Here is a 144,179-nt window from a genome sequence, read left to right on the forward strand (position 1 = left end):
CCTCATGTAATCTCCTTACTACTGGGACGACACACTGTAACAAAACCCCTCCTCATGTAATCTCCTTACTACTGGGGTGACACACTGTAACAAACTTCCTCCTCATGTAATCTCCTTACTACTTGGATGACACACTGTAACAAACCTATTCCTCATGTAATCTCCTTACTACTAGGGTAACACACTGTAACAAACCTCCTCCTCATGTAATCTCCTTACTACTGGGGGTGACACACTGTTACAAACCTCCTCCTCATGTAATCTCTTTACTACTTGGATGACACACTGTAACAAACCTATTCCTCATGTAATCTCCTTACTACTGGGGTGACACACTGTAACAAACCTCCTCCTCATGTAATCTCCTTACTATTGGGGTGACACACTGTAACAAACCTCCTCCTCATGTAATCTCCTTACTACTTGGATGACACACTGTAACAAAAAAATGTAGCTATCATTTTTAAACAGTTTAGACATGTCATGGAGACATGTCAGAAGTTTTTAATGTTTGGGGTCTCAGTGCAGAGACCCTCACCAATTAGGAGAAAGAACACGAATAAGTGATTTACTCGTGTCCCTCATTGATCTTTGTCACACTGTCCCATAGACTTATAATAGAGCAGTAACACAAAGATTGCTGAGAGCCCGCACCAGGGGTAAAACTATAGGGGGTGCAGAGGTAGCAGTCACACTAGGGCCCTGTGACTGAGAGGGCCCCAAGGCACCTTTGCCCAAAAAGAAGATATCAGTAGTATACATTACACATGGTAGACATGGGGCCCTGTTACAGATGTTGCATTGGGGCCCATAAGATACAAGTTATGCCTCTGGCAGCACTACCACACGCTTTTGCCCTCTCACTCTCTCGATCAGTAAGGCTAGGTTCAGACTACGGAATTTCCGCCTGCAATTCCGCTTTGAAATTGCAGACGGAAATTCCGCTTACTAAAATATATAGTATAGTGAATGGGTTTCCGTTCACAAATTCACACTTCGGAATTTGTGAAGTGGAATTTGTGAACGGAAAATCCACTTGGAAATTTCCGCCTGAAGAATGGCGTTGCTCTTTCTTCAGGCGGAAATACTCGCGGAAGACATTGCAGTCTATTGGAGGCTGCAGTGTCCGCGCGGTCCTAGCGCCGCCTGATTCAGTCAGCACTGGCCGCACTCGGAATCTCCGGGCGGGAATTTTCTGCCCAGAGATTCCGTAGTCTGAACTGAGACCCAGATCCATAACAACTTTTCACTTGTCTCTGTGACATGTCAAAAGTTTTTTTCTCCAAATGACAGGTACAATTTAGCAGTTAAGCTGTAAAAAAAAAAAAGTCAAACACTATGGGGGAGATTTATCAGAACCTGTGCAGAGGAAAAGTTGTCCAGTTGCCCATAGCAACCAATCAGATCGCTTCTTTCATTTTTCACAGGCCTTCCTATAAATGAAATAAGAAATCTGATTGGTTGCTATGGGCAACTGGGCAAGTTTTCCTCTGCACAGGTTCTGATCAATCTCCTCCACATGTATTTTACATACCGTATTTTTCGCCGTATAAGACGCACTTTTTCTTCCCCAAAACTGGGGGAGAAAAAGTCGGTGCGTCTTATACGGCGAATACACACCTATCGCGGCGGTCCCTGCGACCATCAACAGCCGGAACCCGCGGCTAATACAGGACATCACCGATCACGGTGATGCCCTGTATTAACCCTTCAGACGTGGCGATCAAAGCTGACCGCCGCGTCTGAAGGGAAAGTGATACTAACCCGGCTGTTCAGTCGGGCTGTTTGGGACCGCCATGATTTCACCGCGGAGGTCCCGAACAGCCCGACTGAATAGCTGGGTTAGTACTTACAGGACACCGGGAGGGACCTTACCTGCCTCCTTGGTGTCTTCTCCATTCCGGGATCCCCTGTATGGCCGGCGCTCTCCTTCCTCGTCATCACGTCGTCGCGTACATGCGTCGGCGTGCGTAACGACGTGATGGCGGCGACGGAGAGTGAGGATACCCAGCTGGCAGCAGAGATGTTCCGGAGCGACGGCGACAGCGATGGAGCGACATCCAGGGCAGCGGTGACGGGGCGGCGGGGACACGTGAGTATTACCTCCTTTGCAGTGGTCTTCAATCTGCGGACCTCCAGATGTTGCAAAACTACAACTCCCAGCATGCCCGGACAGCCAACGGCTGTCCGGGCATGCTGGGAGTTGTAGTTTTGCAACATCTGGAGGTCCGCAGGTTGAAGACCACTATTGGGTTCAAAATCTTTATTTTTTTAGATTTTGCACCTATAAATTGGGTGCGTCTTATACGCCGGTGCGTCCTATAGGGTACGGTATTTCTAATGTATTTTAGTGTCTTTATTATGTTACCGGTATAATGTAGGAAACCTGCTGAATATTAACAGAGTGACACCTAAGGTCAAATGATTATAAACTTATCACAGAACAATTACTGTGTGGAGCGTTATTTGTTTTATATGCTGCTTAGAGTAATATATGAGATGGATTTTTTTAACCCTGTAAAAATGAATTTGCCCTGACATTATTTGATTGGACCCAATACTCTACATTGAAACTCCACTCCCTACCCTGAATCACACATATTAATACAAAGGTGGAGAGCAGCAATTGACGCACCATTATTAACTCCTTCTAATAAAAAAAAAAAAACATGTTTTTCGAATAGATTAGAGACCCACCCTTTGTCGTCCTCGGTGTCGTGCGGCACATCACCTACACACACCTAGGTAATTGCTGCTAGTCATTCCCTCTCTATGAGTACCCTGCTAATCTGTGTAATCCCTTTCGGAAGAATAAACTTGAGTGATGACATAAAAATGCAATGTTTCTTCCAACAGCGCGGTCTTGACGTATTTTAATACTAGAGGACAGAGTCACAGTTACTGTAGTAGCATTGTCATTGTTGTGTTGCTATTCTGGACTCGATTACTATATTGTCTTCTAGCGAGTTTACATGAGTGATTAGCCGCCGCTGAAATTGTTCTGCACGGAGAATGAAGGTGTTCATTCTTTGTGCGGAATTCCGCGAGCACTGCATAGCCGTCAATGGTGATGGCGCAGTGCCACAAGGTCCTTCCACCAAAGTATTTTCGGCGGCGGTCACTCTGTGAACAGAGATTCCGCAGTGTGAACGTACCCTAAGGGTACGTTCACACCCGCGGATTTTCAGCGGATTTTACGCTGCAGATGCGCTGGTGAAGGCCCACTCTATGCTGGCTTTACATGTGCCTGCTCGTATGTGGCAATACGCCGCTACCAGCAGACACACTGTGATGTGCGATTCGCAGTATACTCGCACATCGCGGGAGATCTCTGCCTAGCTCAGAGCAGGGAGAGCGGCCGCGATGTGCGAGTACGCCGCGCACATCGCTGTAGTGTGTCTGCTCGTAGCGGCGTATTGCCGCTACCAGCAAGCACATGTAAAGCCAGCATAGAGCGGGCGTTCACCAGCTGATCCGCAGCTAAATCCGCTGCGAAAATCCGCGTGTGTGAACGTACCCTTAGGCAGCGATTATTTCTTTGGTGTAGTGTACATTCCTGTGTTATGCTCAGCCCCCTCAAATCCTACATCAGTATTAACAGGCTGATCCAAAGCAATACATACTCTTCCTATTTTGTATATCCTTCCTCTAATATATCACTAATTGACTTTAGTGATGCCCCTGATATCAACAGTTTTTCTGCAGTAACTCGTAACTCTTAAAGGGGTACTCCGGTGGAAAACTTTTTTTTTTTTTAAATCAACTGGTGCCAGAAAGTTAAACAGATTTGTATATTACTTCTATTAAAAAATCTTACTCTTTCCAGTACTTATTAGCTGCTGAATACTACAGAGGAAATTCTTTTCTTTTAGGAATACAGAGCTCTCTGCTGAATCACGAGCACAGCGCTCTCTGCTGACATCTCTGTGCATTTTAAGAACTGCCCAGAGTAGGAGAAAATCCCCATAGCAAACATATGCTGCTCTGGACAGTTCCTAAAATGGACAGAGATGTCAGCAGAGAGCACTGTGCTCGTGATGTCAGCAGAGAGTACTGTGTTAAAAAAAGAAAAGAACTTCCTCTGTAGTATTCAGCAGCTTATAATTACTGGAAGGATTAAGATTTTTAAATAGAAATAATTTACAAATCTGTTTAACTTTCTGGCACCAGTTGGTTTAACAAAAAAAAAAAAAAAGTTTTCCACCGCAGTACCCCTTTAAACTAAGATCTGAGTGTAGTCTTGTTCTTGGCAGCTCTGAGTGAAATATCATTCTGCTGGAAAATTCATTGGCTGAATGTAATCATGTGATGTGGAATTTTATGTATGAGATTTATATATATATATATATATATATATATATATATATATATATATACACACACACGTTGATCCCTCAACTTACAATAGCCTCAACATACAATAGTTTCAACATACAATGGTCTTTTCTGGACCATTGTAACTTGAAACCAGACTCAACATACAATGCTACAGACAGTCCAGATCTGTGAGACCTGTCACAACTGGAGGAACTGACCAATCAGAATGGGCATTTTACTGGTAAAACCCCTGTATTACTGAAGTACATGCACTGACTGGTGTCTGGTAGCGCCCCCTACAGTACAGGGAGGAACTACAAGTTCTGTACTACTCCTTACCTGTGCCAGGGTTAGCTGCTCCTTTGGACACCAAGTAAGGGCGGCTCCATATGGGACACTGTGTGTACTGTATAGGACCCTGAAGAAGCTCCTGTCCTCTACGTAAACCATTGTTTCCCAACCAGGGTGCCTCCAGCTGTTGCAAAACTACAACTCCCAGCATGACCGGACAGCCAACGGCTGTCCGGGCATGCGTGGAGTTGTAGTTTTGCAACAGCTGGAGGCACCCTGGTTGGGAAACACTGACATAAACAGTGATTTACAGCTCCCAGCAGATCTTTCTTACTTTTATATTTAAGGATTTGCTTTATCTGTATTAGTTATCTACTTATTTTTCTTTAATCCTCACCTTTTCCTATTTTTGGATGATATTTTGGTGGATTCAGAACAAATTACCAGGTTTCCATAGAGTTCTGGTCTCAACATTCAATGGTTTCAACATACAATGGTCGTCCTGGAACCAATTAAGATTGTAACCTGAGGGACCACTGTGTGTGTATATATATATATATATATATATATATATATATATATATATATATATATTTATTTTTTCTACAGGTCCTCTGGCTCTGTCAGGTTCAATGGGGACTATCCGTAGAATCCATTTTAAGGTCTCTTCAGTGATTTTAGATTAGGGTTAAGATAGGGCTCTGACTGGGCCAAAATACAAGAAAAAAATAAGAGAATCGCAAGCCAGCTCACCGTCTGTATGAACACTGTCCTAGATTGAAGGTGTATCCTCTGAAAAGGAGTGAAGATAAAGCAGCAGGCCAAATCCAGTGTAAACTTGTAGATAGTATCCATATAATGATTCCAGCTCCCAAAAAACAAGACCTCAATGATACTGGGCCACTCAAGGACATTCACAGAGTCGTCCCTAAGCCACTCTATTGTTATCTTGGCTGTATATTTAGGGTCATTGGGGGACATGTATCAAAGAATTTACGCAGTTTTTGTGTGTAAATTCTTGCGCAAAATTTTGCGCAAGCAGTCTTTTGTGTCTTTTTTTTGCATACATTCTGATAGAGCATTTCCTCCTGATGTCGCGATACCGGGTACCTTGGAGTGACATCTATAGTAGGCACGGATTTATTAACTGCGTACTTTTCCTTTACACCCAAAATTTTGCCGCAAGTACCTTTTTTTGAAAGCAAAAGATATAAGCCATCTTGGACCTTATATCCAGCCTGATGAAGCCGCTCAAGCGCGGTGAAACGCGTTGCTAATAAACCTCCTTCCTTTCCCTGGGCTCCGATACCTTCTCTTTGGTCAGCGCCGAAAATCCTGGTTTCTCCCTGAAGTCTTGTTTCATTCTATATTGTATAGTGATGTTGCTCTTATCAAATCACAAAGTTAAGCAAGTTATGTTATTTAATGTCTGATACCTTACTTTTCCTTTAACACGCCATTCACATTATTAGCTATTATCACTATTAAAGGAAGTAGTTAATTTTCTGTTGGACAATGTGCATTTTTAACAAATTCAGTGTTAAAAAATGAACCTTAACAACTAAAAAGTAAGGACACACTTACGATATCTGCCCAGAAACGCTACAGATTAAACTGAAAGTAAATAGAGCAATGGTGTACGGTGGACGTCTGAGGAGAAACTGGGTGCCACCGGGCCGTGTTAGGGCCAGGTGGCACGGACTGTGGGAAGGGGTTGTCATGGCAGCCCATAGTAGTTAATCCTTTTTCTTCTTTCCTCTATCAGTAAGGGAGGGCTATGGTTCAGTGAGGGTTAATGAGGGGAGTGCAGTACAGGGAGGAAGGGGTGGGGCAATGGGGGATATATAACGCCGGGTTTCCCCCCTCCCCTTCCTCTTACCGGCCAGTTCCAGCAGGAGTTTTACACTATTGATTGACTGTCTCATATTGTAGGTTGTGATACTGTTGGTAGCTTTGGGATTGTTTCCTATCTCGGTTTTGATTTCTTTAGTCACAGCTGGCGGTACAGGAGTTAGTTAATTAAGAATGGAGGTGGATGACTGAGTTGCCCGTCGGCTAATGCCGGTGGCTGGCAGTGTGCTTCCTCTCTGGTTAAGTTGGAGGTTAATTTTGTTATGTAATGAAGTTAATAAAGCTGTGGCCGACCCCCACGTCCACTTAAGAAGGTTATCCGTTGTCTGTTGTTATTGTGGTAACCAAGGGGAAGAAAGGGGATGGTTGGCAGTTGACAGGTGTGGTAGCTTGGGGGGGGGTGTAGGGTATTAAAGGGTGCTTGTTAACCCTTGCTATTCGTGACGCCAGGGTGTGGGCTCCTCAATAAAGCTTTTCCTACCGCCGCCCTTCCCAGGAACGATAGGGAGGTAGATGATACCCAGTTTAAGTAGAGAGTAATACTTAAAAGTTGCATAGCACACCGTCCTGTTAGTCCGGCATCCACGAGAGCAGCAACCCAAGAGAGCAATAATTGGACGCAGCTCCCTTATATGGGCAGGGGCTGGACTAATGCTAATTGGTCCAAACGGATGTCAATCACCTTTACAGAGATTTCTGGGTAACAGTGACCCAAGGACCTCCTAAGGTCCTGTAACATACAATAGAGGTTACTAGCTTGGTCACATGACCGAAGGTCCTGCGACGCTGAACAAGGTAAGTACTTTACTTTTTTATACAATATAGATATCATTATTAATATATACATTTATTAACACTAAAGTTAAACTTAAGGAGAGGCAACTAGGGACTGTCCCACCTGAGGAACCATACCTGAACGTAGTTACTCTGACTTTGGGGACCACTACACTAGGTACTGGATGCAATACGGTACCGGGACACTACACAGGGAAAGGGGTAAAGTGCTTCTACCATACACAAATAATGATACATGTCCCGCATTGTCTTTTTGGATGGTGAACTTCATCCCAGTTTGAGGTCCAGAGCAGCTGGATCAGGTTTTCATTAAATGGAAACTGAGAGTAGGGTTCCCCGCAGGCACCACATCTACCTGTATATTCAGGTTAGTGTGGGTGACCCTGCTTTCAGTTTCCTTTTAGGAATAACTCTGTACTTTGCTCCATTAAGCATTCCCTCAACCCTGAACCGTCTCCCTGTCCTAGACACTGAAAACACCCCCACAGCATAATTCTGCCCCCCAACATGCTATATCGTAGAGATGGTATGGGGCAGGTGAGTGCCTGGTTTACTCCTGACATGATATTATTTACAGTACAACCGGAGGACTCCGATCAAGGTGTAGAATCATCTCCAAGATGATCAAGAGAAATGGGAGGCCCCCCAGAGCTGAATTTAATGTTTCAGAACAAAGGGTCTGAAAACTTATGTCTATACGAAATTTTTGTTTTTCCTTTTTCATAAATTTGATACATTTTCACTTTGTTATTAAAGGGTATTGAGTGCAGAATGATGGGGGGAAACTTTTTAATAATTTTTTTATTTTAGTACAAGACTGCAACATAACAAAATATAAAAAAGAATAAAGGGTCTGAAGAATTTCCAAATGCATCATATACTGAAGATCATACGTGGTGATAAAACTCAGTGATGGCACTTGTTGACCATGCCCTTGAAGAAGCCAATTGAAATCAAAACCCAGGGTTGGGCAGTGGCTCAGTGTCTTATGTCATTTACTGTATGAAGTACAATTTATAGTTAAAGGGGTACTCCGCTGCTCAGCGTTTGGAACAAACTGTTCCGAACGCTGGAGCTCGTGACGTCATAGCTCCGCCCCCTCATGAGGTCACATCCCGCCCCTCAATGCAAGTCCATAGACTTGCATTGAAGGGGCGGGACACAACATCATGAGGGGGTGGGGCTATGAAGTCATGAGCTCCTGGCGCCGGCTCCAGCGTTTGGAACGGTTTCAAACGCTGAGCAGCAGAGTACCCCTTAAATTTCCTGAGCATATTGAATGAAGCTCTTTTTTAACTTCATGTAGAAGATATATCTTCTTTTCTACATGCAGAACAAACTTCCCCTCTCCATTTGTTAGCAAACAAAAGGAATGGGCAATGGGCCCATAGGATATGGAGATAACTTGGAAGGAGGTCAAACACTTCTGTTGTGGGCGATAAAACTTGGCACCACAATGGTAGCCCATTTTGGTCTTTAATATGTTCTATGTGCGCCACTGTTCTAACCCTCCATTTAGCAGATTATACTGATCCCTAATAGTAGAAGTTGGTATAATCTATAGAAGCATTCTCGGGGACAACCGTCACCTTAACATTTTAAGATAATTTGTCTGACAAAATATTATGAAAAAGTGTTGTTTTCCTCTTTTGATTAATGAAATCTTATTCTTTACCAATAATCCCCCATTACGTGCTGTGTATTATGCCAAGGACTGGTTGGTGTCAGGTCTCAATATGTGAGCTCTAGACTTCAGTTTTTTTCCTCTTTTTTTCTGAATAACTGTCTAGAAGAGAAGCATGGAAACAGCTTCTGGAAATGTGCCATGTTGTAGAGATGTATAGCGTCTGTCACTTGAAACTGAAAACACAGTCTATTAATTCATAAGCAGGTGTTATAACCACAGACTGTAACTTCCTTCTGCAGCTGAGTAGGAGCCTGTTATGTGCAATGTCGGCAGATCTTATTATTTTCCTGTGGAAAAGATCAGCCCTGAAGATTGCTCTGATGCTTTGCCTTTCATGTATTAAATGGCTGACAAACAATAGAGTCTGATACCTCAATATACTCTTATTATTGCACAGAATAGAAAAGGGGCATTTGTGCAGGTAATCAGAGAATGGCTGGGGAGAAGAGGACTGGAGAAGAACATGCCCAGGGTGATGGGTGCCAAGAGGAAGCATCAAGACTTTAGTCAAGGTTTTGTAAAGGAAGTACTAGCTACGTGGGATTTTTATATTACACGATATGCCCAATTTTTCCATCACCTTTGGGGACAATTCTTTCCAGTGCAAAGTCAACAATACATATACTCCCTCATAGATGAAAGCAGTCGGCACTAACGTTATTCCTGTCCATATATGTCATGCCAGTGTGTATATCATGGAAGCAGGTGTAAAGACAGCTGGATCAACGGTGGCGCTACACGTCTAAAGAAGTAAGGCATTCAGTACAAACTCTCACAATAAGGAAAAACCACAGAGCGCTCAGCGATCACAATGTTGGCAGGACGGACTTCTCAATCTGGAGACCACATCAGTCCATGCAGGGAGGCGGCAGATGGATCCGGGGGGAGTTCAGATGCCGGGCCACGGACTGTATCATGCCACTAGGCGCCTCCATGCATGGACTGATGTGGTCTCCATTCCTAATAGTATTTGAGAGAGAGTCTTTTTGCAATTTTGGGTTTACTACACAGTGACTGTGTGCTGCAGCAATGTTGTGTACTGCTGGTGTTGTGGGCAATTTTTTTTTTTGCGTACTGTAGCGCATTTTTCCTGCCCTCATGAGTGCATACCACTTATCTATATCTAAGTGGTGTACTATGTTGTACCTGTTAATCTGTCAAGGGCCTACATACTGTAAAAAAGAACAGCCAAAAGTAATCACCGGCTGGTGTTTTACTCAAAAAAATCTTGAAGCGTACAGTAGCGCATTATTCTGCCCTCATAAGTGCATACCACTTACGTACATCTAAGTAGTGTACCATTTTGTACCTGTTAATCTGTCAAGGGCCTACATACTGTAAAAAAGGACAGCCAAAAGTAATCACCGGCTGGAGTTTTACTCCAAAAATTTTTGAAGCATACAGTAGCACATTATTCTGCTCTCATAAGTGCATACCACTAACGTACCGTACATCTAAGTAGTGTACTATTTTGTACCTGTTAATCTGTCAAGATACTTGGTACTGTGAAAGGCCAGGCAAAAGTACTCACCGGCTAGTGTTTTTACTCAGATACTTTTTTAAGTGTACTGTAGCGCATTTTCTGCCCTCATAAGTGCATACCACATACCTACATCTAAGTAGTGTACTATTTTGTACCTGTTAATTTGTCAAGGGCCTAGATACTGTGAAAGTTCAGGCAAAAGTACTCACAGGCTGGTGTTGTACTCAGATACTTTTTAAAGTGTACTATAGCACATTTTTCTGCCCTCATAAGTGCATACCACATACCTACATCTAAGTACTGTACTATTTTGTACCTGTTAATCTGTCAAGGGCCTAGATACTGTGAAAGTCCAGGCAAAAGTACTCACCAGCTGGTGTTGTACTCAGATACTTTTTTAAGTGTACTGTAGCACATTTTTCTGCCCTCATAAGTTCGTATCACATACGTACATCTAAGTAGTGTACTATTTTGTACCTGTTAATCTGTCAAGGCCAAGATACTGTGAAAGGACAGCCAATAGTATACACCTGCTGCTGTTGTAGAAAATACTGTTTTAAGCGTAGTGAAGCGTATTGTACTCCCCTAATATACGCAATAAGTATGTCAGGCAGAGTAGTGCCAGGACAAGCAAAGAGGAGTGGGAGAGGCCTAAATTCAAGAGGCGCAGGCAGAGGTCGCAGCAGAGTAGGGGTGTGTGCCAGCCGGAGTCGCAGTGAGAGGTCTGAGCTCCCGGTGTCAGCTAGCAGTCGTGTCGCGACCAGCAACCCAGCAGCCGTGATTGATCAGTTCACTCGGTCATACACTTCATCCCAAGTGACATCCAACACCCCCAGTCAACAGTCGGTGGGTTCCTCAGACTCAACCCTCAGTTGGCATGGCCCTCATGCTGCTGCTGCCACCTCCAGGCTCTGTCATTGTGCTGCTCTAGGGTCTCCTCATTCTAATGCTACCACCTCCAGGCTCTGTCATTCTGCTGCACTATGGTCTCCTCATGCTGATGCTGCCACCTCCAGACTCTCTCATCCTGATGCTCGATGGTCTCCTCATGCTAATGCTACCATCTCCAGGCTCTGTCATTGATCCACCATATGGTCCCCTCATGCTGATGCTACCACCTCCAGGCTCTGTCATTGTGCCGCCATATGGTCTCCTCATGCTAATGCTGCCACCTCCAGGATCTCTAATTGTGCTGCTCTATGGTCTCCTCATGCTGATGCTACCACCTCCAGGCTCTGTCATTGTGCCGCCATATGGTCTCCTCATGCTGAAACCTCCATGCTCTCTAATTGTGCTGCTCTATGGTCTCCTCATGCTCATGCTGCCACCTCCAGGCTCTCTAATTGTGCTGCTCTATGGTATCCTCATGCTGATGCTACCACCTCCAGACTCTCATTGTGCTGCCATGGATACTGCAAAACATAATTAAGGTGCTGGTTCCCGCTTTCAGACATTCCTCGGCATTAGGGTCACTTTCAAGACTCCTGATGCTGCTGCCGCCACCTCCAGGCTGTCTCATTCGGCCACTATATGGTCTCCACGTGCATCAGCCACCTTCAGGCTGTGCCATTCAGACACTATATGGTCTCCTCATGCTTCAGCCAACTCCAGGCTGTGCCATTCATACACTATATGGTCTCCTCATGCCTCAACCACCTCCAGGCTGTGCCATTCAGACACTATATGGTCTCCTCATGCTTTAGCCAACTCCAGGCTGTGCCATTCAGACACTATATGGTCTCCCCATGGCACCACAAACTCCAGGCAGTCATTCAGACACTATATGGTCTCCTCATACTGATGCCACCTCCAGGCTTTGTCATTTTGCTGCCATGTGACTCTTTGTTAGATTTGGTCCTTTGTACCCACACGCCAGGGCCCGGGACACTAAAACTTGGGAGTTAAAATTTCAATTTAAAAATCCTCAATTTCAATTTCAAAATCTTAAATTTTCATTTTAAAATCTTAAATTTCAATGGTCTCCTCATGCTTCTGCCAACTCCAGGCTGTACCATTCAGACACTATATGGTCTCCTCATGCTTCAGCCACGTCCAGGCTGTGTCATTCAGCCACTATATGGTCTCCTCATGCTTCAGCCACCTCCAGGTTGTGCAATTCAGCCACTATATGGTCTCTTCATGATTCAGCCATTTCCAGGCTGTGCCATTCAGCCACTATATGGTCTCCTCATGCTTCAGCCCCCTCCAGGCTGTGCCATTCAGACACTATAGGGTCTTCTCATGATTCAGCCACCTCCAGGCTGTGTCATTCAGCCAATATATGATGTACTGATGCTGCTGGGCCTGGGCCTAACACATTTTATGGTAGCACTAGCTACCATAAATCATCAATTTAAATTTCAAAATTCATCTTTTAATCTTAGGGATTGTGAAGCCCTAGTGTCTACTCATGCTGTTGCCAGCTCCAGGCTGTGTCATTCAGCAACTATATGGTCTCCTCATGCTGACAACACCTCCACGCTGTGTTATACAGCCACCATATAGTCTCCTCATGCTTCTGCCAACACCTCCACGCTGCGTCATTCAGTCACTATATGGTCTCCTCATGCCTCAGCCACATCCAAGCTGTGTCATTCAGCCACTATATGGTTTCTTCATGCTGCCAACACCTCCACGCTGTGTAATTCAGCCACTATATGGTGTCCTCATGTTGCCACCACCTCCACGCTGTGTCATTCAGCCACTATGTGGTCTCTTCATGGTTCAGCCACATCCAAGCTGTGTCATTCAGCCCCTATATGGTCTCCTCATGCTGCCAACACCTCCACGCTGTGTCATTCAGCCCCTATATGGTCTCCTCATGCTGCCAACACCTCCACGCTGTGTCATTCAGCCACTATATGGTCTCTGCATGCTGCCAACACCTCCACGCTGTGTCATTCAGCCACTATATGGTCTCCTCATGCTGCCAACACCTCCACGCTGTGTCATTCAGCCACTATATGGTCTCTGCATGCTACCAACACCTCCATGCTGTGTCATTCAGCCAGTATATGGTCTCCTCATACTGATGCCACCTCCAGGCTCTGTCATTGTGCCACTCTGCAGCAATGATTCTAATAGTGATGCCTGTAATCTGCATGTTATTCTGAATAACAGTATTATTTCACTACCCCAGCACACTCCATTTGCATGTTAGAACACAGCAAAGAGTTCTATACCACTATTGGGGCTCTCTGTAGGCCAGAAATAGCCGGTTTAATATAGATTCGCCGCAAATAAATTAGTCGAATTGGCCGAATCAAATTTTTCAAAAGTTCACTCATCTCTATTTATAAACTATCGGTGAATGTTTGGACAGTTGCCAATCCTATTTGGAGATGTTAATGTGCATTAATAGGGACTATGGTTCCTGCCAGCACTATCCAAACATGCTACTTGTTTTGGGTGTTTTTCCGGCTAGAGAACTGGCAGCTCACCAATAGTATCGCCAAGTCCTGCACTGCTCCTCCAACCTTTGTCATAGTCTTTCTCATTCCTGTGTTTGTTGCTCAGCCTTTAACTATTATTCTTACTACAGCTTACGGAAAAACATGTTTTCTCAATGAGGTTTGTAGTTATTTCACAGATGCTTGTGGTGAAACGATAGCGGTCACATGAAATAACAATTTAAACATTAAAATGTATCAAAAAAATTAGGAACTAAAAAAAAAAAAACTAAAAACATGTGATGGTGAATGTATACATTATACTTCCCTTTTCCCATAAACTAAAGCTGCTTATTTGAATGACTTATTCTTGCAGCACATTATATCATATGATATCAGTAGGGTCCATGCAAATGACACATCCCTGTGAATAAGACATGTACGGTAGCACACTTGGGCCTAGATGTATCAAACTGTGTGAGAGAAAATTTTTCCCCCAGCAACCAATCACAGCTCAGTTAACGAGCTCTGGTAAAGTGAAAGCTGAGCTGTGATTGGTTGCTGTGGGAAAATCACAAAGTTTGATAAATCTAGGCCCAAATCCCTATAGTTCTTTATAACATAAGCGTTCTGAACGCAGCCTTTGGGTAGGAACACACAGTTTATATGCTGTAGATTGTTGGCAGCAGCAGCTTTGTGAATTTGAAGAAATTTCATATCTCTAATATTTGACAAAAGTTTTTTAAAAGTGATAGGAAAACTTTAAAGGCAACATAAATATCAGTGAAGAAAAAAATGACATGCCCGGTCTTAGTAGTACATGACCTGTCCATATGCTGCTAAGAGATAACGCTGCGCTCACATCACATGTCACCAGTACGTCTGTGGTATATGTTGGCAATCTGTCAAAATGATGTGAATACATATACCCAGCCTGTATGTCAGCCACAAGAGCAAGCCTGACCATTAGGTCTAATAACCAACCTAACAGCATCATAGAGATCTATGATACTGTTTGTCCAGGTCTTAGGCCTTCGGTTGGGCTAGTATATAGTTATGATATGGGTGCAGAACTGTGCCCATATTGAGCTAGTGTGAAATTGGTTCACACTGCGTTAGGGCTTCCGTCAGACGTCAGCATCTAGCCGAAAACAGGATGCCGACGTATACAGTAACAGAGTGTAGCTGATGGCATTCATTTCAATGGCCTGAATGTTGACTGAATGTTTAGGCTGCATGCGCTATTTTCAGCGGACTGGATAACACAGCAGTCAGCGCTTTAAAATAATGCATATGGCCCAAACGTTGACTTATTCGGGCCATTGAAATGAATGTCATCTGTTACCCTCCGTTACAATATATGTTGGCGTTTTCAGCAGGATGCTGACATATACTGTACATCTAACAGAAGCCCTATCACAGTGTATACCCTGCGGTGCAGTTGCATTGTGGTTGTGATTTGTTCTTTTTTTCATGCAGTCACAACACTGAAAATGCTGCTTTTCTCTTGTGTTACCTTCTATTACCTTCCATTACCTAATGTTTTATTATCTTTTATATACTGTATATCCAATTTAGGGAAGTACTAACAACAGTTGTGTTGACACCTCCCAAACACTATGGGGGAGATTTTTCAAAATCTGTGCAGAGGAAAACTTGCCCAGTTGCCCATAGCGACCAATCAGATCGCTTCTTTCATTTTCATGAAGGCCTGTGAAAAATGAAAGAAGCAATCTGATTGGTTGCTATGGGCAACTGGACAACTTTTCCTCTGCACAGGTTTTGATAAATCTCCCCCTATGTGGTTACTCCAGTATAACAATGTGGTAAAGAACTGCGTGTTAGCGCTTCACCAAATACTTGCGGTTGACCACAGATAGAATTGAGATGCATATAGAATCGAGGCTCATACACTTTCTTATTATAAAGCATGGAAACTAAAAATGTGGTTACAAAATGCAGCGCAACTACAATGCAACCTGATCGCGTTGTTCCACCCATGGGCTTCTTCTTGGCACCTTATACCCAACAGGTTTGTCCTTCAGGAATGTTTTATTCATTAAGTGCACATGAACCAGACATCCACTACTACACTTTCCCCACCAGCTCTGGGGATTTTCCTTTGTTTTCTGTGAATTACTAGTGAATAATTACTGGTAAATCCTTTATTGTACCTTTCCCATCCCCCTTCACACAGCTGCTTTCCTTGTGCAAAGTGGGAATTGATCCAAAAATGCGCTCTTGAACAATGTCGTGTTTGGCAACTGTCCTGCATAATTTTGTGAGTTTTAGAGGTATTTTCTTGCTATTTTGGGACAGTTAGAAAGAGACATATCAATCCAAAATTAATATATTTCATATATCGCACTCCATACACTGGGTATACATGTAGTAATGTAAACAGTATAAATAGTTATTTTTGCATATTAAGTGAAAACACAAATCACCAATGAATTCACTTATGAATTGCAATTGGACCTAATGACGCTCCTTTGGCCTGATTTCACGTGTTTGCTTTTAACATTGGCCAGAATTAAAATGACCAAAACTAGGCCGTTCAAGGCGTAAGTCTAAAGTTATGAGCCAGCGTGATCTTCATCTCCAGGGCGAGAAGACGGGCTCCTGCACGTAATTTCACTGAGCGTGGTACGGTAGTCTCGGCAACTGAACCGCCCAACGTGGCCTGCGTCTCCCTACACTGGAGCTGAAGATCTCACAGGCTCATAACTTTGTAATTACGCTTAGAACTGCGCCCCATGCTGGTCAGAGTCCATCAAAATCAGGACTCTTGGCGGTATGCTTTATCCTTTACTTTATCCTTCTGTATTAAAGGGGTTAACAAAAAAAAATTTTTTTTTTCCAAAAACAGCACCACACCTGTGTGTGTGTGGTATTACATCTTGGCTCCATTCACTTTAATGGAACTGAACTGTAATATCACACACAACCTGAGGACAGGTGTGGTGCTGTTATTTTGAAGAAATCAAATCTTTTTTTCTACTCCTGAATAACCTCATTAATCTGCAAACCAATCATATGTCATTATCCCCCTATGCTCCTTGAACCCTAAGGCCTTGTGTGCACATAGTTTTCCCCCCCTGCGCATTCCGATTGTTTTCAATAGGTGTCGGTGCCATAGTTCACATTGGGAATAAAAATTTCAATCTAGGAGCAGAAAAGGAAAAAAGAGATGGCGATTCACCCAATCTTCGTTACTTCTTCTTTATTGAGAAGCGATGTTCACATCATAGCAGGGGGGAGACATGCAGGGGGTACACAAGAACTGAGGCTACAGTAGCCGTTTCACACTAGTTGTGCTTCACCGGGCCTGATAAAGCACAACTAGTACGAAACGCTCTGCTGTAGCCCTGGTTCTTGTGTACCCCCTGCATGTCTCCCCCCTGCTATGATGTGAACATCGCTTATCAATAAAGAAGTAACGAAGATTGGGTGAGTCGCCGTGTCTTTATTCCTTTCTGCTCCTGGATGTGTACAATACATTATGAACTTTACAGACTGAACACCCCCCTACTTCTATACATCAAGCAACTATATATTACATTTACACCCATATAAGTGCAGTAGTGGCAGTGCCGAACAATACCTACCTCACTGCTAAATTTCAATCTGCATTGTGAAAAAGTGACACACCACTTTTTTTGATGGGTAATTTGCGCAGATCCTTCATCGGGTAGCCTGGACTTTGACTGGGTTAAACCCAAGACCAAAAACTTGAATCCACAGAAAACGTGCTGCAAAACTACACCAGAAAATGAGAATATTTCTCAGTTTTGTGCTGTAGATTCCTTCAGAAAAATCGATTGTGTGAATGTTCCATAATGCACCTCAAGTACAGGCTTTATAGTAAAATGCTGTGAATTATGTTGGCACTATATAAAGATTACTATTATTATTACCAGTTCTCACCAGTTTGTAAATGCTTTTACAAACACCATGAGCTTTAAGCTCCTTTACACAGCATGCTTAATTTTGAAAAGAAGCCACAAGTGCCCAAAACAAAATGCTGTGTATATAGAGTTTTCATTCATTTGCTATAGACTTGAAAGGGATTTCTGGACATAGCAAATGCTGTGAGAACTGGTGCAAAACACATGGAGAGGACCCCCATTCTTATGAGTCAGATCCCTACTAATTAGACACTTATTACCTATCTTGTTGATCCCCATCACTGTATTTATTATCCCTATACTGTGACATCACTGTGTATATTACCCCTGTACTGTGACATCACTGTGTATTATCCCTGTACTGTGACATCACTGTATTTATTATCCCTATACTGTGATATCACTGTGTATATTACCCCTGTACTGTGACATCACTGTGTGTATTATCCCTGTACTGTGACATCACTGTGTGTATTATCCCTGTACTGTGACATCACTGTATTTATTATCCCTATACTGTGACATCATTGTGTATATTACCCCTGTACTGTGACATCACTGTGTGTATTATCCCTGTACTGTGACATCACTGTGTGTATTATCCCTGTACTGTGACATCACTGTGTGTATTATCCCTGTACTGTGACATCACTGTATTTATTATCCCTATACTGTGACATCACTGTGTATATTACCCCTGTACTGTGACATCACTGTGTGTATTATCCCTGTACTGTGACATCACTGTGTGTATTATCCCTGTACTGTGACATCACTGTGTGTATTATCCCTGTACTGTGACATCACTGTATTTATTATCCCTGTACTGTGACATCACTGTGTATATTACCCCTGTACTGTGACATCACTGTGTGTATTATCCCTGTACTGTGACATCACTGTGTGTATTATCCCTGTACTGTGACATCACTGTGTGTATTATCTCTGTACTGTGACATTACTGTGTATATCTCTGTACTGTGACATCACTGTGTATATTACCCCTGTACGGTGACATCACTGTGTATATTATCCCTGTACTGTGACATCACTGTGTGTATTATCCCTGTACTGTGACATCACTGTGTGTATTATCCCTGTACTGTGACATCACTGTATTTATTATCCCTTTACTGTGACATCACTGTGTATATTACCCCTGTACTGTGACATCACTGTGTGTATTATCCCTGTACTGTGACATCACTGTGTGTATTATCCCTGTACTGTGACATCACTGTGTGTATTATCCATGTACTGTGACATCACTGTATATATTATCCCTGTACTGTGACATCACTTTATATATTATCCCTGTACTGTGATATCACTGTATATATTATCCCTGTACTGTGACATCACTGTATATATTATCCCTGTACTGTGACATCACTGTATATATCATCCCTGTACTGTGACATCACTGTGTATATTACCCTGTACTGTGACATCACTGTATATATCATCCCTGTACTGTGATGTCACTGTGTATATTACCCTGTACTGTGACATCACTGTGTGTATTATCCCTGTACTGTGACATCACTGTGTGTATTATCCCTGTACTGTGACATCACTGAGTGTATTATCCATGTACTGTGACATCACTGTATATATTATCCCTGTACTGTGACATCACTGTATATAATATCCCTGTACTGTGATATCACTGTATATATTCTCCCTTTACTGTGACATCATTGTGTGTATTATCCCTGTACTGTGACATCACTGTGTGTATTATCCCTGTACTGTGACATCACTGTGTGTATTATCCCTGTACTGTGACATCACTGTCTGTATTATCCCTGTACTGTGACATCACTGTGTGTATTATCCCTGTACTGTGACATCACTGTGTATTATTCCTGTACTGTGATGTCACTGTGTATTATTCCAGTACTGTGACATCACTGTGTATTATTCCTGTACTGTGACATCACTGTGTATATTATCCCTGTACTGTGACATCACTGTGTGTTATTCCTGTACTGTGATGTCACTGTGTATTATTCCAGTACTGTGACATCACTGTGTATTATTCCTGTACTGTGACATCACTGTATATATTATCTTTGTACTGTGATATCGCTGTACATTATCCCTGTACTGTGACATCACTGTGTATTATTCCGGTACTGTGACATTACTGTATATTATCCCTGTACTGTGACATCACTGTATATGTTATCCATGTACTGTGATTTCACTGTGTATTATTCCTGCACTGTGACATTACTGTGTGTATTATCCCTGTACTGTGACATCAATGTATATATTATCCATGTACTGTGATTTCACTGTGTATTATCCCTGCACTGTGACATCACTGTGTGTATTATCCCTGTACTGGGACATCACTGTATATTATCCCTGTACTGTGACATCACTGTGTGTATTATCCCTGTACTGTGACATCACTGTACAGGGTGGGCCATTTATATGGATACACCCTAATAAAATGGGAATGGTTGGTGATATTAACTTCCTGTTTGTGGCACATTAGTATATGTGAGGGGGGAACTTTTCAAGATGGGTGGTGACCATGGTGGCCATTTTGAAGTCGGACATTTTCAATCCAACTTTTGTTTTTTCAATAGGAAGAGGGTCATGTGACACATCAAACTTATTGGGAATTTCACAAGAAAAACAATGATGTGCTTGGTTTTAACGTAACTTTATTCTTTCATGAGTTATTTACAATTCCCCCCATAGTAGGCGGCAGATTCCCCCCATAGTAGGCGGCAGATTCCCCCCATAGTAGGTGGCAGATTCCCCTCATAGTAGGCGGCAGTTTCTCTCATAGTAGGCAGCAGTTTCTCCCATAGTCGCAGCAGTTTCCCCCATAGTAGGCAGCAGTACCCCATAGTAAGCGGCAGTACCCCTTTATTAGGCAGCAGTGTAACCCATATAAGGAAGCAGTGTCCCCCATAGTACACAGCAGTACTCCTATATTAGGCAGCATTGCCCCCCATATTAGGCAGCAGTGTCCCCCATTGTAGGCAGCAGTACCCCTATATTAGGCAGCAGTGTACCATGTGCCCCATATTAGACAGCAATTCCCCCATAGTAAGCAGCACCCCCCTTCCCAAAAACTTACCTCCTGCATCTCTTCTGTGTTCTTTCCGTCTCCCTCAGCACGTCCTCTTCCTTTCTCCTCCTCTGCGCTCCAGCGTCTGACGACATCACTCGTGCGCCAGAGTTGCCGGAGGAAGAGCTCGGCCTCTTGTGTTTGCTGCTGGCTAAATGTAGACAGCAGGCACAAGAGTGATTGAAAGGGTGAGGAGCCAATGGCTCTTCACCCTTTCAAACTTCCCACCGAGCTCCCCATTTAACTGTAGATGCCTCATAAGAGGCATTTACAGTTTAATGCGGGACATGTGGGGGCTGTTCCGGGATGACTGGACATCATCCCAAAAGTGGGAATATCCTGCCAGATCCGGGACGATTGGTATGCATGATCATTATTCCTGTCCTGTGACTTCACAGTGTACACTATTCCTGAGCATTAGGTGTAACAATATAAACATAAGTTTTTCATGTTCTAAAGGGGGTCATGTAGGAGTAGGGGGCCATGACAAGCTTTGCTATGGGGCCCCAAGGTTACCTGTTATGCCTTTGCATTATGCAGGGTTAATTTAAGTGGGTGACCATTTACTGCACTGGCATAAAAGATGCTTTTTATACTGGACAGAAGAGGGGCAAACTTACCCCATATTAAATCCATACACGCCAATTGTACATCTAACAGTAACCAGAAGTGGGGTGCCAAAAAACTACCTTACTCTAAAATCTGTGACTGGGAGACAGTTCTGAAAACATTGCTATAACTTCAAATATGGAAAATCATGATTACAGCCAGGGGCCTGGAGGAAAGGATAGAGAGGTCTGGGCAAGGGCCATCTTTAGTTATGATTGGACCCCCATGCAAGTATTTTTTTTATATATAGCACCATATGATGGCACATAGATTGTGTAATGTTGGGGCAACTCTGTATAGACTTCATGCATCAAGCTTGGCTTGCTCTTAAAGGGGAACTCTGGTCACTTATCCCCTATTCTGTGAATAGGAAATAAGTAGACAGCTAGTTCACCAGCACTAAACCCTGGTTTATATTGTGGGTGAACAGCTGTAAAATGAGGGGTTACTCACTGAAATCTGTTGGTTAGGTGCAGAGTCATGCTAGTAAATAGTTTTATTCTTAATGTGCCCAAAGACGCAATGAAGGTGGGGAACTGGCTGCCTCATCTATATATTCCGGCCGCAGCCTGTCCCCGGCTTGATTATTCAAATTCTTCACTCTCATGTCACTAGGTCTTGAGAGCCAGCGGAGAGGAGATGAACGCATTTCTATGCACCACTAAAGCCTCCTAGTGATAGTGAGAGTTAAGAATTTGAATAAATCAAGCCAGGGGCGGGCTGCGGATGGAATATATAGATGAGACAGGGGAGCTTGGCCAGCAGGCTCCCCACATCCATTGCATACTGGGGCGTATTAGAATTAAAACTATTTACAAGCCTAACTCTGCACCTAACCAACGGATTTCAGTGAGTAACCCCTCATTTTACACTATAATCCAGTATGATGGAATTAGTGAGGGTGAACTAGCTGTCCGATTCTCTTTAAGTACCAGAGTTCCCCTTTAAGTGGATGAAAGGAGAATAGGTCTTTGTATTGGACAAAAGATAATACATTGGCATAGCTAAAACTGAAAGGGTTAAATATTGTACATTTGTTCCCTCATTCTCACTACACCCTACATAGGTAGGGGGCTACCCTTCATGAGAACAAGCTATCCAGATGCACGCTTTCATCAGCTGAGGAGGTGCGCCATTCCAGGGGAGAGTAGAGCAGTAATTCAATAAGTCAGCAGTAATGTGAAGCAGAAGGCAAGGTCGGCTCAGTGACATCATTCAGGGAATGGAGAGATTGTAGAATCAGGTCTGCACTTCAGCTGCATTTAATTACATGTACTGGCTGTGTTAATGCTCGTGTAATTGCCTACAATGTTCTTTTGGTTAGATCCCGCTCTTACTGTGGTGTCTCTGTTATAATAACTAAAAACCTTTGTTCAAAGGAAAAGAATATTAGATTATGTAACCCGCACCAATCCAAGGGCAAAATACTTTGTTTTCTCCCGTTTGCACTAAATAATATGTTAATATTGTAACCACTGTACATAGCAAACAGAAGCAAAAGAGGTGTAAATTTATTCATTTTCTCATTTGCCATAGGTAATCCTTAGCATGAATGTATATGTGTATATATTGTGTATGTATATTTGTCATTATATATATACAGTCTGACCGTAAATGTTGGCACCCCTGAAATTTTTCTAGAAAATGAAGTATTTCTCACTGAAAAGGATTGCAGTAACACATGTTTTGCTATACACATGTTTATTCCCTTTGTGTGTATTAGAACTAAACCAAAAAAGGGAGGAAAAAAAGCAAAATGGACATAATGTCACACCAAACTCCAAAAATGGGCTGGACAAAATTATTGGCACCCTTTCAAAATTGTGGAACAATAAGATTGTTTCAAGCATGTGATGCTCCTTTAAACTCACCTGGGGCAAGTAACAGGTGTGGGAAATATAAAAATCCCACCTGAAAGCAGCTTAAAAGGAGAGAAGTTCACTTGGTCTTTGCATTGTGTGTCTGTGAGTGCCACACTAAGCATGGACAACAGAAAGAGGAGAAGAGAACAGTCTGAGAACTTGAGAACCAAAATTATGGAAAAATATCAACAATCTCAAGGTTACAAGTCCATCTCCAGAGATCTAGATTTGCCTTTGTCCACAGTGTGCAAAATTATCAAGATGTTTGCAACCCATGGCACTGTAGCTAATCTCCCTGGGCATGGACGTAAGAGAAAAATTGATGAAAGGTGTTAACGCAGGATAGTCCAGATGGTGGATAAGCAGCCCCAAACAAGTTCCAAATATATTCAAGCTATCCTACAGGCTCAGGGAGCATCAGTGTCAGCGTGAACTATTCGTCGACATTTAAATTAAATGAAACGCTATGGCAGGAGACCCAGGAGGACCCCACTGCTGACACAGAGACATAAAAAAGCAAGACTACATTTTGTCAAAATGAACTTGAGTAAGCCTAAATCCTTCTGGGAAAACATCTTGTGGACAGATGAGACCAAGATAGAGCTTTTTGGTAAAGCACATCATTCTACTGTTTACCGAAAACGGAATGAGGCCTACAAAGAAAAGAACACAGTCCCTACAGTGAAATATAGTGGAGGTTCAATGATGCTTTGGGGTTGTTTTGCTGCCTCTGGCACTGGGTGCCTTGAATGTGTGCAAGGCATCATGAAATCTGAGGATTACCAAGGGATTTGGGGTCACACTGTACAGCCAGGGTCAGAATGATGGGTTTGCAGATCAGATCTTGGGTCTTCCAGCAGGACAATGACCCCAAACATACATCAAAAAGCACCCAGAAATGGATGGCAACAAAGCGCTGGAGAGTTCTGAAGTGGCAGCAATGAGTCCAGATCTAAATCCCATTGAACACCTGTGGAGAGATCTTAAAATTGCTGTTGGGAAAAGGCGCCTTCCAATAAGACACCTGGAGACGTTTGCAAAGGAAGAGTGGTCCAACATTCCGGCTGAGAGGTGTAAGAAGCTTATTGGTGGTAATAGGAAGCGACTGATTTCAGTTATTTTTTCTAAAGGGTGTGCAGCCAAATATTAAGTTAAGGGTGCCAATAATTTTGTCCAGAACATTTTTGGAGTTTGGTGACATTATGTCCAATTTGCTTTTTTTTGCTCCCTTTTTTGGTTTAGTTCCAATACACACAAAGGGAATAAACATGTGTATAGCAAAACATGTGTTACTGCAATCCTTTTGCTATATATATATATATATATATATATATATATATATATATATATATATAGCAAAAGCAGGAAAGAGCAGCACACTGAAGTAATCAAACCAAGGTTGTGGGTCCAACACTGTAGATACGAGGAAGGCGACTGCAGCACACCAGCATATTCAAATAAGAGGTAGCTTTATTCCAGAAATACAAAGACAACGTTTCTGTGGTCTCACACCACCATTTTCAAGTCGTGACTTGAAAATGGTGGTGAGACCAGAGAGACGTAGTCTTTGTATTTCTGGAATAAAGCTACCTCTTATTTGAATATGCTGGTGTGCTGCAGTCGCCTTCCTCGCATATATATATATATATATATATACACACATAAACCTAACATTTGAAAACCAATTTGTAGGCACTCGTGCAACTCCATGTACCACGGCAAATAGTATCAAAGCTCAGACAGGCACTAACCTTTTCCACTTGTGTGTTTGAGTTTAGGAATAGCTCTATAGAAGACTCACCCCAGTGTCAATCATTGTCCTGTTCACAGGAGGGCAAGTAATCCAATGTGGGCAATACACCGCAACCAGGATTGAGTTGTATTGTATCCAGGATATTTAGGGTGATGACCAACCAGCCATTTCCAAGCACATGATACCTTTGACAGGAATATCAAACCAATTCAAATTATTGGAGAAAACAGTTTTAAGCTGCGTTCACACGGCCGTCTAGACCCGTCCTGTTCTTCTCCTGTCAAAAATAAAAACAGACTTAAAAAAAAAAGCGGACAAAAGCGGATGCAAACGGATGTTATCCGTTTGTATCCGTCTGGATCACTTATTGTTCAGTTAATAAATCCCCCCCCCCCCCCCCCCCCCAAATTTTTTTTTGTTCTGAGCAAATAAAAACGGATCAAAAACGGATTTAAAAAAGGATGCAAAAGGATAACATTAAAGGCTCATCCGTTTTCCATAGACTTCAACGTAAACTTTACTGTAGCTGTTTTTTTCTTCCGTTTTTTTTCTCCCGTAAAAAAACGGAAATGAGTGCAGACGGGTGCAAACGGATGTGAAAGGATTGTAAAAAAAATCCCATTGACATCAATGTGATTATTTTTCAATCGTTTGTAATCCGTTTACAAGCAGCAACAACAAAACCTAGACGGGGGAAAAAAACGGGGACAGACGGCCGTGTGAACGCACCCTTATGCCTCATAAAGACCCCAGCAGGAGGATCAAAACATGTTACCCTGTATTGTAAATAGAACAACCTATTATAATACTATCCAAAACAAAAGGAGATAACCCACTGGTCAATAATAAAACTTAATAAATAAACCCAAAAATATTATTACACCAGAATTTAGTCATTAAAATTTATTTTTATTTAAGCAAAAATTTCAAACAGAGACATGGTATAAAAACATAGTACATAAATGTGGCTGAAAGGTATACAAATGAAGTAAAATAAATATGTGAAATGGTCAGTATAGTGAACGTGCTAATATTATGTACAGTACAGACCAAAACTTTGGACACACCTTCTCATTCAGAGTTTTCTTTATTTTCATGACTGTGAAAATTGTAGATTCACACTGAAAGCATCAAAACTATGAATTAACACATGTGGAATTATATACGTAACAAAAAAGTGTGAAACAACTGAAAATATGTCATATTCTAGGCTCTTCAAAGTAGCCACCTTTTGCTTTTATTACTGCTTTGCACACTCTTGGCATTCTCTTGCTGAGATTCAAGCGGTAGTCACCTGAAATGGTTTTCACTTCACAGGTGTGCTGGTGTGGAGGAGGAGGTGTGATGGTGGTGGGGGGGGGGGGGTGCTTTGCTTGTGACACTGTTGGGGATTCATTCAAAATTGAAGGCATACTGAACCAGCATGGCTACCACAGCATCTTGCAGCGACATGCTATTCCATCCGGTTTGCGTTTAGTTGGACCATCATTTATCATACAGGACAATGACCCCAAACACACCTCCAGGCTGTGTAAGGGCTATTTGACCAAGAAGGAGAGTGATGGGGTGCTGCACCAGATGACCTGGCCTCCACAGTCACCGGACCTGAACCCAATCGAGATGGTTTGGGGTGAGCTGGACCGCAGAGTGAAGGCAAAAAGGGCCAACAAGTGCTAAGCATCTCTGGGAACTCCTTCAAGACTGTTGGAAGACCATTTCAGGTGACTACCTCTTGAGGCTCATCAAGAGAATGCCAAGAGTGTGCAAAGCAGTAATCAAAGCAAAAGGTGGCTACTTTGAAGAACCTAGAATATGACATATTTTCACACTTTTTTGTTATGTATATAATTCCACATGTGTTAATTCATAGTTTTGATGCCTTCAGTGTGAATCTACAATTTTCATAGTCATGAAAATAAAGAAAACTCTGAATGAGAAGGTGTGTCCAAACTTTTGGTCTGTACTGTAGGTGATCTGTAGGTAGAACCAACTCACAAGTGGGGTCAAGCATGTAGAAAAGGGGAGCAGGAAAGTATAAACACTGACCCCAATAGCAAAAGTAACAGAAGCAATATATATATGCAAGATCCACAAAACATTAAAAGCAAAAGTAAAGATGTACCATCCAGACAACTTCACAGACCCCCTTCCAATTTAAAGTAACCCACCCTTAAAATACACCAACCCCATAGAAAAATGACCTCCTGACAAAATAGAACTCTTGATTGGAAACACGTGTCAAGGTGGTGGTGGGGTGCACTCATCGACCAGCAGCATGTCCCTAACAGGTAACTATTTGTGCGCCCCACCTGTTTTTTTATGGGTTTGTTGTATTTTAAGGGTGGGTTATTTTAGACAAGGAGGGCTATCCTGTCTGTTTTGTATTGAATTATGGGTAGGAAAGTATTTTGGTTTGTACCATTACTATGTATCAGTCCCTTTGTAGATATAATTATTGTAGACATTTGGAGATTGGAAAGCGGGATTGTGTTGCTGGATTGTAGGATTTGTGTGGGTGCACTCTGTGTTTATGCAGTACTGTGGCGGACAACAGTGCGCCCCATTCATTTAAAAGCCCAAACTTAGTAACTAAGTATATGTTGCTTTTTGTTGGCATAATTTAATTTTTGTTGGCATAATTTAAAGGGATTCAGTAACACACCAGACCATTTTGCGCTTAGCCCAGCCTCTATGACTCTTGAGAGTAGAAAAAAAACATGATTTAATAACTTTGCAAACCGCCATCAGCTAAAAGGCAGGTATCATTTATTTTATCTCAGTACCAGTTATCTACCCATGTCTGCAGCTCTCTACATATTATAAAGCTGACAGATTCCCTTAAAGGCAATGAAAGAACGTGGTTGGAGCTCCAAGCTCCATAAACATATATTTTACTTCTACTAAAGTAATACATCGGTAGAGAATTAAAGGAGATCTGCGGTGTATAACACTAATCCCCTATCTGCAGAATAGGGGATAAGAGTCTGATTGCAGGAGGTCCGAACGCTGGGACCCCCTGCGATCTTCTGTACGGGGTCCAGGTATTGCTGCAGCTGTGCATGGCTAACGACACGCCCAACCCCCATACAGCTCTATGGGAGAGGTGGGGATGCCCGAATTCTGCATCTCCGCATCTCCCATAGAGATACATGGCGGGGGGTGTCGGCCGCAGTGTCATGCTGCGGCCAACACGCCACCTGCACGGGAGAGCCGGGACCCCTACAGGAGATCGCAAGGGTCCCAGCGTTCAGACCCCCCAAGATCAGACACTTATCCCCCCTGTGGATAGGGAATAAGGGTTATACACCGCAGATCTTCTTTAAGAGACAAAAAAATAAAATAATACTGCTTCTAAAAATGTATAATCTGACAAAGTACTTGAAAAGACTCATCAATTCTAACAAATATTTTATGAACCTGAGCCATACACAATAATAATAAGTGGTACAGTTTCCCATAGCAACCACATTGCTTCTTTAATTTGTGAAAGGGCCTCGAAAAAATAAAAGAAGTGATCTGATTGGTTGCTTTGGGCAACTGGGATCTGCACATGTTTTGATAAATCTCCAATAGAAGAGTCAATTTTAAATAATGTTTTGGTGCAAGGTAAAATGAGGGGTGTCTAAGGTACTCCTGCACCAATAATACCATACTTACATCTTTATACACTACAGAAAGCAGGATGCCACTGTATATCAATTGTGTGCTTTTTGGAAAGGTTTACAGTCGGTATACAGTTGCATATAGATAGAATTCATATGACAAATCCTTTTGTTAAAGTGAAAGTGAAGGAGTTTTGCAGTTCTTTTTTTTTTTATACAGCCTTAAAGGGGTATTCCAGGAATTTTTATTATTTGGCTATGCTACAGGGGCTGTAAAGTTAGTGTAGTTCATAATATAGTGTCTGTACCTGTGTGTGACGGTTTTCTCACAATTCTTCTGTGATTTTCACCCCAATATTTATTTTTAGCAGCATACAAAATGACTGTTGTCTCAGATTTTTCCCAGCTTGCAATGCGGCCGAGACCTGACTCACTAGTCGGCTGATGACAGGGAGCCTGTCTGCTTCAATGGGTGGAGGGATCAATCTGCAACTATTGCAACAGCTGTAGGCACCCTGATTGAAAACCACAGGTCTTTTGAATGGATGCAGCTCATTTATGTTTCAATGGGTGGGGTGGCTGATGTGTGGGAGGGAGGAAAATGGAATTGTGGGATTTGTAGTAAAAAAAGAAAAGTCAAACAGGAAATACAAGTTCACAGAAAGCTAGCCACAGTGTTATGGTAATCTCACAACATAGCCATTTAGCCCCAAGACAAGCGCAGGTCCTTCCTAAGTATGTCCATTACTGCCTGCCAGGTATGTACTAAAATCACCTTATGGTGGAGAACCCCTTTAAATATACACTATGCAAACATACGGAAATGTATAACCATAAGTGGTTTCTTTGAAAAGCTTAGCAGCCTACACTCTCAGCACTATAAATAAAAAGGCATCCAGACATATGCAAAATGAACACACTTTAGGAATACATCTGCCTCATAGAAGCCTATGGATAATGTACACTACTGGCTGGAAGCACTTTTATTTGATATATTGTACACCTAATATAAATGAAACCTAAGTTATACAGCCAAAGGATTGCCTTCCCAACAGAGGGAACAGGATGTCTCCACTTTGGCATTGGACCTAGTAGCCATGATATCAAACTCTGCTATTCCCCATCTCCGAGTGATCTAATGAAAAACCTCTGGGTTAAGGGAACACTCCCCAGGGACTGAGTACCCTTGACGATCTGTCACCATTAGTGTTGAGCGGCATAGGCCATATTCGAATTTGCGATATTTAGCGAATATATGGATGAACATTCTTCATATATTCGCAAAATTTGCATATTCGCTGCCTTTTTATACTATACGCCATAAAAATTGCATGCGCAATATCGCATGATAAAAGAGCTAAAAGAAGGGAGGGATCAATATGCGCAAAAATTTGCATATGCGACTTTTCGGGTGCCTGCCAGTCTGACACAGTAACTATATTGGAGCCTTATTTACACCACAAGCTGGAAGCAGGGAGGGATGATCAATGTGATGTGAAGTGAATGGATGATCACTGTGAAGTGAATTTTGCGCTTTTTTTTTTTTTTACGGCATTCACCGTGCGGGATAATTTACATTATAATTTTATAGTACACATCATTACGGACGTGGCAATACCTATTATTTATATGATTTGTGTTTTTGATTTGTGTTTTTGATCTTTTTTGGTGATAACCAGTTTACACTTCATACTTTATTTTTTACACTTTTTACAGGTTATACTATGCTGCAATACATTTGTACTGCAGCACAGTATAACCATGAGCCCCTTAACCTTAGCAGAACAATATAATTAACAATCATGTGACCTAAGGTCCTGGAAGCAATATTTACACTATACATTATATACATATATATATATATATATATATATATATATATATATATATATATATTATACACATAAAATTAAAGAAGGAAGAGGCAACTAGAGGTTATCCCACTAAGAGCATCCTATCAGTACGGAGGAACTCTGACACAAGGTACAGTACACGTACAGTACCGGGACACCGCACAATCACTTAGAGTACAGCCCGCTGAAAAAGCAACAACAATGTTAACCCCCTTCCCACTATAGGACGTAAGCATATGTCCAATCATCCGACACGTTCGCGCAAGTGGACGTATGCATACGTCATAGCGATCTCCGGCACTGCCGCGGGCAGCGCAGGAGATCGGCGATGGGACCCGGCTGTCAATCACAGCCAGAGTCCCACCGCAGCTGCCGAAGCCGCGATCGCGCTTGTCCCGGCAGCATTAACCCCATAGATGCCGTGATCAATCCTGATCACGACATCTATGGTGTTGACAGGGGGAGCGCTCTCCCCCTGTTCTCCAACGGCGGCGCCGCGATACAATCGCGGGTCGCTGTTGGTTGCTATGGCAGCAGGAGGTCAGATCATGACCTCCTGTCTGCCTGCTACGGAAGCCTGTGAGATCCAGCCAGAGGCTGGATAGCACAGACTGTACAGTGTGCTGCTCATCAGGTGATACTGTGCTGCAGTACAAATGTAATGCAGCATAGTATAACCTGTACAAAGTGTAAAAAATAAAGTATGAAGTGTAAACTGATTATCACCAAAAAAGATCAAAAACACAAATCATATAAATAATAGGTATTGCCACATCTGTATTGACGTGTATTATAAAACTATAATGTAAATTATCCGACACTGTGAACGCCGTAAAAAAAAACATCATAAAAAGCGCAAAATTCGCCTTTTGGTACATATAGCGGAATAAAAAAGATCAAAAGGTAGCACGTAGCACATAAATGATACCAATAAAAAGTACAGCTCATCCCGCAAAAAATAAGCCCTTACTCAATAGCGTCGGACAAAAAATAAAAAAGTTACGGCTGTTGGAAAATTAATGGCAGAAAAAGAATTCTGCTCGGAAAAAGAAGATAGAAAGCTATATAAAATGGGTATCGCCATAATCGTACTGACCCACAGAATAAATATAACGTCACTTTTACCGCACAGTGTACACCATAAAAAAACGCCAGAAATTTTTCAGTTTTTCACAATATTTTGAAGTATTTCACAAAAAATGCTTCATGTGTCAACAAAAATGCACCACTTATATAAAGTACAATATGTCATGAAAAAACTATCTCAGAATCGCTCTGCTCAGAAAAAGCGTTCTACATGTCAAATAAAAAAAAAAGAGCCTGGTCATAGAGGTAAAAAAAAATGGGTCCGTCCTTAAGGGGTTTAACCCCTTAAGGACCAGGCCATTTTATACCTTAAGGACCGGAGCGTTTTTTGCAATTCTGACCACTGTCACTTTAAACATTAATAACTCTGGAATGCTTTTAGTTATCATTCTGATTCCGAGATTGTTTTTTCGTGACATATTCTACTTTAACTTAGTGGTAAAATTTTATGGTAACTTGCATCCTTTCTTGGTGAAAAATCCCAAAATTTGATGAAAAAAATGAAAATTTTGAATTTTTCTAACTTTGAAGCTCTCTGCTTGTAAGGAAAATGGATATTCAAAATAAAACATTTTTGGGTTCACATATACAATATGTCTACTTTATGTTTGCATCATAAAATTTATGAGTTTTTACTTTTGGAAGACACCAGAGGGCTTCAAAGTTCAGCAGCAATTTGGAGATTTTTCACAAAATTTTCAAACTCGCTATTTTTCATGGACCAGTTCAGGTTTGAAGTGGATTTGAAGGGTCTTCATATTAGAAATACCCCATAAATTACCCCATTATAAAAACTACACCCCCAAAGTATTCAAAATGACATTCAATAAGTGTATTAACCCTTTAGGTGTTTCACAGGAATAGCAGAAAAGTGAAGGAGAAAATTCACAATCTTCATTTTTTACACTCGCATGTTCTTGTAGACCCAATTTTTGAATTTTTGCAAGGGGTAAAAAGGAGAAAATTTTTACTTGTATTTGAAACCCAATTTCTCTCGAGTAAGCGCATACCTCATATGTCTATGTTAATTGTTCGGCGGGTGCAGTAGAGGGCTCAGAAGGGAAGGAGCGTCAAATGGTTTTTGGGGGGCATGTCACCTTTAGGAAGCCCCTATGGTGCCAGGACAGCAAAAAAAAAACACATGGCATACCATTTTGGAAACTAGACCCCTCAGGGAACGTAACAAGGGGTAAAGTGAACCTTAATACCCCACAGGTGATTCACGACTTTTGCATATGTAAAAAAAAAAAAAAATGTTTTACCTAAAATGCTTGGTTTCCCAAAAATGTTACATTTTTAAAAAGGATAATAGCAGAAAATACCCCCCAAAATTTGAAGCCCAATTTCTCCCGATTCAGAAAACACCCCATATTGGGGTGAAAAGTGCTCTGCTGGCGCACTACAGGTCTCAGAAGAGAAGGAGTCACATTTGGCTTTTTGAAAGCAAATTTTGCTCTGGGGGCATGCCGCATTTAGGAAGCCCCTATGGTGCCAGAACCGCAAAAAAAAAACACATGGCATACCATTTTGGAAACCAGACCCCTCGGGGAACGTAAAAAGGGGTAAAGTGAACCTTAATACCCTACAGGTGTTTCATGACTTTTGCATATGTTAAAAAAAAAATTTTTTTTTTACCTAAAATGCTTGGTTTCCCAAAATTTTTACATTTTTAAAAAGGGTAATAGCAGAAAATACCCCCCAAAATTTGAAGCCCAATTTCTCCCGATTCAGAAAACACCCCATATGGGGGTGAGAAGTGCTCTGCTGGCGCACTACAGGTCTCAGAAGAGAAGGAGTCACATTTGGCTTTTTGAAAGCAAATTTTGCTCTGGGGGCATGCCGCATTCAGGAAGCCCCTATGGTGCCAGGACAGCAAAAAAAAAAACACATGGCATACCATTTTGGAAACTAGACCCCTCGGGGAACGTAACAAGGGGTAATGTGAACCTTAATACCCCACAGGTGATTCACAACTTTTGCATATGTAAAAAAAAAAAAAAAATAATGTTTTACCTAAAATGTTGGTTTCCCAAAAATGTTAGATTTTTAAAAAGGGTAATAGCAGAAAATACCCCCCATAATTTGTCACACAATTTCTCCCGAGTACGGCGATACCCCATATGTGACCCTAAACTGTTGCCTTGAAATACGACAGGGCTTCAAAGTGAGAGCGCCATGCGCATTTGAGGCCTAAATTAGGGATTGCATAGGGGTGGACATAGGGGTATTCTACGCCAGTGATTCCCAAATAGGGTGCCTCCAGCTGTTGTAAAAGTCCCAGCATGCCTGGACAGTCAGTGGCTATCTGGCAATACTGGGAGTAGTTGTTTTGCAACAGCTGGAGGCTCCGTTTTGGAAACAGTGGCGTACCAGACGTTTTTCATTTTTATTGGGGAGGGGAGGGGGGCTGTGTAGGGGTATGTGTATATGTAGTGTTTTTTACTTTTTATTTTATTGTGTGTTAGTGTAGTGTAGTGTTTTTAGGGTACAGTCGCACGGGCGGGGGTTCACAGTAGTTTCTCGCTGGCAGTTTGAGCAGCGACAGAAAATTTGCCTCAGCTCAAACTTGCAGCCGGATACTTACTGTAATCCTCCGCCCATGTGAGTGTACCCTGTACGTTCACATTGGGGGGGGGGGAACATCCAGCTGTTGCAAAACTACAACTCCCAGCATGTAGGGTCTATAAGTGCATGCTGGGAGTTGTAGTTTTGCAACAGCTGGAGGCTCCGTTTTGGAAACGGTGGCGTACCAGACGTTTTTCATTTTTATTGCAGGGGTATGTGTATACGTAGCGTTTTTTACTTTTTATTTTATTTTGCGTTAGTGTAGTGTAGTGTTTTTAGGGTACAGTCACACGTGCGGGGGGTTCACAGTAGTTTCTCGCTGGCAGCTTGAGCTGCAGCAGAAAATTTGCTGCAGCTCAAACTTGCAGCCGGATACTTACTGTAATCCTCCGCCCATGTGAGTGTACCCTGTACGTTCACATTGGGGGGGGAACATCCAGCTGTTGCAAAACTACAACTCCCAGCATGTACGGTCTATCAGTGCATGCTGGGAGTTGTAGTTTTGCAACAGCAGGAGACACACAGGTTGTGAAACACCGAGTTTGGCAACAAACTCAGTGTTTTGCAACCAGTGTGCCTTCAGCTGTTGCAAAAGCTACAACCCCCAGCATGTACGGACAGCGGAAGGGCATGCTGGGTGTTCTAGTTATGCAACAGCGGGAGGCATACTACTTTGGCTGGGGATGCTGGGGATTGTAGTTATGCAACAGCTGGAGACACACTGGTTTGCTACTTAACTCAGTGTGCCTTCAGCTGTTGCAAAACTACAACTCTCAGCAGTCACCGACAGCCAACGGGCATGCTGGGAGTTGTAGTTATGCAACCAGCAGATGCACCACTACAACTTCCTGCATGCACTTAAGCTGTTTGTGCAAGCTGGGAGTTGTAGTTACACAACAGCTGAAGGTACACTTTTCCATAGAAAGAATGTGCCTCCAGCTGTTGCAAAACCATAAGTCCCAGCATGCCCATAAGTGCATGCTGGGAGTTGTGGTGGTCTGCCTCCTCCTGTTGCATAACTACAGCTCCCAGCATGCCCTTTTTGCATGCTGGGAGCTGTTGCTAAGCAACAGCAGGAGGCTGTCACTCACCTCCTGCTGCTGCTTGATCGCCGCACAGGTCAGTCTCGCCGCCGCCGCCGTCGTCGCTCCTGGGGCCCCGATCCTAACATTAACGCCGGGGATCGGGGTCCCCAGCACCAGGGGTGCACGTCCCGCACCCGCTCACGTCCTCCGGAAGAGGGGCGGAGCGGGTGCGGGAGTGACACCTGCAGCAGGCGCCCTGATTGGTCGGCCGGTAATCCGGCCGACGAATCAGGGCGATCGTGAGGTGGCACCAGTGCCACCTCACCCCTGCAGGCTCTGGCTGTTCGGGGCCGTCTCTGACGGCCCCAATCAGCCAGTAATTCCGGGTCACTGGAGACCCGATTGACCCGGAATCGCCGCAGATCGCTGGACTGAATTGTCCAGCGATCTGCGGCCATCGCCGACATGGGGGGGCATAATGACCCCCCTGGGCGATATGCCGCGATGCCTGCTGAACGATTTCAGCAGGCATCGGGCACCGGCTCCCCTCCGGCTAGCGGCAGGGGGCCGGGAAAGGACAGGACGTACTCCTACGTCCTCGGTCCTTTATTAAAGATACATTACACAATAAAATACATTAGGAGCAAAAAAGCAGAGATAAAAATGTATCTTCACCAGGCGCAATTAGAGTGTTGAATGAAGGTGACTGTATTCGTAGTATTCACATCACAAGGTTTATTTAGGCACAAAAAAAAAACATGTTTCTTGCCCGAAAAGGGCACTTCATCAGGCTTTGTGCATGTGCAAACAGCAAACAACTAGGTTTAAATAGACAGTCCTTACGTCAATTCAAAAGGTAACGTTAATCACGCTATTCAGAGTAGCTTACTGCACTCCGAACGGCCTTCAGTCACAATTAGAACAATGATACTAAGAATAAAAAAACATCATATAAAATAATGTCCAAACTTGTCATTCCAAAAGTTAAAACATCCAAATAGTAATATTTGATAAATAACACAGTAATCCCTCCGTGGTCCGTAGAGCCAGTGCATGGGTAATGCAGAAGATGCGCTGCTGAGCGCCGGAGCTGTAGTGAATTTTATGAATGAAAGTGCTATTATACCGTAGCGTGGATAGTGGTGGGCGGAGTCAGATGTTTGCAGGGAGAAGGGGCCCTAGTTGTTTGCTTTTTGTACATACACATTGCTTGATGAAGTGCCCTTTTCGGGCAAGAAACGCGTTGTTTGTTGTGCCTAAATAAACCTTGTGATGTGAATACCACAAATACAGTCACCTTCATTCAACACTCTAATCGCACCTAGTGAAGATCCATTTTTATATCTGCTTTTTTGCTCCTATTGTGTGAACCGGTGAGCGAGAACCTGACCGGAGGATCTAGGCTGCTTACCGAGTACTATCTAACAATACGCTATTGTGATAGCCTGGGGGATGTAGGGTATGGAGAGTGTAGATGTGCGGTGATTAAAGGGTGCTTGTTAACCCTTGCTATTCGGGACGCCAGGGTGGGGGCTCCTCAGTAATGCTTGTCCTAACGCCACCCTTCCCAAGAGAGATAGGGAGGTAGATAAGAATAGAATGTCCACAACCGGAGAGTTTTCTGAAACAGGTATAACTTTTACTGAAGATTTTCTGCAACAGTCTTTATGCATCTCTATGCATACAACTGCTTTCTTTGGAGATTGACAAAGGTTGGGGCTTTAGCAATTTAGAGTCTTTAAGTATTGTGCGCTGTTCCACTGGATTTAGGGGATTTAGTTGCGGTCCAGTAGTCACACTAGCATTAACAGGGGTAGTTTAGAACTCACGGTTTTAGTTCAGCTGAGGTCGGTAGGTTTTCAGGCCTAGCGTGTCTTTGAAAGTTGCGCAGATCCGTCCTGCTAGTCCGGCATCCACGAGAGCAGCAACCCAAGAGAGCGATAATTGGCTACAGCTCCCTTAAATGAGCAGGGGCTGGACTAGTGCTAATTGGTCCATTACTGATGTCAATCACCATTACAAAGGATTGTGGGCAACACGTGACCCAAGGACCTCCAAAGGTCCTCTAACATACCATAGAGGTTATTAACAAGGTCACATGACTGAAGATCCTGCGACGCTAACAAGATAAGTACTTTACATTATATTAGATATACATTATTTATTAAATATATACCTGTATTAACATTAAAGAATTAACCCCTTAAGGACTCAGCCCATTTTGGCCTTAAGGACTCAGACAATTTAATTTTTACGTTTTCATTTTTTCCTCCTCGCCTTCTAAAAATCATAACTCTTTTATAATTTCATCCACAGACTAGTATGAGGGCTTGTTTTTTGCGCGACCAGTTGTCCTTTGTAATGACATCACTCATTATATCATAAAATGTATGGTGCAACCAAAAAACACTATTTTTGTGAGGAAATTAAAACGAAAAACGCAATTTTGGTAATTTTGGAAGGTATTGTTTTCACGCCGTACAATTTATGGTAAAAATTACATGTGTTCTTTATTCTGAGGGTCAATACGATTAAAATGATACCCATTATTACATACTTTTATATTCTTGTTGCGCTTAAAAAAAATCACAAACTTTTTAACCAAATTAGTACGTTTATAATCCCTTTATTTTGATGACCTATAACTTTTTTATTTTTCCGTATAAGCGGCGGTATGGGGGCTCATTTTTTGCGCCATGATCTGTACTTTTTTTTGATACCACATTTGCATATAAAAAACTTTTAATACATTTTTTATAATTTTGTTTTTAATAAAATGTATTAAAAAGTAGGAATTTGGGACTTTTTTTTTTTCGTTAACGCCGTTAACCGTACGGGATCATTAACATTTTATTTTAATAGATCGGACATTTACGCACGCGGCGATACCAAATATGTCTATAAAAAAAAATGTTTACGCTTTTTGGGGGTAAAATAGGAAAAAACGGACGTTTTACTTTTTTATTGGGGGAGGGGATTTTTCACTTTTTTTTTACTTTTACTTTTACATTTTTTTATACACTTGAATAGTCCCCATAGGGGACTATTCATAGCAATACCATGATTGCTAATACTGATCTGTTCTATGTATAGGACATAGAACAGATCAGTGTTTTCGGTCATCTTCTGCTCTGGTCTGCTCGATCTCAGACCAGAGCAGGAGACGCCGGGAGCCGGACGGAGGAAGGTGAGGGGACCTCCGTGCGGCGTTATGAATGATCGGATCCCCGCAGCAGCGCTGCGGGCGATCCGATCATTCATTCAAATCGCGCACTACCGCAGATGCCGGGATCTGTATTGATCCCGGCACCTGAGGGGTTAATGGCGGACGCCCGCGAGATCGCGGGCGACGGCCATTGCCGGCGGGTCCCTGGCTGCGATCAGCAGCCGGGATCAGCCGCGCATAACACGGGCATCGCTCCGATGCCCGCGGTTATGCTTTGGACGTAAATGTACGTCCTGGTGCGTTAAGTACCACCGCACCAGGACGTACATTTACGTCCTGGGTCCTTAAGGGGTTAAACTTGAGGAGAGGCGACTAGGGGCTGTCCCACCTGAGGGACCCTACCTGTGCGTAGTTACTCTGACTTTGGGGACCTCTACACTAGGTACGGTATGCAATACGGTACCGGGATACCACACTATATGGTGTTGTGCCCTCAGCACAACATCACTTGGTAAGTGTAATTCCTTTACAATTGCCAAGTATCTTACAGTACTGCACTTTTTCTCTTTTTTTCCGCTATACAATAAAATACATAACATATGTACATGGGGGGAAAACAACTGCAGAGGGCCCTGAGGACACTGAGGGACACTGCCTGACAGGACAGGAGTGTACGGGGGAAACAACATCCCGTACTGGGCCACCGCAATACCCATCATTGTGATTATGCCAGAATACCAGTCATTACCCCCAATACAGAAGCACTGCGGATGATAAGTTGTTGCAGAACAGGTTAATGCCGCATCTCATGCGCAGGTGTATATTATCATCAGTGGTTTTGGTGGTGCAGATTAAAGAAATCGCTTACTCCCGAAATGCAGGTAAAGCCCATATTAGATTTCACAGCATAGGAAATGCTGCGAGACTGAGTCAGGCTTTGAAGCTAGTGGTTGATAGACTCTGGGGAAAAGTGAGGAAGTGCTCTCTTACATTAAAACACTCCGAAAACCTATGAACAACTAATGGTTATGCAATTCCTGAGGAAAGTGTACAAATAAGCCGAGTGTGCTGAAAACAGAATGCACTAGCCATAATGTTTGTCACCGGAATGGGACGCTTTGTAGTTAATTCAATATGCAGGGAAATGTTAAAAAAAATGAGTGGCATGGGGTACAAGAGACAGATGAAGGGCTTCTCTGCATCTACACCAGTGGTCTTCAACCTGCGGACCGCCAGATGTAGCAAAACTACAACTCCCAGCATGCCCGGACAGCCAACGGCTGTCCGGGCATGCTGGGAGTTGTAGTTTTGCAACATCTGGCGGTCCGCAGGTTGAAGACCACTGATCTACACTATCAAACTTAAAGGGGTTATCCAGGATTTTTTTATATATATATATATATATATATATATATATATATATATATATCAACTGCCTCCAGAAAGTTAAACAGATTTGTAAATTAGAAAGCAACAAGTAATGCCGCTCACCCCTTCGAACAAATCCGGAGCACCTGCGCAAGGACACGCCGGTCCCGCCCTTGGCTTTGTACAATAGTAGAAAGAAGAATTGTCCAGCGCTGGGTTTGCAGGTAAAAGCTTGCTTTTATTTTAGAAAAATCCGCCAGAAACACCTAACAGAGGACAATGTCTGACGCGTTTCGCCCCTGGGTGCATTTCGTACCTACGATTAAGCATCCAGGTGCGAAACGCGTCAGACATTGTCCTCTGTTAGGTGTTTCTGTCGGATTTTTCTAAAATAAAAGCAAGCTTTTACCTGCAAACCCAGCGCTGGACAATTCTTCTTTCTAGATTTGTAAATTATTTCTATAAAAAAATCATAATCCTTTCAGTACTTATGAGCTGCTGAAGTTGAGTTGTACTTTTCTGTCTAAGTGCTCTCTGATGACTCGTGTCCCAGGAACCGCCCAGTTTAGAAGCAAATCCCCATAGCAAACCTCTTCTACTCTGTGCAGTTCCCGAGACAAGCAGAGATGTCAGCAGAGAGCAGTGTTGTCGGACAGAAAACAACAACTCAACTTCAGCAGCTGATTATTATTGAAAGGATTAAGATTTTTTAATAGAAGTCATTTACAAATCTGTTTAACTTTCTGGAGCCAGTTGATATAAAATTTTTTTTTTTCCTGGAATACCCCTTTAAAGGACACAATAGACAGATCATGTGCTTTTTGTAGTATGTCCTCTTAAGTCATTTTGGCCCAAGAAGGTATCTTTTTTATTTTGGCACTCCACGTGCCCACAGTTTTTGAGTATTTGCTTGTAAATTATAAAATAAAATAAAAAAGGAACAAGAGGAGATCTTATAGGGATATTCTGACTTTAATGAACTTACCCCCTCTCTACAGGAAAAGTGTGAGATCATGGGGGGGGTCTGCTGCCCCCACTCTATCATCTCCAGAACAGGGCCCAACTTATTTTTTTTTACGGTGTCCATTTTAGGACAGCATCATCCGTCAGCTGTACCTCGCTCACCCTTCAGCCAAAATGGCGTCCCGCCTCCTTCCTCAGACAAATCGCTGTCAGTTTTCAGCCATACCTCCCTCATCCTTCAGCAAAAACTGTGTCCCGCCTCCTCCGTCAGGCGTCAGGCAAAACCTTTGTCAACCTAAACTCATGCCTCAGATGAAAATGCTGAGTCAGCAGAGCTTCGGCAGACCTGCTAGCACAGACAGTGTGTGATTGGCTGCCAGCACAGATACTGTGATTGGTTGATGGGAGCGTAGGTGTGTGCAGTCCCGCTCCACTGTTTAGACACACTTCTTTACAAACCCTAATCCTCTCATGTACCCAGCTTTTCCCGATTCCTGCAAAACAAACCTACGCTCTCAGCTTTTACACTATTCCTGCAAAACCTACCGTTATGTACTCAGCTTTTCCCGATTCCTACAAAACCTACAGTTAAGTACTCAGCTGTAGGTTTTTCAGGAATCGGGAAAAGCTGAGTACATAACTGTAGGTTTTGCAGGAATCGGGAAAAGCTGAGTCCATAATTGTAGGTTTTGCAGGAATCGGGAAAAGCTGAGTACATAGCTGTAGGTTCTTCAGAAATCGGGAAAAGCTGAGTACATAGCTTTTCCTGATTCCTGAAAAACCTACAGCTATGTACTCAGCTTTTCCCGATTCCTGCAAAACCTACAGTTATGTACTCAGCTTTTCCCGATTCTTGAAAAACCTACAGTTATGTACTCATCTTTTCCCGATTCCTGCAAAACCTACAGTTATGTACTCAGCTTTTACCGATTCCTGAAAAACCTATAGTTATGTACTCAGCTTTTAACAATTCCCGATAAACCTACAGCTGAGTACATAACTGTAGGTTTTGCAGGAATAGGGGAAAAGCTGAGAGCGTAGGTTTGTTTTGCAGGAATCGGGAAAAGCTGGGTACATGAGAGGATTAGGGTTTGTAAAGAAGTTTGTGTAAACAGTGGAGCGGGACTGCACACACACCTACACTCCCATCAACCAATCACAGTATCTGTGCTGGCAGCCAATCACACACTGTCTGTGCTAGCAGGTCTGCCAAAGCTCTGCTGACTCAGCACTTTCATTTTCATCTGAGCCTGAGGTATGACAGACTTAAGGATGACAAAGGATTTGGCTGACACATGACAGAGGAGGCAGGAGGCGGGAATCCGCTTTGGTTGAAGGATGAGTGAGGTACAGCTTGACGGCTGATGCTGTCCTAAAATGGACACCGTATGTTTTAATTGGAGTGGCGGGTCGGCATGAGTGCCGCTACTCCATTCAATGTATATGGAGCCGCAGTAGACAGCTAAGCAGAGTGTTCAGGGCTGGACTGGTCTACCGGGAAACCACATCTAATCAGGGTAGGGTTCAGACAGTTTTCCCTGGTTTGTAGGAACCAGTTGTTGAAATGCATTCATTTGTAAGGCTGGGTTCCCACCACGTTTTTGCAATACAGTTCCCATATCAGGTTTTTGGGTGAAAAACAGATTCCTCAAAACCTGACTAAACTGTATCAAAACGTGTGTACAAATTTTAACCCGTATATGGTTGGAAAAATGATGTCCGGTTGCATCCGTTTTTTTTAAGAAAAAAAACATAAACGTTTTTAACTTTTCACTCTATTATGAATAAAGTTTCACTTGTTTGAACCGTGGTAGGCTGTGGTTTTGGGTACGGGAAAAAAAATGGATAAAACCGTACAAGATGCAAAACAGGCACAACCGGATGCATCTTTTGGCATAAGGTTTTCAATGGAGAGTCAATGCATACGGTTTTCAATACGGTTCCATACGGTTTTCAAATTTAAAATGTATACGGGAACTGTATTGCAAAAACGTGGTGTGAACGCAGCCTAAGCGCATCCTTAGGATACTCTTACAATTGAAATGTTCGTGGCCAGCGGTGTAGCGGAGTCCTAGGTCCCAGCACCAACATTCAGCACTAATTTCGAGACATAGGCAGCATGATTACATAATCCCATTGCCTACATAACTAGCTAGGTGTGGGGCCTGACTAGCTGAGGCCAGATCAGCATCTAGTGAGGACAATGCAGGAGCAAGCACCAGAGAGGTACAGTAAGTGTCTTTTGCATAGTGTAGAATTACTTACTGGTGAAAATGGACATCCCGCAACGACCAACCATCCCCACCGGACGGTCCCTGCAGCATAGATGGCCCAGACCAGCTCACCCTAACTTCCCGCGAGGGGAGGTGAGTGCAAAACAAAAGGGGGGTGGGCTCGATAATGACTAAAGCTGTAGTGGTCTTCAACCTACGGACCTTGAGAGGTTTCAAAACTACAACTCCGGGCATGCTGGGTCTGCAGGTTGAAGACCACTGATGAAGGGATTGACAGGCGGTGATGATGAAGGGGGGGGGATGATGACGGGGGTCTGGATGATTACATGGGGGTATGATGTATTTCCCACCCTAGGCTTATAGTCGAGTCAATAACTTTTTTTTTTTTTTTTTTTTTTTTTTTTTTTTTTTTTTTTTTCTTCTTCTGGGTTTTTGGGGTGAAATTAGGGGCCTCGGCTTATATTCGGGTCAGCTTATACTCGAGTATATACAGCAATTCATGGGTTAGTGGCACGGTCTGCAAAAATAAATTCATATATGGGGCACAGAGTGTATAAATAATTACATTTATGGAGAAGAGTGTGTATGAATAAATTCATACATGTGGCACAGCGTGTACAAATAAATACATTTTTGGGGGGCAAAACATGAATAAATTAATTCACTTATGGAACACAGAGTGTATAAATAAATTTATATATGGGGCATAGCGTGTATACATAATTTCATTAATGGAGCAGAGTGTATGAATAAATTCATATATGGGGCACTGCATGTATGTATAAATTAATTTTTGGGGGCACAACATGTATAAATAAATTCACTTATGGGGCACAGCTTGTATAAATAAACTAATTTATGGGGCACAGTGTGCATAAATTGAGTTTTTTTTACAGCATGCTGCCTTGTGCTGTATAATGCCACAGGCAGAGAAGCAGACAGGCAATAAATACAGCAGACTTACTGTGTAGAGAAAGAGTCTGGTAAGTAAAGCAATGTTATGCAGCAGCCCTGGGAGGATAAATGTCCGGAGTACTGTGGGAGGATAAATGGCAGGAGTACTGTGGGAGGATAAATGGCCGGAGTACTGTGGGAGGATAAATGGCCGGAGTACTGTGGGAGGATAAATGGCCGGAGTACTGTGGGAGGATAAATGGCCGGAGTACTGTGGGAGGATAAATGGCAGGAGTACTGTGGGAGGATAAATGGCAGGAGTACTGTGGGAGGATAAATGGCAGGAGTACTGTGGGAGGATAAATGGCAGGAGTACTGTGGGAGGATAAATGGCAGCAGTACTGTGGGAGGATAAATGGCCGGAGTACTGTGGGAGGATAAATGGCAGGAGTACTGTGGGAGGATAAATGGCAGGAGTACTGTGGGAGGATAAATGGCAGGAGTACTGTGGGAGGATAAATGGCAGGAGTACTGTGGGAGGATAAATGGCAGGAGTACTGTGGGAGGATAAATGGCAGTAGTACTGTGGGAGGATAAATGGCAGGAGTACTGTGGGAGGATAAATGGCAGGAGTACTGTGGGAGGATAAATGGCAGGAGTACTGTGGGAGGATAAATGGCAGGAGTACTGTGGGAGGATAAATGGCCGGAGTACTGTGGGAGGATAAATGGCCGGAGTACTGTGGGAGGATAAATGGCCGGAGTACTGTGGGAGGATAAATGGCAGGAGTACTGTGGGAGGATAAATGGCAGGAGTACTGTGGGAGGATAAATGGCAGGAGTACTGTGGGAGGATAAATGGCAGGAGTACTGTGGGAGGATAAATGGCAGGAGTACTGTGGGAGGATAAATGGCCGGAGTACTGTGGGAGGATAAATGGCAGGAGTACTGTGGGAGGATAAATGGCAGGAGTACTGTGGGAGGATAAATGGCAGGAGTACTGTGGGAGGATAAATGGCAGGAGTACTGTGGGAGGATAAATGGCAGTAGTACTGTGGGAGGATAAATGGCAGGAGTACTGTGGGAGGATAAATGGCAGGAGTACTGTGGGAGGATAAATGGCAGGAGTACTGTGGGAGGATAAATGGCAGGAGTACTGTGGGAGGATAAATGGCCGGAGTACTGTGGGAGGATAAATGGCCGGAGTACTGTGGGAGGATAAATGGCCGGAGTACTGTGGGAGGATAAATGGCCGGAGTACTGTGGGAGGATAAATGGCCGGAGTACTGTGGGAGGATAAATGGCAGGAGTACTGTGGGAGGATAAATGGCAGGAGTACTGTGGGAGGATAAATGGCCGGAGTACTGTGGGAGGATAAATGGCCGGAGTACTGTGGGAGGATAAATGGCCGGAGTACTGTGGGAGGATAAATGGCAGGAGTACTGTGGGAGGATAAATGGCCGGAGTACTGTGGGAGGATAAATGGCCGGAGTACTGTGGGAGGATAAATGGCCGGAGTACTGTGGGAGGATAAATGGCCGGAGTACTGTGGGAGGATAAATGGCCGGAGTACTGTGGGAGGATAAATGGCAGGAGTACTGTGGGAGGATAAATGGCCGGAGTACTGCGGGAGCATAAATGGCAGGAGTACTGTGGGAGGATAAATGGCGGGAGTACTGTGGGAGGATAAATGGCCGGAGTACTGTGGCAGGATAAATGGCCGGAGTACTGTGGGAGGATAAATGGCCGGAGTACTGTGGGAGGATAAATGGCCGGAGTACTGTGGGAGGATAAATGGAAGAGTACTGTGGGAGGATAAATGTCAGGAGTACTGTGGGAGGATAAATGGCAGGAGTACTGTGGGAGGATAAATGGCCGGAGTACTGTGGGAGGATAAATGGCAGGAGTACTGTGGGAGGATAAATGGCAGGAGTACTGTGGGAGGATAAATGGCAGGAGTACTGTGGGAGGATAAATGGTCGGAGTACTGTGGGAGGATAAATGGCCGGAGTACTGTGGGAGGATAAATGGCCGGAGTACTGTGGGAGGATAAATGGCCGGAGTACTGTGGGAGGATAAATGGCAGGAGTACTGTGGGAGGATAAATGGCCGGAGTACTGCGGGAGCATAAATGGCAGGAGTACTGTGGGAGGATAAATGGCAGGAGTACTGTGGGAGGATAAATGGCCGGAGTACTGTGGCAGGATAAATGGCCGGAGTACTGTGGGAGGATAAATGGCCGGAGTACTGTGGGAGGATAAATGGCCGGAGTACTGTGGGAGGATAAATGGAAGAGTACTGTGGGAGGATAAATGTCAGGAGTACTGTGGGAGGATAAATGGCAGGAGTACTGTGGGAGGATAAATGGCCGGAGTACTGTGGGAGGATAAATGGCAGGAGTACTGTGGGAGGATAAATGGCAGGAGTACTGTGGGAGGATAAATGGCAGGAGTACTGTGGGAGGATAAATGGCAGGAGTACTGTGGGAGGATAAATGGCCGGAGTACTGTGGGAGGATAAATGGCAGGAGTACTGTGGGAGGATAAATGGCAGGAGTACTGTGGGAGGATAAATGGCCGGAGTACTGTGGGAGGATAAATGGCAGGAGTACTGTGGGAGGATAAATGGCAGGAGTACTGTGGGAGGATAAATGGCAGGAGTACTGTGGGAGGATAAATGGCAGGAGTACTGTGGGAGGATAAATGGCCGGAGTACTGTGGGAGGATAAATGGCCGGAGTACTGTGGGAGGATAAATGGCCGGAGTACTGTGGGAGGATAAATGGCAGTAGTACTGTGGGAGGATAAATGGCAGGAGTACTGTGGGAGGATAAATGGCAGGAGTACTGTGGGAGGATAAATGTCAGGAGTACTGTGGGAGGATAAATGTCAGGAGTACTGTGGGAGGATAAATGTCAGGAGTACTGTGGGAGGATAAATGGCCGGAGTACTGTGGGAGGATAAATGGCCGGAGTACTGTGGGAGGATAAATGGCCGGAGTACTGTGGGAGGATAAATGGCCTAAGTACTGTGGGAGGATAAATGGCAGGAGTACTGTGGGAGGATAAATGGCCGGAGTACTGTGGGAGGATAAATGGCCGGAGTACTGTGGGAGGATAAATGACAGGAGTACTGTGGGAGGATAAATGGCAGGAGTACTGTGGGAGGATAAATGGCAGGAGTACTGTGGGAGGATAAATGGAAGAGTACTGTGGGAGGATAAATGGCCGGAGTACTGTGGGAGGATAAATGGCAGGAGTACTGTGGGAGGATAAATGGCCGGAGTACTGTGGGAGGATAAATGGCAGGAGTACTGTGGGAGGATAAATGGCCGGAGTACTGTGGGAGGATAAATGGCCGGAGTACTGTGGGAGGATAAATGGCAGGAGTACTGTGGGAGGATAAATGGCAGGAGTACTGTGGGAGGATAAATGGCAGGAGTACTGTGGGAGGATAAATGGCAGGAGTACTGTGGGAGGATAAATGGCAGGAGTACTGTGGGAGGATAAATGGCCGGAGTACTGTGGGAGGAGGGCAGGCAGGGTGGGAAACATTCTATGAAAAGCTGAGGGATAGCAATGCATCCTGGGAACACTAAGTAACTTCTCAACATGGAAGCACAGTGATTATCTTACATAGGGACAGACCCATATTTTTGGTGGTTTCAGAACTGGGGCAGACAGATAAGCTATACTGTATTTTTATGCAGCTTTTTACTTGATGTCAGTATAATCCTGTCATTTTATTTGGGTCATATTTTACAACACAAAAAGGTCTCCCCAAAACAACCTTCATCCAAATTTTATTCGATTCCAGCATCTCTTTCTTGGTGCATTATGATTTAGTTTTTTTTTGTTAATAAGGGTATATTCCAACAGAAAAAAATCCTAATGTATGCAAAAAAAAAAACAAAAAAATAAATAAATAACCCAACAACCATATTTTACAGTTCAAGAAACATCCCAAAAGCAAAAAAGTCTAAAAACAGAATATGAAAGTTTTAGACATTGCTTGCTTGTAAAAAACATATTTTTTTTTAGCTTTAACATAAGGCCTAAAACTTTACATCCATGTCACCTAAAGTAACACTGTGGTAAGTAGTCAGTTTCTTGGGCATTCACATTACAGCTATACTATGCATTCCAGGCAGCAGTTTTATTTACTTTATTGTCTCTTCCGTATACATTTGGGAAATGGCCTGAACGTAATCACTAGTTGACTACATTCAGGACAATAAAGTGAATAGGGCCCTTTTTTGATAGGATGCCAACATCCACCAGGAACATATACTGCAATGTGAATGCTGACTAACAAAATAACGTCCATGTAGGACTTGACTTGTTACCACGTTCTCATTTCTGTCTCATTCAGGAAAAGGTGCATTTAAGTACTCATCCACACTGCGGACATTCAGCTGGTAGAAGTCCTACTGTTTTCAATAGGATTATGCGGCTCTGTGCACACTGCAGAATTTCCCCCAAGGAATTACCATTGGCTATGAGACCTTGGAAAGGACGTCCGTCTAAAGACTGAACACATTCATCCTTTGGGTGGAGACAGTGCACGTTTGTAGTCTCACCGCTGATCGTTTCATCAGCAGGATTCCGCCTGCTGAATGTCTGCAGTGTGAACGAGGCCTAAAAGTGGTACAACATGGTTGTCCTTTTTTAGAACCAGTGCCATGGGTTGCAGCTTAAATTCATTCCAATGAATGACACTTAGCATCAATAACAGACAGCTCATAGACCCCTATGGGGGGGGGGGGGGGGAGAGAAAAAGCTATGTTTTTCTGGTACCATAAGCCCTTTTGGACCAGCCCTACCAGTTTTGAGTGTATGTGAGGAATAATACTGTACTTACATGATTAATATAAATCAGCCATTTTATTTCATGTTATATAAAGGTTTTGTTTACACTTGTCATAATGCCATTAAAGTAGAAGAAAATGTAAATTCGACAATAGGATCCTTCATGGATCCTATTAAAAGAGAACTGGTGACGCCAGTATGAGGATAGCCTGAGGCTCACATTTTTGGTTGTGTAAGGGCTGGTATCTTTCTATGTACACAAATTCTTAGTTCCTGCTCTTACAGTTCTGTGGCTTTTCCTCTTTGGAGGCTGCCTGATTAAATTCTATTTACAGACAAGTATTTCCTCATCTTAAAAAGATTTTATGGTTTTATGCAAATTAGGTGTAATTGTATAATCAGTTATGCAACTTTCCAATTGAGTTTCTATTCCTCAAATTGTTAAGACATTCTACTCGGACATAATGGCCCTAATTTACTAAGATGGGTGTTTACTAGTGTGAAATGTTGTTTCCGACTTGCAGGTTTCCTCTTTATTTACTATGGGGGTTCACAGGAACATTTTCTGACCAGCTTTTTCTAGGTGGAAATTTCCAGCCATTTATTCACAGGATTTTCTGGGAATTCAATAGTAAATAGGTTGGGTTGTGTCACCCTTTGTCACAGACTACTCCCCTTTTTCGGCTTTTCACAATGCAATATTGGGTTTGTTGGATTTTCCTGGCGCACACTGTGGCAGACACTATGCGCCAAATTAACCCGACAAAAATTTGTCAGTTTTATCTTGGTAAATGAGGGACATTTTATAGCATTTTGAGCATAGCTGCTTTTCATGGTGGGTTAACGGCACTTTATTTAGTTATTTATTGAACTCAGGGCTGACTTGGTGTTTCTTGAGGATACGTGATCCTGCGATATGGGAGCTGAAAGAATGCATGATGTAAGTCCGAATATGTTCAAATGCTCAAATAGGGACGAACAGTTAGATATGCTGTCGTATACATGAGGCACAGCTCTATTACTGGCCATTATATCATTTGTAAATTGGATTTTTACCAGTTTTCCTCTCTGCAGGCGCTGGAACAACGTTTGGGGGGTGGAGACTAACAGCTAAGAGGTCACCCATACGCTGCACACAAAGAAGAGATCATACTCCCCTATATCACTATAACAAACCTTTAGAAGCAGCAGCAGCATGGAAAACATTATAATGCAGTACCGAGGATTGTAAGCTGTGAACCAGCACTGGGGTGAGATAGGACACTTATCACAAGCGTCTGCAAACACACTGTGGTTCTCTCTCCCCCTCTGCCTCACCCTGAAGCTAACTCCCCTTACCATCAACTACAATACACAGTATGTAATCTGATCCCTCTGGAGATTAATTTAAAAGTTGAATAAGGAATTTTGAGAAGTTAAGAAAGAATTTCCCTGTAATAACATATTGCAAAGTTTCCTATCTTCATTCGAGCTATCAATTTCTGCAAAGTTAGTTGAAAGATTAGTGACCATTTAAATCGACTGGTGAAAAAACCTCAGTAGTGATTTCATTTGTCTGCTGTGTGTAGTATCAAAGTGCCCATAAGTGGACCCTGTTTTGTGCATGCAAGTCCACACAAATTACTACAATATCGTCCATACAGCCCTTCGCTTACATCACTGTTGGCGGCACATTCCCCATTTGCATGAGCATTTGCTGGTTCATCAGCTGATCTCCAAGTCTTTTGCAACTGACCATAATTAGCTTATTTAGCGGTAATTGCCCCAAGTAAAAAGCCCTTAAAGCAGTACTCCGGTGGAAAACAATTTGTATTAAAATCAACTGGTGCCAGAAAGTTAAACAGATTTGTATATTACTTATATTTTAAAATCTTAATCCTTCCACGACTTAGCTGCTGTATGCTCCAGAGGAAATTTTTTTCTTTTTGAATTTCCTTTCTGTCTGACCACAGTGCTCTCTGTTGACACCGCTGTCCATGTCAGGAACTGTCCAGAGTAGGAGCAAATCCCTATAGCAAACCTATCCTGATCTGGACAATTCCTTAGACAGACAGAGGTGTCAGCAGAGAGCACTGTGGTCAGACTGAAAAGAAATTCAAAAAAAGAAAAATAACTTCTTCTGGAGCATACAGCAGCTGATAAGTACTGGAAGTATTAAGATTTTAAAATAGAAGTAATTTACAAATCTGTATAACTTTCTGGCACCAGTCAATGTTTAAAAAATTCTTTTCCACCGCCCTAACTGCTGGTGCCTGCAGCTCTGCATATGCTTCCCTGTGCAGTAAAAAGCAATAAAAGCCGGCATATCTATCTTTAGAGATGAGCAAATCGAATCTGACGAAGTCAAATTCGTTCTGAATTTCATGAAAAATTCTGTTCGGACCAAATCCAAACTTCTACTCCATTCAAAATAATGAATTTCTTCATTAGCGACACCCCTGCGATTGTCCTGTATAATACAGATGCGGGCGGCTTTCTCCAGTGCTCACATCTCTGCAATACATTAGGACAATTACAGCGGGTGTCAGGAGTGACACTTGTTGGGATCTGTCCTCAACTGCAGGTACTACTGCTCCCAACATGGAGCGCACTCTGCTCCATGCTGGGAGCTGCAGTACCTGCATTAAAGGAAAACTCCAGAATATAAAAATTATCCTCCATACTGCCGGCAGAAAAAAAATAAAGATGCGCATACCTTCCTTCGCTCCCCCGGGGCCTCCGGTAACCGGCTCCGGTGTCCACCACGATCCTCTTCCTGGTTGCCGGTAGTCGGCGAGTCATACTGCGCTCAGCCAATCACCGGCCGCAGCGAAGTCCCGACTCAGCCGGCGATAGGCTGAGCGGCAGTGTGAGAACTCTTCAAGACACAAAATTCTTCACTACAAAAAGTCACATTGCCGCTCAGCCTATCGCCGGCCGAGTCGGGACTTCACTGCGGCCGTTGATTGGCTGAGCGCAGTATGACTCGCCGACCACCAGCAAACAGGAAAAGGATCGCGGTGGAGACTGGGGACAATTTTTATATTCTGGAGTTCTCCTTTAATAGACAGATCGCAGCGGGTGTCACTTCTGACACCTGATGTGATCGTCCTGTATAATGTATAGAATGAGTGATGTTGTATTCACATCACTGACCGGCCGGAGTATAGTGCAGAGATGCCAGTGCAGGAGAAAGTTGCTCCATCTCTGCAATAGAAAGGACAATTGCATCAGGTGTCAGGAGTGACACCTTCTATGATCTATTAGTACAGGTGCTACAGCTCCCATCATGGAACAGTCTGTTTCATGCTGGGAGTAGTAGCACTACCTAAATTTTTTAAAAAAAATTTAGGGGGGAAAAAGTGAAACACATACACAAACTTTATTAAACACAATATAAAAATTAATTTCTAATAAAAAAAATTTTTGTTGTTACATTTAAATGGCCCCTTTCTACATTTTTATTATTGTCTGCTACAATTTTAGGTCCCTGCCCACCCACATAAATTGATCCCTGTTTAAAAATTAACATTAACCTTTTTTTTTTTTTCCTTTTACAGAGATGAGCAGCAGAGAATGCGGGAAATGTCAGCTTCATTCATTCACCGCCACTGGTTCAGACATCTCCCGCTGCTGCCCTGCTCCAAAAAGATGAGGAGCAGGAAGCGGGAGGGGAAATAAGGACACTGGGGCCAATGAATTATTATAAAAATGCATGGGGGGCATACATTTGGGGGTCAAATTAGTAGTTTAAAAACCCCACCGGGAGCCCTGAATGGCTCCTCGGTGGCAGGCAATTTATGTGGGCGGGCAGGGGCCTAAAAATGTAGCAGACAATAAAAATGTAGAATGGGACCATTTAAATGTAAAAATTATATTTTTTATAATTTATTTATTTTATTAATGTTTTTTGATATTGTGTTTAATAAAGTGTGTGTGTATGTGTGTTTCACTTTTTTTCTAAATTTTTTAGGTAGTACTATTACTCCCAGCATGGAACACACTGTTACATGATGGGAGCTATAGTACCTGTACTAATAGACAGATCGCCCGGGTGTCACTCCTGATACCCGATGCGATTGTCCTTTCTATTGTAGAGATGGAGCTGCTTTCTCCTGTGCTCGCATCTCTGCACTATACTCCAGCCGGCCATTTATTCATATTTCCAGCAGAGAGCTGTGACTGGCCAGATGGTTTCAGCCACTCACAGCTCTCTGCTGAAAATATGAATAATAGGTATATATACGGCATATACTCATACTACAGTGTGACCAGAGAAGAGCGGCCGGCCACCCGCATCTATACATTATACAGGAAGATCTTATCGGGTGTCAAACCGGCTGCAATCTGTATTAATGCAGGTACTACAGCTCCCAGCATGGAGCAGAGTGTGCTCCATGTTGGGAGCAGTAGTACCTGCAGTTAAGGACAGATCACAGCAGGTGTCACTCCTGACACCTAATGCGATCATCCTATCTAGATGCGAGAAAGCCGCCCGCATCCATACATTATACAGGACGATTGCAGCAGGGGTCAGGAGTGACAACCCGGGCGATCTATTAGCACAGGTACTACTACTCCCATCATGGAACAGTCTGTTCCATGCTGGGAGTAGTAGTACTAACTAAAAAATGTAAAAAAAAATAAAATTTGGGAAACACACACACACTTAAAGTGTAGCTCCCACCATCTTTTTATAAATTTTTTTCTGTCCCTGCCTATTGCCCATCTATCCCTAACACCCTCCCTGCCTTTAATTTATTTATTTTTTTACTATATTAAAAATGGCTTATTGTCTGCCTGGTAGTGTGCTCACTACCAGGCAGACTTCCCCAGCAGGCACAATGTCACTGATGCCTACTGGGGCCGACACTTTCGCCCTTAGTTCACCTATACAGTGTGCCTCCAGCTGTTTCACCACTACAACTCCCAGCTTGCCCTGACATCTATTGGACAACTGGAGGTACGCTGTGGTGAAAACAGCTGCCGCACATCCCGCTCCCCCGAACCTCGCAACGCAACCAGATTTCCACCCCAAAAAAGAAAGTGAATAAAGTGCAGGGCAGTCCTACCTCACACCGGGAGCCGGCGTGTGAGGCCAGGGAGCCTGCGCGCATCCTCCTCAATCAAAACGCTCCTCGCTCCCAACTGTCTGATTGACAGGCAGGGAGCGAGCGCATGTTGAATGAATTAGGACCGATGCCCGGCCGGCATCGGTCCAAATTCATGTGTGACGTCACGCCAGCCTGCAGCCGGCCACTAGGAGGGAGACCCCCAGTGGCCGGTTTTCAAATGTAAATTAAATAAATTTTAATGAAAGATTTTTTTTTTTTTTATGTATATTAGAGATATCTTGTAGTACATAAGTACTACAACATATAAAAAAAAAAGGTTTGGTGACAGTGCCCATTTAAGCACATCATTAAAATACATTACTAATAAAAATTCACCACAAATTTATTCGGATCGAATCGATTTTTTTTTGGGGCAAAAATTCACTCATCTCGATCTACCTTCCCCGCAGGGACAGGAGGATATGATGGGCAGCAGCTGAGCAGCTGAGCAGTACGCTAGCTTATATTGTTTTACTGCACAAATAAATAATATATGTGCCCCAAAAGTCCCTTTTAGGTGTGATGAAATTATGAAAAAAAGGACGTGAAGAATGAGCAAACACAAGGCAAGATAGTAAATTTTATATTTTTATTTAAAGTGTAATGGATATTTTCTTCATATTGCTTTAATGAAATGACAGACAGCAGTTGCAGAAACTCTTTGCTTTAAAAAAATACGGAAAAAAAAAAACAGTATTTACAAAGAAATGGCAAAGTTTAGCAATTGTGAGAGGTTCCTTAAAGATAGTTACAAGCCGTGTCAATAAATACCCATGAGACATTGTTACATAAAATTAAACAAAATACAATCTGAAGTTTGTTTTTTTCCTTTTGGCACAAACAAATAAATTAAAATGCACAAAGTTATGAAGGCAGGATATTTAATTTACCTTAAATTAATATTCTCTATATATATATCTGTTATGCAAAGTAACCCAGGAATGTTGTAACAACATGGTATTAGTGCCAATAAATAGAAAACGAGTACCAGAGGATCACCAGCATTTCAAAGACAAAACACTCAGAACCTTGAGAGAGTTTTGCTGCCAGGACCAGTCTATTTCCGTTTAGAGGGTCATCAAGCTTTAGTGGGAATGTTTATTACTTGAAATGCTTAAAAAAGATAAAATAAATAATAATAAAAAAAAGGGGGTATGTCCCCATAGCTTAAAGGAGTATTCCAGTCAAATACATCTTATCCCCTATCCAAAGGATAGGGGATAAGATGTCTGATCACGGAGGGCCCGCTGCTGGGCCGGGTCTCCAGTCTTGGAAACCTCATTGCCCCCTCGTGACGCCATGCCCACTCTATACAGGTCTATGGGAGGGGGGCGTGACGGCCTTTGGATAGGGGATAAGGCTGGAATACCCCTTTAACTTCACAGAGAGCCTATAGGCACACAGCTATGGTTAACCTAGCATACAATTCAATGCCCCCAGACACTCAAATACATAAAGTGTAATATGGGATGAGCCATGAAGCAACAAATAAGGAACTCTGAACAAGCCAGTATTGCTGATCAGATGATGCTCACTACCACTTCTACTACTAGATTGACATTAAAGACATATGGGTACAATAATAACACCGGCATACAAAAGTAGTGCTGGCAAAGGCACTTGTGTGTATCGCTAGAATGAGGATTATGTCGAAACAATATTTTGCATTGCACCGAAACGCCAACTACACCTTATTTAATGCATAGGGCCAGAGTGCGTGAATATGATGGATCAACCATGATATCAACCAGTCTCAAATGGAACAGTGTTACGGCACATTTACTCCGGTGATTAAATAAACTTTATATGCATTGCATACCTTTGGCACACAACTTAGACCAGCTGTCTCCAACCTGTGGCAAAACTACAACTCACAGCAATTCCGCAACATGTGAACATACCCTCTATATGGCAGATTGATAGTGTAACCCAGTGTTTTCCAAGCAGAATGCCGCCAACTGTGCAAAAGTACAACTCCTAGCATGCCCGGACAGCCGTTGGCTGTCCGGGTATGCTGGGAGTTATACTTTTGCATCAAGTGGAAAAGTCACAGGTTGGAGCCTACTGATTTAGACCATATTCACATTTTTTTTTAACTCACATTTACATACATTTCTGCAAATTTAATACTATTGGGGTGGGAGTAGGGTGAGGGGATGGTATTCTTAACTCTTACATTGCCTGAACAGTACACGAGCTAGCATCATATTGAGGCAGAGCTGGCAGTCCCCTCTTACAAAGGACACCCCAGCATCGCCAAAAAATGTGTCATTTCCAAAAGTTTGTCCTGTCGCGCAGAACAGTTTTTCACAGTAGTGAATTCGGTCACACGAAAAAACGGCAACCGTCATAAAATTAAATATGATGACCTGGTATCGGACGGGTATGGCAGTAGGCTGGTACTGAAAAAGGCTGTTTGATGCTTTCTTTCACAATGGTACTAGGGAACCTTTTGGTAGAGCAGCTCAAAAAGAAAAAAAAGAAAAAAATAAGAAAAATGTAGTATAGAATGGGTGTTGGTCTCTGGCATTAATAACAAAGTTTTTTTTATAATTTAGAGAAATAAGATATATATAAAACACAATTTCATCTTAATAGACACTATAAATGTTTTTGTTTTGCTTTTTTTTTAATTAAACACTATCAATTAAATATACGCATTTAAAATTTAAAGCTTAAATAGTGTCGCTTTTCACTTAAATACATGTGGACTGGATAAAAAATAAAATTAAAATAAAACAAAATAAAATAAAAAAAACACCAAATATAGTCACTGTGTTTTAAAGGTTGTAAAGCAATAAATAATTCATGTTGTTTTACATATAGATAACTTTCATATGAGAAACAAAAAAAATAAAAATGTTTTTATATATAAATAGCCGGGACCATATAGTATGGGCAACACAGAACTGATCCTTTAAGGCCAGTATTTCAAAACCCATGACTCTCCAGCTGTTGCAAAACTACAACTCCCAGTGTTCCCGGACAGCATTTATAGTAGTTTTGCAGCAGTTGAAGAGCCACAAGTTGGGGAACACTGATCTAGGGTTTCCATTAAGCAGATGGAAAGGAGGGAATTTATGAATGTTTTTTTTGTTTTGTTTATGTTTTAGCGAAAAAATGTCGGACATTTTTTAGCACTTACTTGGACAAAAATTTGCAACCTTTTATGTGTTTTATGCAAAAATGTAGTGCTTTGCGCAAGAATGTGCATTTCTTTTTCACCAGTTTTTCGGTGAAAGCATTGATAAATTTCCCCCTTAGTGTTTGCTCATACTGTTGTGGCTCGATGTAGCATTATTTATATTGCAACGGTTCCGCACCATGTTCAGCTGACTGGGTGCCCCAACTGGGAGCGCATTCAGCTGCATAGAATCTTATGGCGAAATCCTTAGATATAGCAAATAAATATGAAAATAACTTAAAGAAAGATTAAATAATTGAACTAAAAAATATGGCTTGTAAAGGAGCACAAATGAAACGTCTGGGGGTGGGGGGTGAAATTAATTTAAATCTACCAAGGATGGCAAATGCTGTCATTCCCAATAACGTCCTTGTGCTTTTTCATATTACCAGTGGTGTATTGAATTAATGGAGACTGCTGCTGTAATATTGCACAATAGGGAAAGAGAAAATGTATGAACATTTAACTTATGGTACAGAAGTTAGGGAGGAAAAAAAAAATGTCTATAAATAAATGCAGATATATTATGGAAAAAAATATGATTGTACTCATAATACATCTGAGGTATTTCCAATTTAAATAAAACTCATGCTAGTTCAAGCTTCAGTCTCATTCCTGGAATTTGCAATAAATAAAACAGCTCTGTATAAAGTATGCGTTTTTCATTTTTTTGTAAACCCGAGTAGTGCACACTACCTCTGCAAATATTTCTTTTTACAATAAATACATGAATAGAGTTTATCTTAAAAGCATTGAACACAGTTTATATGGGAATACTTCTATACCCATTCATAAAAGAATAGCTTTTCACAGGTCCACAAACGTAAGAATTTTTTTTTCCCAAACTCTATGTACAAAGTCTTTTACAAAAACAAAAATTTTGTTCAAACAGATGTAAGGTAAACAGACTGCAGGGACAGTGTTCCAAAAAAGAAAAGAAAAAAAAAAAAGGCGCTTTTCCCCATAAAAAGACCAAAATATATCGTTATCCATGTAAAAATCAACATAGAAACATTCCTTTTTATTCATTGTATTGACTGTTCCTGCAAAATAATCCACAGCTTGGATTCACGCAATGAGGGATTCAAAAGGAGATGGCGATTTTAAGGCATCCTCTAAGTATTGATTGTCACCACAGGACTCTGAAGAGCTTATCAAAGATTCCAAGAAGCTCGCCGTAGTGTCTGTAGCTGGGGTAAATCCAGGAAGGAGAGTCACCAGACATTGCTGGGAACACAAGTTTTCATATTCATTCAATGAATTGTAAAGGGGTCCAAAATTGTAGTCCGTTTCATCAGGAATATCAAATGCTTCCGAGGAAAGGCTGATGTCCATATAGTTTTTTAAGACTGGCTCTCCTTGTGCCACAGTGGAATCAGTAGAGATGGCCATGGATACCTCATTGTCAGTAAAGCAATCCGCACCCTGGTTTGCATTTTCGTCCACACATTTTGAAATGTTCGATACAGAGTTGGAGTACAATCCGCTAGCTGATTTTTCTGAGCTGTAGAGCGATTCGTAAACCTTATCGCAGAAAAAATCTGTATTGTGAAAGAAGCTCAAGTTGTCCTGGCAGTCACTGCTGTTCTCCTCGTACTCTGAGTCGTTGAAATGAAGAATCCTAGCGAGATAGTCTTCTTCAAAATCTGACTGGGATTTATCAGACGAAGACGCAAGTTCGAATGGGCCTTCAGAGCTGTCACTCTGACCAGAGGTGGAGGAGCTGTCCGTTGTGTCACTGCTGCAACTATTTTCACTTGCTGGCTCCAAGTCTATGTTGAAATGATAAGGGGCAGCGGATGTGGTGGTGCAGATGGCAGTGGTGGGACCAGTCATTTCTTGATCTTCATTAGGTTCGACAGAGGAGCACCCAAAAGGATTCAGTCTTTCACTGCATGACATTTCAGGCTCGTCATTCCCATCATCATTATTAATATTATTGTTGTTGTTTTGCCTTTTCTCCTCAAGCTCAAGTTTCATAACCGTATGGATAAAATGGGTCTGTACCCTGGACGAATTGAATTCTACTCTTCCATTTCGGTTTCCACATCCATCCTTGGTACATCCACATGGGAAAGATGAATGGTCTCTCTGGAAAAAAAAGACAAAGACATAACACTAAGTAATGTTTTTGTAACTCCATAGTCATCCTTGTAACACCACCTATAAATGTGTTTTGAATAGGGTTCAGTGCTGGACAATTTCATTGTCCAAGACTGATCTGCCATCCAATTACTACGGCAACAAAAGATATTTATATTTACTTTCATATAAGGGCAAGGGAAACAGAACGTATGCAAAGAAAGAAATAAAAAGCTGGGCAAAAGAAACTTCTAAAGACCACACTTCACAAAAACTGATACACACCTGACATTTGATGCCGGCCAAATTACAACTACAAGTCTCTGGCTCACAGAAGTCTTGGCAATCGCAGCCACATTCTTCTCTTGACTTCCGGATTTCACTAAGTTCATGCTTTTCACTTTTGTCAATCTTCTTCACGCCTTCGCTCTTTAACAACACCCGACGTCTCTTGGGAGGGTACATTCGTGGACTAAAACCATCTTCGACTTCTGCATTGGTCATATCAATATCTTCATCGCAGATGTCGTCTATGCTGAGGTTATTGGCCTTTTCTGACTCTATTGTACCATTCTTTGTAAACTAAAGAAAACAAAAAAAGGTTTTAAATAAAACAACTGAAAATAGTAATATAAACAACATACAGGACATGGGTATATGAGAGCTGAAAACAAGCTATTTTACAAGGTCAGTATAAAGAAGGTATCATTGCCAGGACTTGTCTACGAACACAATTACTTGTCTTTTTTTCCATATTAGGAGATGTTAAAGGCGATGTCCGGTGCAGACTTTCTATTCCATCCTGCCCGGGCTGCAAAAAAAGACAAAAACTTTCACTTACCTTCCTACGTTCCCCCGGAGCTCCGGGGGAACGTAGGAACGTAAGTGAAAGTTTGTTTTGTCTTTTTTGGCAGCCCGGGCAGGATGGAATAGAAAAAGTCTGCTCCGGACATCTCCTTTAAGCCAAAAGTAACAAAAACTATGGATAGAATGTATTCATTTAGCTTGTGACTCTTTATTGATCTTTGCCACATTCACCAAGTGGCTGGGTAGTGGGGTGTGGGGTTTCACAAATGTTATAGTTTATGCCTGCTAGCAGCCATAAGTTATAGTGGAAATCTACACCAGTTCAGGGCTGTAGATATCTGAAGCTGCCGCATGGGGCAGCCTGGAAAGAGCTTGAACTTATGAAAAGGAGTGTGTCTCTTGATAAATTCCGTGTGTTATAATATTAGCTATTATAATCTAACATATGGTGAAACCTACCATATTCTTTAGAGCCAAGAGCTTCTCTTCTTTTAATCGCTCCATTAGTTTCTCCCTACGCCTGTTCAACTGTTCCCTGGAAAATTCTTCCAATGTGAACTGAATGCTGTAGTTGTGTTTTCGCCGCATTCCCAGAGTGCAACCTCCACGACTTGGCACGCTTGTGAAACCTTGGCATCGTTGGAAGTAGAAGACGATCACCCGATCAAACTGAACTTTGTTCTTTTTAGCCCGCTTTGCCTTCTTTAAGATGGACGTTGCTATAAATAAAAACATCTATCAGTACACAAAAAAGGATCTGCAAATTTTGCTAACATACAAACTTATTTATTTTTTATTTTTTTAAAAGGTCAGCCTCTATTGATTTTGAGTCTTTAAACATATTCACTTAATAGGCACTATCGAGCCAAGGCAGCTTTTGCCGTAACCAACCGGAAAAAAACACAACTGTAAACATGGTAGTGTAAGGAAAGCTTTAAGGATAAAATCTCAGCGAGCGCTCTAGAGGAATGTATATGACTTTCGAGCACCAAGCTTATAGATTTAAGCCAAGGAAAGTTCTCAGTGTTTACTCAGGTGGTGAAGAGTTGACATCTTTACTGCTTCTGCTACGGAAACTATGCAGATTATTTAAAGTCTAGTTTACTGTCATAGAGCACAACAGCTGGGAGATGAGATGCTTGCTGGCAAGTCTAAGAAAATCCTGCCTATTATCCATTAGAGATTTGTATGGCTTTTTAAACAGAATCGCACATAAGTAACACAAGAGTCATCTAGTTTACTTACGGGTAAAGTCGCTCAGGAGCGGCCTCGGGCTGTAGTTAAACTCATCGTCTGATTCTCCTCCAGAAGAGGTGGATGATGACGAAGGGGATGAGGAGGAAGAGGAGTATGTAAAGTCCTCTTCCAATGCTTCATATTTGCGTTTCAGTAACCCACTCATGGCTATTGTGTAGTTTTCACAGTCCTGAGAAAATAAAATAAAAGAGAAAATGTTACTTTCCAGAGTTAAGTCATTCTTCATGACTAGCAATACTGCGTTTTGTCTACAGTAGTAGTCTTCAACCTGTGGCTAAATGAAAGCATTTAATGCACAAATTAAGTCATTCCATGTTGAATAGAAGGTTACAACATATCACTAAATAAACAGAATGAAATGAGTAATAACTACAACCAATGTTAATGCTGTATAATTACAACAGCCCCATTCTAAAACGTACAGGAAACATGCCGGACTGTAATAATGCAGCAACTGCTTCCTGTCACATCCCATTCAGCCTGAGCAAGCTCATTTACCGAGAAGAGCAAAGGGGGAGAAAAAGCGCCTCGCTCTTCAGAGAATACTTCTCGCATGATTTGCATGCTGTACCTCCCCAGGGAAATACAGGCAGAGCATCTTATTAAATGAAACTCGGAAACAAAAACACATCCATTGCACAGAATTGCAGCCTTTCCCCCCTTCCAGTCTGAGATTTTTTTAGCCTCTGGACATATCAACGAGAACAGGTTTCAGACAAGGACATTTTGTGCTTCAGATCTGATTATGTTCTAGTTGGATTCCACCCCTCCTCTGCTCTTACGGGGGCAACCTGTTAACCCCCTAAATGCCATAGCATATGGAAATAATGAGTGAGCTCAGTATGGTGGGCACAAAAAGCACGCCTATACACGACTGATCATTTTGCATTGCGTTCGATCTTACATCTAGGAGTGCGGCTCGATGACACTTGTCTCTGCCTTGAGTAATCTCAGAGAGTGAATAGCTGCGCTGCGCTGGATCACGATTTTATTGCACACATACGAGGTATCGGTTTAATATTAGTAGTATGTAGGAGGGAACGAGAAGCAGACATCACGGCACAAGCATTATTTGGAAAGATGACTCAGAGTGACTCAGTAGTCTGCCTGTGTGTTTACTGACGGACGTGACAACAGCCTAGGAACCGTGATGGGGAAGCGCCAGGAAACTTTTTTTCACAGCTTTACTAGCAAGTTATACTGACGTCAGGGCCGAGTATGACTGGTTACGACGAGGTGCATTGCCTCAATGGGAGACTGCTAGGAAATAGTGCGCTTCCTTTCTTGTATAACTACAAGTACTGTGCAGTCAGAGTGGTGAAAGCCAGGAACAGAGGAAGTCATTGTAGTACGATCCCATTCCAGCAATTCCTGCAAGGTAGCTCTCCTCCAAGAGGAAAATTACTTTCTCCACACACGTGACTTACTGGAGGGGTCTTGCCTCAAAATCAACCATTGATTCTTAAGACATTATTGGGAATTACATACCAAGACAGAGTTCCTTATAGAAGGGAAAAAGTGCAGATGGGAAACTTCATTTTGGGAGAGATTACAGTTTGGCATATAAACCCCAATCATGTTTTGAGGCCCTTTAAGAGAGTTACTTTGCATACTTCTTACCCATGAGTAAGTACCCATTGTAACTTATGGCGGTTCCACGGTATATAACGGTTCCCCCCCCCCCCCCCCCCCCAAAAAATAAAAATAAAATTTACTATTAGCCCAGTGCTGCACTGTACTACTCAAGTCACCCGCAAGCGCTGCCTCTTCGTCTTCCCGTTTGTTGCGGCCGCCGGCGCTGACACTCTATACTGTATCCCTATGCCCGGGCTACAAAAGGTAAACAAAAATAAACTAATGCATGTTCTGACGTCGGCCTTACCTGGGGACGTGAACGTCTGAGAGCTGTCAGCCTATTACCGGCCGCAGCGATGTTCCGCCTCGGCCGGTGATAGGCTGAGCCCACTGTCATGTAAGAAGCCGGCTGCAGCGGGTGATAGGCTGACGGCTCTCCGACGTTCCATTCCCTAGGAAGCCAGTCCGGACCGACGGGCAGGGAGAGTTAAAATTTATTTTGTTTACCTTTTGCAGCCCGGGCATAGGGATACAGTATAGAGCAGTGGTCTTCAACCTGCGGACCTCCAGATGTTGCAAAACTACAACTCCCAGCATGCCCGGTTGGCTGTCCGGGCATGCTGGGAGTTGTAGTTTTGCAACATCTGGAGGTTGAAGACCACTGGTATGGAGTGTCAGTGCCGGTGGCCGCAACAAACAGGAGGACGAGGAGGGCAGCGCTTGCGGGTGATATGTGAGTAGTACCCCGATAGGGACAGCGCAGCGCTAATAATTAATTTTGGGGGGGGGGGGGGGGGGCAGAACAGAGCCTGCGGGTCACATATGATTAGTTCCCCGATGTGGGGACAGCGCAGCACTGGGCTGATAATTCATTCAGGGGCCCAACCGGTATTGGGGTATGGGTTAAAATTCATATCGTGCAGCACAAAAATGTCGGTATTCGGTATGAACCGGTATACCGCCCAGCCCTATTGCTTGTATGCCAGTTTGTCTCCTCAAGATGACAAAATATGTAATTTTCAGATAAAATCCGTCTTCTCCTAACCCTATCACTATTCATACTCTTCGCAAATACAGACGAGGAAACGTCTAGAAGACCATCCCACAGCAACATTCTCTGTTTACCCAGCACCAAATCCTTACAGGACAAACACATCTAAAATATTTTTCAAGATGTCCATTAGTCGTTTCTGGGACAGTCTTTAGGGCCAATATCAGGGGCGGTGAATAATAATACGAGCCTTAGCAAACGGAAACTTCACCCTGGCCAAGTGCACTGGGCAGGTGATTAAAGCTGAATTAGTGCGATATTTGCAGAGCGGGGAAGCGGTGCGCTAGTTAATAATTTACAACCTTGTTATGTGAGACTCCAGCCATGGCCCTGGTGTCTCATTTAATGTACAGCATGCGGACACTGCTTGAGAACATGTAGGTCTAAACCATTCATTTAACTCCTTACTGTGTGACCAATTGCCATGTACATGACAAAGTGCATGCAGCACCTCATGCCTGGCACCAATGCAGTACACTATGTGCTGTGAATCAGTGGAATTATTATTTTTTATTTTTTTTTACATTACCTTGCAATGTGTGACTCGGCTGCCATACCACAGAGTGCAAAACTTTGCACATCCCTCCCTGCACTTGTGTTGACACAGGTCAAGGTTCAAGAGTTCATAAAGAGGCATTCATAGTCCGCCTGCAGCCGAGAACCCTCACACTGCAGGGCAGACAACATTGCATATAGAACCAGGGGTCTCTACATGGATATCGCAGCTCATTGGACTTGGTACCTAGACTGCAACCTTAAAGGGGTACTCCTGAGGAAAATTAAAGGGGTTATCCAGGAAAAAAAAACTTAGATAGATAGATAGATATAGATATATATATATATTAGGGGTGTGAATCGCCAATAATTTGGCGATTCGATTCGAATCGCGATACCAGGGTGGCGATTCGATATATCGCAATATATCGCGATACTGTCATGTTGGCGATTTATCACGATATATCGCGATATTCCCTATTAAAAGCTTGGGAAAACTTATTCTAGCTGAGAAAGAACAAGGTCCCGCGCGAGTTGTCCTGTGAGTGCGTACGTTCTCCTTCCTGTTTGTTCCGAGTCTGTAGTCTCGCGGTAGCAGCCTGCGAGTGGGACAGAGCTGATAACAGGTACACTGCCAACTAGTGATCAGGAGTTTAAGTGTTATGAAAAAAATAAGACAGACAAATAGGACTGTGACTCAGTGAGTGAAATACAGTAAATGTTAATTATAATAATTTATAAAAAAAATGGATTCTCAGAATTTTAAAATCGATTCAGTATCGCGGAACAAAAAATCGCGATAATCGCGCAAATCGATTTTTTCTTACATCCCTAATATATATATATATATATATATATATATATATATATATCTATATCTATATCTATATCTATCTATATCAACTGGCTCCAGAAAGTTAAACAGATTTGTAAATTACTTCCATTAAAAAAATCTTAATCCTTTCAGTACTTATGAGCTTCTGAAGTTACGGTTGTTCTTTTCTGTCTAAGTGCTCTCTGATGACACGTGTTTCGGGAACCGCCCAGTTTAGAAGCAAATTCCCATAGCAAACCTCTTCTAAACTGGGCGTTTCCCGAGACAGGTGTCATCAGAGAGCACTTAGACAGAAAAGAACAACCGTAACTTCAGAAGCTCATAAGTACTGAAAGGATTAAGATTTTTTTAATAGAAGTAATTTACAAATCTGTTTAACTTTCTGGATCCAGTTGATATATAAAAAAAGTTTTTTCCTGGATAACCCCTTTAACGTTTTCGAATCAACTGGTGCCAGAACGTTCTACAGATTTGTGTTCAGTTCTCTCTGCTGACACCTCTGTCCATGTTAGGAACTGTCCAGAGTAGGAGCAAATCCCCCATAACAAACCTCTCTTGCTCTGGAGAGTTCCTGACACGGACAGAGGTGGCAGCAGAGAGCACTATGGTCAGACTAAAAAGAACTACACAACTTCCTCTGGAGCACACAGCAGCTGGTAAGTACTGGAAAGGTTAATATTTTTAAATATTAGTTCTTTACAAATCTAAAAAAAAAAAAAAACTTCCTGGCACCATTTGATTTAAAAACATTAATTTTCCCTCAGGAGTAACCCTTTAATTTCTCCATTTGTCTACCACAGTGTTTCCCAACCAATGTGCCTCCAGCTGTGGCAAAACTAACTCCCAGCATGCCCGGACAGCCGAAGGCTGTCCGGGCATGCTGGGAGTTGGAGTTTTGCAACAGCTGGAGGCACATTTGTTGGGAAACACTGGTCTACCACGTCCTTAAAACAGGTTAGACACTTAAATCTTCTTTGACAGATGCTGACCTGGGATCAGCTTTCAGGGTGGCCTCAACTCACAGGGCAAAGACAACATTCCTTCATCCTTCGCTGTATCAGCCGTGTAAAAAAAATGGTGTAAAATGGGGAGAAGGATAATAAAAAAAATCTTTATCTGTATAATGTCAACATATTTTGCATGTTTTACATCCTGGGGAATCTCCTATTCTGTAGCTTCCTTATATATTTGTCCTCGGACTAATAGGAAAGTGCATATTTACTCCCACACAGCTTTCCTACATTTCAGAATGGCAAATCAAGTAATGCAGTAATACAGCTCCCACTATTCCAGTGCTGGAATTCTAGGCAGGTTTGCCATTTAGCAGCTTGGAAATGCTGGGGGTGGGGCCGAGACGGACTCTTCTACCCTTTGGTTGTATACTGGGTTTCCCCCAGCTTTCCCAAAAACTAGAAAATTACTGACTAGAGCAGAACTTCACAGTATATTCACTGTCGTCTTATTTGAAGTGGGGAATTTGTGTTCAAGTTGTATTTGTTTTCTTGTTTCTTTAAAGAGGAAATAAAATAAAATAAAACATAAAATATGAAAAAATAAATAAATAAAAAAAAAATAAAAAAAAAAAGGAAACCTTGCAACCATCTACGCAACTTTATCCTGCAACAGCAGTCAGGTCAATACAGCCGACCTTACAAAGTCTCCGCACAAATAGTAAGAGCAGTCTGGGTTTCAGAAGTTCTGCAATTGTTTCCCGCTGAATTATGTAAAGTCGATTGCTGCCAGATGTTTTATGAAGTGGCTCTAGACTGCACTAGAAAGGACACAGTGTTAAGCGGATTTACTAGCTGGGCTGGTACAAAGTGAGCGCGGTGCTAAACGGTCAGGGGGAGCCAGTAGCACAGTGTCACCCAAGCTTTGTGTCAAAGGGTCACATGAGGACATCGGGACCTAAAAAAAAAAATAAGTTGAGTTTTGGCTCCTTTTACAGAAACAAGTGCTCGCTTGCCTTGCGATGGAAATTTGTTTGCATAGTGCAGAGTATGGACACAGCAGTGCTCGCTCTTCATGCAGTGTGCACGGTTACATTTTAAAAACAATAAGTGCAACATTCATTTATCAATGTGCCTAGAGGTGAGTGAAGTTACAGTACTTCGATCCTGCACGAACCTCGCGGCCGAGCCGCGAGGTTCGTGCAGAATCGAAGTACTGTAACTTCGCTCATCTCTAGGCACATTGATAAATAATTGTTGCACTTATTGTTTTTGAACTGTAACACCAGGCACAGCTGCTACCAAACCTACAGAGTTATGTCTGGTAAACAAGGAAGGGTCTGGGGCTCTGTGGCCCCATCAAGCAGCTAACAGGTGGGTGCCAGGAGTTGGACCCTAAGGCTATGTTCACACGGTGGAATTTCCGAGCGAAATATTTCAAAAGGGATCCTGTTGCACTGTGCACACGGCGAGAAAAAAAAAAAAAAAAAGGTTTCTTCTGCGGAAATCCTGATTCTGACATCCGCAGAAATATTGAACGGTTCTGCTTGGAAATGCATTGCCATCTATGGACACTGCATCTCCCAGCGATCCTAGCGGCACCAAAACAACCAAATGTGCAAAATGTCAGTTTTCTGAGCGGACATTCTGCCTATTTTCAGCTATTTAAACATGGCTTTAAGGGTGCGTTCCCAACTGGCGTATACGCAGCACAACATTTACGGCAGCAGCGGGAAATACGCAGCATATTCCTTGCTCACTATACCCACAAGGCTTTCCGGCGGCAGCCCTGTGTGTGCAGTGCGTTTTGGAGGCGGAGCCGCGCGTCACAGTCATGCCGTCACACGGCCTCGCCTCCAAAACTCATCACACAGAGGGCTGCCGCCGGAAAGCCTTGTGGGTATAGTGAGCAAGGAATATGCAGCGTATTTCCCGCTGCTGCCGTAAATTTTGCGCAGCATGAAATACACTGCGTATACGCCAGGTGGGAACGCACTTTTAAAATGTACCTGTCATCAACAAAAGCTTTTTGTATAATGTAGATAATACAATTATATATTTGTAATATACATTGGTTAAAATATATGTATATATTTTTGGTCCCTGCAGCTATTGTCTGTGTGTCTCTATGAGGAGTCCAAATACAGGAAGTGTGGGTGGACAAGCAGGGCTCTGTGCACCGAGGACAAGCAGGGCTCTGTGCACCGAGGACAAGCAGGGCTCTGTGCACCGAGGACAAGCAGGGCTCTGTGCACCGAGGACAAGCAGGGCTCTGTGCAGTGAGGCTCTATGACTTGCAATGGGCTCATACATCAGGATGATTGACAAGCCAGGAGCCTGCACAGATGCCCGCTTGTCCCACCCTCACTTCCTGTATTCGGACTCCCCATAGAGACACACAGGCAATAGCTGCAGAGACAGCATTTTTTTCACCCAAAAATATACACAATTTTTAACTAATGTATGTTACAAATATACATATAATGGTATGATCTACATTATATAAAAAGTTTTTCGTGACGACAGGTACACTTTAACTGATCTGAGCAGCCCTAAATCATCCCTGTAAAAAAATGACCTGGCATCAGAGACTAGTCCTCCTATTTTTATTTATTTTTTATTCTCATGCCGTGTATATGGGCAGTACAGATAAACCGCCCACTTCTACTTTCCAAACCCTAAGAGAACTTTGTAAACAAAGCGAAGACATGATCGGTAATACAGGATTAATGGTCTAACGTAATTGATTACCAATGTCACGTGTAGGTCATACAAGGGCAGGGGCGTTTGCTGTACAATGCAGTATAGGCACACAGATGTGCATACAGTCATACAGGGAAAGGATACTGATAAGTTAACCACCATATATTCTGCTAGTCTCACAACTCACAAAAAAAAAAAAAAAAAAAAAAAAAAGTTTTTAAATAGCAAGGCAGGATTTTTTTTAATATTTTTCATTCAGCATGTGTTAAGTCCAACATTCTACTCCATACAAGAAGAACTATTTAACTTCATTTTATTTCAGGTTATTAAAAAAATAATAATAATCTGCCTCACTTGCAGCTGCCAAAAAAGACATTCTGTTCTTGGCTCAGCCATCTTACTCATCTATTTTACTAAAAACAGCTTTTTAAACAAGTACAAGAGTCGATGGACCAAAACCGCAGGAATTCTTGTTTGGCACCGCCACTCCCACCGAGCAGGGAGCGTTAAAGGTGCAGAGCCAAGAAGTTTGGGAAAAGAAATACGAAATACCAGGAGCCCGTCATCTGTAGGGGGCACAGCACTCTGCACACACTGGTTCTAAGCATTGGATGTTTAGCTCAAAAATAAAAACATCTATTTCTACATAGGAGGAAAGCAATCCCTTCAGACGACCTCTGGCAGAGACCACCCCAACCCCTTGACTGTGCGCCAGAGTCTTCCTAATCATGGGTGTGATCTGGGAATAGTATGGGAATGTACTAGAACGCTCCCTTGTTCTCACCCTTTCCTTCGGTATTATCCATATATCCAGGAATTTCAGGAATGAACGAGCCTCTGCTATACTGTATGGTACACATGGCAGTACAAGTCCAAAACAATGTACACCCTGGGACATCTGCGCACAGTTTACATCTCTATGTGGCGGGGAACCTTTTTTTACTGTGTTTGCTTGAAGCATCCCAGCTTAAAAGTTATTTTGGAAGATCAAATATACACTATGTTTATAGGAGACACACTGGTGACTGCTAGTGATCAAGTTATATGATCCATTAGATCAGTGGTCTTCAACCTGCGGACCTCCAGATGTTGCAAAACTACAACTCCCAGCATGCCCGGACAGCCGTTGGCTGTCCGGGCATGCTGGGAGTTGTAGTTTTGCAACATCTGGAGGTCCGCAGGTTGCAGACCACTGCATTAGACCATTGTGCCACTTAAAAGGACAACTGCAGCACAATATACACTTATCCCCTATCTACAAGATAGGGGATAAGTGTTTGATCGCGGGGGGTTCGACCGCTGGGACCCCCCTCGATCTCCCTAACGGGGCGCCGCCATTAGCGCTCAGGCACGTAGCGTCGACCTAGAGGTCGACATTGACGCCCCATCTCCTCCCCGTCCCAATACAGTTCTAGGGGGGAGACGGGGCGGCAGGAACACTGCCTCCCTGCCTCTCCCATAGAGATGTATGGAGGAGGCGTGCCGGCTGCAACGTCATGCTGCGGCTGGCACGCCCCCTGCACAGGGGAGCCACAGTAGCCGCGGCCCCGTACAGGAGATCACAGGGGGTCCCAGCGGTCGGACCCCCCGCGATCAAACACTTATGCCCTATACTGTGGATAGGGGATAAGTGTTAATTATGCTGCAGATGTCCTTTAAAGGGGTGATCCAGGAATAGAAAACAGAGTCAATCTTCCATAAACAGCGCCACACCTTTACTCAGGTTGTGCGTGGTATCACAACTTGGCTTCCTTCACTTTAATGGAACTGAGCTGCAATACCACACACAACCTGAGGACAGGTGTGGCGCTGTTTTCATAAAAAAAAAAAAAAAAAAAAAATTATAATAATAATGATAATAATAATCAGCTGTGTTTTCTATTCCTGGACAACCCCCTTTAAAGTACTTTTCCCATTTTAGACAACCCCTTTGGAGTGTTTAAAGCAACCAATGCCAATGACTAGCTTTATGAACCCACCCTCAGCAGGCAGGAATCCCCACCATGAGCTGTTTGTGTTGTGGGAACCACACAGGGGGTATTCTCATAGCCTACAGCCATTGTCCAGCTGCCTTCTTTTGTCAAGGTGTGTTATATGGGTCACTGGGGAAGCTAGAAGATAACCAATATGACCACAATACAGAACGTATGGGGATTGCCACAAAGAATTTACCTATCAAGAACAGATGTGCCTATACATTACCTGGTTTTATACTGTTACAAAACTAAGATTTACCATTCAGGGGACAGGGAAAGCTGGGTGATAGCCCATCTATAATATCAGAAAATGATTGTTTTTATATTAAAGCTCATATTTTTTTTCTCTACTGCCTGCACTCTATGATATACAAAGAAAAATGTAACACAAAAACTTGTCTTACTCCATCTGACCCTGGGGAAATACATAAGAGTGTATACAGCGTTCATGAAAGCCAGACATCTGTTTAAAGACCATAAAAAGCCACGTGCAGAACTTGCAAGGCAGTAGTCATTGGATCATTCAGATGCAAATCCTGGGGAAAGGAATAGAAAATGTGGTAGAACAGGATCTGCTTGTTATGACAGCTCGCTCCAGGTTCACGCGTACAGCACGCATATTCCCAGATTGTCGAATGGCAATAGAGCGTAGCAGATATAAGAAACACCCAAAGTACACGAGCCATGAAGAAGGCAGAGCCCTATATACAGACAGGCACACAAACTCACATATACAGGGCAATATGCTAAATATTTCTCTATAAAGAACCAAAAACGCTTTATAAGCGTCAGACACATTGAACTTAGAAAACCCACAAGACGTAGCAGAAGCACTGGTTATCCAGGTCCTATACTGAAGCATTCCGTCCTAGCACACAACTAAGGGGCATACACACGGGTTGTGGCTTATTTACCATCTGTGGTTTTTCCATAAAACTGAGATCACACCCAAAAGGGAAGAGGCATAAAGAAAACTTGTGTGTGGGATTAGTGTACATACCCCAACAGATGCTAGCAACAAGTTATGGAGGGGAAAAAAATAAAAAATAACCCCCCCCCCCCAATACACAACAAATCTCAAAAGAACTGCAATTCATGTGCAATGCTATTACTGTCCTAATCCTAATGTCACATGTACATCAACCTGGTGCCTCACACTACTCATGTATATAGAATGCAAGTGCACCCAACGCAAGAGTGTTCATCCAGACCTAGATTTATAGGTTGAGGCTACGGTCACACAAATTTAGTAGAATTTACAAAAATTTCACTGTCCCAATCACACGGCAGAATTTCCTTTGTGGAATTGTTGCATTCTGCAAAAACACTGAACCAGTCTTTAAAATTATGCGGAATTCCGCGGCAGAATCCCATTGAAGTCAATAGGGTTTTAAATTTTTGGGGACACCCAAGTCCTGCTCAAACTTTGCAAGACTGCAAAAAAAAAATGTCCCCGCAAGCTTTTCAGTGCGGAACCGGCATGACAGAAATTCTCCCATGTAAACATAGCCTTAGCGTAATCCTTTTGAGAGGGGGGGGGGGGGGGGGGGGCTCAAATTAAGCCAGTGATCCCCAACTGTGGATCCTCAGCTGCTGCAGAACTACAACTGTCAGCTGATAGGAGTTGTAGTTTTTGTAGGGCATGATGGGAGTTTTAGCTTTGCAACAGCTGGAGAGCTATAGGCTGGCGGAAACACTGCTTTAGGGCATCGCGTGGAAAGGTAAGGCTGGGTTCACACCACGTTTTTGCAATACGGTTCCTCTATCAGGTCTTTGATTTAAAAACGGATTCCTCAAAACCGTACAAAACTGTATCAAAACGTGTGTACAAAGTTTTATCTGTATACGGTTTAAAACCATATACGGTTTGGAAAATGAGGTCCAGTTGCATCCGTTTTTAAAGAAAAAAAAGTATACGTTTTTAACTTTTCACGCCATTATGAATAAAGTTTCACTTGTTTGATTAAAATTCCAAGAAAAAAAAAAAAAAAAAACTTTGCAGAGTCAAAAACAGTATGGTCAAAAACATACGGTTCTGTACGGTTCCCATCGACTCCCATGTTAAAAAAAATGTATTCGGTATAATACGGTTGTTCACCCGGACCAAAAACTGTGGTAGGCCACGGTTTTCTGTCCGGAAAATTAAAAAAAAGTAAAAAAAAAAAAAACGTATAGTAAGAAAAACGGAGACAACCATATACAATATGGTGTATACGGTTTCGAATGGGAAGTCTATGTGCACGGTTTTCTGTACGGTTGCATACGTTTTTTTTTTTTTTTAAGAAACCGTATAGCAAAATCGTGGCGTGAACCCACCCTAAGAAGGGAAAACTGCAGATTTCATTGACGGATTTCACTATTGGTTATGAATCAATGAAATAATAAATATTTCTATTTTTATTGTTTAAATTATAAATCGTATTCTTCAATCATGTAAACACCGGTGCATTCACCAGACAAACAAAATAAACAAACAAAAAAAAAAAAAAAGAAAGACAAAAATATATATATATAAAAAAAACGAAAAACAAGAAAAATAAAAGAAAAAAAAGGAATAAGCATGTCAGACTGTACTCAGCGGAATTAATCCAAATCCCACTAGGCGGACCGAAATCTCTGCAGCTTGTCTGCCTGGATATGAGAAATCACAGTGACATAACGGAAGACAAGGCTAAAACAAGAAGCACGGCTACTTACCTACACCTGAAACTGGAGACCCCAGGGATGTCTCATAAAAAGACACGGTTCTCCACCGGCGAGGACGACCCTCTTTTACATGGCAGCTGTTTATCCGGAGCGGCTCTAGCGCACAATACCTCCACTCAGCAGAGATAAAAGAATTTTCCCACAGAATACAATATAATGGGAAAAGGGAGAGGAGGGGGGGGGGGGGGGACCTCTGAGGAGTAGGAAGGTGGAGGGGCGTTCTTAGGGAGACGAAATTCCATCCCTTCCATGGATATGCATTAGAGACACATCATCCGACACAAAGGCATCATAACCTGCCCTGGGAATATGTGCAATCCGCTGCTGTCTGGTCACACACAGCAGATATAATCCGCAAGATGAGAACATACATTCTGTAGGGCAGATTGATAGGGTAAACCAGTGATTTCCAACAGGGGGCCTCCAGCTGTTGCAAAACTACAATTCCCAGCAGGCCCGGACAGCCAACGGCTGTCCGGGCCTGCTGGGAGTTGTAGTTTTGCAACAGCTGGAGGCACTCTCATTGGGAAACACTGGTATAACCAATTATGCCCATAGACGCAATTCCTTTATCACAAAATACAACCTGAATTTAAAGGGGTATTCCAGGCAAAAACTTGAGATATATATATCAACTGGCTCCTGAAAGTTAAACAGATTTGTAAATTACTTCTATAAAAAAAATCTTAATCCTTCCAATAGTTATTAGCTTCTGAAGTTGAGTTGTTGTTTTCTGTCTAACTGCTCAATGATGATGTCACGTCCCGGGAGCTGTGCATGATGGGAGAATATCCCCATAGGAGCTGGACAGCTCCCGGGACGTGACATCATCATTGAGCAGTTAGACAGAAAACAACAACTCAACTTCAGAAGCTAATAACTATTGGAAGGATTAAGATTTTTTTATAGAAGTAATTTACAAATCTGTTTAACTTTCCGGAGCCAGTTGATATATATATATATATAACAAAAAAAAGTTTGGGCCTGGAATACCCCTTTAAGTAAGGAAACATTACACCTTGGCACTATGGATCCAACGTAGTATGCCCCACAGCAGCTACATGTGCCAACCTAATGGGTCCCTGTACACCCATTTATTTATTTACAAAATACAACCCGATATAACATTCCATGTCCAGACGCAACATTTCCATCTTTTATTTTATCTTGATATATCTTTTTATATATATTTTTATTTGATTTTTTTTTTTTTTTTTACTTATTTAGCAGCATTTTAGAAAACTACAAAAATAAAGATTGGTCATTGAAAAAAAATGAATACAAACAGCAAATACGTTTAAGAATTGAGTTATGTGTCAATCCAGCTTTATTAAAAAATGAAAAAAAAAAAATTATATATATATATATATATATATATATATATATATATATATATATATACTCCTATCCTCAATTTGTGTGTGGTATTGCAGGTCGGATCCATTGAAGTGAATGGAGCCACGTTGTAATACCACACACAACCTGAGGACAAGATTGGCACTGTTTTTTTTTGGGGGGGGTGAAAAAAAAAAACACATCTGTTTTTCTAATACTTTATAACCCCTTTAAGATGCTTATCTGATGACAATCTGAATGGAAGCTATGGCCAGCGGACGTATGACAAGGAGTACAACTATTATTTTTTACCATTAAAAAGGGGTTGTCGTGTAATAGACAAATGCTTTTTGCGCAAAAAAAAAAAAACACAGGACAACCCCTTTTTAAATGGTACCTTTCATTAAAAAAAACTTTTGAGATATTATAGATTTATGTATGCAGAATAACTTTCCAGTAGCATGTTATAAAAAAGTAAAAATATGCTTCGTTTTATTTAATTTTCCACTTTGAAAAAATGACCACTAGGGGTCTCCCTACCAGTCTTTTTTTTTAATACAGATTTCAGACTCATGCTGGAGTCCTAAATCTCAGACTGCAGCCGAGACACAGACAAAGTCCCTGGCAGGGAGCAGTGCTGAGCTTGTCTGTGTCCCGGCTGCAGTCTGAGATTTAGGACTCCAGCATAAGTCTGAAATCTATAATAAAAAAAAAAAAAAAAAAGGACTGGTAGGGAGACCTCTAGGGGTCATTTTTGCAAAGTGGAAAATTAAATAGAAAGAAGCATATTTTTTAATAACATGCTATTGTAAAGTTATTCTGCATACATTAATCTATAATATATCAAAAGTCTTTTTGATGAAAGGTACCCTTTAATGGTAAAAAATAATAGTTGTACACCTTGCCATGCATCCACTGGCCATAGCTTCCATTCAGATTGTCATCAGATAAGCGTCTTAAAGGGGGTTATCAAGTATTAGAAAAACAGATGTTTCTCCCCCCCCCCCCAAAAAAAAAAAAAAAAAACAGTGCCAATCTTGTCCTCAGGTTGTGTGTGTGGTATTACAAAATTGAGGATAAGTGTGGCGCTATTTTTTCATTTTGGCGCAAAAACAGCACCACTCCTGTCCACAGGTTGTATCTGGTATTGCAGCTCAGCTAAAAGAATGGGACTTGTTGTTCCTCTAATAAGAAACAGGATTCAACTATGTCAGTGGTCTTCGAATGGTGGCAAATCTTCAACTCTCAGCATGCTGGGAGTTGTAGTTTTACAACAGCTGGAGGTCCACAGTTTGGAGACCTAAGACTATGTGCTAAAGGGGTTAATAATCTTGGCTCCTACTTTCTGTAAACATTAGCACATTAAGCCGCTTCATTTACATATATAAAATAAACTAAATCACAGATTGGCATCAACAAGTTTTAAAGGACTGAAAAAGTTCCATAAAAAGACTTTTACAAATGGGAGGGAAAAGCCATTCCACAGAAACATGAAGTCACTTCCAGCCCTTGAGTCATCCCGCCTCATGACTTCATCCTTTTCCTATTGCCCCAGAGGAGTCCAGTGACGTCACAAGTTCCCCGCACGTCAGCAGCTCCCTCCACCCCTCCTCACTCAGCTGGCGCCAAGAAGTTTGTGAGTGACGTCAGAATGGCAGTGTGATCGCGGCCCTGGACCCCTCTATAGCGACATTGTGTCCCGACACACAGACACTTTATCATCATCAACCGATAAACAACAGAACCGATACCGACTACAAAACAACAATCGCTCAGCTTTTCCACGTCTCACTCATGCGACAAAGTCAGACAAAAGTCGCAGCATCCAGACTTTATAAGTGAGTTCTATTATTGCAATAGCTGCCTATACACCGATAACACAAAAACAACGACCCCCTAACTGTTGCAAAACTACAACTCCCAGCATGCCCTGACAGAGCCACAGATGTAGTTTTGAAACAACTGGAAAGCGAAAAGTTAAAGACAATAACCTGTTCGGAGAGATATAATTCCAGACAATATGAACAGGCGATGACGTAGCAGCCACCCCGATGTTTTATACTGTACATTATAATAGAATTATACATTTTTATTCATAAAGTTAAATGTATCCACAAGGAGTAAAAAAGCGGGGAAGCCTGCTGCAATTCCAAGGGTGTCCTGTAGAGGCCGCGCTCGGCTCGCTCACCAGCCCCTGCAGTTACCCTCATATATACACCGGCTGCTACTAGACATAAAGTAACAATCATCGGGGAGCGGAGGACCCGCACTAAGCGCTGCACAGCGAGCCCCGGAGCCAATGCACCAGGGCAGCATTTATACCCACTATATATGATGGCAGCCCCGTCCCTGGCAGCACTCACCGTGGCTCCTGTGTCAGGCAGCGGCTCCTATGGGCGGCGGAGTGCGGCTCTCATAGTCCGGAGAGGGCAGTGAGCGCTGGGGCAGCTCCTCCTGCTCTGACTCCTCTCGGCGGCTGCACAGCCTTTTTCGTCAGTGGAAAACTCCTGTGTTGGTGACGCAGGCGGTGACAGGGACAGACGGCCGGCCCCGCTCCTCCTCCTCCTCGGCTTCCTGCTCTCCTTCTATCCGCCTCCAGCCCGTGTGTGTCAGCACATCCCTGCCCCGCACTGTGTATGAGCCTCCTCCTCCTCAGCCTGTGGTAATGACACCTTCCCCTACACCACAGGGGGGATGTGTCTGCTGCTGCCGCCTGTGCTGCTACACTGTAACGACAGTCTGCTGTGCTATCTAACCACCTCATGTATCATCTACAAGATCTCTATCACATCTGTGCATCATATCTATATATATATATATATCCATCTATAATATTTCTATCATATCTATTAATCTATCCATCAACACTACAATATTTCTATCATATCCATTAATCTATCCATCAACACTATCATGTGAATCCACCTCATATGTATCCATCTACAATATGTCTGTCATATATATATATATATATATATATATATATATATGAATCTATCCTACTATATATATATATATATATATATATATATATATATATATCTTTTCTATTTAATCTTTTCTGTATCCTATTTTTCCCCCATATGAATATCCATCCACAAAATATCATTATGAAATCTATCTAATCATACCTGTATAATATCTATGCCATATCTGCTATCTATCTATATATCTCATATCTATCTATTATCTATCTATCTCATATCTATCTATCTAGGCAAAAAATAGATATAGAGCAGCACCTCCAAAAACAATGAAAAATTTTGGTAAATTGGGTGAAAGCAAATCACTGGGACCCTGATCTCGAGTCCAAATAGGAACAAGTACAATAGGATGACTGCAGCACTCCAGGATATCAAAGATGAAAAGTTACTTTTATTCCATAAACAGGCAAGTGCGACTTTCGGTGTTCTCACAACACCAATTTCAAGCCTTGAGAATGGTGTCGTGAGAACACCGAAACGTCGCACTTACCTCTTTATTCATCCTTTTGTATCTATCTATCTATCAATCAATCATCTATCTATCAATCATCTATCTATCTATCTATCTATCATCTATCTATCAATCATCTATCTATCAATCATCTATCTATCAATCATCTATCTATCAATCATCTATCTATCATCTATCTATCTATCAATCATCTATCTATCTATCAATCATCTATCTATCTATCTATCAATCATCTATCTATCAATCATCTATCTATCTATCTATCAATCATCTATCTATCATCTATCCAAAAAATGGTACAGCAGGAAATAGAAGGCAGCAAACTTAGAAGTAGAGCGGGTGCTGTCCACGGTCAGGCTCTGGTCCTGATCCCCCAACATGATTTACCAAACAAATGCGTGGTAGCACTCCAAACGGTGAATGAAATAAGTGGCTTTATTTTCATCAACAGGTGTCACCTCACATGACTTGGTCACCTCACATGACCTTTGTCAAGCACTGCTTCACGTGAGGTGACCGAAACGTCACGCACCTGTTGATGAAAATAAAGCCATTTCATTCACCATTTGGAGTGCTACCACGTATTCGTTTGGTATATCTAAAAAAAGGTAGAAATTGGCCAGCACATACTGATACACAACTATTGCATGGACTCGACGTACAGGTGCAGCAGCTAAACTACAAACACAAGCAAGAGAATTACAGCAGCACACTGCTAGCACAAAGATATATATGATATGCTATATTGCTATAGTGAAAAATAGAGGTACTTAGCTTACCATTTGGCCAAATAGTGTGAACCATCCCATCTATTCACAATGTGGGAGATTTATCAAAACCTGTGCAGAGGAAAAGTTGCCCAGTTGCCCATAGCCACCAATCAGATCGCTTCTTTCATTTTTAACAAGGCCTCTGCAAAATGAAAGAAGCGATCTGATTGGTTGCTATGGGCAACTGGGCAACTTTTCCTCTGCACAGGTTTTGATAAATCTCCCCCAATATCTGTATTATATCTATCTGTCCACAAGGACACTAGTCAGAAATATCACAAAAAAAAAATCTACATTTTTGTTGTCATCCAGTAAAACACGGCATACACAAATATATATATAGATATATATAGATATATATAAAAACCTCATATTTTGCTCGGAATACTGCACATTTGCCCAAGGCCTAGTGACCATTATCAGCGGTGCATATCATACATGCAAACTCACATTAGGCACAAATATATATGGAAAAGACTTTAACCCCCACAGTACAAGGACAAAGTCCCACTTTGTGTAAAAGCATTACAATGCATAGCTATATAGAAGAGACACTCTGTGGCCATATTCTGGCAAAATAGTAATGTGTTCCATTGGTCAATAGCCTAAAAATTCCATAATGATGCCCAACGAGACGGCAATGCATTTCTAGTGGATTCCACTGAATTTGAATTTCTATGCCAGATACGACTCAGAATTCACCAGCAGAATTTTTCTGCTGGATTCCACTCAACTGAGTGAACATGGCCTTAATGGTTTGCAAGCAAGCTGCTGCTTAAAGGGGTACTCCTGTGCTTAGACATCTTATCCCCTATCCAAAGGATAGGGGATAAGATGCCTGATCGTGGGAGTCCCGTGGCTGGGGACCCCCGGGATCGTGCACACGGCACTCCGTTTGTAATCAGTATCCGGAGCGTGTTCGCTCCGGGTCTGATTACCGGTGACCACACTACCGGCGGATTGTGACGTCACGCCTCCGCCCCTGTGTGACATCACGCTCCGCCCCTCAATGCAATCCTACGGGAGGGGGCGTGACAGCTATCACCCCCTCCCGTATGCTTGCATTGAGGGGCGGAGCGTGACGTCACATGCCGCTGGTCGTGTGGTCGCCGGTAATCAGTAGTGTTGCTCACGAATATTCGCAATTCGAATATTATTCGCGAATATCGCATATTCGCGAATTCGCGAATTTCGCGAATATAGCGCTATATATTCGTAATTACGAATATTGGTTTTTTTTTTTTTTTTTTTTTTTTTTTTTTACAGTACACATCACAGTGATCACCCCTCTCTGCTTCCAGCTTGTGTGGTGTAAAGAAGGCTCTAATACTACTGTGTGAGACTGGCGTGCGAAAATTCGCATATGCAAATTTTCGCATATGCGAATTTTCGCGTATGCTAATTTTGTATATGTTAATATTCACGTATGTTAATTTTCGCATATGCGAAAATAAAACGAGAATATAACGAATATGCGAATATTCGCGAATATATGACGAATATCCGTCCATATATTCGCGAATATTCGCGAATTCGAATATGGCCTATGCCGCTCAACACTAGTAATCAGACCCGGAGCAAACATGCTCCGGGGACTGATTACAAACGGGGTGCCGCATGCAAGATCCCGGGGGTCCCCAGTGGCGGGACTCCCGTGATCAGGCATCTTATCCCCTATCCTTTGGATAGGGGATAAGATGTGTAACCACCAGAGAACCCCTTTAATTCCACTGTTGTGCGGCCAAGAATGAATACACCCTTTGGCCAGGTGATTTCACTAGTAGACAGCTTGCAAACTACACATGGCAAATGGCTCATACACACTATTTTGGACTGAGGTGTACCCACTTGGCTTCTGCTACATCAGTCCGTACCCTTAACATGTAATGTCTGATGTTGCAGTTAAAGGGGTACTCTGCTGCTCAGCGTTTGGAACAAACTGTTCCGAACACTGGAGCCGGCGCCGGGAGCTCGTGACATCATAGCCCCACCCCCTCATGATGTCACGCCCCATCCACTCAATGCAAGTCTATGGGAGGGGGCGTGACAGCCATCACGCCCCCTCCCATAGACTTGCAATGAGGGGATGGGACATGACATAACGAGGGGGCGGGGCTATGACATCACAAGCTCCCGGCGCCGGCTCCAGCGTTCGGAACAGTTTGTTCCAAACGCTGAGCAGCAGAGTACCCCTTTAACTGGCCTAATAATAGGGGAGACTGATGATAATTTTGATAAATACAGTTGTCTGAGCCCCCAATAGGCTTCTTAATAGGGGCTTCTTATCACTCACAGTAAGTTTCCATTTTATTTTCCTTTGTTTAAAAACAAACAAAAACACATTTAATTCATGTAAATACTGAGATTTCATTTTAAGGAGATTTTGAGGGTTTTTCTTGTGTTACAAAACCTCCCCAACCTACACAAAATAGAAATAAAAAGTCTTTCTTATTCCTTCTCCCGCAGTATATCATTGCCTGATCCTTCTGGGCCTCTGGTTTCTGCAATGATGAAGCATCTATAGAAATGTCATCATCCAGTGGTTTCTGACAAGCCATGTTAAGAAGATACACACAGTGGTCCCTCAAGTTACAATATGAAGTGGTTCCAGGACGACCATTGTATGTTGAAACCATTGTATGTTGAGACCAGAACTCTATGGAAACCTGGTAATTGGTTCTGAAGCCACCAAAATATCATCCAAAAATAGGAAAAGGTGAGAATTAAAGAATAATAAGTAGAAAACTAATACAGATAAAACAAATCCTTACATATAAAAGTAAGAAAGATCTGCTGGGAGCTGTAATCACTGTATATCAGTGTTTCCAAACCAGGGTGCCTCAAGCTGTTGCAAAACTACAACTCCCAGCATGTCCGGATAGCCGGTGGCTGTCCGGGCATGCTGGGAGTTGTAGTTTTGCAACAGCTGGAGGCACCCTGGTTGGGAAACAATGGTTTATGTAGAGGACAGGAGCTTCTTCAGGGTCCTATACAGTACACACAATGTCCCAAATGGAGCCGCCCTTACTTGGTGTCCAAAGGAGCAGCTAACCCACGGCACAGGTAAGGAGTAGTACAGGACTTGTAGTTCCTCCCTGTACTGTAGGGGGCGCTACCAAACAGCCAGTCAGTGCATGCACTTCAGTAATACAGGGGTTTTACCAGTAAAATGCCCATTCTGATTGGTCAGTTCCTCCAGTTGTGACGTGTTTCACAGATCTGGACTGTATGTACATTGTATGTTGAGTCTGGTTTCAAGTTACAATGGTCCAGAAAAGACCATTGTATGTTGAACCTATCGTATGTTGAGGCCATTGTAAGTTGAGGGATCACTGTATTGTAGTTTTTAGCTTTAGGTCTTTGGGACGATAGTGCCTGTACATCTAAACTGTTATTTCCCCCCTGAAGATAAGTCTCTGTGTCCCCTGAAGATGTCTCTGTGCCCCCTGAAGATGTCTCTGTGTACACTGCATTCAACCTTGTCAGGAAGATTCTCTGATGTCTGACAAAAGCCTACGGTATCACAGCTAAGGAAAGTAAATATTAGTTGCATTATGACTTGCCAGTTGCTGCAACCAGAAATCCATATTTGATTTCTGGTGGCTTTTGGGTTGCCATTACTGCAACTAGTAAGTTACAATGTGACCACTTGCATTAGCTTCGATGTAGAGAAATTAGGCCGCTCCGTTCCATGTTACCCACTTTTTTCTTCCCTTGTTATGTTGTAGGGTGATTTGCATCCTCCTACAGGAATTGGTCTCTAGTCGGATTATGTCTGTGTGTGTACATGCCTCTATATTTGCCTTAGCTGCTTACAATGTCTCTTATCTTGTGTCTCGGCTTGTCATTCTGTTCCACAATAGTCATAGTTAATCTGTATCTTGGGTTTGTCCCCTTCACCTCAGCAATAACTATAAACAGTCTGCACTTCCTTTTTCCTTAGATTTTTGTAAACACTTTAAACATCAAATACTGATTTAAAGGGGTTATCCAGGAAAAACTTTTTTTTTATTTTTTATTATATATATCAACTGGCTCCAGAAAGTTAACTTTGGTACTAGACTGGTACCTAGACTGCAACCTTAAAGGGGTACTCCTGAGGAAAATTAAAGGGGTTATCCAGGAAAAAAAACTTAGATATATATATATATATATATATATATATATATATATATATCTATCTATATCTATCAACTGGCTCCAGAAAGTTAAACAGATTTGTAAATTACTTCCATTAAAAAATCTTAATCCTTTCAGTACTTATGAGCTTCTGAAGTTAAGGTTGTTCTTTTCTGTCTAAGTGCTCTCTGATGACACGTGTCTCGGGAACCGCCCAGTTTAGAAGCAAATCCCCATAGCAAACCTCTTCTAAACTGGGCGGTTCCCGAGATACGTGTAATCAGAGAGCACTTAGACAGAAAAGAACAACCTTAACTTCAGAAGCTCATAAGTACTGAAAGGATTAAGATTTTTTAATAGAAGTAATTTACAAATCTGTTTAACTTTCTGGAGCCAGTTGATATGCAAAACATTTTTTTTCCCTGGATAACCCCTTTAAAATTAACCGCAGATTTGTATTTATAGTGATCGATCCATCAAATTTCAACGGGAGCCGTAGCAGTTGTCTTCCTCAACACCTCACTAATACGCTATATACAGCTTGGCCAATGATTGGTCCCCAGTAGAGACATTGGGGGGACAGTGGGGCTGTGAAGACTAGCAAAGCTATCCATTTACTGGGAGACAGTGAGCGCTCCAGAGGTTTTAAAGGCTTTATAAGGAGGTTTAGAAAAAAGTATGATCCTGAGTTTCTGTCATGGAAGACTGGTGTTTACTGCCAGGGAGACCAAAGAGGGTCAAACGTCTTAATAAGTAGTTTTTTTTTTTCTGTTGTTGTTTAACCTGACATCCCCCACATACAGAAAGATGAGCCAACAGGACAAACCAGTCTGAGACCCTGGGCCAATACATTTCATTAGGTACATTTTGTTTATGATACAAGGATCTATACAAACAAAAACATTGGCATATTTACCTATCTATACCTTTGTGTATATATTAATCTCAATATATCTTTATTTACTTAGCTAAACAGATACACCAGGCACTGCACGGAGTAACACTGAAAGTCCCGTATAGATATAGTTGATCGGCTGCAGGTGGTTATAACAGCTGACTATGTCTTTGGGTGCGGACTATCACAAAATAGAAGATAACTTCAACTGCAAATGAAGTGTAGAAAAATGACCTCGCACTCACCTGGACTGTTGCTTTAGCGTGTACAATTTTATTCCAATAACACAGCTGTACGATACATAGATTACAAATCCATGGCGGGGAGCGAGGGCCGGCACGACTCTCAGACGTGGGGCACACCACTGATAGGCTACTAGTTCCGCATCACTGCGGATGCTTCTTCTGGCCCGGGGCACACCACTGATAGGCTACTAGTTTCGTATCACTGCGGACGCTTCTTCTGGCCCAGGGCACACCACTGATAGGCTACTAGTTTCGCGTCACTGCGGACGCTTCTTCTGGCCCGGGGCACACCACTGATAGGCTACTAGTTTGGCATCACTGCGGATGCTTCTTCTGGCCCGGGGCACACCACTGATAGGCTACTAGTTTCGCGTCACTGCGGACGCTTCTTCTGGCCCGGGGCACACCACTGATAGGCTACTAGTTTGGCATCACTGCGGATGCTTCTTCTGGCCCGGGGCACACCACTGATAGGCTACTAGTTTTGCGTCACTGAGGACGCTTCTTCTGGCCCGGGGCACACCACTGATAGGCTACTAGTTTGGCATCACTGCGGATGCTTCTTCTGGCCTGGGGCACACCACTGATAGGCTACTAGTTTGGCATCACTGCGGATGCTTCTTCTGGCCCGGGGCACACCACTGATAGGCTACTAGTTTGGCGTCACTGCGGACGCTTCTTCTGGCCCGGGGCACAACACTGATAGGCTACTAGTTTCGTATCACTGCGGACGCTTCTTCTGGCCCAGGGCACACCACTGATAGGCTACTAGTTTCGTATCACTGCGGACGCTTCTTCTGGCCCAGGGCACGCCACTGATAGGCTACTAGTTTCGCGTCACTGCGGACGCTTCTTCTGGCCCGGGGCACACCACTGATAGGCTACTAGTTTGGCGTCACTGCGGACGCTTCTTCTGGCCCGGGGCACAACACTGATAGGCTACTAGTTTCGTATCACTGCGGACGCTTCTTCTGGCCCAGGGCACACCACTGATAGGCTACTAGTTTCGTATCACTGCGGACGCTTCTTCTGGCCCAGGGCACGCCACTGATAGGCTACTAGTTTCGCGTCACTGCGGACGCTTCTTCTTGCCCGGGGCACACCACTGATAGGCTACTAGTTTAGCGTCACTGCGGACGCTTCTTCAGGCCCAGGGCACACCACTGATAGGCTACTAGTTTGGCGTCACCGCGGACGCTTCTTCCAGCCCAGGTGTACGTTAGAAGCTGTTCTCATGGTTGTGGGGAAGCCAACTTGTACCAATCACATATTGGTGGCATATCCTAGTGACATCGATCGCAGTTAGTATGGACCCTTTAACCCTACTGAACTCAGAAACAGAAGAACCAGTTGGTGATGAAGGTGAATCCAATTTGGATAAAAACTCACTTTTTCACTAGAGTTATCTTTTAAAGCAGATAAATGAATATTAGAATCTTGTTTAGTGTGTCTCAACAAACACTAGGTATATAAAGCTGGTCATAGACACAACAATTTAAAGGGATACTCTAAACCTAGACATCTTATTCCCTATCCTTTGGATAGGGGATAAGATGTCTAGGAGAAGAGTACCCCTTTAAAGGCCATTTGTGGCCGAAAACAACCTATCCCCTATTGAAAGGATAGGGGATAAGTGTTTGATCATGGAGGGTCTGACCGCCGGGACCCCCTGCGATCTCCTACATGGGACCACAGCTTTGCCACGGCTCTGCCACAGCTCTCCCGACTTACGTCCAACATGTTTATGATAATATCATGGGGGGGTTGATAAATTTGGGGCACATAAGCAAAAAACTACAAATCGCTTCAGTACATCACTTTGATTCCTCTTCTGCGACTTTTTTTTTACCTCATTGCTCAGAAAAATATTTTTTTACAATGCTCTCCACAGCCAGTTTTGCAACAAATTTTGGGCCTTACGACTAACTTGAGATTTTTTTTTTTAAAGAAAAGTCGCACTTGATAAATGGGGCAAAGTGATAGACTACAAAGTGAAAAACCAAGAGTGTGTACAAAAGTTATTTTAGTCAAAATTACTATAGCAAAAAGTTGTTCAAATTTTGATTTCTCATGATCTTTATGTTACTAGATTATTTTTTACCTAACTTTTTTTGGGTAAATTCTGCTTAAACCCTTATCAGTTATCACACGAGAAAATACACAAGCAGCAATGCACATAAATGATGCTTTATATAATCTAATCTTGGCAAACCATATAAAATGTGTGGCTTCTTGCGACTTCCTCTAGCTGACCAAGACAGCTTTCTTTAGAGAAGAGGTTGTAACATTGAGACAAACCCTTTAATCAGGTTCACGAGAAACGATACTTTGTTACATAGAATTCGGTTTTGCATTGACTCTGAGTCACTATCTTTATGCTCAAGTTCTGTGACAAACTTTGCAAAAGACCAAACTCTTATGTCAATCCTCTAAACCTCTGGCAGTGGATTATCCCCCATCAGAACAAAGATTCAAGTGCGTTGAACCCCAAAATGGTTGACTTTGCTTTCTTTGGACATTGGCTGGGGGGGCAAGTTGGAACACCCCATACACATTACATGGTTAACTGATCCTGCTTAAATTGCTGGCTTTGACCACTGTTGGTCCAATGAATATGGCCACCATACGAAATGGCCACCATTGTTGGTTTGACTGCAAGCTATCTCGTCCCTAAGCCCCCCCCCCCCCTCCTCCACCCCACATATACTCACATGAATGCTTAAAGCATTCAGAATAGATACAGGAGGGTCTATGCCACTGCCAGACCCCTCAAAAGTTCAACAAGCCCAATCCTTCACTTCCCCGACCTCATCCTTCTGGAGAGAGCCAGGTGGCCCCCATACACTTTAGATAGCCCTCCAGTTCTGATACATTAGGTTAACTTTTTTCTTAGGTATATGGGGGACATTTAATATACTATAAGACAATCCCATTTTAGGATGGTTACAATATATTTGTCCTATTAAAAAAGGAGACAGTCAATAAGTATAGCCCCTTATGTAATAAAAACAGGTGAGGTCCATTGCCTGAGTGGGGAAAGTCAAAGGACAAAATCGGGGAATGGGTGTTAATTTACTCCTATATTTTAACAATGCCTTTTCCTCCAGGTGTTTTTGTCTAGTTTTATCCTTAACACTTCAATAGGCAAGTAATTGAGGAGACCATTGTTTGTTACCAGAAGTGATCCTGATAGCATCTTTCAATCTTGTAATCGGCAGAACATACGACCTTGCTGGTTCGGTGCCCTTGTTGTGTAGACCATCTTGTTTATTCAGAATGTAATCTTATTATGTATCACAAGTGAAAACGAGGAATTAACTGAGCCCGATCTATTCTCAGAATGATAAAGAATTTCTTTTAAGTAATCATCTTATCCAAGGTAATTAAAGTCGCCTATCGGAAGATTACAGCATAAGTTTAATAGTGATGCTTTGGTGGGTACCCAATAAATTATTGAGTAATTCTCTTGAAGGGGAAAGGTTCACCCTATACCTGATTTAGTCTTTATATGTTGTTCTCCCAACAGAGACAATCTGTAATGCTAACTGATTCTGGGGGGTAGGACACCCAAAGATGTCCTACTCACCCCAATACTCACAAGCTTAGTGCTCATCACTGTACGGAAGCCCCATAGGGAGTGAATTGAGTGCTGGATACGCACACAGAGTGCTTCGCCCATTTAGGGGTACAAGTTTCCTTTATTTTTGTGATCAGTGTTACCTCACTGATCAGCCTGTTATGCCCTATCCTGTAAATAGGAGGTAACCTATGGAGATGGGAATACCTCTTTAAGATAGCCATACATATTAGTATAAAGTCAGATGCATCTGCTCAGCGATTGGCCAACCATCTAATGTGCATGGTGGACTTGTGACTCTTCTCCTTGTGACTCTTCCCCTTGGACTTGTTACTCTTCCCTTTGGACTTGTGACTCTTCCCCTTGGACTTGTGACTCTTCCCCTTGTGACTCTTCCCCTTGGACTTGTGACTCTTCCCCTTGGACTTGTGACTGTTCCCCTTGGCAGATGTCAGGAACGAAAAGGATTGCCATTGAGGATGCATACCAAACCGAGTGTGCATGTGAATGTGTCAGCTGACTGAAATGTATGGTCAGCTTTAGTCCAAAGCCACTGATTTGACTATTCCTTAATTTTAGGTTCTTCTAGTACTTTCTATGCCAGTTGTTTTATTTCTCCTCTACAACATGTCATTTAGACACATTAAAGCAATGGGATGACATCAATGGGCTGATGACATTGGTTCCATTAAAATGGGTGGGTTTTGGGGTTTAGGTTTTACAGCTCTGGTATTACCCAAGTGAAAAAAATTAATTATACCTTGTAACAAGTGTCAGGACCACTCTGTTCATGGTAACACAGACGGTTCTACATCCAAGGACGGTTCTACATGTCAAGATTTCAGAAAAAAATATTTTGAGAAGAACTTAAAGGGGCACCCCGCTGAAAATTTTTTAATCCAAAGCATAGGGGATAAGATGTCTAATCGCGGGGGTCCCACCACTGGGATCTCCGCTGCAGCACCGCTGTTATTCGGTGCATGGAGCGAACTCCGCTCCGTACCCGATGACTGGTGTACACAGGCACTATGTCACCCCCATTCATGTTTATTGGAGGAGGCATGATGGCTACAGACTAGCCCGCACACCCCCTCCTATAGACATGAATGGGGGGGGGGGGGGGGTGACATCATGAACACGGAAAATCCAAGCTTCTGTGTTCCAGACGCTGACGCTGCCGACTCGGAGATCGACATCTTATCCTCTATTCTTTGGATGGGGGATAAGATGTCCTTAGGTTGTGTGTGGTATTGCAGCTCAGTTCTATTGAACTGAATGAAGCTTAGTTGTAATGCCACACACAACCTGAGGACAGGGGTGGTGCTGTTCTTGGAATAAATTTTGCTCTGTTTTCTTATTCCTGAATACCCCTTTAATTTATATTGCACAACTTTTTGCAGGACATGAGACCCCCACCCCCTCAACAGAAGCCTATAGTGCTACCATCACATGACTATCAGGGTCATTGACATGACAATATTTGCTAGATTTACTCACATAAAGTGCAGCTATATCATAAGACACTTGTGCACCACAAAAGTTGCACTATGTGGTGTGATGTTAAGATATTGAAAAGGTGATAATGTTTAGTGCATGTGAATTGCCATGTCTATGCTCCATATAGTTTAGTATTGTTATTTATAGCTGTTTAATCCCATCTGTCTAGATGGTATAGATGTGGTAACTGATCACATCAAGTTGTACCCAGACACAATTACTTTCACACAACATTTGCAGCCTTTAATTGTGATACGGGACTCCAAGTACATTGTATGCAATGAGGCATTTACATAGAAATACACAGTTGTCAGCTATGACTTGGCTGGGTAAATAAATATCCCTGCTATCAGCGAGGAGGAGGAGGGTGACTAAGGGACTAGTTAGGAACCTGTAGGGACTTGTTCACATCGGTCACTTCTATCGCTGCCCATACACGGCCAGAACCTGCAGCTCAGAATGAGCAAGTGAATAAATATGTAGTTTGATCACCACATATATGACACAGCCATCCTACTACAATATTAGACCTATTACCCTATAGTGGATTTTCTATTAATCTATAGAATCTAGAGCAGTTTTTTTTTCAACCAGTGTGCCCCCAGCTGTTGCAAAACTACAACTCCCAGCATGCCCGGACAGCCAAAGGCTGTCCGGGCATGATGGAAGTTGTAGTTTTGCAACAGCTGGAGGCACACTGATTGGGAAATACTGATCTAGAGACTCAAAATAAAATAAGACCAGCTAAGGGTACGTTCACACGGGCGGATTTATTTGCGGGTTACCCACTGCGTATTTGAAAGGGGGCGGGCTCTTCTTGGCTGTCCCTACTGACTTCAAAGGGGCTTGCGTCGGATTTTCCGCAGCGTAAATTCCGCTGTGAAAAATCTGCTGCGGACAGCAGAGAAGAGCCTGCCCCCTTTCAAATACGCAGCGGGAACCCCGCAAATAAACCCGCCCGTGTGAACGTACCCTATATCTGGACGCAACTGATGCCCCAACCGATGGCCAAATGCATCAGTTGGCTAGGATCTGTAAAATACATTCCACTGTCTGGCAGCATGTCCAGCAATCCGGTGTCCAAATTGTAGTGCCAGATAACTGTGAACGGTCCCATTTAAAGGACACCTGTAGTGTAAAATAACTTATCCCCTATACAATGGACCCCCCGCGATCTCCTGTACGGGGTCCGGCATTCTGCCAGAAGGGAGTGTTTCGTCCCCGCATGACGCGCCGGCTGAAACGCCCCCTCCATGTATTGCTGGAACATTCAATTGTGCGGAATGTCCACCTATTCTGCATATTTTAGTCCACGTGAACATGACCTAAGACTCTGTTCACACTAGGGGTATCCACAAAGAGTACTCCCTGATGTATATACCTCAGCTATATACCTCTGATGGATGCCACCTACTATATTAGGGCGGTACAGTCTGCTGTGGTAAAAATAAAATAAAAGTATGGAGCTGCATACCAGGCTAGTGGAGGCTAAAAGGACACACTTTTAGCCTCTATTTGGTTAATGGGGGCCTATGGCTAGGTTCCAAAATTTCCCGATACATACGACAAAATGTATTTGCATAATGACATGTGAACAGAGCCTTATACGTATGGCCAGGTCTAATATGGCTTATTATAAATAGTAACCAAAGGATATTGCCCTCACTAGTTTCCCCTTATTATTGGATTTGTTGACTTTAAATAAGATATAAAATGTAGTAAAAATGTATGTGTTTATTCACGTCCCTTTGGTCTATAGTACATTTTGTGTTCAAGATAAGTATAAAAAAAGGGGACAAGAAAAGAGAATATTTCTTTATAGCACTGCGCATTAGAACAAGGCTAGAGGAGGAAGCAGATTATCTCAGTTCACCAACAAACTAGATAATGTGCTGGGAGAAACAAGAGAAGATTGATTCCGAGCACTTTATATGGTTTCTAGGCAAAGCTGAAAATAGAAATATATCTGTGAAGTATATTATAGTAAGCATTGCTACACATGTAAGACAGGCGTTCTGCACTCAGCTAAACTTCACACATAACTCTATATTAGTAAAATGATACAAATTAAAGGGGTAGTCCAGTGGTGAAAAACTTATCCCCTATCCTAAGTATAGGGGATAAGTTGAGATTGCGGGGGGTCCAACCGCTGGGGCCCCCTGCGATCTCTCTGTACGGGCCCCCGGCTCTCCGGCCAGATAGCGGGTGTCGACCTCCGCACGAAGCGGCAGCCGACACGCCCCCTCAATACATCTCTATGGCAGAGCCAGAGATTGCTGAAGGCAGCGCTTCGGCTCTGCCATAGAGTTGTATTGAGGGGGCGTGTCGGCCGCCGCTTCGTGCGGAGGTCGACACACCCCCTTCCCGCAGGCTGTCGGGGCTCCGTACAGGAGATCGCAGGGGGCCCCAGCGGTCGGACCCCCCGTGATCTCAAACTTATCCCCTATCCTTAGGATAGGGGATAAGTTGTTCACCACTGGGTCACCACTGGACTACTCCTTTAAAGGGGTATTCCAGGCAAAAACTTTTTTTTATTTATCAACTGGCTCCGGAAAGTTAAACAGATTTGTAAATTACTTCTATTAAAATATCTTAATCCTTCCAATAGTTATTAGTTTTCTGTCTAATTGCTCAATGATGATGTCACGTCCCGGGAGCTGTGCATGATGGGAAAATATCCCCATAGGAACTGCACAGCTCCCGGGACGTGAGTCATCAGAAAGCAGTTAGACAGAAAACAGCAACTCAAATTCAGAAGCTAATAACTATTGGAAGGATTAAGATTTTTTAATAGAAGTAATTTACAAATATGTTTAACTTTCCGGAGCCAGTTGATATATAAAAAAAGTTTTTGCCTGGATAACCCCTTTAAGGCATCCACTTTTATGTTCACAAGTACTGTTTACACTGTGGATTTGATGCTGCAGATTTTAGGCTGTGTTCAATTATCTATCTACTGTATATTGATTTAGGGTAGCAACACACGTAAAAGATATGCTGCATATTTTCTGCAGCAGAAAATGTGGTAAAAAGGCAGAAGTGGATCCAGCTGGGAGGGGTATTAGAACACTTTCCTTGATATTCCCCCTTCCAGTTGGATCCACTTCTGCTGAAGAAAATATGCAGCATATAGTTTAAATGTGTTCCAACCCTAATGAAAGGGTAGTAAATGCCCTGAAACATATTGGCCCTCATTTACTATTGCAAACCCGACGTGCTTTGCCGGGTTCTGCGCCAGATTCTGTCCGTGCCAGAATTGAAAAAAAACCCGACTAACTCTCCATTTTACTAAGAAAATCCGAAAAGGGGCGTGGCTGTTGGAGGAAAGGGGCGTGGTCACAAAAGGGGCGTGTTCCTGACATTTTCACAAAAAACAAACATATTTACTAAGGTTTCCACAGGTAAATGTGGTGGATTTCAGCTGAGGAAAACCAGACAGATCAGATCATGTGTAAAAAAAGGAAAATGTAGGGAAACCTTAGTAAATACCGAGGGAAAAAAATTGTAGGGAATTAAAACTCAACAAAGAAACCTACACAACACTCTTTGTGGCCATTGTGTGTGTTTAACAATAAAAGATAACCCTCTGCCAGCAGCGCCTATCCTAGCTGCCGAACCTTTGCTCTCCATTCCGCTGCAGCTGATTCCTCTTCAATAATATGCGGTTGTAAGTGTGGCGCCTGAATTCTGCACAACTGCCCAAGGTTAGTGCGTTTTACGCTTATCTTGTATCTTCCATTGCAATCAAGGTTCCACACAAGGAAGCGCTCCTGTGTCTTTTGTCTATTTCTACCCTAAGGGCAGGGTCACACAAGCGTATTTTGCTGCGTATTTGCTGCTGCGTATTTTCCTACCAATTGAAGTCAATGGATAGCAAAATACGCAGCGGATTTTGCTTCCAATTGACTTCAATGGGTAGGAGAATACGCAGCAGCAAATATGCAGCAAAATTCACCACGTGACCCTGCCCTAACACTGCATGAAATCTGCAACATAAAAATTCACAGCATAAAATCTGCAGTGCATACAGCACATGTGAACATGCCCTTACCCACTACACCGTCTACATGAACTTTTTGTGTATGAGAAATCCAGTTCCTGGAAGCAGTTAAAGCAAAGGGCTTCAAACTGTGGCCCTCCAGATGTTGCTAGACTACAACTCCCAGCATGCCCGGAATTGTAGTTTTGCAACATCTGGAGAGCCACAGTTTGAAGACCACTGAGTTAAAGGCTATCACCAGCCCCGACACATAGTGATATATTACTGCCTTCCTCTGCCCTGATACTCTGTTCTGATGGGAACATTTGAAAAAAACTCTTAAAAGCCTCCCTTTTGAGTAGAATTATCCTGTATTTACATGCATATTCTTCCAGGTCAGTAAATAAGATTATATTACTGTTTAGGGACATAATAAAGAGGCAGAACTGTGGTATAAAGTGGCTAGTTGTCATCACTAAGGCTAGGTGCACAGTGTATTGTCAGGCTTAAAGGGGTTATCCAGGGGAAAAAAAACTTTTTTTTATAAATCAACTGGCTGCAGAAAGTTAAACAGATTTGTAAATTACTTCTATTAAAAAATCTAAATCCTTTCAGTACTTATGAGCTGCTGAAGTTGAGTTGTTCTTTTCTGTCTAAGATCTCTCTGATGACACTTGTCTCGGGAACTGTCCAGAGTAGAAGCAAATCCCCATAGCAAACCTCTTCTACTCTGTGCAGTTCCCAAGACAAGCAGAGATGTCAGCAGAGAGCACTGTTGGCGGACAGAAAAGAACAACTCAAGTTCGGCAGCTAATAATTATTGGAAGGATTAAGATTTTTTATAGTAGTAATTTACAAATCTGTTTAACTTTCTGGAACCAGTTGATATATAAAGAAAAAAAAATGTTTTTCCCCTGGAATACCCCTGCACTTTCATTTTTTCCTCCTTTCCTTTTAAAAATCATAACCCTTTCAATTTTGCACATTAAAATCTATATGATGGCTTATTTTTTGCGCCACCAATTCTACTTAGGTTTCTATGCAGTAAATTTTTCGGTATAGATTACACCGTATCTTATTCTGTAGGTCCATACGATTAAAATGATCCCCTACTTATATAGGTTTGATTTTGTCGCACTTCTGGAAAAAATCATAACAACATGCAGGAAAATTTATATGTTTAAAATTGCCATCTTCTGACCTGTATAACGTTTCTTTTTTCCACGTACGGGGCGGACTTTTTGGACGCTTTTTATAAATTTTTCGTGATATAAAAAGTGAACAAAAATACGCTAGTTTGGTCTTTGGAATTTTTTGCGTGTAAGCCATTGACCGTGCAGTTTAATTAACTTTATATTTTAGGGGAGGGGTTAAATAATCTTTATTTTTTTCACTTCTTTTTTGCAATGTTATAGCTCCCATAGGAGACTATAACATGCATTACATTGATCTCTCATACTGTTCAATGCTATGCCATAGCATAGCACTGATCAGCGTTTCTGCCGCTTGACTGCTCCTTCCTGGATCTCAGCCATGGAGCAGCCATTCGGCGATCGGACAGCGAGGAGGCAGAAAGGGATCCTCCATGCGTCCTGCATGCTGTTCGGTGGAATCGCGGCGTCCAGAACAGCACCACTTAGCTAACCGTTTACTGTTTACTTTTGTTTTAGACGCGGCGATCAAGTTTAAACACCGTGTTTAAAGGGTTAATGCCGGACATCAGCCTGATCGGCGATATGTCCTGCATTATCTGTGGGTCCCGGTTGCTTATAGCAACCGGGACCCTCCGGGTATGATGCGCGCTCACCTGCTGAGCGTGCGTCATACTTCGAGAGCTGCAGATGGACATTAATTTACACCCATTTGCGGCAAGGGGTTATTTCATTATCAAAAAATTAGTCCGTAAAATCACTGAAAAATTTTACTGTATTTTTAACATTAATGTGCTCTATGTAAGTCTATAGGAAATTGGTTGTCTGTGCACACTATATATATAAGAATTTATGTATTTTTTTCCATACGTCTAAGAAAATTATATTTCACTTATTTACGCAAATTGAAAAAATAAATATTTTTCTATATTGTGTGCACAGACAACCACTTTCCCATTGACTTACATAGAGCACATTAATGTTAGAAATGTCAAAAGTTTTTGATTGTTTGGCTAGAGAAGCAGTCAACTAAGCACTTCTCTTTTTGCTGCAGGAGACAGATTCTACAGTCTATAGAGCCGTCTTGGACAGCAACGCACAAGATGCTTTTTTCGCCTCATTCTGGTGATCGTCGGGGGTCTGAACATCCAGACACTGATCAAATATTTTGACATATCTCTTTGATATGTCAAAAGCTTCTACCAAGGTAGGTAAAGCCTTAATGACCTCCTATTTTTTTTTATTTTTACCTTTCTGCTTTTCAGGCATTACTTTTTATTAATTTTTTTCATTTATTTGACCATATGGGGCCTTGTCTACAGGGGGAAAAAAAATGTTGTGTGCTATTTACGGGTACATATAAATTACTGTGTACGTTACATAAATCTGTATCATTCTTTTTTTAATTAACTTTTATTACATTTTTTTCTAATCCCATTAAACGGTGGAAAAAAAGTTTTCAAATTAACTGGTGCCAGAGAGTTAAACAGATTTGTAAATTACTGCTATTTAAAAATCTTAAGCCTTTCAGTACTTATCAGCTGCTGTATACTCCAGAGGAAGTTGTGTAGTTTTCAGTCTGACCACAGTGCTCTCTACTGACACCTCTGTCCGTGTCAGGAACTGTCCAAAGCAGGAGAGGTTTGCTATGGGGATTTACTGTTGGCCGAGCGCTGGTCCGGCCAGCAGCTATTCCTCCTGAACCCCCCCCCCCCCCCCCCCCCTATGCCATCACCCTTTCCATGCACACTCCACCAAGTGTGTGTGTGTTTTCAGTAGGCAAAGTCAGACGCTGGCAGAAACAAACGAAGTTGAAATTCAACGTGGCTGCCAGTTCTTTCTACTATTCTTATATGATTAGAATATTATCACTGTTGTCACTGTTTGTATACCATACATAGAAGGTATATGCTAAATGTAGGCTCTGAATATTATGTAAACAGGACTTTAGGTAGGTGGTTCACAAAAATGTATAATGGCCACACAGGGAAATCAGATTTGTTTTGTTGTTTATGGGGTGGGGTTACTTTGAAGGACAAGTACTTGGTTTTGGTTGTAAGTCCACAGACACAGGGACCTTTGTCTCATCAGCTCTAGATTTAAGCATCAGTCCATTGTCGGTCTGGGTGTGACAATTCACACTTTTAGTTAGGATACTGAGGCAAGGCCACAACAGAAACCACAGTGCACAATGCAACCTGAGTGCGTATTGTAAAGTTCAGTCAATGAAGATGAGGTGTGACATTTTAATGGTCATTAATAATCTCAGGAGAGGAATTACTTGTGAATTTCTATGTTTACACTAATCCAAAACACTTAAGATTGTGGTGGCGGGGTATGTAGTGCAGGGTAGATGTTGTTACCCTAGGGGCAGATGGCATTAACCCATTGTATTCGTGACGCCAGGGAATGGTTTACCCTATAACCACCCGAAGGTATACCGCTGGATCCTGGGCTAGGCACGGGGGCAATAAAGACTCAGACACCAAATTATGGATAACGGCAGCTTTACTGAGGGTAGACAGTTGGTAAAGTCTATACAGTTCAGCCAGGGCCCAAGGAGGTGACCAGTGACACAGAGACCTTAAGGGCTTGCTGGGACTTGTAGTAGGACTGGACAATTGAATGCAGACCACACTGACTTGACAGATGACAGGGACTGACTTGACTTAACTCATAAGGCTGTGACTTTATCTTACTTGACTTGATGGTGGCTGCAGGACTGGACTTTGAGGTCTCCAACACTCTGGACACACACACTAGGCGACTGCACTGGACCTTAGCGGGAAGCAAGAGCTAAGAGCTCAAGAAGGGAAGAAGCTCCACCCAGGGCTTATATGGGGAGACTAGCAGGGAGCCCATAGGTCACTCTTGGGGTCACCTGGTCACTGATACCTCCTGAGTAACAATCACATGACATAATTCTTAAAGATATAACACATTTTATACTACAATACACTGCAGAACATATGTACAGGGGGGAAACAGGTGCACGGGGCCCTGAGGACACTGAAGGAGGGCGCCTGACAGGACAGCAAGGGTACGGGGCTACATCTCCCATACTGGCAAAGTGAAAAGAAGAAAGACTCAGCGACTCACCATGCTGCAGATAAACTTCTCTTTAATCCAAGAGGTACAACCACGTACACATCAAGGCAAGGGAGGGCATGGAGGGAGGCAGGGGGTGCGGGTAGGACTGCACGGTTTCGTGCCAACTTGGCACTTCTTCAAGTTACTTGGTGCAAGTTGCTGGAAGAAGTGCCAAGTCGGCACGAAACCGCGCAGTCCTACCCGCACCCCCTGCCTCCCTCCATGCCCTCTCTTGCCTTGATATGTACATGGTGGTACCTATTGGATTAAAGAGAAGTTTATCTGCAGCATGGTGAGTCGCCGAGTCTTTCTTCTTTTCACTTTGCTTTGAATGGACTTGATATACTCGCAGCTCCACCTTAGTCAGCATGTGTGGATCCCGGGCTGTTTTATTCATCTACCAGTAATATTAGTTCAACATTTTCAGTGGTGCCAGACACCGTTCACTCCTTTTAACTATCTCCCATACTGGGCTACCACAATCACATGTATTCTCTATGTCAAGCACATGTGAACTCCACTTGTGTTCCATACATCCTGTGATCTATAAACTCATGACTAAGGATCTATAAGGAGTGCTACAATCATTTACAGCTGTGATGATTCTGGGAACATTACATATTAGATACATTATAATCCCCTTTTTCCCGTTTCCACTTCGCCTTTTCACTTGTAATTTACATCTATCTAATCTATGTATTTGTTACCAATGTGTTACTTTGCTCGAGGAAAACTATGATCAACATGTATAATATGGAAAATTGTATTCCGTTTTTACGTCAAAATGTAAAAATTATATACTTGCTTTTTTTTTTATTCCAGATGCAGTACAAGATTATTCAGTATTAATAGTTATAAACACATTTCTGTCCCAATTTCACAAAACTCAATTCAAAATTCAATCCAAATTGATTGGACTAGGCACTCTTCACCCAGTGTGTACTGTACAGAGGCAAGGAATCCTGAGTTTTACAGCAGTCTCTGCTCCTGTACACACTTTATATTGGGAATTGCAGAACAATCAGGGCACTTCTGGATCCGAATACAGATATGAAGATTCAAAGTATTGACCCAAAACAAATCTCAGGAAATGTGCACATTTCTAGTCCAATGTAAACATTATTGGTCTTATGTGAAGGGAATATTAGATATGTCATATAAAGCAGGTTGCTGGTTAAAGGGGTACTCTGGGGTACTGGACTAATGAGACACTTATCCCCTATGGACAGGATAGGGGATGTGTTTGATTGAGGGGGATGTGAACACTAGGCCCTCCTCGATTTCCTGTATGAAGCCCATCCTACTTACCCATCACCGGCACACTCCGGCCCCCACTTTTCTGGACGTGGTCAAGTGTTGGCCCACTCAGCCAATCACTGGCCGCATCGATATCTTGCCTTAGCCGGTGATTGGCTGTGTGGGCTGTCACTTGCCCACGTCTAGGAAGGTGAGAGCTGGAGCACACCAAAGATGGATAAGTAGGACAGGCCCCATACAGATTGCGGGGGCTCCAGAGGTCAGACCTCCCCCCAATCAGAGATGTATCCCCTATCATGTGGATAGGAGATAAGCATCTATTAAGTTCAGTTCCCCAAAGTTCCCGGTTAAGTACAACTTCTGGGACCCTCAATAATACAAAGAATAGAGGATCTTGAGTGAATGAATACTTTGAACCCCAACATTTACCAATTCAATTTTTATGAGAATTTCCATGTTTCCATCTTGTTTTTTTTTTTGCTTGTAATAATATATATATATATATATATATATATATATATATATATATATTCCCCAAAAGGTTACTTTTCCTGAGGCACACTATGCTAAACATGTATAATACATAAATAATTTGCTTCTTTTTATTTATTTACTGTCACGCTTCCTCCTCTCTGCAAGTCTAGTAAGTATGTGAACATTATTGGTCTAATGTAAAGTGGATAGGCAAATTATTGGTGGGTTGCAACTGCTAGGACCCTGACAGATATCAAGATGCATGCCCCCCTTTATAAAAGTCTATGGCAGAAAAATTAAGATCCCCAACAATCTAGGTTTTATGAAATATAAATTGACCAAAACTTTGTGTCTATAGCCAACTTTGAGCAAGACCTTCACAGCTACAGTCAGATGATTGTCCAGTGGGTGTTTTTCTTTTATATTTGTCTGTTTGTTGGTGGTGGTTTTGTTATTTGGGCCATAGTTTCGCTTGAAGTTTTATGCTTATTGCATCATTTATGTATTCAGGTAGGAACAGATTTGGTTGAAGTAACAATGAAGACTACTTGTAGCTGCAGTGTTTGTTTTTCTTGACAATTGTCATTATGAGAGCAGCGGATGAGCCATTCATGTTAATGACATTCAATCACTGTGATAAAATAACAATAGCACGTGGCCTCTTTACAACCAGTGAAGGCAGACAGCAGTCTGAAGATACCAGTTCAGTGCTGCCAGCCGGACTGTAATGTGTAAATCAGGGCAGGAGATCAGGAGACAGGTAATACTGAGAATAATAATACGAGATAGGGGAGAGAACTCGTGCGGTTCTTTGTCTGTAGCAATCATGCTTTATAATATCTTAAAATATAGTTGGCCAATGGCCATACAGATGTGTTGGCCAAACCTGCTGCAGATGGTGGGGAAGAGAAGTATCAGGCATGTTCAATTTTACCTGCTCTAACCCAGTGTCTCCCAAGCGTTGTGTCTCCAGCTGTTGCAAAACTAGTACTCCCAGCATGCCGGGACAACAAAAAGGTATGCTGGGAGTTGTAGTTTTGCACTGGTTTAGAAGCACTGCACTAACCTGTAGTTCTCACTGCTCACTGCTTTAAAGGGGTATTCCGGGCAAAAACATTTTTTCCCCTATCCAAAGGATATGGGATAAGGTGGCTGATCGCGGGGGGCCCACTGCTTAGACCCCCCGCGATCTCCCTGCAGCACCCACATTCTATGCGGGGACTGCATCTCTAGTTTCGGAAACCTCTGGGTTTCCGGGTCTTGGGACGTGACGTCACGCCACGCCCCCTCCATTCATGTCTATGAGTGGGGGCGTGACGGCCGTCACGCCCCCTCCCATAGACATGAATGGAGGGGGGGCCGTCACGCTCCCTCCCATAGACATGAATGGAGGGGGGCCGTCACACTCCCTCCCATAGACATGAATGGAGGGGGGGGCCGTCACGCTCCCTCCCATAGACATGAATGGAGGGGGCGTGGCGTGACGTCATGTCCCCAGTCCCGGAAACCTGGAGGTTTCTGAAACTGGAGATTCAGCACCCGCATAGAATGCGGGTGCTACAGGGAGATCGCGGGGGTCTCAGCAGCGGTCCCCCCGTGATCAGACATCTTATCCCCTATCCTTTGGATAGGGGATAAAATATTTTTGCCCGGAATACCCCTTTAACCTGTGGTTCTAGAAGTGTCTGGCAGTGACTTTCTCCCCATTCAGAATAATACATGCTTGACGGAGCTGAAAGTGTATGTATATGGGGGGATCAGGGGAAAGGTAGCTGTTGCCCTTTAAGGTGTCTGTAGACTGACCATTTTTTTCTTGCAGATTTCTTTATTTGCAATATTTATATAAACTCTATGGGGGACATGTAACAAAGATTTCACCCCTGTTTTCTGTAAAAAAAATGTTGCAAAAAATTTTGCGCAAGCAGTTTTTTGGCGTTTTTTTTGCGTACATTCTGGTGGAGCATTTCCTCCTGATGTGTATGTTTCGGGGTACCTTGTAGTGACATATTTAGTACTCACAAATTTATTAACTGTGTACATTTCATTTACACGCAGAAATCTTGCTCAATTACCATATTTTTTACGCAAATATAAGCCATCTTGTACTGCACGTAGCAAGAGGCTCTAAATCTGCGATTTCATTTTTCAAAGAGTGGAGGTATGAGGAGATTACTATATTTGCCCGCAATTTATGAAACTCATTGCGCTTGATTGATAAATTTAGTGCTTCTGCGCATAATTTAGAATACGGCAAAAGGGGTAAACTGCTTCTACCATACACAAATAATGATACATGTCCCCCTATGTCCCCATCCCTGCCCCCTACTTGTCCCCTATTTATAGCCTAGGAGTACTGTACTGTAAACCTCTATGTCAGTGGTCTTCAACCTGCGGACCTCCAGATGTTGCAAAACTACAACTCCCAGCGTGCACGGACAGCCAACGGCTGTCCGGGCATGCTGGGAGTTGTAGTTTTGCAACATCTGGAGGTCCACCGGTTGAAGACCACTGCTCTATGTTATTTGCAGACTTAGGCCATGCTCACATGGCTGAAAATGTGCGGAATGTCTGCTGGAAAATACGGGACATTCCGCACATTTGAATGTTCCAGTGGGCGCTAGGACCACTCGGAAATGCACCATCTTATAATAGGCAATGCATTTCCAAGGGGAATATGCAGAAAGAAATCATTTTTAAAATATATTTTTTCTGCGGACGCTGAAATCGGAATTTCTGCGGCAGAAACATCTGCCGCAGAATTTCCTACCGTGTGCACAGTGTAGCAGAAACCCATTGAAATCAACAGGGCTCTGCTGCAGCAGAATTTCCAAGCTGAATATTCTCACGGAATTCCGCTTGGAAATTCTGCAATGTGAACTTGGCCTTAAACATTTGCCCAGGATTAAAATAACATGGCCGTTTCTTACAATAACAGTGTTGCAAGTGTTAATGGATTGTGTCTGCTACTGCAGCTCAGCTCCAGTGTATGAGTAAATGGGTTTGAGCTGCAATTCCACAACCAACCTGTGAACAGATGGGGTACTGTTTTTGGAAGAAAGCAGCCATTTTTTTTTTTACAACCCCTTTAAAGGGGCACTCCACTGGAAGACTTTTTTTTTTTATATCAACTGGTGCCAGAAAGTTAAACAGATTTGTAAACTACTTCTATTTAAAAATCTTAATTCTTCCAGTACTTTTCAGCTGCTATATTCTCCACATGAAGTTCTTTTCTTTTTGAATTTCCTTTCTGTCTGACCACAGTGCTCTCTGCTGACACCTCTGTCCATTTTAGGAACTGTCCAGAACAGGATAAGTTTTCTATGGGGATTTGCTTGTACTCTGGAAAAGTTCCTAAAATGGACAGAGGTGTCAGCAGAGAGCACTGTGGTCAGACAGAAAGGAAATTCAAAAAGAAAAGAACTTCCTGTGGAGAATATAGCAGCTGATAAGTACTGGAAGGTTTAAGATTTTTAAATAGAAGTAATTTACATATCTGTTTAACTTTCTGGCACCAGTTGATTTAAAAAAAATGTTTTTCACCGGAGTACCCTTTTAAGCAGTGGTCACTCTTAGGTTGTGTTTCCCTTTTTTTTTTTTTTTTACAAAAACGCCCCAAAAATGTTGCAGCCAGATGTTAGCTGGGAGTCAATAGAAACATAGAATGTGTCGGCAGATAAGAACCATTTGGCCCATCTAGTCTGCCCAATAAATAGGAAAATATAAAATGCCGTGCCACTTGTCGTTTTTTCCTTTGGCATTTTTTTTTACTCTTTAGTAACGTTTTTTGGCTAAATGACAGTTTACAAAAATGGCAACATGCCAAGGCTATGGTGTTTTTTTTTAAGGAAATCATGGGAAACACATGCCAAGTAAATTTGAAAAATGCTTTTCCCCATTCCTCCCCCCCCCCCCCCCCCCCCCAATTCTTCAATAGAAATCCATGAAGTCCTCACATGGTTAAGGAATCACATGACTTGTAATGATGAAAAAAATGCAGGGGAAAAACACCACAAAAAGCCACAAAAAACACACCTTGGGAGTGCAAAACGAGGGAGGCATTTTTTTCAGGTCACAAAAATGCTAAAAATTAAGCAGATAAAAATCAAAATAAAAATGTAAAAAAGGACATAAAAAGCAGCATGTGTACACTTACTAAGCCAATAAAAATCTGTTTAGTAAATTGGAAACATTATGACAAATTTTCCATCAGGCAATGTTGATAATTTCATAGCAAAATCTCTGCACATATTTGTTATTTAAAGACAGAATGTGTGATACTGAAAACATTCTGATCGTGGATAAATCCCATTTCTATATTCACAGATACATTCATACCGTCTCATTCCTGTATTCACAGATACATTCATACGTCTCATTCCTGTATTCACAGATACATTCATACGTCTCATTTCTATATTCACAGATACATTCATACCGTCTCATTTCTATATTCACAGATACATTCATACCGTCTCATTCCTGTATTCACAGATACATTCATACCGTCTCATTCCTGTATTCACAGATACATTCATACCGTCTCATTCCTGTATTCACAGATACATTCATACCGTCTCATTTCTATATTCACAGATACATTCATACCGTCTCATTCCTGTATTCACTGATACATTCATACCGTCTCATTTCTATATTCACAGATACATTCATACCGTCTCATTTCTATATTCACAGATACATTCATACCGTCTCATTCCTGTATTCACAGATACATTCATACCGTCTCATTTCTATATTCACAGATACATTCATACCGTCTCATTCCTGTATTCACTGATACATTCATACCGTCTCATTTCTATATTCACAGATACATTCATACCGTCTCATTTCTATATTCACAGATACATTCATACCGTCTCATTCCTGTATTCACAGATACATTCATACCGTCTCATTTCTATATTCACAGATACATTCATACCGTCTCATTCCTGTATTCACTGATACATTCATACCGTCTCATTTCTATATTCAGATACATTCATACCGTCTCATTCCTTTATTCACAGATACATTCATACTGTCTCATTCCTGTATTCAGAGATACATTCATACGTCTCATTTCTATATTCACAGATACATTCATACGTCTCATTCCTGTATTCACAGATACATTCATACGTCTCATTCCTGTATTCACAGATACATTCATACCGTCTCATTCCTGTATTCACAGATACATTCATACGTCTCATTCCTGTATTCACAGATACATTCATACCGTCTCATTCCTGTATTCACAGATACATTCATACGTCTCATTCCTGTATTCACAGATACATTCATACGTCTCATTCCTGTATTCACAGATACATTCATACCGTCTCATTCCTGTATTCACAGATACATTCATACGTCTCATTCCTGTATTCACAGATACATTCATACCGTCTCATTCCTTTATTCACAGATACATTCATACCGTCTCATTTCTATATTCACAGATACATTCATGCCGTCTCATTTCTATATTCACAGATACATTCATACCGTCTCATTTCTATATTCACAGATACATTCATACCGTCTCATTCCTGTATTCACAGATACATTCATACCGTCTCATTCCCGTATTCACAGATACATTCATACCGTCTCATTCCTGTATTCACAGATACATTCATACCATCTCATTTCTATATTCACAGATACATTCATGCCGTCTCATTCCTTTATTCACAGATACATTCATACCGTCTCATTTCTATATTCACAGATACATTCATGCCGTCTCATTTCTATATTCACAGATACATTCATACCGTCTCATTTCTATATTCACAGATACATTCATACCGTCTCATTCCTGTATTCACAGATACATTCATACCGTCTCATTCCTGTATTCACAGATACATTCATACCATCTCATTCCTGTATTCACAGATACATTCATATCGTCTCATTTCTATATTCACAGAAACATTCATGTGTCATTTCTATATTCACAGATACATTCATACCGTCTCATTTCTATATTCACAGATACATTCATACTGTCTCATTTTTAAATTCACAGAGACATTCATGCCGTCTCATTCCTTTATTCACAGATACATTCATACCATCTCATTCCTATATTCACAGATACATTCATGCCGTCTCATTCCTGTATTCACAGATACATTCATACCGTCTCATTCCTATATTCACAGATACATTCATACCGTCTCATTTCTATATTCACAGATACATTCATACCGTCTCATTCCTGTATTCACAGATACATTCATACCGTCTCATTTCTGTATTCACAGATACATTAATACCGTCTCATTCCTGTATTCACAGATACATTCATACCGTCTCATTCCTGTATTCGCAGAAACATTCATGTCTCATTTCTATATTCACAGATACATTCATACCGTCTCATTCCTGTATTCACAGATACATTCATACCGTCTCATTCCTGTATTCACAGATACATTCATACCATCTCATTTCTATATTCACAGATACATTCATGTCGTCTCATTCCTGTATTCACAGATACATTCATACCATCTCATTTCTATATTCACAGATACATTCATACTGTCTCATTCCTGTATTCACAGATTCATTCATGTCGTCTCATTCCTGTATTCACAGATTCATTCATACCGTCTCATTCCTGTATTCACTGATACATTCATACCGTCTCATTTCTATATTCACAGATACATTCATACCGTCTCATTTCTATATTCACAGATACATTCATACCGTCTCATTCCTGTATTCACAGATACATTCATACTGTCTCATTCCTGTATTCAGAGATACATTCATACGTCTCATTTCTATATTCACAGATACATTCATACGTCTCATTCCTGTATTCACAGATACATTCATACGTCTCATTCCTGTATTCACAGATACATTCATACCGTCTCATTCCTGTATTCACAGATACATTCATACGTCTCATTCCTGTATTCACAGATACATTCATACCGTCTCATTCCTGTATTCACAGATACATTCATACGTCTCATTCCTGTATTCACAGATACATTCATACGTCTCATTCCTGTATTCACAGATACATTCATACCGTCTCATTCCTGTATTCACAGATACATTCATACGTCTCATTCCTGTATTCACAGATACATTCATACCGTCTCATTCCTTTATTCACAGATACATTCATACCGTCTCATTTCTATATTCACAGATACATTCATGCCGTCTCATTTCTATATTCACAGATACATTCATACCGTCTCATTTCTATATTCACAGATACATTCATACCGTCTCATTCCTGTATTCACAGATACATTCATACCGTCTCATTCCCGTATTCACAGATACATTCATACCGTCTCATTCCTGTATTCACAGATACATTCATACCATCTCATTTCTATATTCACAGATACATTCATGCCGTCTCATTCCTTTATTCACAGATACATTCATACCGTCTCATTTCTATATTCACAGATACATTCATGCCGTCTCATTTCTATATTCACAGATACATTCATACCGTCTCATTTCTATATTCACAGATACATTCATACCGTCTCATTCCTGTATTCACAGATACATTCATACCGTCTCATTCCTGTATTCACAGATACATTCATACCATCTCATTCCTGTATTCACAGATACATTCATATCGTCTCATTTCTATATTCACAGAAACATTCATGTGTCATTTCTATATTCACAGATACATTCATACCGTCTCATTTCTATATTCACAGATACATTCATACTGTCTCATTTTTAAATTCACAGAGACATTCATGCCGTCTCATTCCTTTATTCACAGATACATTCATACCATCTCATTCCTATATTCACAGATACATTCATGCCGTCTCATTCCTGTATTCACAGATACATTCATACCGTCTCATTCCTATATTCACAGATACATTCATACCGTCTCATTTCTATATTCACAGATACATTCATACCGTCTCATTCCTGTATTCACAGATACATTCATACCGTCTCATTTCTGTATTCACAGATACATTAATACCGTCTCATTCCTGTATTCACAGATACATTCATACCGTCTCATTCCTGTATTCGCAGAAACATTCATGTCTCATTTCTATATTCACAGATACATTCATACCGTCTCATTCCTGTATTCACAGATACATTCATACCGTCTCATTCCTGTATTCACAGATACATTCATACCATCTCATTTCTATATTCACAGATACATTCATGTCGTCTCATTCCTGTATTCACAGATACATTCATACCATTTCATTTCTATATTCACAGATACATTCATACTGTCTCATTCCTGTATTCACAGATTCATTCATGTCGTCTCATTCCTGTATTCACAGATTCATTCATGTCGTCTCATTCCTGCATTCACAGATACATTCATACCATCTCATTCCTGTATTCACAGATACATTCATACCGTCTCATTTCTATATTCACAGATACATTCATACCGTCTCATTCCTGTATTCACAGATACATTCATACTGTCTCATTCCTGTATTCAGAGATACATTGAAACGTCTCATTTCTATATTCACAGAAACATTCATACGTCTGATTCCTGTATTCACAGATACATTCATACGTCTCATTCCTGTATTCACAGATACATTCATACCATCTCATTTCTATATTCACAGATACATTCATACTGTCTCATTCCTGTATTCACAGATTCATTCATGTCGTCTCATTCCTGTATTCACAGATTCATTCATGTCGTCTCATTCCTGCATTCACAGATACATTCATACCATCTCATTCCTGTATTCACAGATACATTCATGTCGTCTCATTCCTGTATTCACGGATACATTCATGCCGTCTCATTCCTGTATTTACAGATTCATTCATTGTATATGCCGAGGGTTATACTCCTCACACTTTTCCTGGCCATGTTAAATCTAGTTGATCTCAAGCCCAGCCAAACAAACCATATGGATACAGCGTTTCACTGTCAGCGTTTGTGAGATGCTGCGACATCACATCTGAGACAGAGGGGAGACGCTGTTCCCTCCTGGAGGATATCTATCCAGTAGTGTATTTTTATAACCACACAATACATTCTGATTAAACATTAGTTGCAATATGTTATGTGTATGCAGAATCCCGCAAAGCTTGCAAACATCCTCTGAATCATTCGGAGCGGCTCCTTTTATTTCAGAAGCAATAAAAGATGTGGCAGTGTTTTAAGAAGTGACTCATAACACTTTCTGTTTCTAATTAAAGAGAAGCTGTTTAGTGAGTGCGGTTCTTTGTTACTCTCCGATTCGGCACCCAAACTTCCTCTGGCTTCTCTATATCTCTGCGGTAGTGACTGGAGAAGAGGGGAAATGTCACATGACTCGGTAGTTATCGGATGTTCCAGGGGTCTAAACAAAACAAATAAGACACCATCACCTTTGTGTTTTACAGTAATTTTACATTGGCGTTTAAAATGATAAAACAGTGTTCCAAACTGGCCAAAAACATATGGAGGAAATGTCATGTCTTTCCTTGGCAAAATCAGGTGCTGAAACAACTCCAATATTAAAGGGGTTGTATGTGATGAGACAACCCTCCAAAACCCTTTCTTGTTTGTCCTAGAGGTGTCTGGCAGCCACCTTTATTACTCTACCTGTTGTAAATGATAACAATATTATTATTATTTTAAGGTTTAGTTCACATCCGCATAGAAAATTATGTTTTGAGCCCCCCCCCTTCCCACTGCAGATTTTGAGAAAAATTCTACAAAAATTCTACTTTTAAGTGTACCTGTCCTGTCACAGAAAAATATAATGCTTATATATGTTACTCACTAGGTCATGCAGATTCTTTAAATGTCTAGCTTCTGTATTTTGCTCACAAATCAGTTATCGCTGTAGCTGAACATTCATGTGTTATCTATGGGGAAGAGAGGGGTAAGCTGCAGCCAGACCGCTCTGGCACCAGCTTATCCCTCTCAGAACATCATCTGTCAGTGGAGAGTTGGGAGGTCTCCATACACCTTAGACCAGTGATCTCAAACTATGGCCCTCCAGATTTTGCAAAACTTCAACTCCCAGCATGCCCGGACAGCCAACGGCTGTCCGGCATGCTGGGAGTTGAAGTTTTGCAAAATCTGGAAGGACACAGTTTGAGACCTCTCCCTTAGACAGTTGTATGAGGTGTATAGGCACCTTAAGGTTTTATGCAAAAAGAGAAAAAGTTGCTGAGTTGCCCATAGCAACCAATCAGATTGCTTCTTTGAATTTTAAATACAAAACATAATGCACTACTTTGTCTGATAAATTGGCAGACACCATAGCAGAGTTATAATAGACTCCTTTTAAGTGTACCTGTCATGTCACAGAAAAATATAATGCTTGTATATGTTACTCACTAGCTCATGCAGATTCTTTACATGTCTAGCTTCTGTATTTTGCTCACAAATCCTTCTTTTCTGCTGCTCACTCATTCTGACATGCCCAGTAAGGGACATGTCCGTGGCAAGTACTGAGCCTGCCCTTACTCAACATGCATTCTCTTCCTCCCTGAGTCTGCTGTGCTGTGTCTCTACATCCAATCACTGCAGGCTGCTCTGTAACCCCCTCCTCTCTGTTTTCAGAGGACAGATTAGTGCTAGTCCTGCCCTCACTTACCGGACTTTGTCCGAGCAAGTGTTTCACTTGGGGCAAATATGATGCTGCAGCCGGACAGGATTATGTTCTATATGCCAAATATAATAGATATGCTGGTATGCCAACAATATAGCCTACTTGTATAGGTGTATCGTGAGATGTGTCATTAATATGCTTCTACTGAATACATTTTTCCTATATACCTTTGCATAGCCAAAAGGAGGAAGAAAGAACATTCAGTTAGGTGAATTCTGCCCTATGGATATTGGGTCTTTTTCCAGACTATACCCCCAAAGTAGACTTTAAAGGGGTATTCCGGGCAAAAACCTTTTATCCCCTATCCAAAGGATAGGGGATAAGATGTCTGATCACGGAGGGGACCCGCTGGTGAGACACCCCTCGATCTCCCTGCAGCACCCACATTCTATGCGGGGACTGCGTCTCTAGTTTCGGAAACCTCTGGGTTTCTGGTTCTGGGGACGTCACGCCACGCCCCTCCATTTATGTCCATGGGAGGGGGTGTGACGGCAGTCACGCCCCCTCCCATAGACATGAAAGGAGTAGGCGTGGCATGACGTCACGTCCCCAGTCCCGGAAACCTGGAGGTTTCCGAAACTGGAGACTCAGCACTCGCATAGAATGCGGGTGCTACAGGGAGATTGCGGGGGGGTCTCTTTGGATAGGGGATAAAATATTTTTGCCCAGAATACCCCTTTAACATACAGTCCACAGTGCCTAACTTCTTCACATTTCAAGGTGTACTCCTGCCTTTCATCCCTAAAAGGTTGCAAACACCCTCCACTCTTTTACTGAGCTGATCCTTATCTTTCCAATCAGCTTCCAGCTGTGAGGATCAAGAGCACCATTGTCTGGGATGTTACTTTCTTATGAGCCTGACCGTCCCACTTCTCTGTCAATGAATGACCCACGGTACAGACTGCTGCTTCCACTATTCTCTTCTTTTGATGTCAGAGAAGGTCTAATGCACTCAAACTAACATTATGCATAAGAAGAAAGAAGATATTTAGCATTTACAAACATGCAATGCCTTATAGGATAAGACATGGAAATGCATCCCTATTCTGGAAACACAGGAAATATATCAATATCTAGTAAGGTTTAAGAAGGCGTCTAGTTCTATGTGTTAATCTACAGTGTTGACATAGAGGAAGAAAAAAACAACCCCTGCGAGGCGGTTGCTAATGGCCTGATATTAAGAAATGATTTCCTGGGTCCAATATGGCAATGAGAAGAAATCCCCAAGCAATGTAGTATAAATCAGATATGTGAATATGGCCATTACTATAAGTAATGTCTGCAACAAAGTATATAGATGTTCATAAACATCTCACCAACCACAACAAACAAGCCCTGTTGATGTCATACACTTTTTTTTCCCGAAGATGTCCTTTTAGACCTGCAGACTCATGCCCAATACAAGCGCCAATGTAGCAGATTGGCGCTTGTTGAACAAGTTTTTTATGTGGCTTATTCACTGTGTGGCCAGGACCACATGAACCATCACTGGATCATTTGCGCCATCTTTCACTTACATCATTGTTGGCGTCACATCCCCTGTTTACACACGTCTCCTGTTTACACACATCTTTGTTGGCCACACATCCCGTTTGCCCTGTTTAGGGCAAAAATGACCCAAGATGTCTGGCCCTAAGGTACGATTAGGGTAAGAGCCAAGGTGCAAAAGTGGTGACCCAAGGGGTGACGGAATTCACTTGCAATTTGTGGCCCTGTTTGAAACAAGGCACATTGTACACACTTTTCTTCGGCTAGGATGAATAATTTTTATTGATCCGGTCGGAAGTCTAGGCTGTACTTCACAGCACATATACACTTATTTATGTTTTTTTTTTGTCACTTTGCCCACATTTTGTATTCATTTGTTCACTAGTATTTGTCCAGGGTGCAGTAGCACTTCTGGGTGTCCCTCCTCCCAGTCCAGGGGTGTTGTGTGTGGCCATTAGTAGTTTCCTCACCTTCCTGTCTATGCCTGGGTATCCCTGCTCTGGTAGGGATGTCAAACGGTTTTAATGGTTCCTCAGTGGACATCTGGGCTAATGTCTAGTAGTTTGCCAGGAGCATTTTCGGTCCCTTAGTAGCTTTGATGAAAAGGGACATTGTACCTGGAACCTTGCAGGGGGCTCTTGGCCCGGAGGCAAAGGGTTTGGTTTCTTGGGGGGGGGGGCTCTCTCCATTTGGAGAAGAGCTTTGCGATGGACCACATCTTCATGCACGTTTTCGTGTGTGAACACTTGTACTTGTTACTTGCACTTGGGTAATTTTAGCATGATCCTCTGCTCTTAAAACCAAATAAATAAAAAATCTGGGCCAGTACTTTCAGTTTCAGATGGTCGGGGCCCCCCCACGATTTCCTGTATGGGGCCCCAGCTCGCTGGCCAGATAGCGGTTGTCGACCACCGCAGGAAGCAGTGGCCGACACGCCCCCTCAATACAACTCTATGGCAGAGCCAGAACGCTGCCTTCGGCAATCTACGGCTCTGCCATAGCGCTGTATTGAGGGGGCGTGTCGGCCGCTGCTTCCTGCGGTGGTCGACAACCGCTATCTGGCCAGCGAGCCGGGGCCCCGTACAGGAGATCGCGGGTCGGACCCCCGCGATCTGAAACTTATCCCCTATCCTTAGGATAGGGGATACGTTTTCAGCACTGGTCTACCCCTTTAATGCAATGTGAACTCATCCTAACACTCTGTATGTGATGCCTGGTGCTGGAGTGCAGACAGGTAAACACATTACAAACATATTAAAGCTGGCTATATACTGACAGTTATCGCTGTAGCTGAACATTCATGTGTTATCTATGGGAAAGAGAGGGGTAAGCTGCAGTCAGACCACTCTGGCACCAGCTTATCCCTCCCAGAACATCATCTGTCAGTGGAGAGTTGGGATGTCGCCATACACCTTAGACCAGTGGTCTCAAACTGTGTCCCTCCAGATGCTGCAAAACTTCAACTCCCAGCATGCCCGGACAGCCAACGGCTGTCCGGGCATGCTGGGAGTTGAAGTTTTGTAACATCTGGAGGGACAACATTTGAGACCTCTCCCTTAGACAGTTGTATGAGGTGTATTGGCACCTTAAGGTTTTATGCAAAAAGAGGAAAAAATTGCTGAGTTGCCCATAGCAACCAATCAGATCGCTTCTTTCATTTTTGAAAAGGCCTCTGAAAAATGAAAGAAGCGATCTGATTGGTTGTTTTTCATCTGGACAGGTTTTGATAAATCTCCTCCCCTATATGATTTATTGTGTATCAAAATTTTACAACAAAAGAATGTGCATGTATATAAGTCTGTAGACGTCTAGACGTGAAGATAGACATCTCCTTTTTGCAGACTGCCTCACTTAATGTACCACGTAAAACGTTCTGTTTCCTTCTTTTTCATCTCAGTTTCGCAGTCTCTTCTTCAGACATTTTCCACGAGACACATATAAATACTATGTGAGATGGCACAAACACAAGTCGTGCTCAGTGTGTCCTCTACAAGGCCCTCCCTTCCTGTGTTGCCTAACATAGCTGAGCACTGAACGACTCTCCTCGCGGATAAAAAGATTGGGAGGATCAGTACAGGTTCCTTCCTATCCTGCTCTGAGACAGTACTGTGTGAGTTTTCCCATTCTGGACGGGTGAGATTTAAGATAAACTCCAGCAGAGATATTTCGTAGTACATAGTAGACTTCCTTCTTGTAACCCAGCGGAATTACGCTGTAGCTATAGAGCACTTGCCCCTACATAATGGGGGTCATTTTCTATTGTATCGGTTTTTTTTTATGTCGTTTTCGGCTGTTTCCCAACTCCTCTTTCCCTACACATTTACTAAATTGGCGCACATTTTACGCGCAATGCTTATTTTCGAGCGCAAGGAGTGCAAGACATAAATGAATAACCCGAGCGGGAAAAATCCCAGTCACAAGCTCAGGGACTGTCCAGGCATGCTGGGATTTTTAGTTCTGCAACACCTGAAGGGCCAGATGTTACAGAACTACAAGTCCCAGCATGCCTGGACTGTGTGAGCATGCTGAGATTTGTAGTTTTGCGACATCTGGAAGGACACAGTTTGGAGACCACTGTATAGTGGTCTCCAAAATGTGGCCCTCCAGATGTTGCAAAACTACAACTCCCAGCATGCCCAGACAGCCTTTGGCTGTCTGGGCATGCTGGGAGTTGTAGTCTGGAGGCAGCGGTGGAGGCTATCTTCACTGCTGCCTCCACCGCTGTCGCCGCCTGATGCTTACTGCAGGTCCTGCCGCCATGATGATGCCACCGCAGGTCCCGTCTACAAGTCCCCACAGATGACGCAGCCGATATTGCCACCAGGTACCCGTAACCCCCGCCGCCATCTTCTCCCCGCTCTGTCCCGACATCCAGGGGCTGGCAGAGCGGGGATTTGAATGGTAACCCCCTCCCCCCCCCCCCCCCCCCCCGCCTCCAACTGCCATTGGTCAGAAAGTAAACTGACCAATGGCAGGGGATAGGAGAAAAAAAAAAAATACCTGGTTGCAAGTTGTGGGTGTTATAATGGTAAAAACCCAACTAGTTTTATTTATTATTATTTTTTAATAAATTGGTAGGGTTTGCCCAAAATGTCGGAAACACGCCCCTTTTTAGGTTTCCTAAGGGAAAATGTCGGGAAGGTTGGCAAAGTATGTCGCATTAAGGTGCACGATGTCTGTGCCATGGCACACATAGCTTGCGCAGACATGGCGCAGACATCGTGCGCTTTAAATATCGCAAAAAAACGACAAGTAGCTGTCGGGAAAAAATTGGTAAATTACCCCCAATATCTGTTTCAAAGATACTACAGCCAACACAGGTCCTTGTAAAGGTTATCACCCAATTTCCCAAACTCTGCGCTATCCCATAGAGCAGGATCCTGTAGAAAAATGATTATCACGCATTATACTTTTCTTTAATATGGAAGTCTATTTATATCCCCACCAGATACCACAAAAACAGGGTATTAAAGGGGTACTCTGGAGGAAAAACAATATTTTCAAATCAACGTTTGCCAGTAATACAGATTTGAAATTATTTCTGTTTACAAATCTTAAAGGGAACACTATTATACAAAGTTGTTTTAATTCCATACATCATGGTCTCACTTAAAATGTATAAAAAAAAAAAAATATATATATATATATATATATATATATATATATATCTTAAAGGGGTACTCCGCTGGAGAACCTTTTTTTTTTTTTTTAAATCAACTGATTGCGGAAAGTTAAACAGATTTGTAAATGACTTCTATTTAAAAACCTTAATCCTCCCAGTACTATTAGCTGCTATATACTACAGAGGAAGTTCTTTTCTTTTTGAATCTCTTTTCTGTCTGCTACTCTAGACAGTTCCTAAAATGGACAGAGGTGTCAGCAGAGAGCACTGTGGTCAGACAGAAAGGAAATTCAAAAAGAAAAGAACTTCCTATGTAGTATACAGCACCTGATAAGTACTGGAAGGATTAAGATTTTTAAATAGAATTAATTTACAAATCTAAATAGCACAATATAAGAAAGTCAGAGTGGCACCACCATGACTCTGGACTGACACTAATGCTTCAGGAAATGAAAAGGATGCCATCAGTGGGTCTACAGATGTGGCTCTGTCCCGCGGTGGTGCTAGGATAGATGATACATAGTCTGCAACACAAAAAAGAAAAAAAGGCAATCCTGCACTCACCACTTAGGTACAAAAAATCTGGCTCCTCCCACGGATCCTCTGTCCGACTGGCAGACATGCTTGGCGTGGGGCAGTTTTATGCACAGAGATTATGCGCTTCTTCCGGCCTCGTTTAAATCTGTTTAACTTTCTGGCACCAGCTGATAAAAAAATAAATAAAAATGTTTTCTAGTGGAGTACCCCTTTAATCCTTCCAGTACTTCAGCTGCTGTATACTACAGAGTAGGTTGTGTAGTTCTTTTCAGTCTGACTACAGTGCTCTCTGCTGACACCTCTTTCTGTATCAGGAACTTTCCAGAGATTTGCTAGGAGGATTTGCTTTTGCCCTGGGCAGTTCCAGACATGAACAGAGGTGGCGGCAGAGAGCACTGTGGTCAGACTTGAAAGAACTACAAAACTTTCTCTGAAGCATACAGCAGCTGATAAGTACTTGGAGGGTTAAGATTTTTAAATAGAAATAATTTATAAATCTGTATAACTTTCTGGCACCAGTTCATTTAAAAAAATTGTCCCTTTTCTATGACAAAAGTGTATGACAAGTTAGTGACCCTTTACAATTGGCAGCTATACCCGGGGGCGGACAAATCACATGTGCAGCATGTTCAGCTGCACAGGGGCCCGCCACTACACATGGGCCCTCAGGCACTGGCTAAGGGCCCCCTTGAGAGATAGGTGCAGCTGGTGAGGATCCAGGACAGTTGTCCCGATCCCCACTCAGACAAGCGCTATTTTTTTTTTACAATCCCTGCGCTGCTCCTGCTCCGGTATCATTAGGGAGACAGGCAGTAGCGCAGGGATGAAGGTACCTGATTCATGGCTCCGCCCCCAGCACAGGAAGAGGACGGAGGCCGAGAGCTGACCGGCCTCCCAGGAGCACAGCGGCTGTGAGGGGAAGTTATGTCCCCTGTCCTGCCTCTCCTACAGTATAACCTGGGGCTGGGGGGGGGAGCAGCCCAGTGGGGTCACTTTCCCTCCTCCGTGTCCACAGGTCACATTACAAGAACAATTTTGGGGAAAAATCGCGGCAAAAATTGTGCGGTTTTACTGCGATTTTTCGAAATTGCTGTAAAACTGCACAATTTTTGCCACGATTTTTCAAAAAATTGCTCTTGTAATGTGAACTGTAGGTGACCTGTGGACACCGAAGGAGGGAAAGTGACCCCACTGGGGCCACAGCATGTGGACACACTGCTTGTTTATTTATCATTAATCCATTAAGGCAGTGTTTCCCAACCAGGGAGCCTCCAGCTGTTGCAAAACTACAACTTCCGGACAGCTAAAGACTGTCAGGGCATGCTGGGAGTTGTAGTTTTGCAACAGCTGGAGGTACACTGGTTGGTAAACACTGGGATAGATAGATTGACTGGGCATAGATCAGTGGTTTCCTACCATGGTGCCTCCAGCTGTTGCAAAACTACAGTTCAGGCATGCTGGGAGTTCTAGTTTTGCAACAGCTGGAGACATCCTGGTTGGAAAACACTATCTATCTACCTATCGATCTATCCATCCCTCAGGGTACCTCCAGCTGTTGCAAAACTACAACTCCCAGCATGCCTCAACAGCCAAAGGCCCAGGAGTTGTAGTTTTTTTAATTTTGCAACATCTGGAGGCACCCTGGTTGGTAGAAAGTGATCCATGTCCTATCTCATATCTATCTATCTACTGTATCTATTTCATCTCTATCTATCCATCTCATATCTTTCTATCTATCTATCTCATATCTATCTATCTATCTATCTCATATCTATCTATCTCATATCTATCTATCTATCATATCTATCTCTCATTTATCTATCTCCTACCTGAACAATTGACGATTGGGGGGGGGGGGGGGGGTGTTGGGCCCCGGGCCCCTGTGCAGCTGAACATGCTGCACATTGCTAGCACAGTCTTCAGGAATATCTGTGCCTATAAAGAAGTGAGCAAAGGTGAAATGTGTCACCTGAGAAGAAAACTTGTTACCTGACTCTCTGACGTCAGAGGCTTTATGACAGCCAGGAACTCCATCAAGGTTTGTGTACTTTCAAATTCCAATGTCCAATGAGAATATAAAGCGTCTTTCCTTTTTAATAAGGAAGTGTTATACCGAGAATATCCTTTACAAGTTTCTTATGTTCTTTCTTTGAGACTCATAAGTATGGTGGTGCTCAATATTAGGGGGTTATCCAGCGTATTAGGGGGTTATCCAGCGTACAAATTATTCCCTATCCACAGGACCCCCCCCCCCCCCGCATGATCTTGAGAACAGTGCCCCACTTCAAAATCTCCCTTTGCATGGAGCAGCCGAGTACAGTGCTCGTGTATCTCTGGTGCTCTCATAGAGAATGCATAGAGGCCGTGCTCTCCATACACAGAGAGATTTGGGTGTCATTCTGCCGATCAAGGGGGGTCCCAGTGGTTGGATCCCCACGATCAGACACTTACATCCTATCTAGGGTTGCCACCTTTTTTGCAAAAAAATTTGGGCCATGATAATTTGCATAATAAATGATATATGCGTAACATGTGCGTACACATTTGCAGGGGAAATCTGGTCCTAATCTGACAACTATAATATTTCTCCTTATATGGGCCTGTATGTGGGCTAATTTATTGTTCCCCGATCTGTAGTTTTTAACAGTACCATTTATGTTTTGATGTGACTTTTTGATCGCTTTTTAATTAAATTCGGGAGTTACAGTTAGTTACAAACTACAACTCCCAGCATGCCCTGATACAGTCTGTGGCTCAGCAACTGCCCCAAATAAAAACTACAAGTCCCAGGATGTTGGATTATATAGAATTATATAGTATAGGTCCGTGTTTCCCAACCAGGGGTGCCTCCAGCTGTTGCAAAACTACAACTCCCAGCATGCCCGGACAGCCGTTGGCTGTCCGGGCATGCTGGGGGTTGTAGTTTTGCAACAGCCGGAGGCCCTCTGGTTGGGAAATACTGGTATAGGTTATGGTACAACATTCCAGGAGTTGGAGGATTGGTTGGATAAATACCGGCCATTGCATTGCCTGTACCTGGCCAAAATGCCGGCTGTGACGGTAAAATACCGGCAGGGTGGCCAAAATACTGGGTGGCAACCCTAATGCTATTCTGGGGATAGGAGATAAGTTTTGAAATGCTGGAGTACCCCTTTAATACTCCAGCAAAATAACCTGATTTAGGGGCACAGCAATAAGGTTACATACGTAAAAGCCTCACAACTTATTTGGTGCCCAGTGACGTAATATGAAGACAATAATTTATGTTACCTACATGAGAATGCATTTAAGGGCTACCTTACTACTGTACTTTGTTATGCCTACTCTGGGAAAGCTGGGTTACAACAATGAATATATCAGTCTCCACAGACGTTGTTGTCATATATCTTTTAATGGAAAAAAAAAAAAAATATATATATATATATATATATATATATATATATATATTCAAATCAACTGATGCCAGAAAGTTATGCAGATTTGTGAATTATCTTTATTTATTATTATTAGTATTATAAATACAAACCTTCCAGAACTGATCAGCTGCTGTATGTCCAAGAGGAAGTTGTGTAGTTGTTTGTAATCTAACACAGTGCTCTCTGCTGACACCTTTGTCTGTGTCAGGAACTGTCTGGAGCAAAAGAGGTTTACTATGGGGATTTACTCCTCTCTGTATAGTTCCTGACATGGACAGAGGTGGCAGGAGGGAGCCCTGTGTCAGATTGGAAAGACTACATGACTTCCTCCATATAGCAGCTGATATGTTCTGGAGGGCTTGTATTTATTTTTTTTTTTTAAAGTTATTCACAAATTTCACTTGCAAACATTTTTTTTCCTCCGGAATACCCTTTTTCTTACACAATTTATAATTTAATACACTTGATAACATTCTAATGATGGAAAAGGTGGACTCAGCTGATGCCCTGATGCCATTTACCAGTGTAGTGATGTGACACTGGTGAATGGCATCAGGACCCCCAGGGAGATAGAGTAGCAGAAGTGGCACGCAGGCATGTTCGCTACACTCATTATCATACCCTGGGCCCTGACGTCAGCTGACTTGACGCTGTGCAAAGCGGTGCCAGAGGACGAAGAGCGGTGAGAGTATGGGCCCTCTGGTTATTGCCCCCTGGTCTGTGGAGTCCTGACCAAATGGGAGAAGGGTAACTAGTGGGGGCCTAAAACTATATTTGGGTGCTAGCTGGCACAGAGGGGGCCCTACAACTATGTGGTGTCCCGGTACCATATTGCATACCGTACCTAGTGTAGAGGTCCCCAAAGTCAGAGTAACTACGTTCAGGTAGGGTTCCTCAGGTGGGACAGCCCCTAATCGCCTCTCCTCAAGTCTAATTCTCTAATGATAATACATGTATATATTTAATAATAGTATATATTTTATGATCATGTATAGTGCTTATCTTGTTTAGCGTCGCAGGACCATCGGTCATGTGACCATGCCAATAACCTCTATCTTGTAGGACCTTAGGAGGTCCTTGGATCATGTGTTACCCACAAATCTTTGTATTGGTTATTGACATCAGTATGGACCAATTAGCATTAGTCCAGCCCCTGCCCATATAAGGGACCTGTAGCCAATTATCGCTCTCTTGGGTTGCTGCTCTCGTGGATGCCGGACTAACAGGACGGTTCTGCGCAACTTTCAAAGACACGCTAGGCCTAACAAAACCTGCCGGCCTCAGCTGAACCAAAACCGTGAGTTCTAATCTAAATCCCGCTAATGCTAGCGTGACTACTGGACTGCAACTAAACCTCTAAATCCAGTGGAACAGCGCAAAATACTAAAAGACTCTAAATGCTAAAGTCCCAACCTTTGTCAATCTCCAAGGAAAGCCGTTGTTATGCTTAGAGACTGTTCTGTTAATGAAGCTTGCAGAAATTCTTCAGTAAAAGTTAATCCTGTTTCAGAAAACTCTCCGGTTGTGGACAATCTATTATTTTATACCTCCCTATCGCTCTTGGGAAGGGTGGCGGTAGGACAAGCGGTACTGAGGAGCCCTCAACCTGGTGTCACGAATAGCAAGGGTTAACAAACACCCTTTAATTACCGCACAGCTACGTTCCCCATACCCTACATCTCCCAGGCTATCACCACTGCATTTCATATAAAGTTGTAGGGCCCTCTCTGCCAGCTTACCCACAGAGGGGGCCTACAACTAATATGGGGGGGGGGGCAAATATGGACACTACCACTGTGCCAAAGACTGTCCGGGCATGTTGGTAGTTCCAGTCCTGGTTGGTAAACACTGCTCCATATAGTCATAGGTACTGAATTGTAAGACGAAATGGAAGCAGGGCACATGTATCATTGCAGTCTGACTGTGTTGGCTGTGATTATGGCCATATTGGTTATCATCCAACTTTCCCCGAAACAAAATCATGTGAACAGAATTTTGTAACACATTAATGAAAAAAGATTCATATGGAGATGAGCTTTTCTTATTTCGGAAGGAATGCTCTTTAAGATAGACAGACAGACTGATAGATAAATAGAGTAAAATATTTACTATATGTTTCTGTTTATATTTAAATATCTGACAGTATTTATTTTATTTTTCCATAAAAGTAAGTGATTGGTCCAGATGAAGTCAGCCCTGATTTGGATATAAATAAGTACATTATATTGTAAATGAAACACATTAATGTTCTTCTACCAGATGAAAACTAAGTATAAAACAAGGTTTATTGCAAGCTAAAAGCTTTAGGCAAATTTTATGACTTGTCATGGGCCCAAAAAAGAAAAAAAAAATCAATACCGTTCAGACGTCAATTAATCATGGTGGCACCAGTGGTAGAGGCCATGCTGGGCTCGGAAATTTGTACAGCTCTGGTCCTTTCACCCGGGTGATCAGACTGCAGTAGACATGTTGGGGCTGCATTGAGAATACAAATGAGGATGTAATACAATACTTGAAAGGAATGTCAACTTTTTCTTTATAGGAAGCAGGACAACCCTGAACAGCTTGTAGCTTTTATTTCTTTTCGAGTTTTATTCGCCAGTGGTCGCCGGGCTAATTTGTGTAGTCAGGAATATTTTCTGAGGTATTTTACACTTACATTGTACCTGTTCATACACTTGTGGTTTCTGCTCATTTCTTGTTTCCCGAAGTTCAGATAAAATGTATGGAATATACCGAGAAAAGACATTTTTTGGCAGATGCACATGCATGACCGGTTTTCCCTGCCCTCTGGCCACCACCTTGTGTAAAACGTTACAGGATCCCTGTTCCCTATCTATGAGACACATGTCCTTATATGTGGGGTCAGGACTAGTTTACATTAGTCTGCACAGTCTTTGGCATGTTAGGACACCGGATGGACAGAGAATGCTTCAGAACTGCTTTTTCTGTAACCAGGAATCTAATTCCGTTCTGAAAAGCTGGCTGCGGATTTTATGCAGTTTTGTGGATTATGCTCGGCATTTGTGCAGAATTTATTCAAAATGTCTGTGGGCTCAACATACTGATTTTGGATGGAATTCAGAGTCCTATTTACTTCAATGGGTCTCGACGCAGAATTCTACATACAACTATTGACAGGTTCAATGTTTTTGCAGAATCCGCAATGCGGAATTCAACTGTGTGAATGGGACACTGGAATCCCCATTCAACAAAATGGGGGATATTTATCAAAGGATTTAGACTGGTTTTTCCCATCTAAATTTTTCGCACAGAAAGTCACAGTCTAAATATGTGCGACTTTTTGCAACTTTTGCTTTGGAGGATTTTTAGAACATGATGCATTCTAGTCTATTTTAGACGGAACAATGCATTGGTGCTGAATTTATCAAAAGCGACTTTTCAGCGACAAGTCACATCGGCTGAAAGTACGCCGAGATGTCAGACCATGCTGGAGCAGGTTTAAATATAGACTAAAGCATAGATCATGCAGTCCGTGCACAGAATTTAGCAAGAGCTGTGCGCCATTTGATAAATTCGGTGCACAATAGACCAGACTAACCCTCTGTAGTTTGGTCTATATTGTTGCGGGACATAGACAACTTTGATAAATATCCCCCAATGTGCAGTACATTTTTCAGAATTTCTGCAGCAGAACTGCAAAAAATCTGCTGCCATCTTTACAGAATGGAGTCTAATGCAAGTAACGCCCCCTCTCATAGACTTGCATTGAGGGGGCGTGATGTCAGGAGGGGGCGGGGCTATGACATCACGCGCTCCCGGCGCCGACTCCCGCATTTGGAACTATTTCTTCCAAACGCTGAGCAGCGGAATACCCCTTTAACAGGAGTCTCCAAGAGTAGAGCAGCTCCGGCAGCAGGAGACAGCAGAAAGGCTGTGTGTTTTTCTCATGGCTACCTTCGGTTTTAGAAACGATTGCACTCCAACTGCTATTGACAACAAATAGTATGTTCTTTCCATTTAAATATAGGCTTTAGTAGCAGAACTGACTCCTTTTACAGGCTTTAAAGGTGAAAGGGAAACTGAGCAATATTTTTTATTTTGGAATGGGTTGATCACCGAGGCCCAAAACATCTGCCAATATTTCTTCTATGGTTAATAACATTCATCCCCGCAGTATTAAAGAGCTGTGCCTGCCGACTGACCCGCTGCTACTGGCACCTACCAGAGATGGTTTGTTACAAGTTGGCACACAGAATAATAAAATAATATTTACGCTGAAAATCATCTTTAAACTGACTTTTCCAGGTTTTAAATGCAAGAAAATGGTTTAGTGTTTTTTTTTTTCCTTTTTTTTAAATTGAAAGTCAATAGGGAATATACCGTACATTGTACTGCATCTTCTTCTCTTGTGGTTCATTTTTGGTTAGCTTAGCCGTTCTTTTCCTGCAGTGTGCCACGAGTGGCATGTGGCATGAATGGCATAGACCTCCTTTGCTTTTTTTTTCTTCTTCTGATTAAAACATATGTGACTGTATTGGAGTTTTATTGCATTTTTTTTAAATGTTACAAATCATGTTGTACAAAGAGGAATCATTGAATCACATGATCTTTAAATCGCATGATTTGTAAGGGTCTATTCACACGTACAGTATCCTGCGCATGTTTGATGCTGCAGATTTGAAATCATTGACATCTGCAGCATAAAATCTGCAGATTCAAATATGCAGCATCAAATATGTGCAGGATACTGTATGTGTAAAAACGCACTAAGAATAGGGTCACACCTGCTGTACTTTGCTGCGTATTTTCTGCTGCCGCGTATTTTCCTACTCATTCAAAGAATTGCAAAATTAGCTGCAAAAAATATGTAGCAAAATACGACATCTGTGACCCTACCCTAAAGGGGTATTTCAGCCATTACCAACTTATTTTGTATCCACAGGATAGGGGATAAGTGTCTCCCTGTGTCTCTCTGGTGCATGGAGCAGCCGCCAGCACACACACTATGCATTGTGTATGGAAGCACTGAAGCTACCGATTATATTACTACCGCTCCATGCAGTGGGGAGAGCCAGAGCCCCATTATGAAGATCGCAGCGATGAGACCCCCTGCAGTCTGTTCCTCTGCAAAGGTTTTGATAAATCTCCCCATATGTTATTTGCAAAAACACTACAAAAATTGTGTGTGTGGATGAGGCCTTATGAGCAAAGGTTTAGTGCTAGACATACGTGTGTTTGTGAGTGTGTGCACGCGTGTACCCATGTCTTTATAAATATACACACTCACACACCATTGGTTTGGGTATGTTTACATCTGGCTGATTTGTTATTAACAATTTTGGAAACTCTCCAATAGTGTTGAGCGCGAATATTCAAGATGCAAATTTTTATCGCGAATGTCGGCTCTTCGCGATTTCACGAATATTTAGAATATAGTGATATATTCGTAATGATGAACTTTTTTAATGCAAATGTATTCAAATATTTATGCGAATATTGGCACTTCCAGACTGGACACTGATCCCTCCCTTCTTTTAGGGGAAAGATATAATAGCGCATTAACACTATGCGAATTTCATTACAAATTTTTGCTTGAAAAAAAAAAAAAGAACGAACATAGCGAATATGCAAATTTTGCAAACATACTCATCCATATATTCACGAAATATTGCAAATTCGCACATGGCCCCTGCCGCTCATCACTACTCTCCGATACATCAGATCGGGTTTGCAGACTTCATGTACATACTGCAGAAGGATATAAGGAATGGAGTTTACCGGGACAGACATTTCTGCAACTAATATGCAATGTGTCGCTTCATTCACACAAAGCTTTTTTTGGAAAAACGCCACTGTAGTTTTTGATGCAATTTTTTTAACCAAAGCCAGAAGTGGATCCAGCAGGAAGTAGACGTATGATAGTCCTTCACTTATATTTCTTATTCCTTTTTAAGGGTCTATTCACACGTACAGTATTTTGCACAGATATGATGCGCAGGATTTGATGCTCAGGATTATCTTTAGTCATTCAGTTTACATTGAAATCTTCAGCATCAAATCCTGCGCATCAAATCTGTGCAGAATACTGTACGTGTGAATATACCATAAAGGGAGGTTTTGGCTTGGAAAATTGCATCAAAAACTGTGGTGGTTTTCCTCCTCCAGAAAACGCTTTGTGTGAAACCTCCCTTAAATATTTATGTGATGACCCACCGTGATGGCGGAACCACTGGGTGTCGCGGTGTAGGTGGATGGGGCAAGATGGTATGTACCCCAGGGACAAGGTGTTGTTAACCCCTAATGTTCGTGACGCCAGAGTGGTTTTTGGGTACCGGAACCACACGAACGGTATCTCCGCTATTCCAATGGCTAGGCAGTGAAATGAGAGTCCACAACCAAGTTATGGTTTAACGGAGGCTTCACTGAGGTAAGACAGGTGTTATTATCTTCACAGCTAACCCAGAATCCCAGAGAGGTGGCCAGGAACACAGAAGGACCTCGCAGCTTGCTGGGACCAATTATACTTGTATTTGACTTTAGAATCTTGACTTGAGGCTTGACTAGACTGTAGATAGTAGTGACAGCAGACATAGACTTGACTTACTGGAATGACTGTTGATTTGATGCCTTCCAGGTGCTGGACACCAGCACTGAGATCTTTGGTGTTTGCTGTTCCTCAGCAGGGAGCATAAAAGAGAGAATTGTAATGGCCGCCCCTTATAAAGAGGAGGGCTGAGCCAAAGGTCAAGCTGCGGGTCATTTGTTAAACTGGTGCCTTCTGGGTAACATGTGATAACATAAACATAACGTGTGACATCTCACAGGTCCTTTATACTAACTATACATTAATACACTGACTATAATTCTATTACAATAAATGACAGTATAGTAACAGCAGGGGAGACACTGCAGGAGACCCCCAGGTCACTGAGGGACTCAACCTGACAGGGCCTAAGTGTAGTGCAGGACCATGTCCTGTACTGGGACATCACATTTAAATGAATGCATTGGAAGCTCCTTTTTCTACCAGACACCGTCACATTTTCCCTAGATTATTTTGTCTACTGTTTCTTAGTTTAACATTACAATGTCAAAGTTGAAATGTTTCATAGGTTTCTATATGTAGAACTGTTTTTCCTTCTGCTTGTTATTTTATTTTTTTTATTTTTTTTAAAGCTATGAATATTTTTTACATATTTGCTGGAAGATATAACCCTATTACAATATATGCAAAATTATGGACAGGGGCAAAAAATAGAATCTACGGCAGGATGAGTGGCCCTAGAAAAGAAGGGGCTTTGCCTGGTTGGTTTGCTCTCTTTTTTAGTGGAAATGCATTGTTAGCAAACAAGGGGCAGCGAATAGGGCCTAGAGGGGGAAACAAGCACCAGACCCTCCTGTCCTTAGTGGTAAAACCTGAGACAATAATCTGGTGCCCGTTCTGACTTCTGTATACACCACTGACAATTTATATCTATAGGGCAGTATTTCCCAACCAGTGTGTCTCCAGCCTGGGTTTCGTAAATTTGCACCAGCTGGAGGCACACTGGTTGGGAAACACTGCTATAGAGGAAAGAACGAGGGGGGGGGGGGGGGGGGGGGAATTTATCACTGTGTTTAGCTACGCCAATGTTTAAAATTGGCAAAATTGTTAAGGTAAACAAATTTGGATTTATCAAAGCATGTACAGAGGAAAAGTGTTTCCCATACCAACCAATCAGATTACTACTTTTTAAAAAGACCTCTGCAAAATGAAAGAAGCAATCTGATTGGTTGCTATGGGCAACTGGTTAACTTTTCCTCTGCACAGGTTTGATAAGTCTCCCCCAAAGGGTACGTTTACACTACGGAATTCCCGCGGAATTCCACGGGCGGAATTCCGCGGTGTGAACTTAACATTAGTGGGAACGGGTCTCCGTTCACACCGCTGAAACTGTTCCGCGCAAAGAAAAAATCGCAGGCAGAGATTCCGCAGTGTGAACGCACCCAAAAAGTCGCAAAATCATGGATGCACCAAATTTGCGCTTTTCTTTACACACCATATGAACTGTAAAATACGTGATATATTCTCCCTCCCCAAAAATCTTTTATGTCTGTGTTTCCCAAACAGGAAGCCTCCAGGTATTGCAAAACTACAACTTGCACCATGCTGGGAGTTGTAGTTTTGCAGCAGCTGGAAGCTCTCTTTTTAGGAAACATTGCCTTAAAGGGGTACTCCGCTGCTGAGCGTTTGGAACAAACTGTTTCGAAAGCTGGAGGCGGCACCGGGAGCTTGTGACGTCATAGCCCCGCCCCATCATTATGTCACGCCCTGCCCCTTAATGCAAGTCTATGGGAGGGGACATTACAGCTGCCATAGACTTGCATTGAGGGGGCGAGGCGTGACATCACAAGCTCCTGACTCCTGCGTCCGTTTGTTCCAAACGCTGAGCAACGGAGTACCCCTTTAATGTTTATTTATTTATGTTTATTTATTTATTTATTTATTCATTCATTCGTTAAAATAAACATTTCCAGCATCTGTGACATCAATAGTAACACATGAAATCACTAAGGGGGAGATTTATCAAAACCTGTCCAGAGAAAAATTTGCCCAGTTGCCCATAGCAACCAATCAGCTCGCTTCTTTCATTTTTAACAAGGCCTCTGCAAAATGAAAGAAGCAATCTGATTGGTTGCTATGGGCAACTGGGCAACTTTTCCTCTGGACAGGTTATAATAAATCTCCCCCTAAGTGAATAATAGTTATAAATAAGAGTAGTATACACATAAAATACAACTACTGGACCTTGTTTGCACACTTGACAGGCATAAAATGTATATTTTTTTCTCCATAAAGCACATATAGTACAGTATAAGACGCACCGTATAAGACGCACTTTTTCTTCCCCCAACTGGGGGGGGGGGGGGGGGGGAGTTGGTGCGTCTTATACGGAGAATACACCCCTATCGCGGCGGTCCCTGCGGCCATCAATGACCGGGACCCGCGGCTAATACAGGACATCACCAATCGCGGTGATGCCCTGTATTAACCCTTCAGACACGGCGATCAAAGCTAACCGCCGTGTCTGAAGCGAAAGTGACACTAACGCGGCTGCACCGGGAGGGACCTTCCCTGCCTCCTCGGTGTCTGCTCCGTGTCGGGATCCCCTGCATCGCCGGCGCTCTCCATCGTCGTCATCACGTCGTTGTGCACGCCGCCCCGTCATCCAACAGGAGTGGCGTGCGTAGCGATGTGATGTCGGCGACGGAGAGCGAGGATACCCAGCAGCAGAGACGTTCCGGAGCGACGGGCACACCCAGGGACGCGGCGACATTGGTGGAGGGCGACATCCAGGGCAGCGGTGACGAGCGGTGACGGGTCTTCCTATACCAGTGGTCTTCAACCTGCGGACCTCCAGATGTTGCAAAACTACAACTCCTGGCATGCCCAGACAGCCAACGGCTGTCCGGGCATGCTGGGAGTTGTAGTTTTGCAACATCTGGAGGTCCGCTGGTTGAAGATCACTGTGACCTATACTTTACATTGTATTCTAGATTTTCCTAATTTTAAATTGGGTGCGTCTTATATGCCGGAGCGTCCTATAGGGCGAAAAATACGGTAGTTTTACTTTTAACATCATTGACTTACCAGGATTTATGTGCTTTCGACTTAGTCGCTGACCTGATCAAAAGTTTTCACAGGAGAAACGGAACCGGAATAGATGTCCTAGAAGTCTCCAGATAAAAGATAAAAAGGAGGGCAGGCTGCCGGGGCAAGGTCTAGGAAGCATGTCCCCAATACAGCCTAAAGCAATGTGTCTGACCTGTGTAGTCACAACAAGACCCTCTGTTCTTCAGATTGAATTTCACTTTCTGACAATTTGGTTACATAAGAAGTAGGAGGTCCTCGGTGGAAGATAAGAGGAATCTCTCCACATCTCTATGATTGGTACCAGATGTCTGTGATCACATCTGCTGCAGGATATTTTAGACATAGAACGATTTTTTATAAATTCGGAAGCTCGATATTGAGCGTGATTGGTAATGATAGTCATTTCATCTGTATGCACGGCGTCGAGGTTTGGCGCTAGGTGAGTAAATTATATTCCTTAAGTGTCTTTCTGATTAGATCAAATGTTCAAAGATATTTTTGGATTTTAAAGGAGCAGCAGATCCTGCCAGGAATCTAACGTCTGGGGAGCTTCCTGAGCCGTTCACCTGACATCTGATTTGCAAAGGTTGGATATATCCTGTCCGATCCCTTTAGAAGCAAAAACAGATGTGTACTGGTAAGTAACCCTACCACTATAGCAGTGGTTCCCAACCAGGGTGTCTCCAGCGGTTGCAAAACTACAACTCCCAGCATGCCCGGACAGCCGAAGGCTGTCCGGGCATGCTGGGAGTTGTAGTTTTGCAACCGCTGGAGGCACCCTGGTTGTAAAACACTGATCTATACAAATAAAATTGATTCAGCCAGGCTGAACATGCATAAAACAGAGGTGCCCGCCTATCCTAACTGGAAAAAATACTCAACTAACATTCCTCATCTTAAAGGGTCACTCTCATTAAAATATTTTTTTTGCTATTGCACTCCTTATGATAAATAAAAAATATTTCTAATATACTTTGTTTAAAAAAAATGAAGTTTTCTATGTTTTATTTGTGCTTAAAAAAGCTCAAGAGCACATTTTCCCCCCATCTTATACACAGACTTAGGACCGAGGCCCAAACACAGGAAGTGCAGCCTGGAGTGCTGAGGGGTGTGTGTCCAGCCTCATCCAATCATAGCTCCTCTCACACTTAACTGCCATATGCTGTTGGTTGGACACCCCCCCCCCCCACTCCCCCCCTCAGCACTCCAGGCTGCACTTACTGTGTTTGGGCTTCGGTCCTAAGTCTGTGTATAAGATGGGGGAAAATGTGCTCTGGAGCTTTTTTAAGCACAAATAAGACATAGAAAACTTCATTTTTTTAACCAACGTATATTAGAAATCTTTTTTATTTACCATAAGGAATACAATAGCAAAATTTTTTTTAATGAGAGTGCCCATTTAAAGGAATCGTGCAATGAAAATTTACTTATCCCCCTTCCACAGGATAGGGGATAAGTTTCAGATCGCGGTGGGTCTCCGGCATGGGCTCTGGCTCTCTGAGAGGAGCGCATGCTGGTGATGGCAAGCACTCCATTTATTTCTATGGGAGAGCCAGAGATGCACGAGTACAGTACTCAGGTCTCTTCAGCGCTCCCGTAGAGAATGAACGGAGCGCGTGCTGTCCCCAGCATGTTCTCCTCTCAGATGGCTAGGGCCCGTGAAGGAGACCCCCGTGATCTAAAACTTATCCCATATCCTGTGGATGGGGGATATATTACCTTTCTCTGCAAAACCCGTTTAGGAAATCAAAGAACATGCAGTCCGATCTGGCAGCAGTGTGTTATAGGGCAGAAGAAGGTGACCAGATTGATATGGCTATGTTCTCTTGGTGGAATTTCGGCAAAAAAATTCTGCTTGGAAATTCTGCTGCAGCAGAGTCCTATCGATTTCAATGAGATTCTGCATCACCGTGCACATGGCGAAATTTCCGTGGTGGAAACATCTTCTGCAGAAATCCCGATTCAGGCCTAAGCAGAAAGAGGTAAATCCGCTCGGCAATGCATTGCCGTCTATGTAGGGGGGCGCATTTCCGAGTGTCCTAGCGTTGTCATGTTCTGCCAGCATGCGCTGTTTGCTCCCAGGTCTGTGTGAAAAGATTCAGCATTATTGTATCATATTCATCAAATTTCTGCACTGTTCAGTATGAGTGCAAAGTAAATGTGTAGTGTCCCAGCACCAATAGCTGTCCTGTGACTTTGGACTGTCTCGGGCAGCTTGGTAGCACTAGGTGTTGGGCCCACCAGAGTGTTCAATCAAGTGTGTTTACATTATAATGTCAGATAATATATTTTTCTAAATCAATCAAACTATTGTTATGTGTATATATGTTTTCCCTGTTACTGTACCTTTAATTGAGAGCAGTGAACCCAATTGGACCCTTCCTGCCAATGCGAACCCCTAAAGTCTCCCCAGTATAGTGTAGTGTAGGGGAAGAATTAGTCAGGTCACCCTAGTGTGGTTTCTGAGCAACATCTTAGCTCAGGTGTGCTGTGTATCGTGTGCTTTAAGGAAAGACCTAGCTCAAATCTAATCTCTCGACTGGTCATCCTGCAAGGATTACTCACAAGCAGGAAATTCATGTCCCTGTGGAGAAGGCTTCAGTATCTAGCTACCAGGACCCTAGCTAACAGGACTCATCCTTCTGTCTCACAAGTCAGTATTAATCTGTTTGGTGTAAGCACCATAAGTCTCAGCAAGGCAACAGGGCTCCAAAGGGATTACGCTGCACTCTCTCACCTAAAGCTAGCTGTCCATGTAATACCATCTGCACCCAGCTCAGTAAAGATAGTTATCCGTAACCTGACATCGGTTTGTTCATTAACTCCTCGTTTCTGGCCCAGGAGAAGCTGTCTCCAACCTCGGACCGTGTATAGGATAACGGTGCCCTGGCATCACGAAGTGATCAAGTATTTCCACTAACACTCCACAAATGTATTTGAGTCTGCATCTCTGGCTGACGGCCCTAAGGGTCCTATTAAACAAGCAGATTATTGACTGAATAGGCCGATATTAATCTGTGTAATAGGCCCAGTGACAAATGAGGTAATGCTTGTTCCTAGGTAGATTGCGTTGTTTGGACAACTTAAAAACATCCTAGTGCAACAGACAAATGATAGAAGCCAATCCAATAATGGTTTGAGCGGCCCTGCCTGTAGGACATGCCACACGTTTTTCTTAATGATAGTAATTCTTTAAGTGACATAACAGAGCAGACTGTACTATAGGAAAGAACAGAACTATGAGTTGTCTTCTGTACAAGGAGCGGTAGATATTGATATTTATACGAGCATGAACAGAAAGTGCCAGATACCTGCTATTATAATTCATATGATTATGTAATCTCTTACTCTTCATTACAACATGGTATTGCTAGTAAATGGCATTAACTCCCTACAGACGGAGTCAACTGTGGCCTAAAGTACCAGGAGAATTTATTTGTTTTTGTCTTCTCGCATTCTGTTATTTGCAGGTGAATAGATGGTAGTGTTTAATCTGTAGGAATTTTTTTTCATGGGGAAATCCATAGGAAAAAAAAAAACATATTGCCATAGTTTTTGCTTTTCTGGAATTTACTGGTTAAATTAGGGACATAAGACATGATTTTTATTGTACAGGTCAAAATGAGAGTGAGGATATATTGTGTTGTGGTTTCCCGGTACAGGACATGGTCCTGTACCATTCCTAAGTCCCCTCAGGAAGAGTCCCTGCAGTCCATAGGGCTCTCCTGCAGGGCTTCCCCCCTTGCTCACCAGTTACTTCTTCATATAAATGAATTGTAAATGTATTGTGCATATTGTTCAGTGTATATAAAGTTGTACAAATGTATAGGACCTTCCTGGGTCATGTGATCTACTGTCATGTGATGTACCCAGAGTTCCCTGAGTACAGGACCTACAGGCTTTGCAACCAATGGGCTTTAGTCCAGCTCCCTTAGTATATAAGGGGCTGTAGTCTCTAAATTCACTCTCTTAGTTCCTGGCTACAAAGCAAGCACAATCTCTGCACCTACTAAATTCATCTCATCTAGGCCAAAGCCTAAGGGACCTGCAGCCACTTCAAAACGTGAGTTACCAAGCTCTATCTACAACTTCTAGTGACTACTACTCAACTCAAGTATACAATTAGTAGCACAGTGGCCTGCATAAATCTCAATACTACAAGTCCCAGCAAGCCTGTGAGGCATCATGGTGGCCTCTAGAGAAACGGCATCATTGTAAAGACTGTTCCATAAGAAATTTAAGTAAAAATTCCAGTTATCTCACAATTCCTGCTGTGGACATTCCTTTATTGCCTGCCATTTTTGGGTTGGTTGTTGGCAGGGCCGTATACAGAAAACCACCACATCCTGAAGTCACAAATAATACCTTACCCCATAGGGTTAATACCACCAAACCCTGCTACACCGTTGCAACACCCCAGACACCACACTGTTTCATGTGTTTTTGTCTCCTCGTAATTATTTTGGTTGTTTATTCGTTTTATATTATAATTACATTTTTAGGGTACATTACAGGATGTTTAATTTCTCCCCCACCATGGAGCAGTAAATGAATGCCATCCAGCTTACATCTTGACATTTGGAGCAGCCGGTAAACACAGTTGCCATCCAGCTGACATCAGCGTTAATGGAACCTGAGTGAGAGGTCTTTTGTTGGACCTGGGCATCTACCTTCAGCACAATTATCTTTTTTTTTTTTTAACATTCGTATATCTGTGCAATTTATATCACTTTGCCTGTTGATTTTAGTCCCCTGATGAATCCTGATATTAGTTTGGGGCGAAACGTGTTGGAACAGGTGGTTGTAAACAGGTATAATGGGGGCCACACTAATGCATGACTAAGATTGATGTATCATGTGATCAAAGTGTTGCTAGATTCAGATGTATGCAGACTATCTGGATCATATATCTTGCACTTAAAGGGGTACTCCGGTGGAAAACTTTTCTTTTTTTAAATCAACTGGTGCCAGAAAGTTAAACAGATTTGTAAATCTGTTATTTGTAGTATTCAGCAGCTAATAAGTACTGGAAGGATTAAGATTTTTTAATAGAAGTAATTTACTAATCTGTTTAACTTTCTGGCACCAGTTGAATTAAAAAAACAAAGTTTCCCCCCAGAGTACCCCTTTAAGGACACATTATTATTATTATTGTTATAGAATTTATCTAATAAACATTATTTTTCAATAGTTTCTGGTGCTATTTTCCTGTGATAGTGCTATCTAGCCCCAGATGAGCCATCATTCTGTGTGTGCATTACTGTAATGTAAGAATCAAGAGGTGGTCATACTAATTTTCTATCACAGGTTTTTGCTTACCCGTATATACTCGAGTATAAGCCGACCCGAAAATAAGCCGAGGCCCCTAATTTCACCCCAAAAACCCAGGAAAAGTTATTGACTCGACTATAAGCCTAGGGTGAAAATACATCATCCCCCCATGTCATCATCCCCCCCTGTCATCATCCAGACCCCCGTCATTAACACCCCGTCATCATCACCCTGTCATCATCCCCCCCTTCATCATCACTGCCTGTCATCATCACCGCCTGTCATCATCCAGACCACTGTCATCATTCCCCCCCCCCCCCCCCCCCCATATCCTCACTGCCTGTCAATCCCTTCTCAGTGGTCTTCAACCTGCGGACCTCCAGATATTGCAAAACTACAACCCCCGACATGCCCGGACAGCCTTTGGCTGTCAGGGCATGCTGGGAGTTGTAGTTTTGAAACATCTGGAGGTCCGCAGGTTGAAGACCACTGCGGCCTTCATCATCATCCAGACCCCCCTTTAGTTTTCTACTCACCTCCCCTCGGTGGGAAGGAAGGGTGAGCTGGTCCGGGCCATCTATGCTCCATGTACCGTCCGGTGGGGAGGGTTAGTCATTCCGGGCTGCCCATCTTCACCGGGAGGCCCTCTTCTCCGCTCTGGGCCCGGACTAGTGATGTTGCCTTGACGACGACGTACAGGGACGTTCATGCGCAGGGACGGACATCCCTGTGCGTCGTCGTCAAGGCAGCATCACTAGTCCGGGGCTGGGCCTGGAGCGGAGAAGAGGGCCTCCCAGTGAAGATGGACAGCCCGGAACGACTAACCCTCCCCACCAGATGGTCCCTGCAGCATAGATGGCCCGGACCAGCTCACCCTTCCTTCCCACCGAGAGGAGGTGAGTAGAAAACTAAAGGTGGGGGGTCTGGATGATGACGAAGGCCGATGGCTGTCCGGGCATGCTGGGAGTTGTAGTTTTGCAACATCTGGAGGTCCGCAGGTTGAAGACCACTGAGAAGGGATTGACAGGCGAAGAGTTCACTCGAGTATAAGCCGAGGGGGGCGTTTTCAGCACGAAAAATCGTGCTGAAAAACTCGGCTTATACTCGAGTAAATACGGTACTTCACTGTCAGCAGGAAGGCAATAAGCAGGTCACAAAGCAAAGGGCCACCAGGCTTATGTATTAGTGATCTATTCTACTTTGTAGTGACAGAAGTGTATCACACCGTAATATCCCAGCATACAAACACTACAGCTACCCTTTCGCTTGTTCATTCCCTTTTATTTGTTGTTTTACATCCTCCCTCATTACAGAAGAGCCTTAGAATGTATTCAAGCCTTATAAATAAATCCTTGTAATAAAATATTATACTAATTTTTGACATAGCATCAGACTTGATCTCCATTCAATGTCTCTCTTGAACCACAGATATGCTCGAGTTATCAAGATGCCTCTGGGCATCAATTATAATGAATAATAACATAGTACAACCAGTGTATATTAGATTATTTTCCGCAGGGAGAGAAAACAGCACAGAAGCAAATTTAGTGTTTTAGGCCAGGTAATCACATGACAGCTTAGTATTAATGCCTGCTATTTCTTTCCATCATTGCAATGAATGATCATGGGGACCGCTAGTGAATGACAAAATCCACGTATTGCATAGAAACATGAAGACTTTATAGAATTTACAGCGAATACTGTATATAATGAAGCAGAAATGGATGCTTTTATTGATTTCTTGTTGTGACATATTTAAGTACAATCTTCTGATAATGCATTTAAATGCAACCTGTATTCATTTGTACCCCATACTGCTGGTTTTACACAATATTATTGCTACACAGTTTCCTTAGATTTAATCACAAGCACTTTTATTTTAGTATTTAGAAACTCCTGTGAAAAAAAAACATGATATTAAAATGTTTCTCATACCAATTTGTTTATTTGTTTTTATTTTATTATGTTTTAAATAAGTTTTTTTTTATTTATTTATTTCTATATTTTGTTATTATGCATCAAGAAATGTGCTTGTTAGGGAGGCTTTATAAACAATAACAATGCGCAAAAAGTGGTCAGAAGAGAATCCTTATTATAGGGAGTCACAAGACTTTATTTTGCAGGGATGGTATTTGGTTTTGGTTTTGGTTCCACCCTGGAAGAATATCCCTGGTGTAGACCTATGTCCAGATAATGACTTATCTGGACGTCTGATTGTGACTCCAGTTTCTCCATGTAAACCATGTTGAACTTGCTCGACACAGATAACAGCTGTGTATTGGTCAATGTGGATGACAAATAATGCTGCACTGTAACATAGTGATAGTAATTTAGAGGGGGTATCATTGTTTACATCTGCCACAGGAGTGAATCCATATTGTGATCCACAAGGGCAGGTCCTCCACTCCAATGTAGGTGCACAACTGCACTTGGGGTTGAGCACCTCCTATAACCTTGGACCACGTTAATGGAATTGTTTAATGTCTAAATTATGTAATACGCATCCACATACACATTTATCTGGTGTAAGATGCCATTGTGGTACTTGTGACCGTGCATCCCCCATTGTATGCATATTATGCTGGGGACCGCCCATAGCAACGGACCACTAGTGCAGGAGCTCTACCCCAGTGTAGGTGCACAACTGCACTTGGGGTTGAGTGTCTCCTGCCATGACCACGTCAATGTTAATGTAAGGCTTGGTATAGACACATTTGAGTGTGCATGTAAATAATCCACTATACATGTAAACATTTGAGTAATAAGGCACTAACCACTAGATACAGATGTATGATAATTGAATAAGATTACCAGGGTGTAAGGACCTCAAAAAATTCTTACAGAATTGGTGAAGCAGTATTTAGGAAGGTTGCCATAAGGAGAATGCGGAGTCCATGTCACATTCCAGTTTCTTTTCCAGCATGGATGGTATTCAAGATTCCTGTACCTTATGGATGTGTGGAAAGGTATAAGAAGGAAAAATAATTCTCTTTCTATTACGCCCTTGTTCCAACCCCTTTATAAAGCACTCACTCTTAAAAGGGCAACCCCATAAACCTTGTCCCTGCGCATCTACAGTATTTCCCTAGCAACACCAGTAGAACTGACACATGTACCACCCGACAGGTGTTTCAACTGGGATAAACCCAGCTTCATCAGTGGGAGAAAAAAATCACAGCTTGTAAACGCTTTTTGTAGCCAGTCAAGAGTCTTTCAATTCTTGTTTGAGGTATCTTTGCCCATTCTTCCTTACAAAAGTCTTCCAGTTCTTTGAGATTTCTGGGCTGTCTGTCACCCACTGCTCTTTTAAGGTCTATCCATAGATTTTCAATTATGTTGAGATCAGGAGATTGTGAAGGCCATGGCAAAACCTTCAGTTCACGCCTTTTGATGTAATCCCCCGTGGATTTCGAGGTGTGTTTAGGATCATTATCTATTTGTAGAAGCCATCCTCTCTTTAACTTCAGCTTTTTCACAGATGGCATCAAGTTAGCATCCAAAATTTGCTGAAATTTTATTGAATCCATTTTTCCTTCTACTCGTGAGATGTTCCCTGGGCCACTGGCTGCAATACAACCCCAAAGCATGATTGATCCAACCCCATGCTTAAAAGTTGGACAGAGGTTCTTTTCATTAAATTCTGTTCCCCTTCTTCTCCAAACGTACCTTTGCTCATTCCGGCCAAAAAGTAAAATTTTAACCTCATCGGTCCACAGAACTTATTTCCAAAATGCATCAGGCTTGTATATATGTTCATTTGCAAAGTTCAAACGCTGATTATTGTGGTGAGGACGTAGAAGAGGTTTTCTTCTGATGACTCTTCCATGAAGACCATATTTGTACAAGTATCTCTTTATAGTGGAATAGTGTACCACAATGTCTGCCAGATCTTTCTGGAGGGATTGTGCAGTCAAACGTGGGTTTTGAATTGTTTTTCTCACAATCCTGCGAAATCTTGCTTTAACTTCCAGATCTTGCTTTAACTTCCACTGTTCCTGATGACTGCCATTTCTTAATTACATTCCAAACAGAGGATATTGACATCTGAAAATGTTTTGCTATCTTCTTATAGCCTTCTCCAGCTTTGTGAGCATCAACTATTTTCAGTTTCAGATTTCTAGACAACTGCTTAGAAGAACCCATGGTGCTGATTGTTGGGGCAAGGTCAGGTGAGTCTGGGCATTTAAAACCTTTGAGATTGACATCACTTGGTCTTCCCAGATGATGATTGAGAACAATCCATGACACTGGCAGGTCTCAGCTTTGCAAAGGGGGCAGTGCATGCTATAAATTCTGCAGGGTGCCCAAACATTTGCAGACGCCATTTTTTTGTTTTCTGTTATTTTGAAAGTGTAAATGATGGAAAGAAAATCTAACTTTCGTTGACATATTATAAGAATGTTTAATCTGTAATTTAATGCCTTTTGGAGATTTTTCCATCTTTCCTTGGCTTCTTTATGCACATTACCGTAATACAAATTTTTTACCTGGGGTGCCCAAACTTTTTACTTTTTACCTGGGGTGCCCAAACATGATGTGTGAATTCAGCCTTACAGGAAGTCATTTGACCTATATGTGGGTTTTTTGTGTGGAAGGAAGCTAATAAATCCAGACTGAATGTTGGGAGTGGGCTAACAAAATCGATTGCACATATTATTTTCACGTCTGTCATAGGCATCTGAAAAAAAAGATAACCTAAAAAAACATATATGGAACATGGAAAAATATGTTAAGATGGAAGCCTTTGTCATCCCAAGCCACTCATCTCAGGATATGTTGTTGATAATAATAATAATAATAATAATAATATATACTTCTTTATTTATATAGCTTACATAATTGACACAGATTCTGCAGTGCTGTACATTCAATTTGGTCCCTGTCCCTATTAGGGGCACACAATATAAATTCACCTATCAGTATGTTTTTGGAGTGTGGGAGGAGACACATGCAAACACAGGGAGGACATACAAACTCATTTCAGATGTCCCTGGTGGGATTTGAACCTAGAAAGGTTAAAGGGGAACTTCGGTGGAAAACTATTTTTTCAAATCAATTGGTTCCAGAAAGGTAAACAGATTTATAAATTGCTTCAATTTAAAAAAATCTTAATCCTTCCAGTACTTATCAGCTGCTGTATGTTCTAGAGGAAGTTGAGTTGTTCTTTTCTGTCTGACCACAGTGCTCTCTGCTGACACTTCTGTCTGTGTCTGTGTCCAGAGCAGGAGCAAATCCCCATAGTAAACCTCTCCTGCTCGGGTCAGTTTCTGACAAAGACAGGGGGGGCAGCAGAGAGCACTGTGGTCAGACAGAAAATACATTTAAAAAGAAAATAACTTCCTGTGGAGCATACAAATAGTTTTTCACCCGAGTACTCCTTTAAGAGGGATTGGAACATGAGGGTGAGCGTGAAGGTGTGCAAGGCTGTGGCACTTGAGGAGCTCAGTCCCACCTCCTTGACACTTGGCTAAAAATGAAAATCGCAATTTTATGAGTTTGGTATCCACCATCAGCTCCAGGAAAGGTAGAGTTTACTTATATACCTAAGGGTATGTTCAGGCGTGCGGATCTTCGCAGCGTATTTCGCTGCGGATCTGCCGCTGAAGGACCTCTGTATGGTGTCCTTAAATGTGCCTGCTCGGAGCGGCAATACACCGCTCCGAGCAGACACACTGTGATGTGCGAGTCGTCGCTCGCATGCGCAGTATACTCGCACATAGCGGCAGCTCTCGGCCTAGCTCATTGAGCAGGGGAAGCGGCTGCAATGTGTGCGAGTACACCGCGCATGTGCAGCGACTCGCACATTGCAGTGTGTCTGCTCGGAGCGGCGTATTGCCGCTCCGAGCAGGCACATTTAAGGGCACCATACAGAGGTCCTTCCGCGGCGGATCTGCAGCGTAAAATACGCTGTAAATCCACACATGTGAACATACCCTAACAGCTATCCGATGGTATCTGCAGCTCTGAGCAGCAAATACAGCTGACAGGTTCCCTTTAACCCCTTAAGGACCAGGCCATTTTACACCTTAAGGACCGGAGCGTTTTTTGCATTTCTGACCACTGTCACTTTAAACATTAATAACTCTGGAATGCTTTTAGTTATCATTCTGATTCCGAGATAGTTTTTTCGTGACATATTCTACTTTAACTTAGTGGTAAAATTTTATGGTAACTTGCATCCTTTCTTGGTGAAAAATCCCAAAATTTGATGAAAAAAATGAAAATTTTGCATTTTTCTAACTTTGAAGCTCTCTGCTTGTAAGGAAAATGGATATTCAAAATATATTTTTTTTGGGTTCACATATACAATATGTCTAATATATGTTTGCATCATAAAATTTATGAGTTTTTACTTTTGGAAGACACCAGAGGGCTTCAAAGTTCAGCAGCAATTTTCCAATTTTTCACAAAATTTTCAAACTCACTATTTTTCAGGGACCAGTTCAGTTTTGAAGTGGATTTGAAGGGTCTTCATCTTAGAAATACCCCATAAAAGACCCCATTATAAAAACTACACCCCCCAAAGTATTCAAAATGACATTCAGTAAGTGTATTAACCCTTTAGGTGTTTCACAGGAATAGCAGCAAAGTGAAGGAGAAAATTCAAAATCTTCATTTTTTACACTCGCATGTTCTTGTAGACCCAATTTTTGAATTTTTGCAAGGGGTAAAAAGGAGAAAATGTTTACTTGTATTTGAAACCCAATTTCTCTCGAGTAAGCACATACCTCATATGTCTATGTTAATTGTTCAGCGGGCGCAGTAGAGGGCTCAGAAAGGAAGGAGCGACAAATGGTTTTTGGGGGGCATGTCACATTTAGGAAGCCCCTATTGTGCCAGGACAGCAAAAAAAAAAACACATGGCATACCATTTTGGAAACTAGACCCCTCAGGGAATGTAACAAGGGGTAAAGTGAACCTTAATACCCCACAGGTGATTCACGACTTTTGCATATGTAAAAAAAAAAATATATATTTTTTACCTAAAATGCTTGGTTTCCCAAAAATTTAACATTTTAAAAAAGGGTAATAGCAGAAAATACCCCCCAAAATTTGAAGCCCAATTTCTCCCGATACAGAAAACACCTCGAATGGGGGTGAAAAGTGCTCTGCTGGCGCACTACAGGTCTCAGAAGAGAAGGAGTCACATTTGGCTTTTTGAAAGCAAATTTTGCTCTGGGGGTATGCCGCATTTAGGAAGCCCCTATGGTGCCAGAACAGCAAAAAAAAAAAAAAAACACATGGCATACCATTTTGGAAACTAGACCCCTCGGGGAACGTAACAAGGGGTAACGTGAACCTTAATACCCTACAGGTGTTTCACGACTTTTGCATATGTAAAAAAAATAATATTTTTTTACCTAAAATGCTTGCTTTCCCAAAATGTTAACATTTTTAAAAAGGGTAATAGCAGAAAATACCCCCCAAAATTTGAAGCCCAATTTCTCCCGATTCAGAAAACACCCCATATGGGGGTGAAAAGTGCTTTGCTGGCGCACTACAGGTCTCAGAAGAGAAGGAGTCACATTTGGCTTTTTGAAAGGAAATTTTGCTCTGGGGGCATGCCGCATTTAGGAAGCCCCTATGGTGCCAGGACAGCAAAAAAAAAAACACATGGCATACCATTTTGGAAACTAGACCCCTCGGGGAACGTAACAAGGGGTAATTTGAACCTTAATACCCTACAGGTGTTTCACCACTTTTGCATATGTAAAAAAAAAATTTTTTTTTTTACCTAAAATGCTTGTTTTCCCAAAAATTTTACATTTTTAAAAAGGGTAATAGCAGAAAATACCCCCCAAAATTTGTTAGGCAATTTCTCCCGAGTACGGCGATACCCCATATGTGGCCCTAAACTGTTGCCTTGAAATACGACAGGGCTCCAAAGTGAGAGCGCCATGCGCATTTGAGGCCTAAATTAGGGACTTGCGTAGGGGTGGACATAGGGGTATTCTACACCAGTGATTCCCAAACAGGGTGCCTCCAGCTGTTGTAAAACTCCCAGCATGCCTAGACAGTCAACGGCTATCTGGCAATACTGGGAGTAGTTGTTTTGCAACAGCTGGAGGCTCCGTTTTGGAAACAGTGGCATACCAGACGTTTTTCATTTTTTATTGGGGAGGGGGGTTGTATAGGGGTATGTGTATATGTAGTGTTTTTTACTTTTTATTTTATTTTGTGTTAGTGTAGTGTACTGTTTTTGGTGTACAGTCACACGGGCGGGGGGTTCACAGTAGTTTCTCGCTGGCAGTTTGAGCTGCGGCAGAAAATTTGACGCAGCTCAAACTTGCAGCCGGATACTTACTGTAATCCTCCGCCCATGTGAGTGTACCCTGTACGTTCACATTGGGGGGGGGGGGGGCATCCAGCTCTTGCAAAACTACAACTCCCAGCATGTACGGTCTATCAGTGCATGCTGGGAGTTGTAGTTTTGCAACCGCTGGAGGCTCCGTTTTGGAAACAGTGGCGTACCAGACGTTTTTCATTTTTATTGGGGAGGGGGGCTGTGTAGGGGTATGTGTGTATACGTAGTGTTTTTTACTTTTTATTTTATTGTGTGTTAGTGTAGTATAGTGTTTTTAGGGTACAGTCACACGGGCGGGGGTTCACAGTAGTTTCTCGCTGGCAGTTTGAGCTGTGGCAGAAATTTTGCCGCACCTCAAACTTGCAGCTGGATACTTACTGTAATCCTCCGCCCATGTGAGTGTACCCTGTACATTCACATTGGGGGGGAATATCCAGCTGTTGCAAAACTTCAACTCCCAGCATGTACGGTCTATCAGTGCATGCTGGGAGTTGTAGTTTTGCAACAGCTGGAGGCACACTGGTTGTGAAACACCGAGTTTGGTAACAAACTCAGTGTTTTGCAACCAGTGAGCCTTCAGCTGTTGCAAAAGCTACAACCCACAGCATGTATGGACAGCGGAAGGGCATGCTGGGTCTTGTAGTTATGCAACAGCTGGAGGCATACTACTTTGGCTGGGGATGCTGGGGATTGTAGTTATGCAACAGCTGGAGACACACTGGTTTGCTACTTAACTCAGTGTGCCTTCAGCTGTTGCAAAACTACAACTCCCAGCAGTCACCGACAGCCAACGGGCATGCTGGGAGTTGTAGTTATGCAACCACCAGATGCACCACTACAACTCCCAGCATGCACTTTAGCTAATTGTGCAAGCTGGGAGTTGTAGTTATACAACAGCTGAAGGTACACTTTTCCATTGAAAGAATGTGCCTCCAGCTTTTGCAAAACTACAAGTCCCAGCATGCCCATAAGGGAATGCTGGGAGTTGTGGTGGTCTGCCTCCTGCTGTTGCATAACTACAGCTCCCAGCATGCCCTTTTTGCATGCTGGGAGCTGTTGCTAAGTAGTGTTGCTCGCGAATATTCGCAATTCGAATATTATTCGCGAATATCGCATATTCGCAAATTCGCGAATTTCGCGAATATAGCGCTATATATTCGTAATTACGAATATTCGTTTTTTTTTTGTTTTTTTTTCTTCACAGTACACATCACAGTGATCATCCCTCTCTGTTTCCAGCTTGTGTGGTGTAAAGAAGGCTGTAATACTACTGTGCGAGACTGGCGTGCGAAAATTCGCATATGCGAAAATTAACATATGCTAACTTTCGCATATGCGAATTTCACATATGTTAATATTCGCATACACGTATTTTCGCATATGTGAAAATAAAACGAGAATATAACCAATATGCGAATATTCGCGAATATATGACGAATATTCGTCCATATATTCGCGAATATTCGCGAATTCGAATATGGCCTATGCCGCTCAACACTATTGCTAAGCAACAGCAGGAGGCTGTCAGTCACCTCCTACGATCCAGCCGCATCAGGTCAGTCCCTCGTCGTCGTCGCAGCCGCCGCCGTCGCTGCTCCTGGGGCCCCGATCCCAACAGGGACGCCGGGGATCGGGGTCCCCAGCACCCGGGGTGCACGTCCCGCACCCGCTCACGTCCTCCGGAAGAGGGGCGGAGCGGGTTGCGGGAGTGACACTCGCAGCAGGCGCCCTGATTGGTCGGCCGGTAATTCGGCCGACGAATCAGGGCGATCGTGAGGTGGCACCAGTGCCACCTCACCCCTGCTGGCTCTGGCTGTTCGGGGCCGTCTCTGACAGCCCCGATCAGCCAATAATTCCGGGTCACCGGTTCACTGGAGACCCGATTGACCCGGAATCCGCCGCAGATCGCTGGACTGAATTGTCCAGCGATCTGCGGCCATCGCCGACATGGGGGTTCATCATGACCCCCTTGGGCGATATGCCCCGATGCCTGCTGAACGATTTCAGCAGGCATCGGGCACCGGCTCTGCTCCAGATGGTTGCGGGGGGCCGGTAAAACACATGACGTTCTCATACGTCATGTGTCCTTAAGGACTCGGAAATGGAGACGTATGAGAACGTCATGTGTCCTTAAGGGGTTAAAGGGGTA

At 42.5% G+C, this 144,179-nt stretch overlaps 1 protein-coding gene and 2 long non-coding RNA genes across 6 annotated transcripts; 2 read left to right on the forward strand and 1 right to left on the reverse strand.

The window, feature by feature from the left end:
• Positions 1 to 15,622: 15,622 nt before the first annotated feature.
• LOC130272535 (uncharacterized) lies at positions 15,623 to 52,501 on the forward strand. The gene is made up of 3 exons (XR_008843601.1): positions 15,623 to 15,845; positions 49,672 to 49,847; positions 52,137 to 52,501. It is a non-coding gene; the product is annotated as an uncharacterized LOC130272535 (long non-coding RNA).
• A 1,770-nt stretch (positions 52,502 to 54,271) lies between these two features.
• On the reverse strand, positions 54,272 to 77,166 carry CSRNP1 (cysteine and serine rich nuclear protein 1). 4 transcript variants are annotated; one of them, XM_056519656.1, is made up of 5 exons: positions 77,010 to 77,166; positions 61,009 to 61,189; positions 60,223 to 60,482; positions 59,242 to 59,538; positions 54,272 to 58,965 (listed from the first exon to the last, which is right to left on the reverse strand). In XM_056519656.1, exons 2-5 carry the CDS (start codon positions 61,163 to 61,165, stop codon positions 57,943 to 57,945), a joined length of 1,737 nt encoding a protein of 578 aa, XP_056375631.1. In that variant the 5' UTR covers positions 61,166 to 61,189; positions 77,010 to 77,166; the 3' UTR covers positions 54,272 to 57,942. The 4 variants fall into 4 exon arrangements, with proteins under 4 accessions (XP_056375631.1, XP_056375630.1, XP_056375632.1 ...); XM_056519655.1 differs by lacking the exon at positions 77,010 to 77,166 and adding an exon at positions 76,106 to 76,182; XM_056519657.1 differs by lacking the exon at positions 77,010 to 77,166 and adding an exon at positions 73,303 to 73,406.
• Positions 77,167 to 77,202: 36 nt separating this feature from the next.
• Positions 77,203 to 98,647, forward strand: LOC130273228 (uncharacterized). Its single transcript, XR_008843918.1, has 4 exons — positions 77,203 to 77,280; positions 81,339 to 81,588; positions 95,390 to 95,542; positions 98,248 to 98,647. It is a non-coding gene; the product is annotated as an uncharacterized LOC130273228 (long non-coding RNA).
• The last annotated feature ends 45,532 nt before the right edge of the window (positions 98,648 to 144,179 follow it).

This window comes from Hyla sarda, chromosome 5, assembly GCF_029499605.1.
Source record: "Hyla sarda isolate aHylSar1 chromosome 5, aHylSar1.hap1, whole genome shotgun sequence".
Lineage (NCBI taxonomy): Eukaryota > Metazoa > Chordata > Amphibia > Anura > Hylidae > Hyla > Hyla sarda.

Excerpts from the sequence above, each read along its gene's own strand:
- CSRNP1 (XM_056519655.1), bottom strand. The coding sequence starts at position 76,174 with ATGAGGCGGGATGACTCAAGGGCTGGAAGTGACTTCATGTTTCTGTGG. Across the intron at positions 60,483-61,008 it reads GCTCCTGAGCGACTTTACCC|CAACGTCCATCTTAAAGAAG; the intron begins GTAAGTAAACTA and ends TTTTATTTATAG. Across the intron at positions 58,966-59,241 it reads TGGCCGGCATCAAATGTCAG|AGAGACCATTCATCTTTCCC; the intron begins GTGTGTATCAGT and ends TTTTTTTTCCAG.